Genomic DNA, 144,179 nt, shown 5'->3' on the forward strand with positions numbered 1-144,179 from the left:
GGGAACTTAGTGGCATCCTAAACGTGGCTGTTGGACTGCTGTATTGCCCCAGTAGTGCAAAGATATTTGCAGCACGTTTGCCTGCATTGCACACTAAAACTCATTGTTACTAAGCCATTATACTAGCAAACACTGAGTAAACTTAGTGGCATCCTAAACGTGGCTGTTGGACTGCTGTATTGTCCCACTAGTGCAAAAGATATTTGCAGCACGTCTGCCTGCATTGCACACTCAAACTCATTTGTTACTAAGCCATTATACTAGCAAACACTGAGTGAACTTAGTGGCATCCTAAACGTGGCTATTGTACTTCTGTATAGTCCCACTAGTGCAAAGATATTTGCAGCACATCTGCCTGCATTGCACACTCCAACTCATTGTTACTAAGCCATTATACTAGCAAACACTGAGTGAACTTAGTGGCATCCTAAACGTGGCTGTTGGACTGCTGTATTGCCCCAGTAGTGCAAAGATATTTGCAGCACGTTTGCCTGCATTGCACACTAAAACTCATTGTTACTAAGCCATTATACTAGCAAACACTGAGTGAACTTAGTGGCATCCTAAACGTGGCTGTTGGACTGCTGTATTGTCCCACTCGTGCAAAGATATTTGCAGCACGTCTGCCTGCATTGCACACTCAAACTCATTTGTTACTAAGCCATTATACTAGCAAACACTGAGTGAACTTAGTGGCATCCTAAACGTGGCTGTTGGACTGCTGTATTGCCCCAGTAGTGCAAAGATATTTGCAGCACGTCTGCCTGCATTGCACACTAAAACTCATTGTTCCTAAACCATTATACTAGCAATTTATGCTGCCAGTTTAAGGGCCGTAGTTGCATTGTCAGGGATAATTATTGTTGTTTATTCTGCTGTTAATAAAGCTAGACCACCGCTGCAATCTACACCACCTCTCAATTTTTACTACCACATTTTAAGTGCACAATCTTGTCGCAATGAACATGAGTGGCAAAATGACAGATGCTGGTGGAAAGGGGAAGATGCGTGTTGGAAAAGGAAAAAAAGGGTTTGTCCGTGGGGAAGGTGGCAAAGCTCCATTAACATCTGCTGAAGATAGACCATCTACCAGCAAAAGTAAGATGTCTACTACTTACCGTGGACAATCCGATGTGCTCACTTTTTTACGGACACGAACAACAGGAACAAAGGTAGATGATGGCCAAAAAAGGAAAATGCTTGAATGGATCTCAAGTGGTCCAACAAGTGCCCTCTCAGCCACCTTAACTACCGCATCCAAAAAACACCAGTCCTCTGAGTTGTCATCCCAATCAAACTTGCTTTCTCCCAGCTCTGAAGTCTCCGTCAGCCCTGCACAGTATAGTGGAACTGAGATGGCTGAATCTGCAGAGCTGTTCAGTCACACTATAGCCTGGGAATCAGAGGTCTGCTCCCAAGCAACAGTGAGTACAGACCAGGAAATGGTCTGCAGTGATGCCCAGAACCTTTGTGACTCTGATTCAGGCCGTGAGGACCAAGTTTCTGAGCCTAATGTTGACCCTTTGTCACAAACTGTAACACCTGTGATTATAGACAATGAGGAACATACTGATGACGATGAGACGCAGGTACCAGATTGTGATGACAACTTAAATATTCGGTCAGGGCAAAAAGAGGCCCGGTCTGAGGGTGAGGGGAGTGCAAACACAACAATTGATGAGGAAGTTCTAGATCCCACCTACTGTCAACCCACAGTCAGGCACTCGAGGAGGTCAACAGAGGCGGTGGAGGAGGATGCAACCGACGACGAAGTTAACTTGCGCCTTCCTGGACAGAGTCGGAGCACTGGTAGCACGTCTACAACTGCATCATCAGCCACCACTCTGCCTCTGAGCACTAGTCGGGGGGGCTCAGCAGGTCGCATGCCCTCTAAGCCTTGCCTAACCTGGTCCTTTTTTTGACATAGAAAAAGATCGCCCAAATTTTGTGATGTGTAAAATTTGTCGTGATTCTGTCAGTAGAGGTCAAAACCTCAGCAGTTTGACAACTTCTTCCATGAATCGTCACATGAATTAATATCATAGGTTCCAGTGGGAAGCTCACCGTGCTGCAATCCGTCCTAGCGGAGCGAACCATCCACGGCCTGCCCCTTCCAGTGCATCCGCGCGCTCTTCATCTTCTAGGACTGTGGGGACAGCTGTCACACCTGGTTTTCCACGCACAACTTCCACCACTGTAACCGCAACAGGCAGTTTGCTTGGTAGGTCGTCAGTTGGTTTGGAAGAGGAAACAAGTGCGTGTGTACAGCTCTCTCAGATATCGATAGCACCAACGTTGGATGAAGGCGACATCATTTCTCTGACTGCACTTTCCTCACAAACCTGCATTTTTCCAGGGACACCCTACTCAACACCGTCTACACACAGCAGCCAGATCTCTGTCCCTCAGATGTGGACAAATAAATGGCCATTTCCTGCGACCCATGACAAAGCTAAGAGGTTGACTTTATCCCTCTGTAAGCTCTTGGCTACTGAAATGCTGCCTTTCCGCCTGGTGGACACACAGGATTTTAGAGACCTTATGTCTGTCGCTGTGCCCCAGTACCAGATGCCCAGTCGCCACTACTTCTCTAAGAAAGGTGTGCCCGCGCTACACCAGCATGTCGCACACAACATCACCGCTTCCTTTAGAAACTCTGTGTGTAAACGGGTGCATTTTACCACCGATACTTGGACCAGTAAGCATGGACAGGGATGTTACATGTCGCTGACTGGGCACTGGGTAACTATGGTGATAGATGGTGAAGGGTCTGCTGCACAAGTCTTGCCGTCCCCATGACTTGTGTGTCAATCCTCTGTCTGTCCAAGTTCCGCCACTGCTTCTGCCTCCTCCACCTCATCTGGGTCCTCCACCTCCGCCCCAAGCCTGCCTGGTCAGGCCACCAGCATTCTCACTGCGCAGAAGGAATCACGCACCCCTCATTACTATGCTGGCAGCAGAGCGCAACGGCATCAGGCGGTCTTTAGCTTGACATGTCTTGGGAATAAGAGTCACACAGCTGAGGAGTTGTGGTTAGCTCTGCGGTCCGAGTTTAATAAATGGTTGTCTCCACTCAACCTGCAACCTGGTAAGGCCGTGTGCGACAATGCTGCAAACTTGGGTGCGGCCCTTCGCCTGGGCAAGGTGACACACGTACCTTGTATGGCTCACGTGTTGAACCTTGTTGTCCAGCAATTTTTAACACACTATCCCGGCCTAGATGGCCTTCTGAACAGGGCACGAAAACTGTCTGCTCACTTCTGCCATTCAACCGCCGCAGCTGAGCGACTTGCATCGCTCCAGAAGTCTGTCGGCCTGCCGGTTCATCGCCTGAAATGCGATGTGGCGACACGCTGGAATTCGACTCTCCACATGTTACAGCGACTGTGGCAGCACCGCCGAGCCCTGGTGCAATACGTCATGACGTATAGCCTGGGACAACGAGATGCAGAGGTGGGGCAGATCACCCTGATAGAGTGGTCTCAGATCAAGGACCTATGCACCCTTCTGCACAGTTTCGACATGGCGACGAATATGTTTAGCGCTGACAATGACATTATCAGCATGACAATTCCAGTCATTTACATGATGGAGCACACGCTAAACACTATTCGGAGTCAGGGGGTGGGACAACAGGAAGGGGAGGAACTACAGGAGGATTCATATGCGCAATCCATAACAACATCTCCAAGGTCCAGACGTTCATCATCACCAACGCTGCAGGCATGGGACCATAGGGGACAGGGATCAACAAGGGCGCATGGTAGCAGGCGAAATGTTGAGGAAGGTGCAGTAGAACATGAAGAAATGGAGGACATACTGTCCATGGACATGGAAGACTCAGCGGATGAGGGAGACCTTGGTCAAATTTCAGTTGAAAGAGGTTGGGGGGAGATGTCAGAGGAAGAAAGAACGGTTAGCACCTCTATGCCACAAACACAGCGTAGACTTGGTCAGCATGGCTGTGCAAGACACATGAGTGCTTTCTTGCTGCACTACCTCCAACATGACCGTCGTATTGTCAAAATTAGAAGTGATGATGACTACTGGCTTGCCACACTATTAGATCCCCGGTACAAGTCCAAATTTTGTGACATAATTCCAGCCATAGAAAGGGACGCACGTATGCTGGAGTATCAGCAGAAGCTGTTACTCGATCTTAGCTCGGCTTTTCCACCAAACAACCGTGCAGGTACAGGGAGTGAATCTCCCAGTTGTAACTTGACAAACATGGGACGGTCTCGTCATCTTCAACAGTCTACCCGTACAAGTAGGACTGTATCTGGTGCTGGTAACAGCAATTTTATGGAGTCTTTTCATAATTTTTTTAGACCCTCCTTTGCAAGGCCAACAGAGACAACAAGTCTAGCACATAGTCAACGGCTGGAGAGGATGATACAGGAGTATCTCCAAATTAACATCGATGCCATGACTTTGCAAATGGAGCCTTGCTCATTTTGGGCTTCAAATCTTGAAAAATGGCCAGAGCTCTCCACTTACGCCTTGGAGATTTTGTCGTGTCCAGCTGCCAGCGTTGTCTCTGAACGTGTCTTCAGTGCTGCTGGATGTGTGCTGACAGATAAGCGCACGCGTCTGTCCAGTGACAATGTGGACAGACTAACGTTCATCAAAATGAACAAGTCATGGATACACAAGGAATTTACTACCCCTGTGTCATCCTGGGGAGAGTAAATGCTTGTGGATTTGGAATGTGCTTGATGCAAATCAAAACATCCTGTTTGCAACTAGGGCACAAGTGCTGCCACTGAGGGGTGTCTGTGTGGCCCAATTTTTTGAAAAAAGGGAGACTCCACTTGGAGTAACCCTTACTTACATTGTTTTTAAAAATGATCCAAGATGAACAGAGCTGGGATCAGGAAAGACTTTGCTACCTACCCCGGTGTCATCCTGGGGACGGTTAAGAATGGCGTATTTTTGAATGTGCTTGATGCAAATCTAGCTGTGAAGTGTACAACTGGGACACAACTGCTGCCACTGAAGGGGTGGGTGTGTGTGGGGCCCAATTTTTGGAAAAAAGGGAGACTCCGCTTGGAGTAACCCTTGCTTACATGCTTACATTGTTTTTTAAAAGGAGCCAAGATGAACAAGTCATGGTTCAGCAAAGACTTTGCTAACTACCCCGGTGTCATCCTGGGGACAGTTAAGAATGGCGTATTTTTGAATGTGCTTGATGCAAATCTAGCTGTGAAGTGTACAACTAGGGCACAAGTGCTGCCACTGAATGGGTGGGTGTGTGTGGGGCCCAATTTTTGGAAAAAAGGGAGACTCCGCTTGGAGTAACCCTTGCTTACATTGTTTTTTAAAAGGAGTCAAGATGAACAAGTCATGGTTCAGCAAAGACTTTGCTACCTACCCCGGTCTCATTCTGGGGACAGTTAAGTATGGCGTATTTTTGAATGTGCTTGATGCAAATCTAGCTGTAAAGTGTACAACTAGGGCACAAGTGCTGCCACTGAATGGGTGGGTGTGTGTGGGGCCCAATTTTTGGAAAAAAGGGAGACTCCGCTTGGAGTTTTCTTGCGGTGTTTTACATGATTTTAGAAGGGCGTGCCATGCCTATATCTGTGTCTCGTCCTCTTTTTCCTCGTTACGCTCTTTTGTTTTTGCATGAGAATTTGTTCTTGTCACTTTCCCATGTGTTTGTGTTGTGTTGTGAGTTGTTTGTCACCTTTTAGACACCTTTGAGGGTGTTTTCTAGGTGTTTTTATGTGTTTGTGAATGCCTGCCATTGTTTCCTATGCGGTTTGAGTTCGGTTCGTCGAATGTTCCGCGAACCGAACTCGAACGGGACCTCCGTTCGGCGAACCGAACTCGAGCCGAACCACAAGCGGTTCGCTCATCTCTACTAATAAAATAAATTGGCCTACTTCTCTAACTTAGAATTGGTCAGCAAGAGCTCACTGTGATATTATATCAGGAAAGTGCGTTACTTTTTCTAACTTAGCTTTTTCTGAGCTCTTCTCTTCTGATTTATGGCCACAAAAAACATTTGCACTTCTGCGCTGGGGTGACTGCTTGTACAGGGGGATCAGGAGCTTGCATCCGTTTCTAAATAGACAACGTCTGTTTGTAACCAACCTTGGCCATGACTAATAACAATTTAAATACAATTGTCACACTCTGCACTGCACTTGGGTCAGTCAGAATCACTGGAGCGCTCTTTTAGCTTCTCACAAAGAACATAAAGTTAAAGCAAGTAATATGGCAATGCTGATGGACTGTCACTCAGTCTACCCAGCAATCACAGAGTTGAGAGGCCATGATGCAGTGAGCTCCTGCTTAACGAGATGGGACCAAGACTTTAATTTTATATTATGTGGAAAAAAAACTTTGCTGTTTTACACCTTGTGACCATTAGCATTTTTTACCTGAAAAGAATGTGCAAATTTTCATGAATATCTGAATGAAGCATTCTGGGTCAATTAATATGCCAGGGTTGTAATTTTCCGTTTTATATGTCCTCAGTTTTCAGTTTTCAACATGAATCATAAGCACTGAGCTCTCAACTTTTTAACAAATGATAAAAATGGATGCATATATACTGGTTAGTGGAAAGGTTACAATTATAATGCCCCCCTCATTTGGCATAGAAAAGTACTCTACAACTATAGTCTGGAGCTGGGCTTTAAAGATTTCCTGTTGTGCCCTACCCATACATAAGCTTGGCAAATAATTTGAGTAATACTGCTGTCTGCTCCCTTTTAGGTATTCCGAATTTCTTTCTTGTTAAAGTGCAAAAAAAGTCTGCTAAGAAAAAAACTACAGTGCAAGTGTAAAAGACATAATAGATGGTTTTCTAAAAATTTAAAAAATATAAATCTGGAAATTGTGCTTCACATTAGTATTCACCCACCTGTAGCGTGATACCTATAAATAAAAGTATTGATTGACCAATTTGCTCTAGAAGCCACCTAACTAGTATCTCAAGTTGACCTGTGTGTAATATATCCTAAGTATAACTAGTATAACTACAGCTATTCAGGGAAGGCCTCAGAGGTTTGTTTGAGAACATTAAGGATCAAACAGCATCATGATCACCAAGGAACACAGCGGAGAGGTCAGGGATAAAGTTAGGTTATAGAAAATACCCCAAGCCCTGAACATCTTACAGACCACTGTTCAATCCATAAAAGTCTTAAATATCATATGTTTGAATGGCTCAGTCAAAGTCCTGAACTAAATCGAGTAGAGAATTTGCCAAGACTTAAAAATTCGGTTCAAAGACGCTTTCCATTCAATCTTACTAAGCTAGAGTTATTTTACAAAGAAGAATGGGCAAAAATTTAATTCTTGAGATGTGTAAAGCTGGTAGCAACATACTCAAAAGACTTGCAGTAGTAATTGCAGCAAAAGGTGATCCTGCTAAGTAATGACTTAAGACTGAATGCAATTGCAGGTCACAATTTTCAGATTTATATTATTTAAATATTTATAAAACATGTAAAATTAACTTTACAATTCAAAAATCCTTGCTACGTTGTGTTGGTATATCACAAAAAAAATTCCAAAAAAACATATTTATATTTATGGTGCTTTTCCACAGCCTTTGGGTCACCAGAATTATGTAGAAGGCCTATTTTTTGCAGAATGAGTTGACTATTTTATTGGTACCATTTTCAGACACATTACATTTTTAATCGCTTTTTATTCTGATTTTTGGGAGGCAGAATGAACAATAAACAGCAATTCAGAAATTGTTTTTTGGGTTTTCTTTTATGTCATTCGCTGTTTAGTAAGTTATAAGATAGCTTTATTCCTTGACTCAGTACGATTGCAGCGATACGACATTTATATATTTTTATAATTTGCCTCTTTCACGCAATAAAAATACTTTTGTAGAAAAAAAATGATTTTGCCTCGCAGTATTCTGACAGTTATAGCTTTTTTTTTTATTTCCGCTGACAGAGATGTATCATAGCTTTTTTTTCAGGATGAGATGACCTTTCCAGAGATAACATATATATCTACATTTGACTATATCAGCGAGCTTTTTTCAACTTTTTTCAGAGGTTTGATGAAAAATCCTAATTTTGTCAAGATTTTTATTTTTTTTATGGTATTTACTAAAGAGGTTAACTAGTGTGACAGATTTATTGATAGGTGCATTCTGGACACGGTGATATCAATTCTGTGTATTTTTTGATAATTTTTACTATTGCATAAATATTTGTGTTTATTGCATAATATTTATTTCTTTATCTTTTATTCTGTATTTTGTGTTTTTTTACATATATTTAAAAAATATATATATTTTATACTTTTTTACTTAGCTGCTCTATGGGACTTTACATTTTATTAGATTGATCGCTGGTGTAATGCATTGCAATGTACACACATTGCAATACATTACACCTCTTAGTGTGACACTGGCAGAATGCTGGTGGCATGATCTAACAAGCCACCATAGCTGACAAATCAGGTAAGACATTATTTGACTTCCTACTGCCTTGGCAACCATTGGGTCCCTGTAATTATGTTGCGTTGGACCAATCGGGTGAGAGAGGGAGAGCACTCACTCACAAGCTTCTAAATGGTACAATCACTATTGATTGTGGCTTAATTATAAGCTTAAACAGCCAGGAGCGGTACAATTATCAGACATGGCTGTGCCAACAGGACCTGTGCTATCACTTAAGCCGAGCTTCCGGCAACAATCGCCTGTGCACAGCTCCTGTGCCCAGACAATCGCAAGGACATACCAATGCATCAGATTGCATGAATACACTTCACTATTTGATGTACCGGTAATTCCAATGTCGGAAAGAGATAATCTGATAATTATTTTTCGGCATTGATAAAAACATTGCAATTTAGTTCAAGTGCCACCTTTCATGTTTTTTTCAGGTATCCATAGGTATCAAGCATTGATGTTTTGGATGAATGCTGGTACATGTTTTTAAAAGGTGTAACTTTTACATTGAGCTTCTATATAATGTTTATTTTTAAAATTTGTTTTATTTACAATAAGTTTGTTAAATATTTTTATCTTTTTATGTACCTGTATCTTTTCTCTTTGACGTAAGATAATCTAACAAAATTTCAATCTTGGTTAAGTAATGTTGAAAATATTTGACAAAAACTTGAAGTATAAAATGTTACGTATGGACATAGGTCAAAGCACGGTAAAAAATCGATAAGTGTTTAGTTTTTTAAAATTCACAAGGGGTTACTTGCGATAAAGAAAAAAGACCATACATTTTTAAATGCTGTCAAAAATCAGTGCTTGAACTTCACTAGTGGAAATTCTATATAGCACTACGGAAGAGCTAAGGTCTTAGGTATAGTTTGTAGAGAATGATGAAAATATAGAATTTGTAAGTTTTTGCAGTAGTTTTAGCAAATATAATTTCAAATACCACTGCAGCAAATATAAGAAATTGAATTCTAAGTTATTCCCTAATAAATTATTACCCAAAGTGTTGTGATTTTATTGTGACTTACTGGCAATGAAATTACATAGTAGAGCTCTTCCTATAAAGCATATTATATTGAAGTATTGTTCAAATATCTGTGGTGAAGTGGCTTAATCACCAAAATAAAGAACCCTAGAAATTAAATGAGCAATTATGCGTTTGTGTTCTTGAAGTGTACAAATAGGTATATGAATTATGATTTAACAGTTAAAACAAATAGAGTGTTATAGTCATTATTGCATGTGAAGTACCTGATTTTGGCAAAAAAAACAAAACATTTTGGGTACTAATCACCATTTGTATATTTTTTTAAATCAATTTTCTTTTATTGTCTTATGGTATTCATTGGCTTTATCCTCTGTAATGGTGCACTTGGTTCATGAATTTGTTGCAAATCAAATAATAAAAAAACAAACAGGCAAAAATAGAAAAAAGGTGAAAAACAAAAAATTAGACAATAAAAAAATGTTCAAATTCAATAATTACTTATCACCTAAGGCTTCAATTCATTAGTGCAGAGGTAAATTCTGAAGATTTATTTCAGGTGGTCTTGGCCACCCCCATCAAGCTCCACTCACTTTTCAACAATTGCCGCAGTTGGCTAAAACTCCAATTATGCAACATTTTAACCTTCGTCAGGCTGCATAATTTTACAACGTTAACAGCGACCCCTTATCTCCGAAGGGGGTGGAGATATTTTATTGAAATTTGGCCAATATATTCTGGACCAAAACTGCAGAGATGTCACGAAATTTCATCCCTCTACGGCTTTTGGAAAAAAATGTATTGCAATTTTAAAACGGAATAGTTACAATTATACCTATTCAGCCGGACAAAGGTTAAACAGTTTTATGCCAGAAATCTGACAAAAATTGCTTCATAAAAGGGGCCTATGTTTCTAGCAATACAGAATAGTACTTTTTAACTGTCTGTCTTTATGCCTCATTTGATTTAGATTGGAGACATATGGATCCATAAAATGGTAGAATCATTTATATGTACTGTTTTTGCATAATAAAACCAATTGAATCAATTTGTTTTTTTAAAAAAAACCATAATTAATATTAATTTTATATATAAGCATAAGTACATAATTTAAATTAAACTTATCTTGCAATCTAGAAAATTATTTAATCAAATCGCTTCAAAGAAAATTACAAAAACTGTTGTACAAACAAATGAATAGTATCTATGGTATGTAAGTAATCCACTTCAATATTTCTGTGGACTTTAGGTTACTAGAAAGTGCAGGCCAATCCATTTGAGAAACCCCAGTCTCCAGCAGCTATTTCCTAATGATGCAACCTTATTAAGTACCTGAGTACCGTACTCTGGCTTAAAGTGTGGGGCCATGCCCTGTGCCCCGCCAGCCCTTTAACAGTGACAATGGCTTCCCCACACTCCATGACCCCTAGCCGGCACTGTCAGTGTTAAAGGGCTTGCAGGGTGCAGAGCACAGCTCCGCACTTTAACATTGACATTTACTGTCTGGGAGTGGGGAGTGGGGCTGCTCCTCACTCCCTGAACCCCGACAGGCACTGTCAGTGTTAACAGTCTGGTAGGGCATAAGGCACAGCCCCACACTTTAACAGTGACAGTGCCGGCCAGGGACAGGGGGTGCAGGGCTGGCGCGCACTCCCCGACCCTAGGCTGGCATTGTAAGTCTGAAAGGGCTGGCAGGGTGTTGGGCATGGCCCTGCACTTTAAGCCAGAGTGCTTCAGGTCACCAGAGGTCACACTGTGGGAACGCGGGTATAACCTCTGGTGAACTGAGTGATGTCACTGCTGCCAGCTGGGTCCCCCTTGTCAGTATTTCCTGCAGCCTAGAGAGATCAGACATGTTTTGGATCTCTCCAAGCTTGGATATAACAGAGCCAGGACTGTCATGAGATGTCATGTGGAATTCAGCGGAACTTCAAGGGTCTTTTTCGGTTTAATGAAGAGGGGAAAGAGGGTGCTGTATTTTATTTCAAATATAGGGGGGGGGGGGTTTGTGTTTATTTCTTTTTACTTACAGGATTAGTGATGGAGGGTCTCATAAACCCTTACTCATCACTAACTTTGGCCTTGATGACAGTTGTTCGCTGTCATACATCTCAATTGCCACTGCACAAAGGCAGTTAGAAAGAGCTGGGTAAAGAGCCGGGATTGTCACATCTAATGGATGCAACATTCCTGGGGGGCTGCATGCTGCTATTTTTAGGCTGGATGGTGGCCCAATAAGCTTTGGTCTCTCTAGCATGAGAATACCAGCTCCCAGCTGTTGGGCTTAATTATGACTGGGTATTAAAATTGGGGGGCCACACACCATTTTTTTAAATTATTTAGTTAAATAATGGAAAAAAAAAAAAAGAAAAAGAAGCCAGCAAAGGAGCGGTCAGAGAAGTAGGAGGAGAACCAGGAGCGTGTAAGGAGCAGAAACCAGATTGTAACAGGGCTGGAAGTGAATTATCTGACAGATAGCAGATTAGACGTAAGTGGACCAAGCAGAAGTTTGGAAATGAAGGGGAGATTAGAGACCGGTCTGTAGTGAGCACTGCAGTTTTGGTCCAGGGATGTTTTTTTCAGTAATGGGTGTGTGCTGGCATGTTTGAAGGAGGAGGGAAAGACACCAGAGAAGAGAGAAATTGAAAAATGTAGTTAGGTAAGTGGTGACAGCTGGGGTGAGGGACTTAAGGAGATGTGAAGGAATCAGGTTACTGGTGCAGGGAGTAGAGTGAGAAAATGCGAGTAGCCTGGTAACTTCTTCAGTGACCAGATCAAAGAGTGAAAGTGAGATAGATGAAGTGTAGGAAGGAAGACAATGCATGCTATTATGAGGCTGTCATCAGACCACAGGATGTCCTCCAAAATTAAGGTTTTTGTTTCTGTGTGCATATGCAAACATTAATCTGCATTTTTAAGTTTATTTCGGAGTGATGGCTTCTCCCTGGCAGAGGGGCCTCTTAGCCCATGTTGATATAGTACTCATTTCTCGGTGGATAATGACACAATCTTACCAGCTTCCGCAAGCATCTTTACAAAGTCTTTTGCTTACGTTCTTGGGTTGATTTGCGCATGTCTGACCAAAGCACACATTCTTCTCTCGCACACCGAACCAATCTCCTTCCAAAGTGGTATGATGTCTGGACATTCCCATCTTGTGTGTACTTGCGTATAATTGTACAGATGAATGAGGCATCCTCAGGTATCTAGAAATTGCACCCAAGGATTAATCAGACTTGTACAAATCCACAATTCTCTTCCTGAGATTTTGGATGATTTCTTTTGGCTTACCCATGATACTACACAAAGAAGCAATGTGTTTCAGGTGTGCATTTAAATACATTCACAGATGTGTCTCTAATTAACTCAGATGTTGCCAATAAACAGATCACAAGCTTCTAAAGACATGACATTATCATATAGGCTGTCCCATATTGTTTAAAGGCATAGTACTCTTAGTGTATGTAAACCTTTGACTTTACATAAAGTAATAAAAATGCATTAAAACATTCTCACTCATTATTCTGGCATTTGGCAAATATAAATAATTTTGGTAATCCTAATTGACCTAAAACGGGAAAGGTTTATTCTGTTTTTGTCAGCTATTGAGAAAAACATGCATATGTGTCTTTTTAGATATTTGATATAGGGGTATGTACTTTGCTCTATTATTTACTGTATCTAGGTCAGACTGTTTGTTGTAGTGCGATAATTATTGAAGTACTGGAGGAGGCCTAAAATACAGTACTTGAAGGCCCATCTGTTACTCAACTATCCTTGCTACATTATTAGACTTGGCTTTCTCCCTCTCTAGCAACTAGTTCCCACTTGCCTTGTAGGTGTTCGATTACCATGGATATAATGCATGCACCACTGTTGTCACTTCCCTAGGTTTTACAGGTCAGCTTAGGTGTCATTTCCCAACCATTGTATTTAGGTTCTTAGTAGCATGCCAGCTGCCCTGTTTTTGAACTCTTGTCTTGAATGCCACTAGTAGACTGATACTTGATGAAACTTATCAAAGTGTGCCTCCTAAATAAGTCATCTCAGTTATTTTGCAAACTCCACTCTTATTCCAAGGTCCCTGGCTGCACACTTGGCTCTGATGTTCTAAGGTGCATGTCAGCACACTTGGCTCTGCAGTAACACGTGTTGTCCAGTACGTCCAGCTCCACTGTTCCATGCATTTTTACATATTGCCCAGCATATCCGTCTCTACAATTTCACACCACTCCAGGTGCTGACATGCATGACATTATTTGCTGTTCAATTTACCTTCTGTCTCATCCATTTTTGCTGTATCTCCCTTATATCAATGATTTTTGTTCATGCTGCTCTTCCAGACTTACAGCTTAATATATCATTTTTTCCATGTAAACTATAACACCCATGATGAGAAAATATGGCTTTGAACAGATTTCTTTTCAGGACCCTAATTACAGGAAAAAAAGAGAACCTTTATGATCATAAAAGCCAAGACTTTCCAGGTAATAAAGAGAAGACCCGCTGATTATAAGACCTTAAACTTTACAGACGAGAGAGAGAGAAAGGACCCCTATGACCAAGAGAGAAAGAGAGCATTCTGCTGACTATAAAAGCTGACACACATACAGACCAGAAAGGACCACACAAATCATAAGAACATACAGTCTATGCAAGATAGAGACTTACCAGTGACACTAGAGATAGAAAATGACTCTCCTTTAGGCCCCCTTCACACGTCCGTGAAAAACACGCACGTGTGTTACGGGCCGTTTTTCGGGTCCGTGTCCCGTTTTTGTGTCCGTTTTTATGGTCCGTGTGGCACCTGTGTGAATTGCGTATGCTAGCCGTGTTTGTGTGTAGAACGTCCGTGTGTGCGTGTGGAATTAACGTGTATGTGTACGTGTAATGTCCGTGTGTAATGTCCGTGTGTGTGATGCACAATGTCGTTTATAAATGTCGGCTGACAGCAGACAGAGTTGCGCGATGAGAATGAACTCGGGTGAACTTCACGCGACTTCATCCTCATACCGCGGCTCTGTCTGTGTCGAGTACTGATTAGTGGTCACCTGTGAAGGATTCACCGGTGACTGCTAATCCCCCGAGTGACTGAAGTTTCCCCCCCTCTCTCATACTCACCGTTCCTCGATCCCCGGCGCGGCGCTGCACGGCATTCACACTGCTGCGGCGGCTTTTACTATTTTGAAAAAGCCGGCCGCTCATTAAACAATCTCCTATTCCCTGCTTTCCCCGCCCACCGGCGCCTATGATTGGTTGCAGTGAGACACGCCCCCACACTGAGTGACAGGTGCCTCACTGCACCCAATCACAGCAGCCAATGGGCATGTCTATACTGTGCAGTAAAATAAATAAATAAATAATTAAAAAAAAACGGCGTGCTGTCCCCCCCAATTTTAATGCCAGCCAGATAAAGCCATAAGGCTGAAGGCTGTTATTCTCAGGATGGGGAGCCCCACGTTATGGGGAGCCCCCCACCCTAACAATATCAGTCAGCAGCCGCCCAGAATTGCCGCATACATTATATGCGACAGTTCTGGGGCTGTACCCGGCTCTTCCCGATTTGCCCTGGTGCTTTTTTTTTTAATCCAATCAATTTTTATTTTAGGAAGTTACATTACAAAAAGGAAAAATTCAGGTATCATTGGCAATAAACCGATTTGCCCTGGTGCTTTGGCAAATCGGGGTAATAAGGAGTTAATGGCAGCCCATAGCTGCCACTAAATCCTAGATTAATCATGTCAGGCGTCTCCCCGAGATTCCTTTCATGATTAATCTGTAAATTATTAACAATCTCATGTCCTAATAATTGACTACTGGCACTCCAAATGACATAATTTATACACATTTATTGGGCATCACTAGATGACCAAATTAGAGGAGTGACGCCATTTTCCAATAAAAACAATCTTTATTTAGACATATATTTTAAAATGTTTTAGCATAAAGGTACCGTATAAGGCCTCTGCCACACTCACGTGTAAAAAACGTACGTTTGCAGTAGTCCGTTTTTTTGTGTCCGTGTTCCGTATTTGCAGTCCGTTTTTCCCCTCCGTGTAGTGTCCGTATGCATATCGTGTGTCATACGTGTGTACGTGTGTGCGTTTTCCTGTGCGTGAAATACGTCAGTGTGTGTTCCGTGTGCAGTCCGTTTTTTGTGCGTGTTTAACATGTTTCACACATTGAGATAATGGTGATTACTTGGAATTAAATGACACATAGGTGTATGTGATTAGGACATAAATATAAGTTAACTATAAACTGTTTCCTGCTTGTATTTTGCCTTGGAGCACCTATGTGTTGTGACAAAATTTTCGCAATGCCATTATCCACGGAGGCCTTAGTGTTTTTATGTTGGATTATATCTCGTCGTTTTGGCGTTAGACGGCACATGTTGCAATATGATAATGTAAGAAGAACCAGATTGTGGGTGCATCCACTAATGATGATGCGGCCTATGCATGGTCATTTCCATACTTTATTTTTTGAGTTACGGAATTTCCCAGATAAGTTTTTTTCATACTGCCGTTTGTCAGTTGAGAGTTTTGATTACTTACTAAATATTTTACGACCTCATTTGCAACATCAGGACACTTGGATGCGGCTTTCCATTTCCCCAGAGGAGAGATTTATGGTGACTCTGAGGTATATTTTTTTTTTATAATTTTTTGTAAATGTGTTATTTTTCACATTGAAATGTGTAATTGATCTTTATTGATGTAATATCTGTTTTGAATCAATGTTTGTGTTTTCTTTTGATTGCTTTAATTTAAAATAACATATTGTTAATTGTAAATCATTGTTTGTCTTGTTTTCATAGATTCTTGGCGACTGGTCAATCTTTTAGTGCTTTACATTTTGATTTTTTGTTGGGGAGATCAACCATTGCCGTTATAGTACGTCACACATGCGACATGATATGGCAACATTTAAAAGAACAAATGATGCCTCAGCCAAACAGAGAAGATTGGTTGAAAATCTCTAAGGGCTTCAAGGACTCTGTTGACTTTCCTAACTGCATAGGAGCTTTGGATGGCAAGCATTTCAGAGTTAAAAAGCCACCAAACTCTGGGTCACGTTATTTCAATTTTCATAAGTTTTTTTCCGTTGTTATTTTGGCATTGGTTGACACAGAATACCGTTTTATTTATGCAGACATTGGGGCCTATGGTAGTGCCTCAGATGCCCGTATTTTCCGTTCATCAAGATTAGCCCAACGCCTGCAAGAAAATGCATTATTGATCCCCCCACCAGTTGCCCTACCTGGTACATCTGGACCGTTGGCACCATATGTGATGGTAGCAGATGCAGGATTTGCATTATCCAAACATGTTATGCGACCATATCCAAGGAGATCCATTGATGACAGGAAACAGTACTTTAATAATCGGCTAACTAAAGCAAGACGTTATGTGGAGTGTGCATTTGGTATTTTAGCTAACAAATGGCGCATTTATCAGACAACTATTCAGTTGCAGCCAAACTTTGTCACATCTGTCCTCAAGGCTACCATAGTGCTTCACAATTTCTGTCGGATACATGAAGGAGGAACTTATGTGGATGATGAATTTCAGATAAACCATGTTGTTAATCCAACAGGTGAACCTATGTCTCATAATTCCGTGACATCTGGTTTACAAATTAGAAATTTATTTACTGATTACTTTAATTTTTTTGATGATAATAATAATAGTGATGTTTGTTAAGATTGGCATGGATTTATTTCGATAAAAATTTATTATTTTTTCTTATACGAAAATGTGTAATTTTTTCTAAACATCTAAGAGCTTAAATCTTACTTGTATTAAAGTGAAAATGCGTTAATCATCAACTGACATTTCTGTTAACAACATGGATTTCTGAATGTTGTATGTATGTTTTTGTAAATTTCTGTGTTACTATCATGTTTTTTTTGTTATTTTAAACTTACAACATTAATAATGTTAAACGTCTATTGAAAAAATGCAATATTATTTATAAATTTAAATAATAAACATGATAGTTTTTTTCACAAACATATTTTTTTATTAATAATAAGCATATTAATCCATAAAGTAATGATGTTATTTTTTCACATCAAAATAAAAAATGAACATATTGTTCATCTTCTGTAAAATTTTACAAAATGTAAATTTTTATGGTATTCTTTCTAAAATTAAAAATATACTTTACTTACAAGAGTACATTTTCAAAAATGTGTGCATTGCTTACAATGTTGTAAAATTGTCGACCAATTAAGTTGGTCTCATGTTGGACATTGACATAGACATAATAAATGTAAACTGTGTTTTGAGAATATAAGAAGTAATCTAACCATCAAATTGGTTGGGTACAAATGTGTTCCTAAAATTAAAAAAAAAACCATGCCATCAAACATATATGTGATCCGTCACTAAATATAATCACACATGTTTTTTTTTTTTTAAACTCAGAGTTTACACATTTTTGGAAATCCCTCTTTTTTTAAATTTTGACACATTCATCATATTTGTTGTTTGAATGTAAAGATTACCAAAAATGTGTATCATAAGTCAACAAGATCTTCTAGTGAAGTAACCTGAGTGTTGCTGAGTATGTTGTTTTGTGTGGCCTCAGAAATGGTATTTTCAGGAATGGAAGCAGTTGTTTGCTGAACAACATTCCTATTACTAACTACAGTAGTGTGTGGAACAGTCTGTTGCATGCTTGTTTGTCCCAACACATTGCCTGTTGTTGAGTACACCTGTGGATCTACATGGGTAATTGGGTATTGTGTGTGTGTATGTTGTTGACCTTGAGGATAGTTGACTGATGTTTGTAAGTGTGGTGTAGGTAACATAGTTGAGATTGGATAATGAGGCATCATGAATGATTGTGGGTATGTTGAACCAGGAAACAAGTTAGGTAAACCACCAATATTTGTGGGTTGAGTAAAGTAACTAGTACTTGGAGTGGGTTGTAAATTCATATAGTTTATGGGTTGCTGTGAGGTAGCACTTTGTACAGTGCTTAAGGCACCAGTATTGGTTGCAACATACCCTTGTCTAATTGGTGTTGGGAATAACGTACTTGAAGCAATTGAAGGTTGACCAGATTGTTGTAATACTGGATTATTGACTATTACAGTTGCCATTGTTGTTTGTGTTGAAATTGTATTTTGATTGTCTGTTGTGTTTGGGACTGTATGTTGTTGCATAATGGTACGCCAATTTTCTATGGCCTCATATACTCTCACTGGTTCCTGTTCTGCCTGACTAGCTGAAAGTAGGGTCAGCATAGCAGCACGTACACGTTCCTGCCTATCGGATGGAATTTTGGTTAAGCTAGAAGATAAAGACCGACAAAAGCGCTCGGCATCTGTTTCTGGAATTAGAGTGTTCATTATGTGAATAATGCGTGTGTCAATTATTTCCGGTAAGGATCTCATTTCCTCAGGTCTGCGGATTCTTCTTGCACGTAGAGGTTGTGGTGCAAAACGTGGAAGTACATTTGTTTGTGTTGATTGTGTAGCTGGTGTGGTTGTTTGTTGTGTGGATGAGCCTTGGGTGTTGGTTTGTGCACTCTCTGTCCCACCCTCATGTGATTCAGTTGCTGCATCTTGTTGAATCTCTGGATTTTCACTGTCTTCTCTGCCAGGTTCTTGTTCTGATGCTGAGGTGGCTGTAGCAGAGGGACCTGCTGTTGGTTGATCATCTGAATCGTCTAGATTATCCTCCGTTCTATAAGAAATGAGACAACATATTACAATCTTAACATTTATATTTGTACAATTATCTTCATGAAGTAAATGAATGTAGCATTTTTTTTTTTTTCTTCTAAAAAAAAAAAAAAACTTACTGTGTTACTTCTAAGATGGGTGCTAGGAAGCTTATTTGTTCATAATAAACATATCTGCGTTTGCGGCCTTGGCTGGATGAGGATGGTATAGGGTTGTACTCCCTTCGGTACTGATCACGTGCTGAACGCCAACGCCTTTTGACCAAGTCAACTGTGTAATTTTTAAAAATATGTCACTTGCAACATTCACCATAAATCTGCACACATTAATTAAAATAATGTTTGCTAAATGTAATATACAATTTAACAAAATAATGTTGGCCAAATACTTTTGAGGAAAAAACATTTTTTTATATATTCTTCATTCAAAAGCATTTTTAGACATTCACACATAACAAAATAATATTTCTGATAAATTATCTTTGAAGTAATTGTCATATATATTTAAATTTTCCTTTTTTTTTTTTAGCAATATCATTTGGCAATAAATTAATAGAAATATTATTTAATTAATGTAGGTCATGATATTGAAATGTTATTTAACTAAATTATAAAAAAATATTAAAAATAACAAAACATGAATTGAAATTGTGATACTAAAATTAGACTAATAAAACAGGGAATTTAAAAACACATGACAGTTTAATCAGTTAATTAATTAACTTCATGAAGAATTTAAAGTCAGATTACAAAAATAAGTATACTTTGATTTTTGTAAGTTATGAAATGTTTGGTTAACTTTTAAAAAATTTAACATGAACTCAATATATAGAGTAGTACATATACCAATTCTTCACAAAGATTTTTTAACTAAAAGACAACATAACTATAACAAAACATTCACAGTTTGTAATTATTTGAAAAATCCTAATATATATATTAAATAAATAAATATAAAAACATACAACAACTTACCATATTTAGCACGCTTTGCAGGCGAACATCTAGCCCATGCATTATTGGGGTACACTTCCTCAGCTACTTGATTCCAATGGCGGTCAACTGTCAGTCGGTCATGGTAACCATCAACACGTGTATCCCATAATGGTGGGTGAGTCTCGACAGCTGTTATCAGTTTCTCCGTGTCCACCCGTGGTGCCATTATTATATTTCGAAGCCGAAATTTTGCTCAAAATATATCTTACAATACACAGAACTACAACTGCTTGCTTGCTCACTCCTTCTGCAAATGCATAGTTAGTTTTGTGCAAAAAAAATATGTTAGCTACGCCACCTGAAAGTATTTGAGATTGTAACAACCTTTCTAATTAAAACACGGACACGGACCACACGGATAGCATACGGAGGCCATCCGTATCACGTACGTGTAAACACGGACCCATAGGATTTAATGGATCCGTGAGGACGTTATGCCGGTGGAAAACGGACATGTCAGCGCTTTTTCGGCACGCTCAAACGTACGCACGGAACGGACACACGCTCCGTGCGCAAACACTGACGTGAGGCTTTTTATATTAAAAATACTGTGTCAACATCAGCACGTGTCTCCGGTACGTGTAAAAAATGCCAAAAACGTACCGGAGACACGGATGTGTGGCGCAGGCCTAAAAGAGAGACACAGGCAGGAGAAATAGTTAAATCCCTATAGTGGTAACTGGGATATTTACACCAAACCAGGTGAGTATCTGTATTGTTACAGCCAAAATATCATATATTAAATGGACCAAATATAGACTTAGTGATCCCAACTGCGTTATTATCAATATTACAATGATTTTTCAATGCAAGGTTCCCCCATACATGATTTTTACAACAAAATATCATATATTAAATGGACCAAAAAACAGACTCTGCGGTTCCACCTGCGTTTTTTCATCAGTAATGCACCGATTCCTCAATGCAGGGTTCCCCCATAAATAATTTATACTCATGAGAATAAATAAATGAATAAAAGAGTATACAGGGTCCCCAAAGCAAAGAGGTAATTCCAAAAAGTGCAGTGTAGTTTACCAATCACCACGCATAGCAGTAACCACAGAGCCCACATACGTCCATGAACACATGGGATCCATTACAATTCAAAAGTGCAGTATACGTTTACAAATGGACACCCGCAGTGATAATCACAAAGTCCACATAAATCCATAATCCAATACCCACTATTATAGATAGGCTAACATCAAGCATATTAGTATCGCATAATTACATCACCTGGATGGGAAGTATCCTGCCGTGACCCTCACACTCCGACACGTGTTTCGCAAATGGCTTTCTCGAGGAGCGTCTATTTAATATATGATATTTTGTTGTAAAAATCATGTATGGGGGAACTTTGCATTGAAAAATCATTGTAATATTGATAATAACGCAGTTGGGATCACTAAGTCTATATTTGGTCCATTTAATATATGATATTTTGGCTGTAACAATACAGATACTCACCTGGTTTGGTGTAAATATCCCAGTTACCACTAAAATGGCGTCACTCCTCTAATTTGGTCATCTAGTGATGCCCAATAAATGTGTATAAATTAATCTGTAAATTACAGTAAATAAACACACACACCTGAACAATCCTTTATTAGAAATAAAAAACACACACATATACCCTGGTTCAACAATTTAATCAGCCCGAAAAAGCCCTCCATGTCCGGCGTCATCCAGGATGGTCCAGCGTCGCATCCAGCTCTGCTGCATGGAGGTGACAGGAGCTGCAGAAGACACCGCCGCTCCGGTCACCTCCACGCGGCAAATGAAGACAGCGCGCGATCAGCTGAGCTGTCACTGAGGTTACCCGCTGTCACTGGATCCAGTGACTGCGGGTAACCTCAGTGACAGCTCAGCTGATCGCGCTTCTCACCTCAGTTGCTGCGTGGAGGTGACCGGAGCGGCGGTGTATTCTGCAGCTCCGGTCACCTCCATGCAGCAGAGCTGGATGCGACGCTGGACCATCCTGGATGACGCCGGACATGGAGGGCTTTTTCGGGCTGATTAAATTGTTGAACCAGGGTATATGTGTGTTTTTTTTATTTCTAATAAAAGATTTTTCGGGTGTGTGTGTTTATTTACTGTAATTTACAGATTAATCATGAAAGGAATCTCATAGACGCCTGACATGATTAATCTAGGATTTAGTGGCAGCTATGGGCTGCCATTAACTCCTTATTACCCTGATTTGCCAAAGCACCAGGGCAAATCGGGAAGAGCCGGGTACAGCCCCAGAACTGTCGCATATAATGTATGCGGCTATTCTGGGCGGCTGCTGACTGATATTGTTAGGGTGGGGGGCTCCCCATAATGTGGAGCTCCCCATCCTGAGAATACCAGCCTTCAGCCGTATGGCTTTATCTGGCTGGCATTAAAATTGGGGGGGACCGCACGCCGTTTTCTTTTAACTATTTATTTATTTATTTTACTGCACAGTATAGACACGCCCACCGGCTGCTGTGATTGGGTGCAGTGAGGCACCTGTCACTCAGTGTGGGGGCGTGTCTCACTGCAACCAATCATAGGCGCCGGTGGGCGGGGAAAGCAGGGAATAGGAGATTGTTTAATGAGCGGCCGGCTTTTTCAAAATAGTAAAAGCCGCCGCAGCAGTGTGAATGCCGTGCAGCGCCGCGCCGGTGATCGGGGAACGGTAAGTATGAGAGAGGGGGGGAAACTGACTGACAGACTGTGAGAGAGGGACAGAGAGACCGACAGAGAGATCGACCGACGGACTCAGGGAGATTGACCGACATACACAGAATTAGAAAGAATAGCCGACATCACTAGAAATAAAAACACCAAACGGACACGGACTATAGGTAGATGCATACGTGTTTACTAACGTGTGTGCACATATCCATAGACTTTCATTGTGTCCACGTGTGCGTGCTCCGTGCAGATAATGGACATGCATCCGTGCAAAACGCAAACACATACGGATCACGGACATGCACACACGGACATAATGAAATAACGCACGTGTGACCACAATCATAGATTAACATTGGTGCACGTTTGGCCGTGTCTCCGGTATATACGGAAACGGACCAAACACGCACGTGTATCACGGACGTGTGAAGGGGGCCTTAGAGGTGAGCGAACCGGCCGTGGTTCGGTTCGAGTTCGGTTCGTCGAACGGAGGTCTCGTTCGAGTTCAGTTCGGCGAACGTTTGACGAACCGAACTCGAACCAATAGGAAATAATGGGAGGCAATCACAAACACATAAAAATGCATTATAAATGTACACATACAGTTAATAAACATTGCCATAACACTTACCGGTCCCCGCGATCCCTCCTGCACTCTGTCTCCTGCCGCTAATCCATCCGATGATCGCTGAATCCTCCCGGTGACCAGCACTGCCAGCAGTGATGCAGGACCTATCGTGACGTCAAAAAAGCCATGTGACCAGTCACGTGGCTATTATCTCATTGGCTAAAGACTGGTCACATGGCTTTGACGTCATGTCCTGTCCTAGGTCCTGTCATTGCATTCTCCGGTACACGGTGCACATTTGTGTATCGTCGTGTACCGGCGACATGCTCTAGCACACGGTCGACTCCCCGTTCCGTTAGGGACCGGCTGACACAGACGGTCATTAACGGAGATCACCATTGCCATAGCAACGCAGTTAGCGGTGACGTCACCGCTAACCGCGGGTCCGGGAATTACATGATCAGAGAACCGTTGCTATGGTAACACATCTGTCAGCGTTACCGCTGTTACCGCTAACAGCCAGAAGCACTGATCACTCATGGAGTGAAGGCTGCACGCTGCTTCCCGTGCAGCCTTCACGGAGTGAAGGCTGCACGGGAAGCAGCGTCTTCACCCATGCAGCAGTGATGGAGCAGAGCTGCATTTGTTGAACGAGAAAGACAGAAGACCATGGATCTTGGAGGGCTGAGAGGGGGTAATAAAGATGGAGTCTTTAATGTGTCTGTGTATTTATTTCTATTAAAGTATTTTTTCTCTGTGTGGTGTCCTTTTTTTAACCCTTTATTGGAGATTCTTAATGGCCGGGTCAAACGTGCCTGACATTAAGAATCTCTGGCTTAATACTAGCTAGTAAAACAAAGCTAGTATTAACTCATTATTACCCAACAAGCCACCCGGCTTCAGGGCTGTTGAAAGAGTTGGATAAAGCACCAGATGATGGCGCTTCTATGAAAGCGCCAATTTCTGGGGCGGCTGCGGACTGCAATTCGCAGCAGAGGTGCCCAGAAACCTTGGGCTAACCTGTGCTGCGGATTCCAATCCCCAGCTGCCTAGTTGTACCTGGCTGGACACAAAAATGGGGCGAAGCCCACGTCATTTGTTTTTTCATTACTTCATGAAATAAGTGAAATAATTAAAAAAAACGGGCTTCCCTATATTTTTGGTTCCCAGCCGGGTACAAATAGGCAACTGGGGGTTATTAATAATTACACAAAAAAAGTAGGGTCCCCCCCAAATTGGATCACCAGCCAAGGTAAAGCGGACAGCTGTGGTCTGGTATTCTCAGGGTGGGAAGGTCCATAGTTATTGGGCCTTCACAGCCTAAAAATAGCAGGCCGCAGGCACCCCAGACGTGGCGCATCCACTAGATGCGCCAATCCTGGCGCTTCACCCCAGCTCATCCCGTGCCCTGGTGCAGTGGCAAACGGGATAATAAATCGGGTTGATACTAGCTGTAAAGTCACCTGAGATCAAGCCCAGCAGTTTGTGATGTCATGGCGTCTATTAGATACCCAACATCATAAACTGTCAGTACTAACAAAAAAAAAATCGACAAAAAAAATGTATTTGAAAAACAGTCCCCAAAACATTTCCTCTTTCACCAATTTATTTTAAGAAAAAAAATAAAGGGGTCCCACGACGACTCTGGACCGTCTAGAATATGGGGGGGAGACACTCAGGGAACATATCCCCCATTTTCTAGGAATGCAGACCCTTCATGTGAGGAGTGTGGGTGCAATGAATCTGCACTCACTCTCCCCGGGTCCACAGCAGCAGAGTCCATGTCGTAATGGTTGCTACCAAAGCTGCAATGCCCTGCTCATGAGGTAAGGGCATGCCTAATCAGGAGAACTATTCTACATTTCCAAATATTTGTATTTGCTGATATTATTGCTATTCCACCTACTATATATTGGGGATAGGATCTTGGAGATGGAATACCCCTTTAAGTCCAGTTATCCAGCTGAATGAATACTAAACAACAGAGCTCGCTATTTAGATGTGTTTTCTTGTGGCGTATAACGGACTCTCATGTTTGGTAGTCGTTCAGCAGGGAAACTATAAAAGCAAATCCCTCCATTTGGAAATGTAGTATATAGCTCTCCTGATCAATTATGTTCCTTACCTCATGAGCAGGGCATTGCAGTAATAATAATAATTTATTCATTTATATAGCGTTATTAATTCCATAGCGCTGTATGTCTTTGGAGTGTGGGAGGAAACCGGAGTACCCGGAGGAAACCCACGCAAACACGGGGACAACATACAAACTTCTTGCAGATGGTGTCCTTGGTGAGAATTGAACCCAGGACCTCAGCGCTGCAAGACTGCAGTGCTAACCACTGAGCCACCATGCCGCCAATTTAGCTTACAGATGCATAACCACCACTCACTGTGTCTGAACACAGGAAGCTGAGCTGACAGCCGCTCTGTGCATGCGGCAGCGTCTATTGTGAAGGAGAGGGCCGTGGGGGGATCAACGCTGCACAGGTACCGGGGAACACCGGTGGTGTTATAGGGGGTGACCTGGCAGGGCCTAGTGAGGAGTTTTCTGTCGCATGTGTCATGGCACATGCGACAGAAATCAGAGGAGTAGGGTGAATGCGGCCGGCGCGCTGCTGTGCGCGCGGCCATCTTGGATTTCTGGGAGGGCATCAGGGGGGACACTTTGGCGACACCGGGGGACCGGAGGGGACCGGGGAGGAGATTTATCATGTTTGTTCATGCCAGATGGGAGATAAATAATTTTTTACTGTAACGTGATCATCGGTGTACGGTGTATACCTGTGATCACGTGAGCGGGGACCGGAAAAACCGTCCTGAATCATGATCTGCAGGGTCTCAGCTAGCCCTGAAACCCCAGAGATTTTCTGATGCTGGGGGGCGTTATTCACTTATTTCTGCCTGCTGTTTATAAACGGCAGATCAGAATAAGGCTACATTAACACGACCGATCCATTTTTGCGGTCTGCAAAAAACAGTTCGTTTTTTTTCACGGGTGCATCCGTGTGGCATCCGTTTCCGTTCCGTAGACGGTCCGTATGTCATCTGTTTGTCATCCGTGTGCCTTCCGTTTTTTTTTGTGTACTGCAAAAAAACTGAAGGAGGGAAAATACATAAATTTACCCAGGATCCATAGCTTCATCCTACATGAGGCGGTCACATGTTCACTCCAGTGCCATTTTCTACTGCTTTTCACAGCGTAGAGCGCTCTGGTGATTTTCTTGTGCTTGTGCACTTCATATCAGTCTTTTCTGTCATTATAATGGCAGAAAGACACATAATGTCCCACTCTCCTGCATTTTGTAATTTTGCACCCTTTGGTGCCTTTCATGTGGCACTAAGGGGCGCCTAGCTTTGTATTTAGCAAAAAAATGAAAAAAAAAATGACATAGGGTTCCCCCTATTTTTGTAGCCAGCTTGGGTAAAGCAGACGGCTGCAGCCTGCAGACCACAGCTGGCAGCCTCACCTTGGCTGGTAATCCAAAACTGAGGGCACCCCACGCTGTTATTTTAAATTAAATAAATAATTAAAAAAAAAAAAAACACGTAGGGGTCCCCCCAAAATTGAATCACCAGCCAAGGTAAAGCAGACAGCTGGGGTCTGATATTCTAAGACTAGGGAGGTCCATGGTTACTGGACTCTCCCCAGCCTAAAAATAGCAGGCCGCAGCCGCCCCAGAAGTGGCGCATCCATTAGATGTGCCAATCCTGGAGCTTCGCCCCAGCTCATCCCGTGCCCTGGTGCAGTGGCAAACGGGGTAATATATGGGGTTAATACCAGATGTGTAATGTCACCTGGCATCAAGCCCTGGGGTTGGTGAGGTCAGGCGTCTATCAGATACCCGACATCACCAACCCAGTCAGTAACAAAAAAAAATAGACGACAAACACATTTTTATTTGAAAAAACACTCCCCAATACATTCCCTCTTTAACCAATTTATTAGAAAGAAAAACAAATCCAGGTCTGGTGTAATCCAAGGGGTTGCCTTGACGATCCACACTGTCCCAGTCAATGAAGAGCAGGATGTTCCCCATTGGCTGGGAGAGCAGTGCAGTGACCTGAGCTAACATCAATGGGTCAGCCCAGGTCACTGCAGGGCATGACAAGTGCTGCTGTTAGCGAGGTACATTACCTGCGCTGATCTCCTGCACTGCTGACAGCACCTGTCACTGAGTTCAATGACCGCCGCCTTCACAGCCAAGTATCGCGAGCGGCCCGTGACGTCATCGCTAGTCAGTCTCGGGTCGGAAGCAAGAGAAGGTAATGTGACAAGCGGCGGCCATGGAGGACAGTGACAGCGCTGAGATCGGGACTTCATCACCGCAGGTAAGCCGAGCGGGACCATGTGTGCAGAGTGCAGGTGGGCGGAGCCATGTGTGCTGGCGGCGGAGTGCGAAGTGGGTGGCGCTGAAGACGTCAGTGTCGTGGACTGCTTGGCTGGGGACAGGTGAGTGTGAGTGTGTGTGTGTGTGTATGTACATGCCGCATGCAGGAGGGGGCGGAGTGAGCTGAGCGGGGAAGTGTGGGCTTCCTACACGGAACTAGGATAAACATCGGGTTACTAACCAAAGCGCTTTGCTTGGATACCCGATGTTTATCTTGGTTACCAGCTTCTGGCAGGCTGCCAACGATGGCTCCTGCACACTGTAGCTGTAAAAAGCCCTGCTTTTTGCTGCTAGAACCGGTCTCGAACGTATCTAGAACTATCGAGCTTTAGCAAAAAGCTTGCGTTCTAGTTCGATCTAGAACAGCCCCCAAAATCACTCGAGCCGTGAACTGGAGAACCTCGAACCGCGAACCGCGCTCAACTCTACTCTCCTTACAAACTGTGCTCCACTGGAAACTGATGATTTTGATGGTCCAGGTACTGACCACCACTGTACTGCATGTGATAATCAATAAGATGTTATAGCTGCAGGGTATTATGGTTAAGGTTGAGCAGCAATGAAAACTGATGATTGCCCATGTTCTGATGCTTTCTTTAGTGGTATGGAAAATGGTACTGGAGAAGGTTTTTTTCTGAACCGCAAATTGAATCTCAAAATATTCAAGTTGGTGAGAAAAACACAAATTTCAAGAAATTCGGCTTGAACTCGACCCCCTGTGAATCATTTTGCTTATCTCTAGTAACTGAAAGCAAACGAGTTTTGACAATGACATGTCAATTAAATAAATAGATTTCTGGGACAGGTAACATTTAACAAAGCACTGTCAAATTTTGTAGAACCTAATTAAAATGGAGCAAATCATAGCTTTGTTTAAAGGCCCCGTTACACACGTAACGACATCGCTAATGAGATATCGCTGTGGTCACGGAATTTGTGACGCAAATCTGGCCTCGTTAGCTACATCGTTGCATGTGACACCTATAAGCGATCGCTAACAATCCGAAAAACGGTAAAAAACGTTGATTGTTGACACGTTGTTCCTTTCTCAAATATCGTTGCTCATTTTGGACGCAGGTTGTTCGTCGTTCCTGAGGCAGCACACATTGCTACGTGTAACACCCCGGGAACGACAAACAACAGCATTCCTGTGTCCTCCGGCAATGAGGTAGGAGTGACGTTAATGCAGCTGCTCTCCGCCCCTCCGCTTCTATTGGTGGCCCGCTGTGTAATGTCACTGTGACGCCGCACGAACCTCCCCCTTAAAAAAGAGTTTTTTTGCCGGCCACAGCGACGTCGTTAGGAAGGTATGTGTGTGTGACGTGTACTAGTGATATTGTTCGCCACAGGCAGCGATTTGCCCGTGACACCCACACGATGGGGACGGGTGCGATCGCTAGCGACATCGTGTAAAGCGGCCTTAAGTATATATGTATATATATGTGACGCCCTGGCCGGGCTAGGTAGTCACAGTTAGGGCCCCGCACTACAGCGTTCCCTAACAAGGTGACAGCAGCCAAACACATAAAACCCTAGTCACCCCCTCCAGTGCTTCATGGACACACCAGGGGGCGGAACCAGGCAGTTGAAAGACGCCCACCGAGGAGTTCAGACAGCCTGAGGCGGGAAAGTAAACAGCGGAGATTGAGAGTTCAAGTTGGAGAGGTGTGTGGGTTGGAGCTGTGTGCAGCTCCAGCAGAGGAGAGAAAACCCAATTTGAGCAGGTGCCGGGGTAGGAGCCCTGGTACCTCTGGCTAGGAGGCAGACAGAGGCCTCTGTCTGCAGGAGCTGGGAAGACGGCTCCGTGGAACCGTGGTGGACCGGGACAGGGTAGTGGCCCACCGGTACAGACCCGGGGAACTGAATCGAAAACCGAGGCACAAAGAGGGGTACTCAGACTCTGAAGCTAGGTCCAGAAGCTACTGGGGGCTAGCTAATTAACTGATTGCGGCAAGGACTAGAGGTCCTGTCCCACCCAAAGTCCCGACTGAAGACAAAAGCCCAACGAGGGGGATACAAAGCCACCGCCATGGCTCAGAGATCCCATGGGCCAGCGTCTGCGGGCAAAGGACTCCTCAGGCAACCACAAGCCGGGAGCGGACTCCTGAAGCTGCAAGCGCAGGTAGTCCACCATCACAAACAGGTGCGGGAGAAAGACTGAGACTACCAGCTGGGTGGGGGACCAGACTGCAGCTGGCTGCGGGCACCGACCACCATCACCTTGGTTTACCAGAGACTCGTGTGTTTACTAATAGTGAGTACATCAATGCCCTCCGGCCGCCCATCTCCTTGCACCGCCAAACATCCCCCCAACGGGTCCCGGGGCCACCATCCCTGCCCATGGAGGGGTTAAGAACTTGCTGCTAAACATCTCCCCCGGGTGCCCCATAACTGCAGCGGTGGTGTCCACCTTCACCAGATCCCGTGGGTGGCGTCACGAACTTAACACGGCTGCGGCCGTATACCTACGTCCCGAAACCACAATCCCCCTTTTGATTGGAGTGACCGCAGGACCGCCGGGTCCGGAGACCCTTGAGCCACCCACTGAAGGTCCGGATCCGAGCGGCTCGGCTGACGAGCACGGGGCGGTACATATATATATTTAAATGAAGCTGTGATTCGCTCCATTTTAATACTTCATACGATATATATATATATATATATATATATATATATATATATATAGATAGATAGATAGATAGATATAGTACAGACCAAAAGTTAAGTTTGGACACACCTTCTCATTCAAAGAATTTTCTTTATTTTCATGCCTCTGAAAATTGTAGATTCACATTGAAGGCATCAAATCTAGGAATTAACACATGTGGAATGAAATACTTAGCAAAAAAGTGTGTGAAACAACTGGAAATATGTCTTATATTCTAAGTTCTTCAAAGTAGCCACCTTTTTCTTTGATTACTGCTTTGCACACTCTTGGCATTCTCTTGATGAGCTTCAAGAGGTAGTCACCGGAAATGATCTTCTAACAGTCTTGAAGGAGTTCCCATAGATGCTTAGCACTTGTTGGCCCTTTTGCCTTCACTCTGCGGTCCAGCTCACTCCAAATCATCTTGATTGGGTTCAGGTCTGGTGACTATGGAGGCCAGGTCATCTGGTGTAGCACCCCATCACTCTCCTTCTTAGTCAAATAGCCCTTACACAGCCTGGAGGTGTGTTTGGGGTCATTGTCCTGTTGAAAAATAAATGATGGTCCAACTAAACGCAAACCGGATGGTATAGCATGCCGCTGCAAGATTCTGTGGTAGCCATGCTGGTTCAGTATGCCTTCAATTTTGAAAAAGTCCCCAATAGTGTTAGAAGCAAAGCACCCCCACACCATCACACCTCCTCCTCCAAGCTTCACGGTGGGAACCAGGCATGTAGAGTCCATCCGTTTATCTTTTCTGAGTCGCACAAAGACACGGTGGTTAAATCCAAAAATCTCAAATTTGGACTCATTAGACCAAAGCACAGATTTCCACTGATCTAATGTCCATTCCTTGTGTTCTTTAGCCCAAACAAGTCTCTTCTGCTTGTTGCCTGTCCTTAGCAGTGGTTTCCTAGCAGCTATTTTACCATGAAGAATGGAGGAGGGGGAAGGAAGGACTCAGCACCAATACCGTGGAATAAAATATAGAAACTTTATTTCATCTGTTTAAAATTGGTCAACAAGGTATTCCGGATTAAATGCCATGCGGCTTGACGCATTTCGGACAAAGAGGGGAAATAAAAACAGTCCTTAATCATAAAGGCTTATGATTAAGGACTGTTTTTATTTGCCCTCTTTGTCCGAGTCCATGCATACAAATGTGAACAACGGCAAATCACCGTGAATCTGGACCGTGAAGAAGGCGGATTTTACTGCTGAAACGCGTAGTCCTATCTGCGCTACTTTCCTGCGATAATGCTGTTCTGAATTGCTTGGACCACTGTATTTTAATGGATCTATGAATAAAAAGAAAGAAAAAATTTTTAACAGCATCCTGGATTGCTCACGTTATTGCTGGACTCTGCTTTACTGTTGTTTTTATATATATATATATATATATATATATATATATATATATATTTATATATATATATATATATACTGCTCAAAAAATAAAGGGAACACTTAACAACAAAATGTTATTTTAGTGTTCCCTTTATTTTTTTCAGCAGTATATATACAGTGGAGGAAAAAAGTATTTAGTCAGCTACCAATTGTGCAAGTTCTCCCACTTAAAAAGATGAGAGAGGCCTGTAATTGACCTCATAGGTAGACCACAACTATGAGAGACAAAATGAGAAAACAAATCCAGAAAATCACCTGGAACATAAGTATTTGGTCAATAATAAAAGTTTATCTCAATATTTTCTTATATATCCTTTGTTGGCAATGACAGAAGTCAAACATTTTTCTCTAAGTCTTTACAAGGTTGGCCACACTCTTGAGGTATATTGCCCCATTCCTAAATGTAGATCTCCTCTAGAGCAGTGATGTTTTGGGCCTGTCACTGGGCAACATGGACTTTCAACTCCCTCCAAAGGTTTTCTATGGGGTTGAGATCTGGAGGCTGGCTAGGCCACTCCAAGACCATCATATGCTTCTTATGAAGCCACTCCTTTGTTGCTCTTGCTGATGGAGGTTTGCACTCAAAATCTCACGATACATGGCTCCTTTCATGTACATGGATCAATCATCCTGGTTCCTTTGCACAGAAACAGCCCCAAAGCATGATGTTGTCACCCCCATGTCTCACATTAGGTATGGTGTTCTTTGGATGCAACTCAGCATTCTGTCTCCTCCAAACACAACAAGTTGTGTTTCAACCAAACAGTTCTATTTTGGTTTCATCAGACCATATGACATTCTCCCAATACTCTTCTGGATAATCCAAATGCCCTCTAGCAAGCTTCAGACGGGCCCGGGCATGTACTGGCTAAAGCAGGGGAACACATCTGACACTGCAGGATCTGAGTCCCTGGTGGCGTAGTGTGTTCCTGATGGTAGCTTTTGTTACGGTGGTCCCAGCTGTATGCAGGTAATTTGCTAGATCCCCCCATGTGGTTCTGGGATTTTTGCTCACCATTCTTGTGATCATTTTGACCCTACGGGGTGTGATCTTGCGTTGAGCCCCAGATCGAGGGAGATTATCAGTGGTCTTGTATGTGTTCCATTTTCTCATTATTGATCCCACAATTGATTTTATCACACCAAGGCACCAAGGTGCTTTCCTATTGCAGATTCAGTCTTTCCAGCCTGGTACAGGGCTATAATTTTGTTTCTGGTGTCCTTTGACAGCTCTTTGTCTTCACCATAGTGGAGTTTGGAGTGTGACTGTTTGAGGTTGTGGACAGGTGTCTTTTATATTGATAAGTTCAAATAGGTGCCATTACTACAGGTAACTACAGTGGAGAACAGAGGAGCCTCTTAAAGAAGAAGTTAGAGGTCTGTGAGAGCCAGAAATCTTGCATGTTTTTAGAAGACTGAATACTTATTTTCCATCAGAATTTGCAAAAAAAACTTGACAAATCAGAGAAGGTGATTTTCTGGATTTGTTTTCTTATTTTGTCTCTCATAGTTGTGGTCTACCTATGATGTCAATTACAGGCCTCTCTCATCTTTTAAAATGGGAGGATTTGCACAATTGGTAGCTGACTAAATACATGCAGAATGTAGTTTCAAGTGGGGACACAAAAGCATCACAAATGGATAGGTAATACTATACATGTGACATCATCACAAATGGATGGTTGCCTTCACAACTGAAAAAAAAATCTAGTTTCAATAGGGCCTAATGCTTGTCATATGGAAGGGAATTATGCCTCACTGTAGTGACTCATATTGATCCAGAATCAATTAGGTTATCATTTTGTATATTAAAATAAATCTTTAACGTAAGTTCCCTAATTAAGACTGTACTAAGTGGCAATTATTTTTGATTATGTTCATATTAAGAAGGATTCCAAAAATTATAAAAATCTTCACTTATTAAACATGGAAGTTCCCCGATGAGTGTCGGCCAAAGGCCATACTCTTGACATAACTAAACAGTAGCTGTTCTTCTCCAACTCCCCTGACTCCAACATACTGTAAACATTCAATCGCCTTTTCCCAGGGTTACAAAAGAAAATTAACTTCTGTTGCTTACTGCTATTTGATGTGTAAGAAGTCTGTTCTCATTTCTTACTTCTGATAAAGAATGTTAAATTGGAAGTCAAGGATATAAGATTAAAAAGAGTTTGATCTCATAGTTTTATGACTATATTACTGTAGTGTGCACAAAAAAGTGAGGTAATATGTTAGTTTGAAATATCTATGTGATGCTAAATATTTTTGTGTATTTTTTTAAATAGTGTAATATTATTTGGGCCCGTGGATACAGATTGTGTTGCCTGATCCCTCCTATGGCCTCTACTGGTTGACCCCAAGTATGTCCCATCTCATAAGTTGCTGCCGATACACAAACTAGGTACTAAAATATGAAAGGAGGCTAAAAATGTGTTTGGTTATCTTGAGACTCCTTTGGAAACCTCATTATTATGCAATCTGGACCTCTCTTTTTTTGGGACTTCGTGGCTTTGGAGAGTGGCAGAATAAGGGAATAACTTCCGTGGGCTCTTTGGTACACAGCAATGTGTTTCACTCCTTTGCACAGTTATAGTCGACGTTTGACTTTCCAGACTCCCATTTTTATAAATTTCTCCAGATTAGTCATGCGTTTCAGTGCCAGTTCCCTGGGAAAAATGTGAGATTCTCATCTTTCCCAATTATTGGAACTATCAGATCCCAGGGTCCTGGTGGTCTTATCACCAAGTTTTACTCCTTCCTTATTCATGCCAAAGCACAAAACATCCCACTGTCTGTCTTGGATAAGTGGCGGTTGAACATTCCAGAGCTGGATGATATACTTTGGGATGATGTTGTTGAATCTCATACACTTGTATTCCCGGCCATGAACAACAAACTCATCCACTTGTACATTATTCATCAAAGCTATATTATTCCTGTAAGATTGAGTAAGATAGGGGGCTCCTGGAGTGACTGCTGCTCAAGGTGTGGGAGGGCTGAAGCAGATTTCTGGCAACTGATTTGGGACTGTCATATCATCAGGGCATTTTGGAGGGATGTAGTGCAATTACTCTCGTCGATCCTGGATCTAGAGGTTCCGCTTGACCCTATACTGTGCCTGTTCGGAGTATTAAACGCAGAAGATTGGACATGGCATGACAACACTTTTCTGAAGAAAACGCTGTAAAAAGATAATTCTCAGATGGATGGATAGTCGGCCCCCTATTAGCTCAATGTGGATTAGGCTGGTAAATGCTACCTCTTCATTCGAACACTTTGTTTTTAAGAATAGGGGATGTCCACAAACATTTGAAAAGGTCTGGGGTGGCTGGCTGGACTCCCCATTGACTGGGAGTTTGAGCAGTTCCTCAGATTTGGTATAAGAGATTTGGTATGTGCCTAACTTTGCTTCCTAGCACTGTCTCGATGGTGCTGCAACCTTTGTGGCTTTCAACTTCCTTCTGGTAGTAGTCCCAAATAGGTTAAAGAGTTAATTAATTCCCTAGTTCTGCTTTGTTTATATTTTGTACTATTGATTGTATTGTGAAGCTGATAATTTCATTGTATATTATCCCCCTGAAATCTCAGAATTGCTAATGTAAGTGTTAAGATATGTATGGGTTATATGATCTACTATGAAGTATACTACTGTTGCCAGTTTTTTATTATATACATCATTCAATAAAACGAGTTTTAAAAAAAAGTGTAATATGAGTAAATACATTTTCAACCAGTTTATTATTCACCTATACATATATAATCCAGCATCATGTATAAAATATATTCCATCTAGTAAATACATTTTACTGTGTCAACTACACATCTAAGCAAAAGGAAAACAATGTTTTGACTTTCAGACTTCATATCTCACCATTTACTGCAGCTTCAAACATGAGATTACCTTAATTCTATGCACAATCATCTTGGCTATCTCATACATAAATTTGACTTTTTCAGCTATTTATCATATGATTAGTTGTGCAGATTCTTGTCATGTCACTGCATTGTTACTGTTTTGCTCCTAAAAAATCTAAATTTAAATTTGTATTATTTAGTTAGCATTTTGTAAATTCACCTTTACCTTTCAACACTGCCAGAATCTTCCTCAGCATGCTCTAGATCAGATTCAACCAAAATCTAATCACAGATCTCTTCTTCACATTCCCCTACATGTGGTGCACATTGGTCAGTCCACTTGGGTACATATATATATATATATATATATATATATACAGCTTTTTGTTCAACTTTACCGACAACTGTTTGGGTTTAGATTTAAGGACTGTGTTGGCCAATACAGGACCTTTACTTAATTGTCATTGAGCCATGTCTTCACCAATCTCGACATATACTTCAGGTTGTTGTCCTGCTGGAACATTCTGTCGTCCTTTTTATTCCCATAGTACTCGCCTGTTCCAAGAAACTCATTCTGTAGGACACTAACATATAGCTCAACATTAAGACCACCATCAAACCTGCTCAAGTATCCAAAGCATTTGGCTGGGAAACAACCCCATATCATCAGACTTCCTCCACTGAATTTGACAGTTCCTTCAATTTTTCGATCCATTAGCCCTATTTTCCCTTGTTTCTTTTCTGCACTTACCACAGCCTAGTCTATTGATGTTCATCTCATTGCTCCAAATCACCCGTTTCCAAACTACTGCTGTCTATTTTTCATACTTTTTTTGCATACTCGAGCCAACATTTCTTTAGCTTTTTTTCAGGCCACCATTCTAGATGGTGCTTTCATGGATGTTTGTGCTCTCAGTATTACGAAGCATATTCAATATGCAATCCACCTCCACAGCCATGTTTATTGCACCAGATTTAATAGTCAGTGTGATGAATTGACTTGCTGATTCTGATAATTTACCTGGACGTCTTCCTCTTAGCTTTTGAACGGATGGACGGACTTCATTTTGTATTCTTTCAACTGTCATGGCTCTTACATGATGCAGTATATTAATTTTCTTGGCCGAGAGTAAGCTATTGATGAACTGGATGATGATATTTCTCTTTTTTTGAGTAATCTTTTTCATGGCTGCTCCCTGATTTGAAGCATTGAGTTTTTGCATGGGAATCAACCTAATAACACTAGGAGGTATTAGGGAATGTGATAAAAGGTTGTAATTTGTAGTATTTGTACCGCCCCCGTGCCAGCGGCCGAGCCGCTCGGATCCGGAGCCGCGGTGGCTCGAGGGGTCTCCGGATCCGGGGGGTCCGTGCGGACACTCAAATTAAAAGAAGAGGGGGGGATATGTAAAAGGGAGTTAGAAAGTTAGTGACGCCACCCACGGTGCGTGGTAATGTGAGGGACCACCACTGCTGTTTGGGAGCTCGGTGACGATGGTGCAGCAGCCGGATGTTAACCCCTCCGTGGGTAGGGGGTTTGTGTCCCGGGGCCCATTGGATTATTGGTGCTTGGGGTGCAATGGGGGATAGGAAAAGGGGTTTCCAGTGTACTCACTCAGTCTAGGAATAACAACACCGACAGCTTGTAAACCAGAGTTCTGAGCACCACTGGAGCTTGTAGGGAGCACGCTTGGGTCTGTGCCCTTGGTGTTGCTGTTAGCCTGTGGCCTTTTCCTTGGCACCTTTGTCTCTATTTGGACCCTCAGGTATAAAACTCTTCGGGTCCCGCTCACCCGTATGGCTAACGGAGTGAGCTTTCTCTCAGGGTTCACGCATAAGATTTCTTTGGACTGTATTGGGAAAGTCTGATCCAATAGGTGCACTAGTTCCCTGTTTTTGGAGCACTATGGGGAGATAAGGTATGCACACCAGTGACTATGTAAGGGGTATACATGAAATAGCAGAAACTGCTGTGTGAATACTGACTTGAAAAATCCAATAGCTATATGTAAGAGTGAAAATGTGAAAAATGGAATCTGCATTACTGCCATGAACATATGAATCAAGAGAAATTTAGCTACTGAATTGATCAATGCAATAGAGCCCCAACACTACGCCAAAGTATTTGTCTATGTTGGGGTCCCTAGCTTGTGTGTGTCCTCTCATGCAGTTAAAAAACTTACCATGTATGGGAAGCTGAGACCCAGGCTATTTATGCGTATGATATGGATTGGCAATAGGTGTGGTTGGGGAGGGTTCACAAACGAAAAACTACTAACAAATAAGGAATAACGTTTGGAACACCATTCTAAGTTTGAACTGGGTGCAAAAACCTAAAAAAACATCACTATGGGGAGATAAGGTATGCACACCAGTGACTATGTAAGGGGAATACATGAAATAGCAGAAACTGCTGTGTGAATACTGACTTGAAAAATCCAATAGCTATATGTAAGAGTGAAAATGTGAAAAATGGAATCTGCATTACTGCCATTCACACTGCAGTTTCTGCTATTTCATGTATTCCCCTTACATAGTCACTGGTGTGCATACCTTATCTCCCCATAGTGATGTTTTTTTAGGTCTTTGCACCCAGTTCAGACTTAGAATGGTGTTCCAAACGTTATTCCTTATTTGTTAATAGTTTTTCGTTTGTGAACCCTCCCCAACCACACCTATTGCCAATCCATATCATACGCATAAATAGCCTGGGTCTCAGCTTCCCATACACGGTAAGGTTTTTAACTGCATGAGAGGACACACACAAGCTAGGGACCCCAACGTAGAGAAATGCTTCGGCGTAGTGTTGGGGCTCTATTGCATTGATCAATTCAGTAGCTAAATTTCTCTTGATTCATATGTTCATGGCAGTAATGCAGATTCCATTTTTCACATTTTCACTCTTACATATAGCTATTGGATTTTTCAAGTCAGTATTCACACAGCAGTTTCTGCTATTTCATGTATTCCCCTTACATAGTCACTGGTGTGCATACCTTATCTCCCCATAGTGATGTTTTTTTAGGTTTTTGCACTCAGTTCAGACTTAGAATGGTGTTCCAAACGTTATTCCTTATCTGATTTTGGAGCAGGTTGGGGATGAATCTTGAAGTCTTCACCCCCGTCGGGTAAATTACCGGAACGCATTAAGCTACTTTCCGGCCTATGGTCCACGTACCCAGTCATGCCCTGGCCCCTGCCCAGTGATAGCTCAAGGCCCCAGATGCCCTCCTCGGCAGTCCGTGCCCCTTGACACAATCCCCTGCGACCAGGGTTACAGCTCCCACTAGGCTCAGACCAACGTCTGCCACCTAGTAACCACAGGAGCCCTGCTCCAGGCCGGTGACCTCTCTCTCTCAGAGAGTCACCTGCACCTTCTTCCTCTCCTGGTCCACTTTACTCTCTCCTCTGCTCCACTGTCATTTTCTCACTTTCCCCTACCAACCCCCTATGTGGACGGCCCTATTCCCTTCAGGCCCCCCAATGGTTTGTCTGGTGGGTACAGTGTAAAGTGTTCCTAGGATTTGATTAGCTAAGCTGTTAGCAACACCAAAGGACCAGGACCCGTAACCAAGGAGGGTGGATACTGTGCAGAAGGGAAGATTGCACAATACTCTGTGAAGACCTGATAGGCCAGGGCGTCACATTCCCCCTTGGTTAAACGTAGCTCGTCCGCGAGCTACAGGACACCAGAGGTTTATTTTTATTTTGCTTTTAACTGTAGAAAGGAAAATATAACAGGTTAACACATTGTTATTAACAGGTCCATCCCACACAGGGGAGGCAATTCACTTAAACGTTACTAAGATTGGTAAGAGTTCATCGCCCAACGGTGGGACGCTGCCGGTTTCTATGGTAACGGAGGTTCAATCTACTCTGTTGCAGCCCCTTCCTGCGACAGTCCAGTCCCAACGTCCTGGATCCCAATAACCCGCCACCCAAACAACCTGTTCCTCCTGGAAACCTATGGTCGGTCCGGGACCGGGTTAAGGTCCCGGGTGTTGTTTTTTAGACGACTGATTTGCACAGGAGGTGCAACTATTATACAAGACACAAGTTTGTGTTGGTCACGCCAGTCCTGTGACCGTGGTCCAGATTTACTTATATATCAAACTTAAACTAAGTCCATGAACTGGTTGTGCACTTTTCAACAATTTGCTGGCAAATCTGGTAATTTTTACTCTTTTCATTAAAACTGGTTGATTAGGCACCTATTCACTAACATTTTCTATATGGAGAATAACAAACTATGAAAAATAACAAACGAAAGCACCGATACCTAACAATTCTATGGCATTGCAACTACTGGTACTGTAAAGGGTGCTTTCCACGAGATGATCTATCGTGCGATAGATCGTCGGGGGTCACGTTTTTTGTGACGCATATCCGGCATCGCTTGTGACGTCGGGCTTTGTGACACCTCCGAGCGACGCAGTATCGCTCACAAATCGTGAGTCGTGTACTCGTCGCTCAGTTTCATAATATCGTTTAATTAAAATGGCGCCGGTTGCTCATCGTTCCCGGGGTAGCACACGCCGCTCCGTGTGACACCCCGGGAACGATGAACAGCAGCTTACCTCCGTCCAGTTGCACCCACCAGCTATGCGGAAGAAAGGAGGTGGGCGGGATCTTTATGTCCCGCTCATCTCAGCCCCTCCCCTTCTATTGGCCAGTCGCTGTGTGACGTCGCTGTGACGCCGAACGTCTCTCCTCCTTCAGGAAGATAACAGAGAGCAAAGGAGAGAGGTGTTCAATTGTCACGCCAATAGATCACTTCAGCAGATGTTCAGATCAATGTTACTTTATTGTCATTCAGGTCGACGCGTTTCTGCAGCAACTGCCCCCTTCATCAGGACCACCAGGAATAGAAATAACATCCAACCCAACATTGGATGTTATTTCTATTCCTGGTGGTCCTGATGAAGGGGCAGTTGCTCCAGAAACGCGTCGACCTGAATGACAATAAAGTGAACATCTGCTGAAGTGATCTATTGGCGCAGCAATTGAACACCTCTATCCTTTGCTCTCTGTTATCTACCGGTTTTGGTGGCTGCAGCCTTGGATCGACGATACATGCGTTTATAGTAGTTGTGGCTTTTCACAACTGCAATTGGTGAGTAATTTGACTCCCCCCTCCCTGCCCCTCACATATTGGGGTAAGACCCTATTGCGCTTGTTTTTCCACAGCTTTTTCTCCTTGCTCCTTCAGGAAGAGGATGTTCGCCGCCCACAGCGACGTCGCACAGCAGGTAAGTGCGTGTGACGGGGGTTAACGACTTTGTGCTCCACGGGCAACTAATTGCCCATGACGCACAAACGACGGGGGCGGGTACGATCAATCGTGAAATTGCACGATAGATCGTACCGTGTAAAGCAGGATTAACACTTATTTTTTTTAACACTAGTAATAGATTGTCGGGTCCCATAGACATGCTTCTTTGTTACTACGTGCTGCTGACGCTGACACATACCCTTTTTCAAACATTACATGTATGGTTACCTCCAGGGCATACCAGTCCCACTTTCCGCAATGCCGGGTATAGGTAACCATCTCCTCAGGCTGAAGATTACGTTCTGGGTGGCCACACAGAAGGTGCTGCGCCACATCTCGTCGAGACACATGCACCTCCGCTGTGAGGTCTGCTTCACGGATAAACCCCCAACCTTGCTCGGGGTCAAACCGCTCCACAAGGCCACGGCACTGTGGCCCTTATACTAGGGAAGCAGCACTCCTTATCTGCTCCTTTTCTTCTCGATCACGAGCGGCAAGCTCCCGTCATCGCCAGTCTGGGGTTGCAATTTCTGACTGTAGCTGGTATTGTTGTCGTTCCCAGTAGGGGGCATCAGCGTCCGGCCTCAGCCCCCAATCTGGCTCTGGCTTTAGGAAGACGAGGGGCGGGGCTTAGGCTTTGCACGCATTCTCGATGAAGATGGGGTTTTGGCACGAAAAGATGGCGGGAAAATGGCGGAATTGGCGGGAAACAGAATCTTGACTTTTTGGTGCTTTTTCGTGGTTTTCGGCTTTCAAGGTGCACGTCACCCAGGTAAGTGGATCCTGCTCAGATCCTATTTGTGATGCCAGGTTTTTCGAGGTGTACCGCCCCCGTGCAAGCGGCCGAGCCGCTCGGATCCGGAGCCACGGTGGCTCAAGGGGTCACCGGATCTGGGGGGTCCGCGCGGACACTCAAATTAAAAGAAGAGGGGGGATATGTACAAGGGAGTTAGAAAGTTCATGATGCCACCCACGGTGCGTGGATGTGAGGAACCACCGCTGCTGCTGGGGAGCCCAGTGACGATGGTGCAGCAGCCAGATGTTTACCCCTCCGTGGGTAGGGGGTTTGTGTCCCGGGACCTGTTGGATTATTGGTGCTTGGGGTGCAGTGGGGGATAGGAAAAGGGGTTTCCAGTGTACTCACTCAGTCTAGAAATAACAACACCAACAGCTTGTAAACTAGAGTTCTGAGCACCACTGTAGCTTGTAGGGAACACACTTAGGTCCGTGCCCTTGGTGTTGCTGTTAGCCTGTGGCCCTTCCCTTGGCACCTTTGTCTCTATTTGGACCCTCAGGTATAAAACTCTTCGGGTCCCGCTCACGCGTAGGATTTCTTTGGACTGTATTGGGAAAGTCCGATCCCATCGGTGCGCTAGTTCCCTGATTTTGGAGCGAATTTGGGGATGAATCTTGAAGTCTTGACCCCCGTCGGGTAAATTACCAGAATGCGTGAAGCTACTTTCCGGCCTAGGGTCAACGTACCCCGTTGTTCCCTGGTCCCTGCTGGGTGATAGCACAAGGCCGCCGGCTGCCCTCCTCGGTAGCCCGTGCTCCTTGACACAATCCCCTGTGACCGGGGTTCCAGCTCCTACCAGGCCCAGACCAACTTCTGCCACCTAGTAGCTACAGAAACCCTGCTCCAGGCCGGTGACCTCTCTCTCTCTGAGAGTCACCTGCACCTCCTTCCTCTCCTGGTTCACTTCACTCTCCTCTGCTCCACTGTCACTATCCCCTACCCCAATGGTGTGTCTGGTGGGTACAGTGTAAAGTGTTCCTAGGATTTTGATTGGCTATGCTGTTAGCAAAACCAAAGGACCAGGACCCGTAACCAAGGAGGGTGGATACTATGCAGAAGGGCAGATTGCACAATGCCCTGTGACGACCTGATAGGCCAGGGCGTCACATATTCACAAAGAAAAATATTTTTCCACCATCAGGAGCAAAACAGTAACAATGCAGTTAAATGACAAGAATTTGTATAACAAATCATATGCTAAATGGTTGCAAGTCAAATTTATGAATGAGGTAGCCAATATAATTGTCTATAAAACAAGATAGTCTCACATTTTAAGCTGTAGTGAATGGTGAGATATGGAGCCTGAAAGTCAAAAATTCAGAACATTGTTACCCTTTTGCTTGTCAGTGTATAACTCTAATAATTATACAATATACAGTAATGTAAATATATCTGCTGTAATTTCCTAATATTTGCTCTCCATTAGTGGAATAAAACATAGCAACACACATGGAAAAATATAGCCTCCATAAAAGTCCTGTGTAAGTCTGTGTATTCACATTGCACCATTTTTGTGCACTTCTTTTAACGTACCATATTTTGTGTCAAATTTCCACCAAAATTCTGAAACTAAAATTTGTCAGTAAGTTCTCGGTAGCACATACTTATATGTAGAGGTGAGTAAAAACAGTTTCAATACTTTGGACCAGCAACTAAGACATCTATCTATGGCTCCCTGAGCAAAGGATTGCAAACCTCCTACTACCTGTGGCATCCCTTTCACCTCTTCTGATTTTCAAACCCACAGTGTCATAAGTTATAGTGTGATCCCTATAAATAGTCATTGGCTCCTACTAATTAGGAGACACACAGGGGATGCAAGAGAGGAGGTGTTGGAGATTTACAGTGCTCCTTTCTGGCAACGGTGAACTTATACAGTCATATGAAAAAGTTTGGGCACCCCTATTAATGTTAACCTTTTTTTTATAACAATTTTGGTTTTTGCAACAGGTAATTCAGTTTCATATATCTAATAACTGATGGACTGACTAATATTTCTGGATTGAAATGAGGTTTATTGTACAAACAGAAAATGTGCAATCCGCATTTAAACAAAATTTGACCGGTGCAAAAGTATGGGCAAAAGTATTGGCACCCTTATCAATTTCTTGATTTGAACACTCCTAACTACTTTTTACTGACTTACTAAAGCACTAAATTGGTTTTGTAACCTCATTGAGCTTTGAACTTCATAGGCAGGTGTATCCAATCATGAGAAAAGGTATTTAAGGTGGCCACTTGGAAGTTGTTCTACTATTTGAATCTCCTATAAAGAGTGGCATCATGGGCTCCTCAACAACTCTCAAATGATCTGAAAACAAAGATTATTCAACATAGGTGTTCAGGGGAAGGATAGAAAAAGTTGTCTCAGAGATTTAAACTGTCAGTTTCCACTGTGAGGAACATAGAAAGGAAATGGAAGAACACAGGTACAGTTCTTGTTAAGCCCAGAAGTGGCAGGCCAAGAAAAATATCAGAAAGGCAGAGAAGAAGAATGGTGAGAACAGTCAAGGACAATCCACAGACCACCTCCAAAGACCTGCAGCATCATCTTGCTGCAGATGGTGTCAATTTGCATCGGTCAACAATACAGTGCATGTTACATAAGGAGAAGCTGTATGGGAGAGTGATGCAAAAGAAGCCATTTCTGCAAGCACGCCACAAACAGAGTCGCCTGAGGTATGCAAAAGCACATTTGGATAAGCCAGTTACATTTTGGAAGAAGGTCCTGTGGACTGATGAAACAAAGATTGAGTTGTTTAGTCATACAAAAAGGCATTATGCATGGAGGCAAAAAAACACGGCATTCCAAGAAAAACACTTGCTACCCACAGTAAAATTTGGTGGAGGTTCCATCATGCTTTGGGGCTGTGTGGCCAATGCCGGCACCGGGAATCTTGTTAAAGTTGAGAGTCGCATGGATTCAACTCAGTATCAGGAGATTCTTGACAACAATGTGCAAGAATCAGTGACGAAATTGAAGTTACGCAGGGGATGGATATTTCAGCAAGACAATGATCCAAAACACCGCTGCAAATCTACTCAGGCATTCATGCAGAGGAACAATTACAGAACAGTGTTCTGGAATGGCCATCCCAGTCCCCAGACCTGGATATCATTGAACATCTGTGGGATGATTTGAAGCGTGCTGTCCATGCTCGGCGACCATCAAACTTAACTGAACTGTAATTGTTTTGTAAACAGGAATGGTCAAATATACCTTCATCCAGGATCCAGGAACTCATTAAAAGCTACAGGAAGCAACTAGAGGTTGTTATTTTTGCAAAAGGAGGATCTACAAAATATTAATGTCACTTTTATGTTGAGGTGCCCATACTTTTGCATCGGTCAAATTTTGTTTAAATGCACATTGCACATTTTCTGTTAGTACAATAAACCTCATTTCAATCCAGAAATATTACTGAGTCCATCAGTTATTAGATATATGAAACTGAAATAGCTGTTGCAAAACCCAAATTGTTATAAAGAAAAAAAGGTTAACATTAATAGGGGTGCCCAAACTTTTTCATATGACTGTTGGTGACCGCTGAACAAGGGTTCTGCAAATCTTTTTGCTAAACTCTAATATTTTGTAGAGGATTTAAGGCCATATCCAAGAAAAATCTAGTATTTGGTATATTTCTTATGGTAGCTCTCCTTACATGTTTTTATCTTTTTCCCTGTACATGTCTGATGTATTAATATAATTCTAATAAAATGTTGCCTACTGTTTAATTTTTGTCCCTCTGATCCTCTAATTATTTTCTGCTCTCCAAAAGTTGTCTCTAGGAAACCTATTGTACCAATTATTTGCTTTATAACATAAAACTCTACAGTCTCTCTAAGTGGACAGCCTACCAAAACTTGCACAGTGACAACTTATAGAGAAAGTTAAAAACATTCCAGATGATTATTATCCAAAGAAGTTCAACTATCTTTGGCCTAAGTAAATGTCAGTACTCATTATTCCATGGTAAAAGAAAAGATCAGCATAATGGAATTCACTATGGATTGATTTATTATCCTTTACTTTTTAACTCAATCCCTTGTGAAACATATGGTCTCCAAAAATGTAGGGCGACTAACTTTCATAGGAAAATTATTTTCCATGAGCAATAAATCAATCTCTCAAGTGGATGTATAGTGTAATTTCAATGATAGTACAAAATGGTCTGTCCACTGGCTGGCAGGGGAGTGTAAATCTTGGCATTGTTATTATTTGAGGTAGAAGCCAAAGCAAAAACAGTATGAGAAAAAGTTGTCTGCTAGACCTAATCACAACAAAGTGCAATGGCATATCATTTTTTTTTTAACTTCGTTTTATTAACAACACCAAATAAGGTACATCCGACATTGCATACAGCATCAATCTAAGGCATATTAATAAACTATTGCACAGCTTCTACAACGCCAGTTTATACCTGAAGCAAAGTAATGTTGTCCATACATCCTAACATTTGTGTAATTAACAGTTTTATATGAGGCATACAGTTAACTCTATTGGTATAACCTAACTACCCTAAAACAAAACAAATGCAACAGTTATGCTTTGGTATACCGCAAGACAGCATTTCCCCTTCTGACGCCCATGGGGATCCACCAGTATCCCAATGATCTCTAGGCTTCTGAAAGCGTGCCAGGGGAAGAATTCCACAAATCCCCAATTTTATTAAATTTTTCTGGGCACCCTCTATTATTATTATCTCCACTCGCTCATAGGGTATGATTGCATTGCCTAATTTAACCCAGGACTGTACTGTCGGATCTGAGCCACCATCCACCTCAGGGCTATCAAGGTCCTGGCCATAAATAGGGTCTCCTTGAGAAATACTTTCATGCAATGATCCCATGATTCTTCCTCCACCACCCCGAACAGACACAGTAATGGGTCATAGGTAACCGGAATTGAAACCACAATTGATAAAATATAATTTTTGGATGTTTTTCAATGTGAATACTGCAAAGATCTCACATAAAACAAGAAAAGATATTAAAATGTTAATTATTGCAATATCAATTTCAATCTTGTCCCTAACCCCCATCAAAAATTGAATGAAAACCCACATGCATAATCCTTCTTCAACAAAAAACTTGTAAATGCTTGACTGTTAGACTTCTGTAGTATACATTAGATCATTCTACTTAAAGAAGTTGACCACTACTAGGACAACCCTTTGTCATTTCACGTGCTTCCCCAATTACAATAAAAAAGCTTATTTTATACTCACCGCCAGTGCCAATGCTTGCATTCCTGGGGCTCATGTAAGGTTGTGACATAATGTGAACCCTGCACTGACTTTTCTCTCTCCGCCTTAAGATGCACGAGTAATCACAAAGAAGTGAGCAGCAGCCACAACACTCAGTGTTGATTAACTCATATCAGATGTCTGAAGGCAGAGAGAGAGAAGTGCCGTAATGGCACCACCACTGGAGGTGAGTATAAGCTTTTTTTATTTCAATTGGTGCAAACATATGGAATGAGAAGAGGTTGTCATAGTAGTGGACAACCCCAACTAATGAGAAGTTTATGGATCACAATTTGTATTATGCCATCCATAGAACTGCATGGAAATCGTTTAGCGGAAAAGGATGAATCTTCCATCATTATAAAGGTATTACAGTGATATAGTGGTGGAGGTAAGTCACTGACCAATTGAAGCAGAATACATAAGCAGACACTCCCTTCTACATTTTGGGGGTACACTTTTTTTCTTTAAGTCAAGTCATTTTTACATCATTAATATACAATTATTTGTTATACAATATAACCCATATATTTTAATTATATATATTTCTTACATTTGCAATGTTGTATACTTAGTATATTACATAGTTTCAACCCGAAAAAATGTAAATGTATTATTTTATCATTTATTGGCCACATTTTTCTGCATAGAAATCTTGCGTTGGAGTTAAATGATTCAAAATTGTAAAAAAAAACAAAGAGAAAAAATTTAAGTATGCAAAATCTGCCCTAGATTTTCATTTTTACTTTGAGTCTTTTTTATCATGGAAGTCAGCCCCAGTGACACTTGCTATGCTGTGTCTCACAGTTGACAATACGTTGCCATCAAAATCATAATTGAAAAAAAAATGATTAAACATCTTAGTCTACAAGTGATACATTATGTCAAATACCTATTACTAAGAAGGAGAGATTCATTATGACCAAAGAGAATAACCTGATGTGAACTAAGTGACTGGACCAGAATTTCTAAATATTTCTTAGCATTTTAAAGAATGTTTAATTAAAAATACAATTTACCCATCACAATAATAGAAAACCGAGCGATTAGAACTTCAGTGTCAATTATCATAAAATTCATCATTGTAATTCTTATTAAAAACTCCGTGTTTAGATAGGTAATGATTTTATAATTCGGCAATTTGCATAAGGAGCCCTGAGATGGCTTATTATTTCAATCCTACACAATTACAATTCCAGCTCCATACATCAGAGCTCTTAGCAATGTAAAATCACTGCACTAATTAATAAGCCATTTACTGACTGCAGCTAGTTATGGTGGTCCTGCAGCTGACCTTACGGAAGATGAGCCATCTCTGATGTGCCTGTGTGTAACTACAAACATAATGATGGGCCAGAAGGGAATCATTAAAAATAATTTACACCAGCCTTCATTTACAAGATCTTTTGATAGCACGCTTCTATTCTGTTTAAATCCACAGTGTAGTCCCTACCATTTGGAAAGGGCCAAGCAGAAGTGTAAATGAAGATACCTAAGTGGTTAATTAGAAGGCATTCAGACTCCATAAGAGCCTCCTGAAAAATCCCTCTGATGTCTGTTATGTCAAATGTCTCTCACAGGCGAAGCCACAAGAGGTAGCTAATACAGCAGGCTAATTATTTGGGACTAGGAGCAGCTGAGAATGGCCTGTCATTTGAACCCTTGCTATAAGCACCCAGCCCATGGACTACATACTGCTTTTGTATCACTGGAAGACAAAAACACAGGAGTGATAACTTACGGAAAAAACGAAATGGATCAAATAGGTCAATTTAACTGGAGGACATTTAAAACAATCTGTGTAGGACATTACATCTAATTACAGATACCACAAAGTGTAATATTATTTTTGTGTATTATTTTATGATTATTTTCTATAAATATGAGAAAAATAAAATAAAATCACAAAAAACAATACGCATTCATTATTTTCAATTATACTCACAGCATTAAATTGGTATTGGGATTTATAACTTAATTATGTTCAATTTATTTAGCTATTTAATTCTCTATTTTTACTTTTTCTTATTTTTTAAATGTATTGTTTTTGATGTGTATTCTCAAAAAGAAGTATACTATAATGATATTTCATTGAATTTATTATTGTTATTATGTAATATTTTCAGGAAAATTATGAATTAGTTTATCATTGATTTAGTATGCTATGATTAGTTAGGCTTTCTAAAATTAATTTTGACTAACTGAGAAAAACAAATTTCAGCAATTTGTTTGAATAATATACTGTAGTTATTTATAATATTAATAATCCCTGATAATTCAGTCATATTCGGCACGTACGTTCTGACTACTGTTTTCAAGCGATCACAATAGTGGTTGTAGTATTTAAAGTTTTTTGCAGTGTTTGGAGACACTCACTATCAGCCCATTGGCCTACTGTGACATATTTGTAGGGTGCTAATAGATTACCATGGATGCTGAGAAATAACAATGACCCAAAGGTCAAACTCAGACTTGCAAGTGACTCGCGTGAGTCTCACATTGCATCACCCGACACGGCCTAATGCTTTTTGACAATGAGCATCTCAGCTGCATAGACAAACATGCAGCCGACCCACTCATGTCAGGAGAACATGCGGCCACGGCGGGTGATACGATGCGATCACCTGGTACCTTCTGATGCTCTCTGGACACGAGCGTCTCAGCTGCATAGAAATACATGCAGCCAGCACGCTCCTATCAGGAGAGTGTGTGGCTGTGCCAGGTGATCTAAGGCAAGACTCGCTCAAGTCGCTCACAAATGGGACTCCGGCCAAAGGCTGACATCAGTATCAGTCAATTGGGCCATGCCAGTGGCATAATCTAATAGGTTACCTGTCAGTGTTAAACACTGACATCCTGTAAAGCTTTGAAGCATTATGTATTCCAAAACCTTACAGACATTTTTACTGGCTCAAGTCTCAAGTCCCCTAGGGGTACAAAAAATCTAAACATAAAAAGAAATCCTTAAAGTTTCATAAAGATAAAAAAAAGCCCATAAAAAATATACATTAAACTGATTTAATTTATATGTAACTAGCTGTAGTACAAGGCGTTGCCTGGGATAGTAACTGTCTCTCTGTCTCTCTCCCAGTCTCTGTCTGTGTGTCACTGTCTGTCTCTCTATCTGTCTCTTTCCTTGTCTGTCTGTCTCTCTCTATCTCTGTGTCTGTCTCTGTGTGTGTCTGTCTGTTTCTCTCTTTCCCCATCTGTCTCTTTGCCTGTCTGTCTCTTTGCCCCTCTGTCTCTTTGCCCCTCTGTCTCTTTGCCCGGCTGTCTCTTTCCTGGTCTGTCTCTTTCCCGGTCTGTCTTTTTGCCCGGTCTCTCTCTTTGCCCGGTCTGTCTCTTTGCCTGGCTGTCTCTTTCCAGGGCTGTCTCTTTCCCTGGCTGTCTCTTTCCCTGGTCTGTCTCTTTGCCCGGTCTGTCTTTTTGCCCGGACTGTCTCTTTGCCCGGTCTCTCTTTGCCTGGCCTGTCTCGTTCTAGGTTTATCTCTTTCTAGGTCTGTCTCTTTCCAGGGCTGTATCTTTGCCCAGCTGTCTCTTTGCCTGGCTGTCTCTTTCCCGGTCTGTCTCTTTCCAGGGCTGTCTCTTCCCAGGGCTGTCTCTTTCCAGGGCTGTCTTTTTCAAGGGCGGTCTTTTTCCCTGGCTGTCTCTTTCCCCAGTCTGTCTCTTTGCCCAGTCTTTCACTTTGCCCGGGCTGTCTCTTTGCCCAGTCTGTCTCTTTCTAGGTCTGTCTCTTTCTAGGTCTGTCTCTTTGCCCGGCTGTCTCTTGCTAGGTCTGTTTCTTTGCCCAGCTGTCTTTTTCCCAGTCTGTCTCTTTCCCGGTCTGTCTCTTTCCCGGTCTGTCTCTTTGCCCGGTCTGTCTCTTTGCCCGACTGACTCTTTCTAAATCTGTCTCTTTGCCCGGCTGTCTCTTTGCCTGGTCTGTCTTTTTCCTGGTCTGTCTCTTTGCCCAGTTTGTCTCTTTCCCGGTCTGTCTCTTTCCAGGTCTGTCTCTTTGCCCAGTCTGTCTCTTTGCCCAGTCTGTCTCTTTGCCCGGTCTGTCTCTTTGCCATGTCTGTCTCTTTCTAGGTCTGTCTCTTTCTAGGTCTGTCTCTTTCTAGGTCTGTCTCTTTGCCTGGCTGTCTCTTTCTAGGTCTGTCTCTTTGCCCGGCTTTCTCTTTGCCCGGCTGTCTCTTTCCTGATCTGTCTCTTTCCCGGTCTGTCTCTTTGCCCAGTCTCTCTCTTTGCCCGGTTTGTCTCTTTGCCTGGCTGTCTCTTTCCAGGGCTGTCTCTTTCCAGGGCTGTCTCTTTCCAGGTCTCTCTTTGGCTGTCTATCTCTCTGTCTCTTTCCCCATCTGTCTCTGTCTGTGTCTGTCTGTCTATCTCTTTCCCCATCTGTCTCTGTCTGTGTCTGTCTGTCTGTCTTTTTCTGTCTCTCTCTATCCATCTCCCCACCAACATCTTATTACCTCACACATAAGCTTCTTTGCTAACAGTTTATTTTATTACTATAGCAACCACTGACAGTTGCTATTTATAGCCTTTAGCTCCCACCTCCATTCAGTTTAATAGAGGTAGGATTTTTGGAGAGTAAGTGTAAAGAGCGGGGTTAAATTTTCCCACCCAAACATAGTCTATGACGTTTCCTGAGTCACATGGGGTGTCTGTGCAAAATTTCGTGATTGTAAATCCTACGGTGCGGATTCCTTTAGCGGACATACACACACACACACACACACACACACACTCAACTTTCTATATTAGATTTGGACCTCTAGAAAACAGAAAACAAGGTACTTTGCTATACAATTATAAATGCTGCAAAAAAATAAATCGTATATACGTGGACACAATTGTTGGTACCTTTCTTTAAAGTGAGAAAAATCCACAATGGCCACTGAAATAACTTTTAATTGACAAAGCAATTGTCAATTTATATTGCTTGAATATCAACTAATGTAAACCAGACATTGGCTTTGAATTGTGATTCAACTGAAATTTTTAAGAAAGCTAATGAAAACAGCCTGGACAGAAATTATGTTACTTTTAACTTAATATTTTGTTTGACAACTTTTTGAGGCAATCAGACAATTGGTGTAAGGCCTAAGCCACACGGCGAGAAAATCGGAGCGAGTGGAATGCGATTAAAAATCGCATTCCACTCGGACCAATATTAACCTGTGTGTCAGCGCACATGAGCGATTATTTTCTCAGCCCTAATCGGACCGAGAAAACAATCGCAGCATACTGCGATTGTACTCGGCACTCGCAAGACACTAGCCAATGTAAGTCTATGGGTGAGAGAAAAAAATCGCAGTAACATTATGTAGTGTGATTTTTCTCTCCACTCACAGGAAGTTGCATCATACAAAAGGGGCTGTTTTTTTTATGGGGGCAGGATTTTGTTCCAGGAAATGATCTGTACTCCATTTTATCTACACACCTACTCGGATCTGCAAAATGCCAAGACCTTTTATAGTGGAGATGCTCATAGTTCTGGTTCAGGAAAGACCAGAACTATGGGATATACGTGACCCTGGCTATGCAAATCAGAGGAAGCGGGATGCATCGTGGCAACACATTTGCCGGCAAATGTACCCCCATTATGAGTCAAGTTCACAAGAGGAGCAAGAGGGGATTTGTAAGTACTGAAATGCCTGTTCTCTGTTTTGTGTTTTTGTTTTTTTCATAGCTTGTAATCGTTTGTGCACTGAAAAGCAGCCAGACTGCCCAGACCCACCACCAAACCGTTCCCTTCAAAAAGAAAACACCACAACAAGTCTTTTTTCTTTTAAATCCAACTTTTTTATTAAATATCATTTTATTATATAAAGGAGAGACTGATAATTAGAAGCTCTCATCTTTTTCTCCAGTGGCAAAAATTTAAAGGTCACAGCTTATAAACTCAACAGGAGGCCTTAACAAGGCCAACACACAAAAATGGGGTTTTTGGGATATTTACCGCCTAAACCGGCCGTCCGGTGCGGGTGTCTCCAGCCACCTCTAACAACCCCTTCCGCCAAGGAACAGCGAAATCCTGATGAGCTGTGACCCCCCCCAAGCCCATAAGAGCCTTGACAATACCTTCACGAATCCCTTCCAGAAAAATATCCAAACCAGAATCATTTAAATGAACTCCATCCGGACACAAGAAAAAGGAGTTGTCCCCTTCTAGGCGATGGTGGCGAACCACTACACCGTTCTTGAAACGGACAAACCTCGAAATTCGCTGATTAAGCGTGCGCCTGGTTCTCTCCATGGCGCTACCCTCTCTAGCCCCGTGCCACGTAAGCCTGGGGATCACCTCAGACCAGACTAGCTTGAAAACCGGGAACAAACATGGAAACTTATCCATGTCTGACCTCATTAACGTTAAAAGTTCTGCCAAGGGAAAAGAGGCTAAGTCATTTCCCCCTGCATGAATGACCAAGACAACAGGCGCTGCCACACTATTTGCAATCTTCACGACTTCCGGTAGGACCTGTGACCATGACAGGCCCCTATAACCCCTCCAATTGATGTCCTCTTCCAGAAATCCTAGACTTCGACCACCGGGACAGGAATCGGCTCTCCTTGCGGCCCAATATACAAACGAATGTCCCAAAATCCAAACGCTAGGCCGGTTTTCACCTGTAATAAAAACTGTGTTAATACCAGAACTAAAAACCCACCACCAAATGTCATATCTGTCCGACAATCCCCTTTTTTTTTTTTGTATATCCATATATACATCGTTTTCCGGGGAACTAAACAACATTTGTAGAGAAAACTGGACTTAGAATCAAATCAGGTCATATATATCTCATGAAACATTTCGATTGCCACCTTCCTACCCTCTGGATTTCCAGTTCTTGCATGCCAGCCCGCGATGCCTCCGTAGCCGCCCCGATCCAAAAGGAATGGGTGCCGAATTCCGACGCGGGTAAACCCAATGAGCTTAAAATTTTTCGCATTACCGCCAAAAATTGTCCCGACAAAAGAGGTGAACCATCCTCATGAATGAAAAATTGTTCGCCATTGCTCCTAACCCCTAAGAAGGCCGTAACGCATGCCTTCGGGCATACTGGGCCGTCCATAGAAAACAATGGGAACCATGTGCCTCTACCTGACTGATCTGTTTTTGACTTACGCAGCCTGATACGTAACCCATTTCCACATATCAGCACGTCATCTTGGCGCAAGCCCCCATCTGACCCCAGTGTCCTTGGAATAAGCTCCGAAATTCGCAACACACCAAAAAACGCAATTGCAAAAACGGCCGAAAACAAAATGGACTCATATTGTGAGTAACAAATCGTTCCCACGCCCTTTATTAACTCTGCCAGCAAAAGGAATGAAATGGGCCTTCTAAGATCCTTTCGCTTGGCACTCTTTAACCAGCCCTTTAATACCTGGGTCACTAAAAAAGCCTTTGTCACATCCGGCCAGTTCCGCAATTTAAAATGAAAAGCCAGGCCCGATAATCGGTTACGAGCGACAGTCCCAGATGTGTTCCGGTTATTCAGATATGTTAAATAATGCAATGTTTGCTGTAATAAAACATCACTTGAGGGCTTGCCCTCAGCCACACCTCCCGAGTCACACCACTCACTCCATGCTTTACCATAAGCACGCCAGGTTGATGGGGCCACCGATCCTTGAACCATGGATGTTAGTGCATGGGGACATCCCACAACCATGCCGAGCATACCAGACCTTCCTCCTGTGCCGAAGGATGGAGCTCTCGAAATCTCTGGAAATTGAAACGTGAGAGCGCATCAGCCATCTTATTACTATAACCAGGTACAAATTTTGCTCTAAACCATGCATTTAAATTTAAGCATTTTAAAACCATGAACCTAATTAACTTGATGACCGGAGGAGAGGAAGCGGACAAATGATTAACAGCGTGTACGACGCTGGCGTTATCGCACCAAAAAGTTATACGCCTGTTTTTCAAAGCCTCACCCCACAATTCCGTAGCGACCGCTATAGGGAACAGCTCAAGCAAAGTCAGGTTCTTCGTCCATGCCCGCTCTTCCCAATCTTGAGGCCATTTCTCTGAACACCATTGGTTACCAAAAATTACTCCAAATCCAGCTGACCTGGCCGCATCGGAATACAGTTCCGCCTCGTCATTTGATTGCATATTTTCCTGGAAACATGTGCGGCCATTATAATTTTCCAAGAAGGACCGCCATACCAATAAATCCTCCTTCAAAGGAACAGTTAACCTGATTTTATGGTGAGACAATCTTACCCCGCGGGTGGCCAAAGAAAGGCGCCTTGAAAATATTCTACCCATAGGCATAACTTTGCACGCAAAATTCAAGGATCCCAATAACGATTGCATTTGAACTAACGTGACCTTGTTAACGGACAAAAAACCCAGAATAAGGTGCAGTAAACCAGATATTTTGTCCTGTGGGAGCCTGAATTCCATTGCCTTGGAGTCGATCACTATCCCTAAAAATGCCAATTCTGTCACTGGGCCTATGGTCTTTTCTTGTGACAGTGGAACCCCAAAATCTTTCATGAGTTGTTTAAATTGAACCAAAATATTTGCGCATATAGGCGAATTCCCGGGGCCAACAAATAAAAAATCATCTAAATAATGGGTTATTGAAGAACATCCTGTTTCCTTCCGCACTACCCATTCCAGGAATGTACTAAAAGTTTCAAAATACTGACAAGAAATGGAGCTTCCCATCGGAAGACAGGTGTCGAAATAATATGCACCTTCTAGCATAGCACCCAAAAGGTGATAACAATCAGGATGTCTCGGTAGCAACCGAAAAGCGGATTCAATATCAGATTTTGCTAAAAGGGCACCTGGACCTGCCTCCCTAACTAATTCCACTGCCTTATCGAAAGACACGTATTTCACCGCAGATTCCTCTTCCGGAATACCATCGTTCACCGAATTGCCCCTTGGATAAGACAGATGATGGATTAAACGAAATTCGTCTTGGTCTTTTTTGGGCACAACCCCCAATGGGGATACCCTTAAATTGCGAAAAGGCCGTACTCTAAAAGGGCCTTTAAAACGACCAAGCGCAACTTACTTATCCAGTTTTTTTCGAATAACCTCCGGATGTTCCTCCACAGATTTCAAATTGGGGCAAGAAGATGGAGACCTAGAGTAAACAAAAGGGATGAAGAAACCAAAAGAAAAACCAAACCTAAGCTGTGCAGCTGCCGGTTTATTAGGGTACCTGTCTAGCCACGGTCCCATCCTGATTACGCTCACCGGGGTCGCGGTGTTCACTATGGGTATTTGGCTTTTGTCCTGGAACTTTGTGTCCCGGTTTTGGGCACTTTGAAACCGGGTGGAGGGTTCCACATGCTGAACATTCATGTTTGAACTTACACAGCCCATAAAATTTGCAGAACCCCTCGTTAAAAGCCCAACATGTTCCGGGACGGCGGATGGCAACTGGACCTGTATGTTGGTTCCCGTGTCCAGCGGCCGAACCTGGAAAGGGCTGCAAGGTTTTTTGCGCCATCATCAGCCTCAGCCATGAATCCGTGGCTTTTACACCCCAACCTAAGTGCGGCTGAATATCCAAGCGCCGGCGGAAATCCTCATCGTATTTCCACCAAGCTGAACCACCATGTGACTTATATGAATTGTAGATAACATCCATATAAATAAAGAGTTCTGAACACCGTTCCGGATGACGTTGGCCCATAACACAACCCATTACTGCGAAAGCCTGTAACCAATTGTTTATAGTCTTATCGACCTTAGGTTTACGATCGTAAGACTTCTTCCCGAAACGCCGTTCTCTATCTACCGCATTCTGTTCGGTAGATATAAAAGACCAAATGTCCACATATTTATTAGCCCATATAGCTTCTTTTACTTGTTCGTCCAAATGGGCTCCCAATGGAGGGACTCCACAAAATAAGCCCTCTTTATATAAATCCGGGCGTAAAGGGGTGGGCAATGGAGGGACTCCATCAGTATGAAGCAATTTAGGATTTATAAAAACTTTATGACCGGAAGGCTCTATACTCCCCATCCCCTGTGACGAACCACCTTTCCATACACCCACATAAGGGTACTCACCATGTGGCGATGTCATTGAAACCAGCTCTTGCAAAGGTTCGCTCTGTGTTGGAGGTTGGGCGACCGTCCTGACCGATTGCTCCCTTGTTGATCTTCTGCTGATCCTTGACTCAGCTAGTGAATCTTCCGAAGAAGAGGGAGAACGCCAGCGCGACGATCTTGATCGTCTACTACGCCGTCTGGATCTCGACCTCCTATTACGTCTACTATGCCGACGATGCCCGTAATGCCCTGAATGACGATGCCCGTACCGTTCACTTGATGATGAGGATGACAAGAAATCATGGCGGCTGCCTGCACCGTGTGACATAGCACCGGCCAGGGTTCCTGCGCATGACCGCTGCGACTGCCGTTCTGTACTATGAACCGCCGCTGCTGCGACCTGCTGTACCCCGCTCTGTACCATTAAAGATGGGTTAAATATTTCCTCTAATGCTTGAGGAACCGGTTGAACAAGTACCTGGGCATGGGTATTATTGCCCTGAGGCACCGTCGCAGACCCTACAGGGGCGGGAAGCATAGGCAGAGTGGCCTGAGATATAGGGGGAGTTACAATTCCAGGAACCCACTCTGTTTGCTGGCTTGCTGCATGTTGTAATATGGTAGGGGTCCTCCCACCCCCTCTCCCTACCTCCCTCTGAGATTCTGTCATAGTGCCTCGGCTATCTCTCCTTGGCGCAGGGTCACCAGTGGATTCTGAGGAACCCTGACTCACACTCTGGTTATTTCCCATTATGGGTCTCCCCAGGTCAGTGTATGTGGGAACAATAACTAAATTACCCTGATGAGCGTTTATACCCTCCCTTAAATTGCAGCCACCAGTGATGGGAGCCAAAAATTCCAAACTGGGCTGCACTTGAATAGCCCCTTCTGAGGTGAAACAGCGCCCAGACTCGATAAAACCCCTGTCCCCCTGAATGACTGGCCTGTGTTGATAAACTCCCACTGGGATTCCCACAGCTGCAGTGGTTACCTCAGATACCCGAGTGGGCGTGGCTTCCTGGACAGAGCCTGAGGTAAATTTCCTCCCACTCTTTTTTGACTGTAAATGTGGGCTCAAACGCACCGGAGGGCGGGCAATCCTTTTAGATCTCCGCCCCCCGGTCTTTGTTGTTTGAACCTCGGCAGGAACGGAGTCACCCGCGGCTAAAAGCGCCGTGAGCCAGTTGCTCCCTTCCCTGCCGATATGCTTTCTTACCACTTCCTGAAGCGGGTCCATCGTTCCGGCTGACCAGACAGGTCCGGGTCCTTCAGAGAGAGGCCGCCCCCGGGACGTGCTGAGGTATATATACTACAGGGGGCGGGGCCAGTGACATCACCTGCGCATCACTGCATAACTAATGAGATGTTTCCTTCTTAAGGGGGACATCACTTTATTGACCATATTAGGGCCGGCAGTCAGGGGGCAGCATCACAAACATGGCTGCGATGCCCCACATTCCTCTGCCAAATTGTCCTAGCCCAATTTGTATTGCTGCTTATGCCTGTTGTTTATTTTGGTGAGGTGGGGGAGGGGGTGCAAGGGAGTGCATGGCATTATCCATTTTTTGGAGTTTCCTAAGTTACCATGTTCACAATTTGGTACCTGATGTGTTGGTGTGCTGTTTCAGGTCGGTGCAAGTTTGTATACACCAAACATTTAAAGGTTACTGTAATGTAAGGTGTTAAAAAAAAGCGAGGTTTGTCCACAAAAAAGGTTTGTTTTTTTTCATAGCTTGTAATCATTTGTGCACTGAAAAGCAGCCATTCCTCTGCCCAATTGTCCTAGCCCAAGTTTGTATTGCTGCTTATGCCTGTTTATTTTGGTGAGGTGGGGGAGGGGGTGCAAGGTAGTGCATGGCATTTTATCCCTTTTTTGGAGTTTTCTAAGTTACCATGTTCACAATTTGGTACCTGATGTGTAAAAAAAGCAAAAAAAAAAAAAGCAAGGTTTGTCCACAAAAAATGTTTTTGTTTTTTTTTGCGCCATTATCAGCGACCCGTAGTATTTTTTTGTGATCTGGGCCTCAGTGATGGCTTATATATTGCGTCTAGAGCAGAGGTTTTTATTGTACCATTTTTGCACAGATGCTACGTTTGATCACCTGTATTGCATTTTGCGATAAATTTGCACCTTTAAAAAATAAAAAAAAAGTAATTGCGTAGTTTGGATTTTTTTGCCCACTAACAACCAGATTACTTTTTTTTTTTCTTTGATTGGTCGGGCATTTTTGCGGCGATAACAAATGTAACACATCACATAATGTATGTGTGGCATGGCTTCAATATAAATGTAATTTTTTTTCATGTTTTCAGTGAGGGACCTGACACGACGGTGGCGGAGCTGCCGCGACCAGTATCGGCGACAACGGCAGCAACATGAGAGGAGTGGTTCTGCAGCCAAAACAAAAAGAACTTATATTTATTATGACCGACTCCATTTCTTAGCGCCTATTGTGGAGCTCCGTCCGTAAGTATTTATTTTTTATATTTTGCCTTGTGTTTTCCTCATTATTATGGAACAGTATTGCTGACGTAACATGTTTTCCTTTAAAGAACTGAATCCAACATCCAAGAGAGGGATACTGCCTCAGAATCTGATGCTCCGCTCGATCCTGTTGGGCAAGAAAATGAAGAGGAGGCTGGACCAGCGCCAAGATCACAGGAAAATTTGCAAGAAATGTCAGCAGTTTCAGCAGCAGCAGCATCATCACTGACTGCAGCTATAGCCACAGGACCAGGTGCATCGGCATCACCAGCAGGAGAAGAATCCACACTTGGTACATTACAGCATGAAGAAGAACAAGCCAACAACACACAGAGGGTCAACACTAGAGATGAGCGAACCGGTCCCGGTTCGGCTCGAGGTCGGTTCGCCGAACGGAGGTCCCGTTCGAGTTCGGCTCGTCGAACGTTCGACGAACCGAACTCGAACTGCATAGGAAACAATGGCAGGCAATCACAAACACATAAAAACACCTAGAAAACACCCTCAAAGGTGTCCAAAAGGTCACAAACAACTCAAAACACAACACAAACACATGGGAAAGTGACAAGGACATATATTTATGCAAAAACAAAAGAGCTGGACAAGGAAAAAGAGGAGGAGACACAGATATAGGCATGGCACGCCCTTCTAAAGTCATGTAAAACACCGCAAGGTGACTCCAAGCAGAGTCTCCCTTTTTTCCAAAAATTGGGCCCCACACACACCCACCCATTCAGTGGCAGCACTTGTGCCCCAGTTGTACACTTCACAGCTAGATTTGCATCAAGCACATTCAAAAATACGCCATAATTAACCGTCCCCAGGATGACACCGGGGTAGGTAGCAAAGTCTTTGCTGAACCATGACTTGTTCATCTTGGCTTCTTTTAAAAACAATGTAAGCAAGGGTTACTCCAAGCGAAGTCTCCTTTTTTTCCAAAAATTGTGCCCCACACACACCCACCCATTAAGTGGCAGCACTTGTGCCCTAGTTGTACACTTCACAGCTAGATTTGCATCAAGCACATTCAAAAATACGCCATTCTTATCCGTCCCCAGGATGACACCGGGGTAGGTAGCAAAGTCTTTGCTGAACCATGACTTGTTCATCTTGGCTTCTTTTAAAAACAATGTAAGCAAGGGTTACTCCAAGCGGAGTCTCCCTTTTTTCCAAAAATTGGGCCACACAGACACCCACCCCATCAGTGGCAGCACTTGGGCCCTAGTTGCAAACAGGATGTTTTGATTTGCATCAAGCACATTCAAAAATACGCCATAATTAACCGTCCCCAGCATGACACCGGGGTAGGTAGATAAAGTCTTTGCTGAACCATGACTTGTTCATCTTGGCTTCTTTTAAAAACAATGTAAGCAAGGGTTACTCCAAGCGGAGTCTCCCTTTTTTTCCAAAAATTGTGCCCCACACACACCCACCCATTCAGTGGCAGCACTTGTGCCCTAGTTGTACACTTCACAGCTAGATTTGCATCAAGCACATTCCAAATCCACAAGCATTTACTCTCCCCAGGATGACACAGGGGTTGTAAATTCCTTCTGGATCCATGACTTGTTCATTTTGATGAACGTCAGTCTGTCCACATTGTCACTGGACAGACGCGTGCGCTTATCTGTCAGAACACACCCAGCAGCACTGAAGACACGTTCAGAGACAACGCTGGCAGCTGGACACGACAAAATCTCCAAGGCGTAAGTTGAGAGCTCTGGCCATTTTTCTAGGTTTGAAGCCCAAAAGGAGCAAGGCTCCATTTGCAAAGTCATGGCAACGATGTTCATTTGGAGATACTCCTGTATCATCCTTTCCAGCCGTTGACTATGTGTCAGACTTGTCTCTGGTGGCCTTGCAAAGGAGGGTCTAAAAAAATTATGAAAAGATTCCATAAAATTGCTGTTACCAGCACCAGATACGGTCCTACTGGTACGTGTAGACTGTTGAAGATGACGAGACCGTCCCATGTTTGTCAAGTTACAACTGGGAGATTCACTCCCTGCTTCTGCACGGTTGTTTGGTGGAAAAGCGGATCTAAGATCGAGTAACAGCTTCTGCTGATACTCCTGCATACGTGCGTCCCTTTCTATGGCTGGAATTATGTCACAAAATTTGGACTTGTACCGGGGATCTAATAGTGTGGCAAGCCAGTAGTCATCATCACTTCTAATTTTGACAATACGAGGGTCATGTTGGAGGTAGTGCAACAAGAAGGCACTCATGTGTCTTGCGCAGCCATGCGGACCAAGTCCACGCTGTGTTTGTGGCATAGAGGTGCTACCCGTTCTTTCTTCCTCTGACATCTCCCCCCAGCCTCTTTCAACTGAAATTTGACCAAGGTCTCCCTCATCTGCTGAGTCTTCCATGTCCATGGACAGTTCGTCCTCCATTTCTTCATGTCCTCCTGCACCTTCCTCAACATCTCGCCTGCTACCATGCGCCCTTGTTGATCCCTGTCCCCCATGCTCCCATGCCTGGCGCCTTGGTGATGATGAACGTCTGGACCTTGGTGATGTTGTTGTGTCTTGCGCATATGAATCCTCCTGTAGTTCATCCCCTTCCTGTTGTCCCACCCCCTGACTCCGAATAGTGTTTAGCGTGTGTTCCAGCATGTAAATGACTGGAATCGTCATGCTGATAATGGCATTGTCAGCGCTAAACATATTCGTCGCCATGTCGAAACTGTGCAGAAGGGTGCATAGGTCCTTGATCTGAGACCACTCCATCAGGGTGATCTGCCCCACCTCTGCATCTCGTTGGCCCAGGCTATACGTCATGACGTATTGCACCAGGGCACGGCGGTGCTGCTACAGTCGCTGTAACATGTGGAGAGTTGAATTCCAGCGTGTCGCCACATCGCATTTCAGGCGATGAACCGGCAGGCCGAAAGACTTCTGGAGCGATGCAAGTCGCTCAGCTGCGGCGCTTGAACGGCGGAAGTGAGCAGACAGTTTTCGTGCCCTGTTCAGAAGGCCATCTAGGCCGGGATACTGTGTTAAAAATTGCTGCACGACAAGGTTCAACACGTGAGCCATACAAGGTACGTGTGTCACCTTGCCCAGGCGAAGGGCCGCACCCAGGTTTGCAGCATTGTCGCACACGGCCTTACCAGGCTGCAGGTTGAGTGGAGACAACCATTTATTAAACTCAGACCGCAGAGCTGACCACAACTCCTCAGCTGTGTGACTCTTATTCCCAAGACATGTCAAGCTAAAGACCGCCTGATGCCGTTGCGCTCTGCTGCCAGCATAGTAATGAGGGGTGCGTGATTCATTCTGCGCAGTGAGAACGCTGGTGGCCTGACCAGGCAGGCTTGGGGCGGACGTGGAGGACCCAGATGAGGTGGAGGATGCAGAAGCAGTGGCGGAACTTGGACAGAAAGAGGATTGACACACAAGTCGTGGGGACGGCAAGACTTGTGCAGCAGACCCTTCACCATCTATCACCATAGTTACCCAGTGCCCAGTGAGCGACATGTAACGTCCCTGTCCATGCTTACTGGTCCAAATATCGGTGGTGAAATGCACCCGTTCACACACAGAGTTTCTCAATGAAGCGGTGATGTTGTGTGCGACATGCTGGTGTAGCGCGGGCACACCTTTCTTAGAGAAGTAGTGGCGACTAGGCATCTGGTACTGGGGCACAGCGACAGACATAAGGTCTCTAAAATCCTGTGTGTCCACTAGGCGGAAAGGCAGCATTTCGGTAGCCAACAGCTTACAGAAGGATAGAGTCAACCTCTTAGCTTTGTCATGGGTCGCAGGAAGTGGCCTTTTATTTGACCACATCTGAGGGACAGAGATCTGGCTGCTGTGTGTAGACGGTGTTGAGTAGGGTGTCCCTGGAAAAATGCAGGTTTGTGAGGAAAGTGCAGGCGGAGACATGATGTTGCCTTCATCCAACGTTGGTGCTATCGATGTCTGAGAGAGCTGTACACACTCACTTGTTTCCCCTTCCAAACCAACTGACGACCTACCAAGCAAACTGCCTGTTGCGGTTACAGTGGTGGAAGTTGTGGGTGGAAAAACAGGTGTGACAGCTGTCCCCACAGTCCTAGAAGATGACGAGCGCGCGGATGCACTGGAAGGGGCAGGCGGTGGATGGTTCGCTCCGCTAGGCCGCATTGCAGCTCGGTGAGCTTCCCACCGGGCCATATGATATTTATTCATGTGACGATTCATGGAAGAAGTTGTCAAACTGCTGAGGTTTTGACCTCTACTAAGAGAACCATGACAAATTTTACAGATCACATAATTTGGGCGATCTTTTTCTATGTCAAAAAAGGACCAGGCTAGGCAAGGCTTAGAGGCCATGCGACCTGTTGATCCACCCCGAATAATGCTCAGAGGCAGAGTGGTGGCTGAGGATGCAGTTGTAGACGTGCTACCAGTACTCCGACTCTGTCCAGGAATGCGCAAGGTAACTTCGTCATCAGTTGCATCCTCCTCCACCACATCTGTTGACCTCCTCGAGTGCCTGACTGTGGGTTGACAGTAGGTGGGATCTAGAACTTCATCATCAATTGTTATGTTTGCACTCCCCTCCCCCTCAGACCGAGCCTCTTCTTGCCCTGACCGAATATTTAAGTTGTCATCCCAATCGGGTATCTGCGTCTCATCTTCATCAGTATGTTCCTCATTGTCTATAACCACAGGTGTTACAGTTTGTGACAAAGGGTCAACATTATGCTCAGAAACTTGGTCCTCACGGCCTGAATCAGAGTCACAAAGGTTCTGGGCATCACTGCAGACCATTTCCTTTTCTGTACTCACTGTAGCTTGGGAGCAGACCTCTGATTCCCAGGCTATAGTGTGACTGAACAGCTCTGCAGACTCAGCCATCTCAGTTCCACCATACTGTGCAGGGCTGATGGAGACTTCAGAGCTGGGACAAAGCAAGTTTGATTGGGATGACAACTCAGAGGACTGGTGTTTTTTGGATGCGGTACTTGAAGTGGCTGAGAGGGCACTTGTTGGACCACTTGAGATCCATTCAAGCATTTTCCTTTTTTGGCCTTCATCTACCTTTGTTCCTGTTGTTCATGTCCGTAAAAAATGGAGCACATCGGATTGTCCACGGTAAGTAGTAGACATCTTACTTTTGCTGGTAGATGGTCTATCTTCAGCAGATGATAATGGAGCTTTGCCACCTTCCCCACGGACAAAACCTTTTTTGCCTTTTCCAACATGCCTCTTCCTCTTTCCACCAGCATCTGTCATTTTGCCACTCATGTTGATTGCGACAAGATTGTGCACTGAAAATGTGGTAGTAAAAATTGAGAGGTGGTGTAGATTGCAGTGGTGGTCTAGCTTTATTAACAGCAGAATAATAAAGAATAAATATCCCTGACAATGCAACTACGGCCCTTAAACTGGCAGCAAAAATTGCTATTATAATGGCTTAGTTATAATGAGTTGTAGTGTGCAATGCAGGCAGAGGTGCTGCAAATGTCTTTGCACTAGCGTGACTAGACAAATGTCCAATAGCCACGTTTAGGATGCCACTAGGTACACTGAGTGTTTGCTAGTATAATGGCTTAGTTATAATGAGTTGTAGTGTGCAATGCAGGCAGAGGTGCTGCAAATGTCTTTGCACTAGTGTGACTATAGCAAAGTCCAATAGCCACGTTTAGGATGCCACTAGGTAAACTGAGTGTTTGCTAGTATAATGGCTTAGTTATAATGAGTTGGAGTGTGCAATGCAGGCAGAGGTGCTGCAAATGTCTTTGCACTAGTGTGACTATAGCAAAGTCCAATAGCCACGTTTAGGATGCCACTAGGTACACTGAGTGTTTGCTAGTATAATGGCTTAGTTATAATGAGTTGTAGTGTGCAATGCAGGCAGAGGTGCTGCAAATGTCTTTGCACTAGTGTGACTATAGCAAAGTCCAATAGCCACGTTTAGGATGCCACTAGGTACACTGAGTGTTTGCTAATATAATGGCTTAGTTATAATGAGTTGGAGTGTGCAATGCAGGCAGAGGTGCTGCAAATGTCTTTGCACTAGTGTGACTATAGCAAAGTCCAATAGCCACGTTTAGGATGCCACTAGGTACACTGAGTGTTTGCTAGTATAATGGCTTAGTTATAATGAGTTGTAGTGTGCAATGCAGGCAGAGCTGCTGCAAATGTCTTTGCACTAGTGTGACTATAGCAAAGTCCAATAGCCACGTTTAGGATGCCACTAGGTACACTGAGTGTTTGCTAGTGTAATGGCTTAGTTATAATGAGTTGTAGTGTGCAATGCAGGCAGAGGTGCTGCAAATGTCTTTGCACTAGTGTGACTATAGCAAAGTCCAATAGCCACGTTTAGGATGCCACTAGGTACACTGAGTGTTTGCTAGTATAATGGCTTAGTTATAATGAGTTGGAGTGTGCAATGCAGGCAGACGTGCTGCAAATGTCTTTGCACTAGTGTGACTATAGCAAAGTCCAATAGCCACGTTTAGGATGCCACTAGGTACACTGAGTGTTTGCTAGTATAATGGCTTAGTTATAATGAGTTGGAGTGTGCAATGCAGGCAGAGGTGCTGCAAATGTCTTTGCACTAGTTGTGACTATAGCAAAGTCCAATAGCCACGTTTAGGATGCCACTAGGTACACTGAGTGTTTGCTAGTATAATGGCTTAGTTATAATGAGTTGGAGTGTGCAATGCAGGCAGAGGTGCTGCAAATGTCTTTGCACTAGTGTGACTATAGCAAAGTCCAATAGCCACGTTTAGGATGCCACTAGGTACACTGAGTGTTTGCTAGTATAATGGCTTAGTTATAATGAGTTGTAGTGTGCAATGCAGGCAGAGGTGCTGCAAATGTCTTTGCACTAGTGTGACTATAGCAAAGTCCAATAGCCACGTTTAGGATGCCACTAGGTACACTGAGTGTTTGCTAGTATAATGGCTTAGTTATAATGAGTTGGAGTGTGCAATGCACGCAGAGGTGCTGCAAATGTCTTTGCAATAGTGTGACTATAGCAAAGTCCAATAGCCACGTTTAGGATGCCACTAGGTACACTGAGTGTTTGCTAGTATAATGGCTTAGTTATAATGATTTGGAGTGTGCAATGCAGGCAGAGGTGCTGCAAATGTCTTTGCACTAGTGTGACTATAGCAAAGTCCAATAGCCACGTTTAGGATGCCACTAGGTACACTGAGTGTTTGCTAGTATAATGGCTTAGTTATAATGAGTTGGAGTGTGCAATGCAGGCAGAGGTGCTGCAAATGTCTTTGCACTAGTGTGACTATAGCAAAGTCCAATAGCCATGTTTAGGATGCCACTAGGTACACTGAGTGTTTGCTAGTATAATGGCTTAGTTATAATGAGTTGGAGTGTGCAATGCAGGCAGAGGTGCTGCAAATGTCTTTGCACTAGTGTGACTATAGCAAAGTCCAATAGCCACGTTTAGGATGCCACTAGGTACACTGAGTGTTTGCTAGTATAATGGCTTAGTTATAATGAGTTGGAGTGTGCAATGCAGTCAGACGTGCTGCAAATGTCTTTGCACTAGTGGGACTATAGCAAAGTCCAATAGCCACGTTTAGGATGCCAATAGGTACACTGAGTGTTTGCTAGTATAATGGCTTAGTTATAATGAGTTGGAGTGTGCAATGCAGGCAGACGTGCTCTGCAAATGTCTTTGCACTAGTGTGACTATAGCAAAGTCCAATAGCCACGTTTAGGATGCCACTAGGTACACTGAGTGTTTGCTAGTATAATGGCTTAGTTATAATGAGTTGGAGTGTGCAATGCAGGCAGAGGTGCTGCAAATGTCTTTGCACTAGTGTGACTATAGCAAAGTCCAATAGCCACGTTTAGGATGCCACTAGGTACACTGAGTGTTTGCTAGTATAATGGCTTAGTTATAATGAGTTGGAGTGTGCAATGCAGGCAGAGGTGCTGCAAATGTCTTTGCACTAGTGTGACTATAGCAAAGTCCAATAGCCACGTTTAGGATGCCACTAGGTACACTGAGTGTTTGCTAGTATAATGGCTTAGTTATAATGAGTTGGAGTGTGCAATGCAGGTAGAGGTGCTGCAAATGTCTTTGCACTAGTGTGACTAGACAAATGTTCAATAGCCACGTTTAGGATGCCACTAGGTACACTGAGTGTTTGCTAGTATAATGGCTTAGTTATAATGAGTTGGAGTGTGCAATGCAGGCAGACGTGCTGCAAATGTCTTTGCACTAGTGGGACTATAGCAAAGTCCAATAGCCACGTTTAGGATGCCACTAGGTACACTGAGTGTTTGCTAGTATAATGGCTTAGTTATAATGAGTTGGAGTGTGCAATGCAGGCAGACGTGCTCTGCAAATGTCTTTGCACTAGTGGGACTATAGCAAAGTCCAAGAGCCACGTTTAGGATGCCACTAGGTACACTGAGTGTTTGCTAGTATAATGACTTAGTTATAATGAGTTGGAGTGTGCAATGCAGGTAGACGTGCTCTGCAAATGTCTTTGCACTAGTGCGACTATATCAAAGTCCAATATCCACGTTTAGGATGCCACTAGGTACACTGAGTGTTTGCTAGTATAATGGCTTAGTTATAATGAGTTGGAGTGTGCAATGCAGGCAGACGTGCTGCAAATGTCTTTGCACTAGTGGGACTATAGCAAAGTCCAATAGCCAAGTTTAGGATGCCACTAGGTACACTGAGTGTTTGCTAGTATAATGGCTTAGTTATAATGAGTTGGAGTGTGCAATGCAGGTAGACGTGCTCTGCAAATGTCTTTGCACTAGTGCGACTATATCAAAGTCCAATAGCCACGTTTAGGATGCCACTAGGTACACTGAGTGTTTGCTAGTATAATGGCTTAGTTATAATGAGTTGGAGTGTGCAATGCAGGCAGACGTGCTGCAAATGTCTTTGCACTAGTGGGACTATAGCAAAGTCCAATAGCCAAGTTTAGGATGCCACTAGGTACACTGAGTGTTTGCTAGTATAATGGCTTAGTTATAATGAGTTGGAGTGTGCAATGCAGGTAGAGGTGCTGCAAATGTCTTTGCACTAGTGTGACTAGACAAATGTTCAATAGCCACGTTTAGGATGCCACTAGGTACACTGAGTGTTTGCTAGTATAATGGCTTAGTTATAATGAGTTGGAGTGTGCAATGCAGGCAGACGTGCTGCAAATGTCTTTGCACTAGTGGGACTATAGCAAAGTCCAATAGCCACGTTTAGGATGCCACTAGGTACACTGAGTGTTTGCTAGTATAATGGCTTAGTTATAATGAGTTGGAGTGTGCAATGCAGGCAGACGTGCTCTGGAAATGTCTTTGCACTAGTGGGACTATAGCAAAGTCCAAGAGCCACGTTTAGGATGCCACTAGGTACACTGAGTGTTTGCTAGTATAATGGCTTAGTTATAATGAGTTGGAGTGTGCAATGCAGGTAGACGTGCTCTGCAAATGTCTTTGCACTAGTGCGACTATATCAAAGTCCAATATCCACGTTTAGGATGCCACTAGGTACACTGAGTGTTTGCTAGTATAATGGCTTAGTTATAATGAGTTGGAGTGTGCAATGCAGGCAGACGTGCTCTGCAAATGTCTTTGCACTAGTGGGACTATAGCAAAGTCCAATAGCCACGTTTAGGATGCCACTAGGTACACTGAGTGTTTGCTAGTATAATGGCTTAGTTATAATGAGTTGGAGTGTGCAATGCAGGCAGACGTGCTCTGCAAATGTCTTTGCACTAGTGGGACTATAGCAAAGTCCAATAGCTACGTTTAGGATGCCACTAGGTACACTGAGTGTTTGCTAGTATAATGGCTTAGTTATAATGAGTTGGAGTGTGCAATGCAGGCAGACGTGCTCTGCAAATGTCTTTGCACTAGTGGGACTATAGCAAAGTCCAATAGCCACGTTTAGGATGCCACTAGGTACACTGAGTGTTTGCTAGTATAATGGCTTAGTTATAATGAGTTGGAGTGTGCAATGCAGGCAGACGTGCTCTGCAAATGTCTTTGCACTAGTGGGACTATAGCAAAGTCCAATAGCCACGTTTAGGATGCCACTAGGTACACTGAGTGTTTGCTAGTATAATGGCTTAGTTATAATGAGTTGGAGTGTGCAATGCAGGCAGACGTGCTCTGCAAATGTCTTTGCACTAGTGAGACTATAGCAAAGTCCAATAGCCACGTTTAGGATGCCACTAGGTACACTGAGTGTTTGCTAGTATAATGGCTTAGTTATAATGAGTTGGAGTGTGCAATGCAGGCAGACGTGCTCTGCAAATGTCTTTGCACTAGTGGGACTATAGCAAAGTCCAATAGCCACGTTTAGGATGCCACTAGGTACACTGAGTGTTTGCTAGTATAATGGCTTAGTTATAATGAGTTGGAGTGTGCAGAGGACAGAAGGGTACAGTGCCAGGATTGTGGGGCTCTGGGTAGAGGAATGGAAGCCTGCCTTTCTATTCCCTCCTAATAGGGAAATGCAGGGAGGAAATCCCTGACCTTGGCTACACAGACGCTGTCGCTGTTTTCAGGACCTGTCACCTTAACTCTGACCCTGCCAGTTTGAGCCCTTAAAAGGACTGCTAGAAAGTGCTCTCCCTAAGCTGGCCAGCGCTGTGTATGGAGCACATACAGCTGTATCAGCGATAGGACAAAGGACGGAGCTGCGACAGTGATGTCTGACACCAAAGACGCAGAAGAGATAATGGCGTCCTGGAGGAAAATGTCCGGTTTTATAATGCAGGGACATGTGACATGGACATCCTATCACACATGCCGTTGCTTCTCAGGCTAAAAGTCCACTTAGCTGTGTGTGTGTCTGGGATTGGCTGACATGCTGGCCCGCCCCACTACACGCGCGCGCTTAGGGAAGGAAGACAAGGAAAAAAAAAAAAAAATGGCGATCGCCATTATAGAAACAGCAGTGATCTGAAGGCGCTGTTCACGCACACTATACACTGAAATGTCATAATAGTGTGATTCACAGAGTGACTTACAATATTACAGCGGAAACCAAGCTAGGAATTAGCTGGTTTTTTGCTGCTAGAACCGTTCTCGAATGTTTCTAGAACTATCGAGCTTTTGCAAAAAGCTCGAGTTCTAGTTCGATCTAGAACAGGCCCCAAAATCACTCGAGCCTAGAACTGGAGAACCTCGAACCGCGAACCGCGCTCAACTCTAGTCAACACCACACCGGCCCAACATAGTTCATCAGCACCAAATATATACCGTCATTCAAAGCGAAGGAGGAACCTCACCAACATCAGTAGCAGGCAAGAGGTTGACACAGGTGTTTTGCATTATCTTGCTCGCACTGCTACTGATGATGGTGAGGAGGCCTTCTCGAGAAGCCTTGCACGGTATCTCAGAGAAATACCTAGAGTTGTCAGACTCGGTGTAAGGTCTGCCATGCAAACCTTAATTGATGCCTGCACGGCACCCAATGACCCACAAGTTTTATTTGAAACAATTGAAAGATGGCAATTGTCCAACGCAAACCAATTGCGTTTGCCTGTTGTTGCTCAACCACCTTTATTGCAGCAAGTGAATGTAGTGGCTCCACTACAATTTCATTCACGTGCTGCTTACAGAGCAACAGGCCATCCACCATCTGTAACATATACAGAAGCCATGGGTGCACCACAGCACCAGGACTGGTGTGTGCCTGCCTCGTCAGGACACCCCAATCCCGGTGGACAAATGGATTATTTTTGGGGCCAACCACAACAGCAGGAACATTGATATCGCACCTCATCAATGTCCAATGTTCCTGCAAGGAGCCAGACAGGGTTCAGTCAACCTCTTCCACCCACCTCATCACTTGCGCAAGCAAGTGACCCAACACCTCCACCAACTCAATCACCCAATTCAAACATTCCGACCCCATTGGTTGTGGATTTTCTGATACATGGTTGTGTTAAATTCATATCTGAAAATACCATGTGAATGGACTCTGTCATCACATTTGATCTATGTAGCCTATTTAAAAACCTTTTCCTGTGTGTATCATATTAGATGCTTTGCTGTGGAAAAATAATATTTTCTAACTTTATGTAAATGAGCTGTTCCAGTCTATGGGGCTTCAGTTATGTTCGAGGAACATTTGCTCCATAGCCTGGAAGAGGTAATTTGCATGAATTGATAAAACCTGATTTATCCACAACAATAACTCTAATATGATATGTACATGTGCAGAATTTTTCAGCATTGTATGTCTTCCCATATAGTTTACATAGGTCAGATCTGGTGTCACATTCCATTAGGGTATGTTTACCTATTTTGTGCACGAACCATATGACTTTAAAGGGAACCAATCATCAGGATTTTAGTGTATAAGCTGCAGCCAGTGCAGTACTGGCACTATCATGCACAGTGTGTACATACCATCAGGGGGCAGCTCGGGTGTTTAGGCAGTGAAATTCATCTTTATAAAGTTTGAAATTTCGTGCACTTTTTGATTGACGTGTGCACCTCTGCAGATAATGTCCGGGCGGGTTATGCAGGAGTTCCCCGCCTCCCCACCAGCCTGTTCCTCCCTCTCTCCTGATGTCCGGGCGGGTTATGCACGTGTTCCCCGCCCCCCCGCACCGCCTGTTCCTCCCTCCCTCCCTCTGGCTGTATGTAAATATCTAATCTTCAGAAACATGGCGCCGGAGTGGGCCTCTGCGCATAGCGCTTATCTCCGGCGCCATGTTTCTGAAGCCCGCATCACACAGCTTGGTGTTAGAGGGCGGCGCATGCGCCCTCGCTCCTTCAGATCCCGGTGTAACCGCAGGAGCGAGTGCGATCACAACAGGACTGCAGAACAGGTGATCGGAGGACGCGATTACCTGCTGCTCCTGTATCGTGCCGCCCCAGGACACCGGGCCAACACACCAGCCGGTGTGACATTGCTGTGGCTCCGCCCTCTCAGACACCAAGTTGTGTAATGCGGGGGCTTCAGAAACATGGCGCCGGAGATAAGCGCTATGCGCAGAGGCCCACTCCGGTGCCATGTTTCTGAAGATTAGATATTTACATACAGCCAGAGGGAGGGAGGAACATGCAGCGCGGGGGGGCGGGGAACACGTGCATAACCCGCCCGGACATCAGGAGAGAGGGAGGAACAGGCTGGTGGGGGGGAGGGGAACTCCTGCATAATCCGCCCGGACATTATCTGCAGAGGTGCACACGTCAATCAAAAAGTGCACGAAATTTCAAACTTTATAAAGATGAATTTCACTGCCTAAACACCCGAGCTGCACCCCAATGGTATGTACACACTGTGCATGATAGTGCCAGTACTGCACTGGCTGCAGCTTATACACGAAAATCCTGATGATTGGTTCCCTTTAATATGGTTATGTTTGCCTATGTTGTGTTACTAAAGCAAAAACCCATATGACAATAATATGGGTTGTTAATGTTTGCCCATGTTGGGTTACTAAAGAGAAATCCCATATGAGAAAAATATAGGTTGTTTAAATGTTTGCCTCTTGTTGGGTTATAGGAGACCTGTCAGGTCCAATATGCACCCAGAAACATGCACAGTTCTGGGTGCATATTGCTAATCCCTGCGCAACTGTCCCTGTACTGTATACACTAGCATAGATAAAGGGGTCTGTATTTCTAAAGATCTTTTATCGTATGCTAATGATCTCTGGGACTAGTCCCCAGGGTGTTACTTCCCTTGCTAGTTGGCCACCTTAGCATGTAAGTATGCCCCTGTGGGTGGGCTAACATGTTAATGAATGTGCAGCATCACAGGATTATCGCATTCACCTCTGCTGCGATCGCTGCATGACACTGGATTTCGCTCAGTGTGCATGACCCCACAGTTTGTATCATACGCACTGCTTCAGTTTCAAGCCAGGACATGTACACACGGCTTCATAGTGTGCATGACCCAAACTCCGGGGTCATGCGCACTGAGTCGAAATCCAGCGTTGGCCATGATCGCAGGGCATAGACGTGAGAGATCATGACGCTGCATATTCATTAGCAAGTTAGTACACCCACAGAGGCATCACCATTAGCATGTTAGTACACCTAGCTAGTGGAAATAATGCTCTTGGGACTAGTCCCCACACTCATTAGCATACAATAAAAGATCATTAAAAATACTGTTTCTAATCTCTTTATCTATGCTACTAGATACAGGGACGGCAGGCATTAGCAATATGCACCCTGAACAGCTCATGGTTGGGGGTACATATTGGACAGGTTCCCTTTGAAATCCCATATGACTACAATATGGGTTGTTTTAATGTTTGCCTATGTTGGTTCAAAATTTTAAAAAGGCCATATGACTATAATATGGAATTAATGTTTACCTATGTTGGGTCAAATTGTAAAAAGGCCATATGACTATAATGTTATTAATGTTTACCTATGTTGGGTTTTAATAAGAGAAATCCCATATGATTTTAATATGGGATGGTTATACATAAATGTGTATGTATGCAACAATAAAAAGTAATGTATGTTAAGGTGTGTTATTAATTGTGTCTTCCCCCCCAAAAAAAAATAAATGCACCAACATAACAACAAAATTGTTCGAACACATTTATTTTTTACATCCTTCTTTGTAAATTAACACAAACATAACTAAAAACATTGTTCCATTTTTTTTTTTTTTTTTACATCTGGCATCATAACAAAAAAAAGTTATGATTACGAGGAATATGAATCTTGCCAGGGAACTGATCCCTCTGGTGATACAAAATAAGATACAAACATGTCCCACACTTGAATGCCTGATGTTTCCCGATGTGGTCTCCTACTGGGCAGATCTGGAACTCTTGCCTGATTAGGTGCAATGTCATCCTCAGTATCCTCTGTACAGTCGTGGATGCGTGTGTAGTTGTGTAGGATGACACAAGCCTTTACAACGGAATCGACACTTTCGACATTCATTTGGAGGGCTGACAACAGGACCCTCCATTTTGACACTAGAAATCCAAAGGCGCACTCGACAATACGCCTGGCACGTGATAGCCGGTAATTGAACACACGGCGGTGGTGGTCAAGAGAACGGCGAGGAAAGGGCCTCATTACTTGTCGTGTAAGTTGAAAGGCCTCATCTCCAACCACAACATATGGGACACTCTCTCCACTGGAACCAGGTAGGGGACATGGGGGTGGGACATCCAAATCGTTGTCTTTAAGCCGCCTACCCATTATGGAAGAATTAAAGATGCGGGAATCTCCCGTTCTTCCAAAGGCCCAAATATCAACAATTATAAATTTGTATGTGCTGTCCACCAAGCCCAAGAGTACAACGGAACAATATTCTTTATAATTGAAGTATTGGGTCCCTGAGTTTGCCGGCTTCTTGATACTGATATGTTTACCGTCAAGGGCACCTATACAGTTTGGAAACTGGCATTTTTCCATAAACCCGCTTGCTATCCGCTCCCAGTCCTGTTTCTTCGGCTCTGGCATCACGGATCAATGGAGTCTGTTCCAAATTTCAGTACAGGTTGCACGAACGATAGCTGAAATTGTGGACTTGCCAAGCAGGAATTCAAGATGGAGGCCAGCATATGATAGGCCGGTGGAGAGGAACCTAGGGATGAAAATTATAGAGAATACACAGTGAAAGCTAAAAACAAGTAAATAATCAAACGTTTATTTAGAACATATATGGTACTACTATACTCATATCTGTAGCTGCACTACTGTACACAATTAATTCTTTTTGTGGATGGTGTCCTTGCATACATGAAAAGTCTTCATATCAACAGTCCTGAGGTTAAGTTTCTACTACATTTGGCCTGACAACATGATGTTTATCTCATGAACAATGACTTATATTACAAACAGGGGTTAAGGTACCGTCACACTTAACGACGCTCCAGCGATCCCACCAGCGATCTGACCTGGCAGGGATCACTGAAGCATCGCTACATGGTCGCTGGTGAGCTGTCAAATAGGCAGATCTCCATAGCGATCAGAGATCAGCCACCAGCGAACCGTGTAACGACGCTGTGCTTGGTAACCATAGTACACATCGGGTTACTAAGCAAAGCGCTTTGCTTATAGTTATCCAATGTGTACCTTGGCTATGTGTGCAGGGAGCCGGCTTCTAGAAGCTGCAGACGCTTGTAACCAAGGTAAATATCGGGTAACCAACCAAAGCCTTTGCTTGGTTACCCGATGTGTACCTTGGTTACCAGCATCCGCAGAACCCGGCTCTCTGCTCCCTGCACATTCAGATCGTTGCTCTCTCGCTGTCAAACACAGCGATGTGTGCTTCACAGCAGGAGAGCAACGACCAAAAATGGTCCAGGACATTCAGCAACGACCGGCGACCTCACAGCAGGGGACAGGTCATTGCTGGATGTCACACACAGCGACATCACTAGCAAGATCGCTGTTGTGTCACAAAAAACGTGACTCAGCAGCGATATCGCTAGCGATGTCGCTTAGGGATGCTTCACACACAGCGAGATCGCTGCTGAGTCACGGTTTTTGTGACGCAGCAGTGACCTCATTAGCGATCTCACTGTGTGTGACACTGAGCAGCGATCTGGCCCCTGCTGTGAGATCGCTGCTCGTTACACACAGCCCTGGTTCGTTTTTTTATTGTTGCTCTCCCGCTGATAAGCACACATCGCTGTGTGTGACAGCGAGAGAACGACGAAATGAAGCGAGCAGAGAGCAGGAGCCGGCATCTGGCAGCTGCGGTAAGCTGTAACCAGGGTAAACATCGGGTAACCAAGGTGGTTACCCGATATTTACCTGCGTTACCAGCCTCCGCAGCTCTCACGCTGCCTGTGCTGCCGGCTCCCTGCTCTCTGCACATGTAGCTGCAGAACACATCGGGTTAATTAACCCGATGTGTACTGTAGCTAGGAGAGCAGGGAGCCAGTGCTAAGCAGTGTGCGCGGCACCCTGCTCTCTGCACATGTAGCGACGTTATGATCGCTGCTGCGTCACTGTGTTTGACAGCTAAGCAGCGATCATAACAGCGACATACAAGGTCGCTGTTACGTCACAGAAAATGGTGACGTAACAACGACGTCGTTGTCGCTATGTGTGAACCCAGCATTAGTGAGTCGTGGCCTTTATTTACAAATTTAGATAACTGAAGGCCACAGGCAACATCTTCAATTCAAGAACACCACAGGGGTTATGCACCAATGTACCTTCCAGGAGTCTAGGAGTCTAGCAGCACAATGTCCAATTCACATGAATTGTTTACTCTGTCAATACAAGAAAGGTCAATACACCACAGTTGCCTTCCTGCCTCATTATATAGTGTATATATTGCCCATGTTGTTTTTTTTCTACCGTATTTGAAAAGAACAATGGTGGACATAGACAGAAAAAAGCCACTGTAAAATATATGGACCCTTTTCTAGCCCAATAATTAATAATTACACTGAATTCAGAGGTAAAAATGGCTGACGTTATCTCTTGGGTCCCTATACAGCTCTACAGGCTGCATATGTGGACTCCTCTAAAGCTATGTGCCCACGGGAGCTTGTTTCTGTGGATTTTGCTGCGGAAAACCTGCGGATTTTTCTGGATTTTCCAGATAAATCCGCAGGTTTTAGCATGTACAGATACACCCCATGTTATCCTATGGGACATGGGGAGTGTCTGTGTCCACGTTGCAGAATGTGTGACTGCGGAATATGTTGCGGATATCCCGCAGCCACACATAACTGCATGTCAATTATTCCTGCGGAATTACCTGCGGAAATCCCGGCCCTCCATTATGGAGATAGAGGCCGGGACGTCCGCAGGTAAGCCGCATGAAGGTCCGCATGTTTCCCACAGCTATACCGCTGGAATCCCACAGCTAAAAATAGCTGCGGATGCCGGCGGGCAGCTGCGGGAAACATGCGCTCGTACCTGCGGATACATCTGCAGATACGAGCGCCCGTGGGCACATAGTCTTACAACTGACTTACATTTCACAAACAAAATATAACATTAGTTACCTGAGTGTCAGCAGAAGTCGCTCCTCTGGCGAAATACATTTCCGTATGTTGGTATTTCGGTATGTGATTCCTGGTCGCAAGTCCTCCAACAGACGGTCAAATGTTTCCATTGTCATGCAGCAGTAGGAAAAAAACTTAATTGGATGACGCCTGAGCGCACGGTACATGCGCTCAAAGTGTCCTCTTTTAGCCCGTTGTTGGACTAGAGGATGTACCCAGAATCGGCGACGCTGAAATATTGGGTACCTCGAACCAAAGCGCCGAGATAATAGCCAATGGTAGAGGACACGCTCTGTCTGGTTGAACTGCAAGTTGTAGCTCATTCTGGCAAAAGGACAATACAGAAAGACCGGTCACTTCTGCATGAGCTCTGGAAGGATTCCTTGTGCAGGGGGTGTGGAGAGGGGTGGACTATAGGGTTGGACCTAAACATCAGCACTGTTTCGTGAGAAAAAAAACGCAATGCATACGGAATGCATGTGAGAAAAAAAACGCACACTCGCATTGCACTCGCAGAACAATCGCAGTACAACTAGCATTACACTAGCACTGCTCTCGCACAGCTCTCTGGAAAAAAATCGCATTAGTCCCCGTGTGGCCCTGGCCTAAGGCTGGGGCCACACGGGCACTACTGCGATCCCCTTGCATGAGACTCGGCTCGTGCTGGCAGTACAGCAGAGCCGAGTCTCATGCTTGTGTCCTTGCAACTGAGGTCCGTTCGTGCGAGCAGACCTCAGCTGCGGGGGGCGGGCCGGCACTCAGGAGGGGAGGGAGGGATTTCTCTCCCTCTCTCCTGCGTAGTCAGCTATAGCCATTCTCGCATTGCACTGGCAGTACACCGGTGTACCGCGAGTGCAGTGTGATTTTTCTCTCGCCCCATTCACTTGAATGGGTGCGAGAGAAAGAGTCTCGGATTACAATCGCAGCATGCTGCGATTGTTTTCTCAGTCCGATTAGGGCTGAGAAAATAATCACCCATGTGTGCTGACACACAGGCTAGAATTGGTCCGAGGGGAATGCGATGTTTTATCGCACTCCACTCGCACCGATTTTCTCGCCGTGTGGCTTAGCCTTAACTCTCAAGATCTGATGAGTAAGGGCTAAGCCACAAGGCGAGAAAAACAGTGCGAGTGGAGTGCGATAAAACATCGCATTCCCCTCGGACCAATTCTAGCCTGTGTGTCAGCACACATGGGCGATTATTTTCTCAGCCCTAATCGGACTGAGAAAACAATCGCAGCATGCTGCGATTGTAAGCTGAGTCTCTTTCTCTCGCACCCATTCAAGTGAATGGGGCGAGAGAAAAATCGCACTGCACTCGCGGTACACCGGTGTACTGCTAGTGCAGTGCGAGAATGGCAATAGCCGGCTACGCAGGAGAGAGGGAGAGAAATCCCTCCCTCCCCTCCTGAGAGCCAGCCCGCCCCCCGCAGCTGAGGTCTGCTCGCACGAACGGACCTCAGTTGCAAGGACACAGGCATGACACTCGGCTCTGCTGTACTGCCAGCACGAGCCGAGTCTCATGCAAGTGGATCGCAGTAGTGCCCGTGTGGCCCCAGCCTAAAGGTAAATGGCTTATAGAATATTCAATGAAAAATAATGGAATTGTTGTCTTTATGTAATCCCTTCCTCAAAAAATGATACAAGTTGAACAATGTAATATATGTACCCCAAAAATGAAGGTATTGAAATCAGAATTAACTGACATTAGTGATACAGACAAAGAGCGTCAATACACAGACAATAAACTCTTGTGTCTATCTCACCAGTGCCAGTTACTGCTGGTCTATGCCATAAAACCATTGCCTGAACATCTGTTTTATCTATTTATTTAATGTATCACTTTATGATGACAATTTGATAGACTGTTTTATTTTAATTTTTATACCTTAAATATGCAATATGTTTTGGTTGTTAATTTCTTATTTAATATTTTCACTGCCAGGGTCTTTTTTTGACTGTTAGGTCCTCTGGAAGCTAGAATAATTATTAAACTATTGACATTTGCAAATACAAGCAAATTGAAAAAAAAAAACACAAAAAAACAAAAAACATAACTATATATTTTCTGAAACTAGAAACCTAACACATTGTTAAAACGCCACAGAGCACTTTATACTCAAATGCACCATGTTGTAATTTTCCATCAAATTAAAAATATATATATAAAATTCAACAAATTGGGCATTACTGGCTAAAAGTTTGACCCAAACAGAAAATTAGATGCACACCTAAATAAAATGCTGAGAAATATGTGAAATACAGGCAGATACTTATGTGTCATGAAAAACCATAAGAGTCATCTGATTGACTCCAAATTATTTCACAGCAGGAGAATGACCCCAAGCATACAACCAATATCATTAAGAATTATCTTCCATATAAATAGGGAGACATAAGGGTGCTTTACACGCTGCGTTTTTGTGATCGTTGATTGTCGCTCCTTGGTGTCACGCTGCGATGTCGCTAACGACGCCGGATGTGCGTCACTAACGACATGACCCCGACGATATATCGTTAGCGATGTTGCAACATGTAAAGCACCCTATAGATAATATAATATAGCCCTCACAGAGTTATGTTCTCAACATTGTCAATTTCATGAAGAGATGGAAGGTTTTGCAAAAGCCTAAAGAAACCACAAAATATTTGAGGTTAATTCTTCAAGATTTTTATAGCCACCCACCTTCCAGGTTCCTTCAAAACTGTGTACAAGTGTACATAGAAGCTTAGAAGAATTGATGCTGTCATTCTGTTTTAAAAGAAATCGGTGATCAAACCATTTTTGATTTAGAATTCTCTTTGGTTAATTCATATAGCATTTTTGATTAACAAAAATTGACTATAAACACATCTATCTCTGAAAACATTCTTACTTTGTATCATGTTTTCAACACCTGCTTAAAGATATATATATATATATATATATATATATATATATATATATATATATATATATATATATATATATTATATACACAGTATATCAGAAAAGAGAGTGCACACCTCATATTTTTGGACATATTTTATTATATTTTTTCATGCAGCAACACTGAAGTTTTGATACTTAAAACAATGTAAAGTAGTCAGTGTACAGCTTGCATAACAGTGTAAATTTGGTGTGCCCTCGAAATAAGTCAACACACAGCCATTAATATCAAAACTGCTGGCAACAAAAGTGAGTATACCTCTTAGTGAAAATGTCCAAACTTTTCACATAGTGTGAACATTTTGTATGGCCACCATATTTTTTAAATACTGCTTTAACTCTCTTAAGCATGGAGTTCACTAGAGCTTCAGAGGAGCCACTGGAATCCTGTTCCGCTCCTCCATGACTATCAAAGACCTGGTGGATGTTAGACATCTGGCACTCCTGCACCTTCTGTTTGAGGTTGCACCATAGATTCTCAATAGAGTTTAGGTCTGGAGGCATGCTTAGACAGTCTTCTACCTTTACATCAGTTTCTTTAGCAAGGCAGTTGTCCTTTTGGAAGTGTTTTGGGGGTCATATCATGTTAGAATATTGCCCTGCGGCCCAGTTTCCGAAGGGAGAGGATCATGCTCTGCTTTAGTATCTCACAATTCATGTTGGAATTCATGGTTTCCTCAATGAACTCTAGTTCATCACAGCTGGCAACACTCATGCAGCCCAAAACCATGACACTCCCAGCACCATGCTTTACTTTAGGTGAGACACACTTGTCTTTGAACTTCCCACCTGGTTGATGCCACACACTTTATACTATCTGAACCAAATAAGTTTATCTTGTTTTTATCAAACCACAGGACATGGTTCCAATAATCCATAGCCATCCATGGCCTTAATCTGTTTGCCTTCAGCAAACTGTTTGTGAGCTTTCTTGTACATCATCTTTAGAAGAGGCTTCCTTCTGGGATGACATTCATGCAGACCAATTTGGTGCAGTGTACAGCATTTGGTCTAAGCACTGACAGGTTCAGCCCCACCCCTGTAACCTCTGCAGCAATGTTTGCAGTACTAATACATCTGTTTTGAAAAGACAACCTTTGAATATGATGCTGAGCATGTGCACTCAATGTCTTTGATAAACCATGGCAAGGACTGTTCTGAGTGGAACCTGTCTTGTTAAATCACTGTATGGTCTTGGCCCAATGCCGCAGCAGCAAAAAATTATTTTTTTTCAGATCTTCAGAGAATTTTTTGCCATGATGTGCTACATTGAATTTCCTGTGACCAGTATGAGAGGGTTTTGTGAGTGCTAAAACCAAATTTAACACACCTGTTCCCCATTCACATGTGAGTCCTTGAAAAACTAATGAGTCACTTAAAACTGGGGAGGGAAAATGGCTAATTGAGCACAATTTGACCATTTTCACTTAGGGGTGTACTTAATTTTGTTGCCAGCGATTGAGTTATTTAGAAAGCACACCAAATTTACACTACTATACAAGCTGTACACTGACTACTTTACATTGTATCAAAGTGTCATAATTTCAGGGTTGTGATATGAAAAGATATAATAAAATATTTACAAAAATGTGAGGGTTGCATTCACTTTTGTGATATATATACGAGATATATATATATATATATATATATATATATATAGTGAGGAAAATAAATATTTAATGCACTGCCGATTTGGCAAGTTTTACCACTGTGAGGCATCAACCGGCTGCATTGTTAATGGCCGGTATGTTTTGCAGAAGCGTTAGTACTCTGCAATGTGAAGTTGGCTGGGACTTGTGGTTGTATGGATTGCAATACATGCAGAGTCATGGTTGTTTGCTGGGAAGGGTATGTGTGGCTGATTAAACACTCCCTACCACCTGTGGGTGTGGCTCCAAGGGTAAAGCAATCATGTGTTTCTAAAACAGGAGAGTGTGTGTGCTTCAGAGTGTGAGAGCAGAAGCTGGGTGTTTGCTCTGCTAAGGAGACCTTCTGGAGAAGGTATGAGCTGGAAAATCCATGTGTAAAGCCTGACTGGAGCCAGGGGGAATCTGGTAAGGACACTATCTACCTTCAGAGAAAGGTAAACAGGATTGAAACCAGAGTCTGAATACTGACAAAGGTCAGAAAGACCTGTGTGGGAAATCCAACAGTGTTGACTTTACGATGTGTGTTGGTCTTTGCTGAGAAAGCCAAGGAATGGCATATTTTGTGTTATGTGACCTGGTATGTTTATGGAGCTGTTAATAAACCATATGGACTGTTAAATTGCTCCGGTGTGCTTTAATCCCGCTACCTGATGTGTGGTTCCTCCATACGCTCGGGGCCCACATCATCACACCACCTGCAAAGAATAGAAAGGTCTGCAATTTTTAATCATAGGTACACTTCAACTGTAAAAGACAGAATAAAAAAAAATCAGAAATCATATTGTATGATTTTAAAATAATTAATTTGCTTTTTATTTAGAAAAATAGAATTTGATACAGAAACTTTTGTTTGCAATTACAGAGGTCAGATATTTCATATCGTTCTTGACTGAGTTTGCATACACTGTAGCAAGGATTTTGGCCAACTACTCCATATAGATCTTCTCCAGATCCTTCAGGTTTTTGGGCTGTCACTGGACAACATTGAGTTTCAGCTCCCTCCAAAGATTATCTATAGAGTTCAGGTCTGGAGACTGGCTAGGCCACTTAAGGACATTGAAATGCTTCTTACAGAGCCACTCTTTAGTTGCCCTTACTGTGTGTTTCTTGTCATTGTGTTGCTGGAAGACCCAGCCATGACTTATCTTCAATCCTGTCTGTCCATCTAGTTACTGAGTCCCCGACCACCAAGATCTACCTGGCTTTTGCTGCATGCCTATCTTCCTTTTTCCTACAGCAGTTATTTTCTTGGTTACTAGGAGCAACATCCTGCTGTAGTTATCCTAGTCCTGGGCCTGCATCCCTAATATCAGCCAAACAGGCATATGTACTACGATGTGCCAGATCAGGACATGGCTCCCTGACACTGTTCACACTTCTACTTCTTCTGTTATCGAGTTACCTACTTCTGGGTCCTGAAATTTCCCACGTCCACCCACCTACATATCACTAGTCCCAGCCAGTGCATGCTCAGTGAGCTCTTAACTCCTCTACAAGTTTCCAATGCTCCTGAGTAGTGATGGGAGAACCCGAACTGTAAAGTTCTGGACCCATACCGAACACAGTGCTCGTGCACAAGGTCCCGAACACGGGTTTTCCTGGGAAAATACATGATACAGTTTGGGTCCAGTTCAGGTCCAGGAGCTGTAAAAAAAAGCACATTATTAAAAAACATTATGATTATACTTAAAGGTGCTGCAGACCCGCTATCTCCTGGACGGTTCTGCTTCCGGGTCTGATCATTAACTTCCAGTGATATTCACTGCACTGCTCGTCAATAGGCAGTCTTCGGCTTTTTTCAGCTGTGTTTGCGGTGACATCAGGGTTCACCCGATTCCATGGCTTAGCCGTTGACTCGAATGAACTTTGACTATCACTGTCAAGGTACGGTTTCACTTGCGTTGCACAGGCAAGTGCAATCCGATAAAACATCAGATTGCTCTCACTCTAGTGCAAAACTAAGGGGCAGTGTCCATCTGCGATTGATTTCTAATGCTATAGTGGCATGCGGAATGAATCGCAGCACACTGTTTGGGAGCGAGTCTCGACTCACGCACCCCCATACAACACTGGGAGTGTGTGAAACATCATACTGCACTCGCATGTAATCCAAGTGCAGTGCGATATACAGTACAGACCAAACGTTTGGACACACCTTCTCATTCAAACAGTTTTATTTATTTTCAGGACTCTGAAAATTGTAGATTCACATTGAAGGCATCAAAACTAATAATTAAAACATGTGGAATAAAATACTTAAAAAGTGTGAAACAACTGAAAATATGTCTTATATTCTAGGTTCTTCAAAGTAGCCACCTTTTGCTTTCATTACTACTTTGCACACTCTTGGCATTCTCTTGATAGGCTTCAAGAGGTAGTCACCGGAAATGGTTTTCCAACAGTCTTGAAGGAGTTCCCAGAGATGCTTAGCACTTGTTGGCCCTTTTGCCTTCACTCTGCGGTCCAGCTCACCCCAAACCATTTTGATTGGGTTCAGGTCTGGTGACTGTGGAGACCAGGTCATCTGGCGTAGCACCCCATCACTCTCCTTCTTAGTCAAATAGCCCTTACACAGCCTGGAGGTGTGTTTGGGGTCATTGTCCTGTTGAAATATAAATGATGGTCCAACTAATTGCAAACCAGATAGAATAGCATGTCACTGCAAGATGCTGTGGTAGGCATGCTGGTTCTGTATGCCTTCAATTTTGAATAAATCCCAAAAGGTGTCACCAGCAAAGCACCCCCACACCATCACACCTCCTTCTCCATGCTTCATGGTGGGGACCATCCATGTAGCGTCCATCCGTTCACCTTTTTTACAAAGACACGGTGGTTGGATGCAAAGATCTCAAATTTGGACTCATCAAACCAAAGCACAGATTTCCACTGGTCTAATGTCCATTCCTTGTGTTCTTTAGCCTGAACAAGTCTCTTCTGCTTGTTGCCTGTCCTTAGCAGTGGTTTCCTAGCAGCTATTTTACCATGAAGGCCTGCTGCACCAATTCTCCTCTTAACAGTTGTTCTAGAGATGAGAAGGTGTGTCCAAACTTTTGGTCTGCACTGTATGAAGAGACAGACAGTGGAGGACATGGGGAGAAAGTGTTGCCCCTTCTCCACTGCTGTGATGCAATTGCAAGATCGCAGCAGAGGGTCATTAGCATATCGCTTACGATGCTCTTGCATCAAAAGCTCTGCGCAAGTGGAACCAAACCCTCACCGTGCTTCTCGCTCTGTATAGATGCTTGTCTGTACAGAGCAATGAAGCAGAACTGGCACTGCTCTCCCTGTGGACTATGTCGGACTAAAGATTTTTTATAATAAAGATTGAGTCTCTAAATAGTTTTTTGTTTTATTTCTAATAAAAAAAAAAATATGTTTTGTGTTTTTTTTTACTGTTTACTAGAAATTCAGGGTGGCCATGTCTAATTTAGCATGACACCATGAATTATGGGCTTAGTACCAGCTGATAATACAAAGCTGTCCCTAACCCCATTATTACACAGCATGCCACAACCATCAGGGCCGCTAGACGAGCCTGGTAAAGCACCACAAAAAGCGCTTCTATGAATGTGCCATTTTCTGGGGCGGCTGAGGGCTACAATTCACAGCGGGGAGGCCAACACAGCTTGGGCCACCCTTCACTGAGGTTTCCAGCCCCCCGATGCCTGGTTTTACCTGGCTGGCCATCAAAATATGGCGGGAGCCTATGCAATTTTTTTTTAAAAAAATATTTATTTAAATAATTAAAAACAAGATTGGGCTTCTCTGAATTTTGATTGCCAGCCAGGGTAAAGCCAGGAATGGGGGTGACAGCCCGTAGCCGTCCACTTTATCTGAGAATCAAAAGTAGCACTGTGTCATTTTTTTAATGATTTATTTATTTTACAGTACTGTGATGTCAGGAAATCACAGACACCGGCATAGAGAATGGGTATCTGTGATTTCCTGTTGGAGCAACCTGAAACCAGCCCATACATTCGTTTGTGCCAGAAACTGCACACAGCCATGTAGTCTTGCTCAGCTGCTTACACCCACTAACCCGGGGGAAGATCATACACTCTGGACTTGAACAAAGGAAGATGCCAGAATGTATGGTCTATCTCCAGGTATGACATCATTTCCTTGGCTGGCAAACAAAATACAGGGAAGCCCATGATTTTTTTTTTAATTATTTAAAAAAATAATTAAAAAAAATGTGTGGGCTCCCGCCATATATTCAGTCAGGTAAAACCAGGCTTGGATTCTCAGCATGGTAAGGCCCAAGTGTTTTGGGCCCCCAGGCTAAAAACCACAGGCTGCAGCCACCCCTGGAAATGGCGCATTGTTTCTTAGCACCATTTCCAGGCACTTTACCCAGCTCACCCAGCGGCGATGATGGCTTTGGCACACTGGGTAATAAAGGGGTTAATACCAGCTTTGTATTCTCAGCTGGTACTAAGCCCGAAATTCATGGTGTCACGCCGAATTAGACATGGTCACCATGAATTTCTAGTGAACAGTAAAAAAATAAACACAAAACATAAAAAAAATTATTAGAAATAAAACAAAAAACATTTAGAGACTCCATCTTTATTATAAAAAAATCCTTAGTCTGACGTAGTCCACAGGGAGAGCAATGTCACCTCTGCTTTATCGCTCTGTACAGAGAGGCATTTCTACAGAAGCAGGCTGACACTGACAGTCAAAGTTCAATTGAATCCATGACTAAATCAAGGGCTCAGGTGAACCCTGACGTCACCGTGAACAAAGCCGAAAAAAAACAAAGAATGCCGAGTGACGAACAGTGCAGTGAATACCGCCAAAAGTTAATGATCGGACACGGAAGGAGAAGCGGCGAGAAGTCAGCGGGTCTGCAGGACGAGCGGCGGGACCAGTCAGTATAATGAAATTGTTTATTATTAACTATATTCTTTACATTACCGTCCCCCCCCCGCCTCATCCCATAACTGCAAAGTGCAATCTCGGCGTTCACACACAAGTTCAAGTTATCTCCGGCCCCGGACTCGGACTTAACAAGAAGTTTGGGCGAGTTTCCCGATCCCTAACATTGGGGGTACGCCCATCACTACTTTTGAGTCCAAAACACTAGAAAGGCTAGAAAAATGCTTTCCCAGCTACTGCAGTACAATAGATTAAAATAACTGATGTAATCTCAGGTAGGTAAAGGAAAATGTGGGCTTTCTGCAGTGATGGTATGGAACCAAATGATGAATCAATGAAACATGGATATTGTTAGTGGAGTTTATTTTATTTGCATTTTGACAACCATCTTTAGGCAAAAACATAAGAATTTACAGATTGTTATTAAATTTTGGAAAACGTGAATCCCATTTGCTGAATTTTATTTTTGTTGCCTTCTATAAAAATCCACAAGAAAAAAAAGAAAAAATTGCTTCATCATATCACAAATCTATTCTCCCATAGAATAAATAACATCAGTAAAAAATAACACTGTAACATAGCAATACTCCCAGACTTATTTGGTGGCAAAGTTACTTGAGTGCATCATAGCCAAATGTATAAAATAAAATACTTAGAATTACTAATTTGCCAAAACTGTCCAGTTCTGCATAAAAATACTGTAACTGGCTATCATATGTAATGATGTATTGTTTACTTTCAGCAATATGGGACCAGGTCAATTGAACGATCATTTACAATTAATTCAGATAAGATCTCCTTAATTGTTCACAAGAGGAATGGAAGATTATTTTGAGCACCCTTGGCAGGCATGCAAGAAAGAACAAAATGGTGATCAAGCAAAAACATCATTTTGCCAGCAAAACAACCCATTATGAAGTTTTGATAAGCACTTACAAAATGAACAGCTTTCTTAAAATATATTCTTTTACTTGAATTAAAGGGGTAGTTCACCCATATTTTTTATTGTCTAGATCGATATTATATTGAGAAACAATGTTTCTCTCAAATACCTTATGTTGTCAATAGTGCCTGTGAGAGGCGCTATTGCAGACCGCTGCTCCCCGTCCAGTGACGTACCCGTCCAATGCTGCCTCGTCACATCCGTGCAGCCGGCTGCAATCTGAGCCCATCTGCTCCCTGCTCCTCCTCCCTCCTCCCTCACAGCACGTCTCTTGCTTGCAGCGTTCTGCAAGGAGGGAGGAGGGAGGGAGGAGCAGGAGACGCGCCGTGCTGTGCTAGGAGGGAGGAGGGTGGAGGAGGGGGGAGCAAATGGGCTGTGACAGCAGTGAAACACCGCTCACAGCTCAGGGTCTGGAAGACTGTAGCCGGCCGCACGGATGTGACGTGGCAGCATTGGACGGGTACGTCACTGGACGGGGAGCAGCGGTCTGCAATAGCGCTTCTCACAGGCACTATTGACAACACAAGGTATTTGAGAGAAACATTGTTTCTCAATATAATATCGATCTAGACAATAAAAAATATGGGTGAACCACCCCTTTAATAATAATCAAATTTTGTGATATGATGCTGGTAGCATTAGAACCATGTAAGACTATGGTAAAAATAAATTCTGACTGATCCTTAATTATCATAAACTAGTCTTGATTAAAAGTTAACTCGATGGAGTAAAATACAAAAATTCATCAAGTGATGTAAGAAGGTTAATTAATTTGGTGTGTATTTGGACTGTCCATGCATTAGAATGTGGAATATGCAACAGCTACCAGGGTTGGCAGAGGTGCGCAAGCACCATTTTACGAAAATGGTGAGGCCAGCATAAAAGCACCAAAAGTCAGAAAAAGTGTTGCATATATGTGTTGTGCACACATTTATGACATTTAATCCATCAGAAAACTATAGTCAAAGTAATAATGAATTTCCTCCTTTATTTTAGTCTTAAAACTTTTATGTAAATTCTGTAAAAATTAAAAATTCCATTGGTAAAAAATGGATAAAACCATCCTTTCATTAGTTCACATCAAAATTAGAAACATGTTAAAAATATATAGAGATCCAATCTACGCATTTCGAACCCTGAAGGTTCTTAATCATAGACATAATTAGAAATGAGCAAACCCATGGAAGTTCGGTTCGGTGGGTGCAGCCAAACTGATCCTCCATCAGTTTGGCTTTGACTTTAACCTCAATGGAAGTCATTGATTGACAATTCAGTGAATTTGAAATGGGGTGCACTAAAGTACTATCAATAATAATCACGGGTAGCACATCACACAGACAGGTAAATGCATATAAAGAGAAGGAAAAAGCTCCGCATGTAAACATGTGCACACCTGAATTAGATATATCTTAAAATATGAAACTTTATTAAGTGCCAAGCACAACAAACAAGGTTAAAACCATTTAAAATGAAACAGAAAGCCCCCTAAAGCCCCAATATAGGACATTAATGCCATAAGTAATATTTAAAATGGACAATACAATTATACAATATAGACCCCAGTGATAAATAACAGAATGTAACAGCAGAAAACACATGTATACATATATGTCTGACAGGGGAGATGATAATGGCCTCAAATAACCACCATATAATAATGGAACATCACAATAGTTATGAGATAAATCACCCTGAATAGGGGAACCCAATCCACTACAAAGTAGTATAAAGAACCTATAGTGTGGTGAGGTAGACAGGCCAGAGGCATCCCACGGTCTGTAAATACTATACCCAAGGTGAGAACTCCCAGATTAGGGCATGCAGAGATTGCTGTTACCCTTAACAAGGGCAGAAGGCTGTAAGGTCAGTGACAGGCTGGGGATGGAGGCTAGGTGACCCAACGTGTGTCGCCACGCTCAGGTGGCTTCATCAGGGGTGAGTATAATACACAAAGTAAGGCACTTATATCCCCCATACAATCATGTGGGGAAATCACATACCGGTGTGGAGGCACATGGCCACGGGGAGGGAGTCCGGAAGTGCACGTCTTTGTTGTTATGAGAGCTGAGGACGCTGATCACAGGGGAGCTGCAGCCACAGGCCAGTATAGAGACGCATGACTGCAAAGGGCAAAAGCAGGAAGTGGGCGTTACCATCACGTCATTGTTGTCATGGAGATTAGAAATGCCAATAGCATAAGGAATAGAAGCACAGGCCAGTGGGAAAAATTGACAATTCAGGTCTCCGCCACATGCAGCCAGCCATATACAGAACACTTCCAGGGGAGGGTGGGTAGGGTTTTCTCCATTTGTTTTTGTTTTTTTGGTGCACACTACATTTGATCATGCTGTTGTTACCTCCATTGTGAACTGTTCAAACACTGCAAGTGACTCACACTGGGCTGAGCAACGAGCGTACCTGAGCACAGCAATGCTCGCGCAAGTGGTCAGCATATGTAAAGCACTAAAACTACGAACATGAACTTTGTTTTCTTTGTAAAGTGAGTGTTCAGCCCAAAAGTCAAACACCAAACATTAGGTTTGCTCATCTCTTGACATAATGGCTCATATTAAGATGAGCTTTAAATACCCTCTCACCCGGAAAAACTAAATGACAACATTTCTGATCCAATCATTGAATTAGGCATTACAGATGTATAGTTAAATCAAAGGAGCACATCAAACATGTCAAGCATTTCAAATTTTGAGATGCTCCATGTCCAATGAGGAACAAAGTTAAACATACAGTATGTAAACTGAAAAATTAACTAATAAAAGGGAAAGGGTGAGCTGAAAAGCTTTTTTCTTTCTGTAAAAATTAAATAGTACTCTTGCCTGTAAAGTCATTTATTATATTTTAGTATATTGAGTTTTTTGCATATATATATACAGTGCCTTTAAAAAGTATTCATACCTCTTGATATTTTGATAATCGTGATAAATAGCAAGTATTTGTGTAAAGGAAATCATACGTTTTTCTAAATATTTTAAAAATAACAGTTGTGACGTGTATTTATATTCAGCCCACCTTTTGCAGCATTTTCTCCTACGAGCATTTTGGGATATGTCTCTACGATGTTTGAATATCTATAGCCTGAAACATTTGGCTATTCCTTTTAGCAAAATAGCTCTAGCTCACTGAGACTGAATGAATAACATCCGTAAAAAGTAATTTTCAAATCTTGCAACAGATTCTCGATAGGATTTAGGTCTTGACACATGAATATGCTATGATCTAAACCATTCCATTGTAGCTCTGACAGGGTGTTTAGGGTCGTTTTCCTACTGGAAGACCTACATGCCAGTCTCAAGTCATTTGCAGCTTCTAATAGGGTTTCCTCCAGGATTGCAATGTATTTAGAGTCAGCCATCCTCACATCAACTCTAACCATTTTCCCTGCCACTGCTGAAAAAAAGCATTCCAAAGTATGCTGCTGCCACCACCATGTATGACGGTGGGGATGGTGTTTTCAGAGTGATGTGCAGTGTTAGTTTTCTGTCGCACATAACATTTTCATTTAGTCCAAAGAAACCTGCTTTGTTTTCATCTGACCAAAGCACTTTCTTCCACATGCTAGTTGTGTGCCCTATATAGCTTTGTGCATATTGAAAAACAGATTTCTTATGACTTGCTTTCAAAAATGGCTTTATCCCTGAAACTCAGATTCTCCCACTTTGGCTCTGGATCTCTGCAGCTCCTACAGAGTGACCATGGGCCTCTTGGCTGCTTTTCTTATTAGTTTTCTCCTTATTTGGAATTTAAGTGTAGGTTTAAGTCCATGTCATGGTAGGTTTGTAGTGGTGTCATTCGTCTTCCTTTTATGGATGATATATTGAACAGTTCTCTGTGAGGTGTTCAGAGCTTTGGCTATTTTATTTTAATAGTACCATGCTTTACTTTTCTCCACAACTTTATCCCTGACCTGTCTAGCTTGTTCATTGATTTTCATGATGCTATTTGATCCCTAATGTTCAAAAATAAACCTCTGAGGCCTTCACAGAACAGCGGTAGTTATACTGAGAATAAATTACATACAAATGTACTCAATTTACTAATTATATGACTTCTGGAGGCAATTGGTCAGTCAGGATTTTTCTGTGGGTACCATACTACTATAGAAGGCTGAATACTAATGCACATCACAATTTTCAGATTTCCTTTTCACTTAAGAAATTCTTAATACTTTTTTTGGTAAATCACATAAAATCCCAAATGAATACACATAAGTTTGAGGGTGTAATGTGAAAAAATATTTAAAGGTTCGTGAGGCATGAATACTTCTTGTAAACACTATATATATATATATATATATATATATATATATATATATACTCTAGTTTCAAAGGTAGCAATACATGGACATACTTTTGCCCTCATGTTACAAGTGTTACTGCCTTCCAACAGTTTTACTAATCTGAGCTGAGAGTATCAATGCTCGTAGGGCTCTTTTCCACCTGCGATTTTCATGTGCTAGTGCAATCCGATAAAAGATCGGATTGGATTAGCACTAGTGTTAATCAATGAGGCTGTTTCTTCTTTCCTGTTATTTCTCGACACAAATCGTGCTCTCGGTGCAATCGTACCATGCTGCATTTTGCAGCGAGTCTCAGCTTGCGCACCCCCATGCAAGCCTATGGGAGCGTGCTATGTGACTGCAGTGTGATGCACTCAGAGACAGGCAGTGGAGGAGATGGGGAAAAAGTGCTCCCTCCATCTTCTCCGCTCCTGTGATGCGATCGCAAGATCGCATCACAATCGCATGACCCTAGGCTGACACCCACAGCAGAGAGTCATTAGCATATCACTTCCCATGCTCTTGCATCGGAAGCAGTATGCAAGTAGAAAAGAGCCCCTATGATGCAATTAACTTCTGTTACTAAACCCATTGTCAGACTAGGTTTGTTTGAAACTGACCTTTTTTAAATGATAAATATGGCAGATATGATGCAGAAAATTCTGTCACATTAATCTGTATATGGTTTGTAGAAATCTATGCCAAAATAATCAAACTAACCTTGCCCATGGAAAGAATAGATTTTTAGTCACAAAAAATGTCTGCATCTCATGTGTTGCATGTGAAAATACACTAAGGCTTGTGAATGTTCAAATTTAATATTATATATTATTGAAAAAAAATTCTACAAAACTCATATCTTTACAAACAAGTAAAACAATTACTGCAATATGATTCCCATTTGTTTTTTCTTTTTTTCCCCCCTTTTTTTAAGTTCTCCCGATATTAATCCTCTCATACCATCTTAGACCATAACTTATTCTCTAATTATCATATATTTACATGATTATCTGGAGAAGCCGCATAAAAGCAACAACTACTAGAGGGACTAGATTAGTTCTTTTTGTGTTTTGCAGACCACCTTACTAGCGCTGACACCATGACAATACTCTCACAGAATGCAGACATAATTTAAGTCTTCCAATTATAAAGGAGCTTCGGGAGATTAAAGTGTGATATTACATTTCATTAAGTGTTTTTATGTGAATAAAAATTACATGCCTTCCCATGTTTCTTCTAAAAGTTATCTCAAAATGGTGAGTGGTAATGTGATAAACACAGGAAGTTGTTGGGGGTATTTGTTTGAAAGAAAGAATAACACATATATCCTCTTTTCAGTTCTCGACAAGGATAAAGCAAACTCTTTTTCTCAAGTCACAAGAACAAGCATGTTGCATAAAACCACATAAATTATCTGCAAAGACAGGTGACGCCTGTCTGCTTCACTTTATCCTATTCTATTCTCTGTACAAAAATAAACAGAAGTTCTTATACACCACAATGTTTGTTTCTTAATTGTACTTAATTCTTTGATGTCTACTTTATTTCACCCATTATTTAATATTGGCAACAAGATAAATACTTTAGATAATGATTTTAAATAGTTGGATTAAAAGTATAGGTATCTAATATTTCTGTGAAATTTACAACGCTTCTTAACAAAATGTGAATATTTATAGTAAAACTCAGGGAGACTAGTTGATTTTATTTCCTGGACATCTTGTGCAAAAACCTCAGATAGTCAACAATTTTTACAGACAGTGGAAACCCATAATGAAGAAATAAGAATTTAAATGATAAGTGTCTACAGCTTAAGGTACTGTCACACATAACGAGATCGCTAGCGAGATCGCAGCTGAGTCACGGTTTTTGTGACGTAGTAGTGATCCCGTTAGCGATCTCGTTGTGTGTGACCCCTACCAGCGATCAGGCCCCTGCTGTGAGATCTCTAGTCGTTGCAGAATGGTCCAGGCCATTTTATTCAAAGGCGATGTCCTGCTGGGCAGGACACATCACTGTTTGACACTGTGTGACAGGGTCACAGTGACTGCTGAGATCGTTATACAGGTCGTTACTGCGACCTGTATTGTTCCTGCATCGCTGGTAAGATCTGGCTGTGTGACATCTCACCAGCGACCTCCCAGCGACTTACCTGCGATCCCTATCAGGTCGCATCGTTTTCGGGATCGCTGGTAAGTCATGTGTGTGACTGGGCCTTTAGAATATTGATAGAAATACAATAGCAACATCCACTGGGAATTTTAAAAGGATGATATGTGTACGTGTGGATAAAGATGGCTCCCATTACAGAACCATAATAGTTACAAGAGAAAAAGTTTGGGTACCATGTTAGCAGTTGAAAAATGATTGATTTTTCTCAGTAAGAGAAACAAAATTATAATTTTGCAGTTGTGATACCTTTTAATGGCTAACTAAAATAAAATGGTGTTACAAAGCAAAGCAAGTTTGGAGACATCTCAGGTCTCTTCATCAGGCATGGTATGACAAAATATCTGAAGAAACACAAATATATACACAAACAGAGCCATAATATAACTACTTCTAATATCCTAATAGCTGAAATCTGTCAGCAGGTTTTTACTGTTTAATCTTAGAGCAACATGATCTAGGGACAGAGATAATGATTCCAGCAATAAGTCACTTCCAGCACTACTTGTTTTAGTTTCTAGAAAATCAATATTTTATCGGCAGGAGATTATCACTAGAGGACAAGTTGTCTGGGGCCATGTAGACCTCTTGCTCTGTGTAACTCCATCCCCACCACTGATTAGTAGATTTCTACCAAGGTTCAGTGAGAATAGATAGTTATTAATCAGTGATGTGGGCAGGGAGATATAGAGCTTAGCATTCAGAGAACTGCTACATCTGCTGCAGAGAAGACAGTGATTTTTTTTCAAAACTACACAAAGCAAACCAATAAGTGACACATCATTGGACAAAACTGAAATATATAGAATTAATACTTGCAGTTTATGCAAAGAGATATTTAGTTTACAGCCCTGTAATTTTTACAGAAACAACCTAAAAATGCTAAAAGTTGTAGTTTTACAATAGCTCAAGTGTTACTGGTTCATACTATAAGGAAAATAATAATGGAGACTAAAAAATATATGCAAATGCAGCTTAACTTGGTATTTATCATCACAGAGACACCAGTGATCTCTGCATCTCCATTCTGTACATCAGGTTAGAGAGCTTTTCTATTTCTGACATGTACTGTATATCTTACAATACTAGAAGTTTTGGGTTCACTGATCAATCTGACACATGAATAAGGGTAATACCTTGGTACCCTTATTGTATTTTGTTTTGCCCATTATTTATTTTATTTTGATTTAGCTGTTAGCAAAATATATAACGTCATTGTCATGCACGGGACTACCAGGGTTTACCTAGTACCTGGCAAATCCCCAGATGATGTTACAACAGACAAGGAACACAGGGGTCGCGCTACAATGGAGGTCTCTGCCGCTGGGGAAAGGGGTAATGGGACACCTCCAGAACTCACCTCACGCTGACTCCTTAGCTCCCTAGTGTCCCTATACAGGTTCTTGCAACCTGTCATCGAGTTGGATACCTTAGACCTTCAGCTATCCGTCCACTCACTATGGCTAGTGTATAGGCCGACGAGATCACTAGACTCACCACTACGATTCAGTTTCTATCATGGGCATCATATGATGAAATGACATGACTTAAATAGGGAAGGGGAATTATCCCAAAGAGCTGAACCTGAGATTGGAAGCTGCAGCCAGAAGCCAGGCAGGAAAGGGTGCTTAACTCTTACAGCACCACAAGCAAGGAGATGTAGATTGGCTGTTACAGCCAGCAGTCAGACAGGAAAGGGTGCCTAACCTTTACAGCACCACAAGCAAGGAGATGTTATAAAATAACAGCAGTGAACTTGCACTGTAAAGTTCAGGGATTACCCAACACCAGTTATGTGGATCTTGAACTCGAACATGGACTTTTAAAAAAGTCTTTGTCCAAGTTTCGGTTAGGGTACTGTTTATATTTCAATAAAAGTTATTAAAAGGCTGCAGTGCAGCCAATTAGGAAGCTTTTTTGCATGAGGAGGTTGCCTATATGCTTCTGTGAACTATAATAAATAAATTATGTGTAGTCCCCCCTATTTTTGATAATATGCACAGTTAAAACAGACAACTGCAGGCTGAAACCCTCAACTGTCAGCTTTACCTTTGCTGGTTATCAAAATTAGAAGGAATGCCATGCCATTTTTAAAAATTATTGAAATTAATAATAAAAAAACAACATGAATTCCACCCTATTTTTATAACCATCCAAGGTAAAGATGACAGCTGGTGACTGCTATTATCATGGAGGAAGAGCGCATGGTTATTTGGCCCCTCCCATCCTGTAAATAGCAGCCTGTAGCTGCCCCAAAATTGAAGCATTAATTAGATATTATAGATATTTATTTAAATTATTTTAAAAAATGGTGTGGGATTCCCCTCTATTTTTGATAACCAACCAAGGTAAATCTGACAGCCAAGGATTGCAGCCCATAGTTGTCTGCTTTACCTATGCTGGTTATCAAAAACAAGAGTGATCCAACATCTTTTTTTTCATTTATTCCCTATATACATTTGTTTGTAGGCCAATTTCCCCCATTTTGGTACCTTTTGCAGTCCTTTAGCCTTTACTATGATCATTTTACAGCTATTTTACAGCACACAAGTTCCAGTCTCCAATTACTTTTATGGGCTTTGGGGTACAGGATCAAGTTAGGGTCAATTCCATGTCCTGAATTAAAGTTCAGTCCACCCCAGCTAACCAAAATATCCACGGGTCTGCTTTACTCTAGGAGTGTGTAAAAAATGGAAAACGTGGTGCATCTGTTTCTATTTTAGTTTTCTTCTGATTGTTCCACTCCTGGATTTTATTTACAAATACAGGGGAAATTTCGAACCAAATACTCAATGTGTGCATGTGGCCTTAGGATTATTTAGGACTACAGATGACCAGACCCATTGAACTTTGGTTCAGTGGTTTCAGACAGATTTTAGATAAAGTTCAGTTCAGAACTCGGAATTAACCTGAACCCTATTGGAAGTTACTGATTGGCCAGTTCAGCTGCCTGCTCACATACAGGCAGTTATAAACAGAGCACTTCCAGGGGAGGGAGGGTAAGGTTTTTTTATTATTTTTTTTTTTGTGCCTGCTACATCCGATAATGCTGTTTTTACCCCCAGTGTGAGCCATTCAGACACTGCTAGTAAAATTTGCAGATGAAGTAGCCAACACTAGAGAGGCAAGAGTGTATTCAAAAGGACCTAAACACACTTGAACAATAGGTTGAGGAAAACAGAATGGTGTTTAACAGGGACAAATGCCAAGTCCTAACTCTGGGTAAAAGAAATTTAAAAAGCATATATTGTATCGGAGCAACAGAACTAAGTAATATCACAGGAAGAAAGAATTTGTACATAATAGTACACCACAAGAAGTAGTAATGGCAGATACTATTACGGCTTTTAAAAAAGGGCTGGATGATTTCCTCAGTACACACAACATTGTCTGTTATAAATGACTTAGGGACAAAATGTAGAACTGGTGGAGGAAGGTTGAACTAGATGGACCCAGGTCTTTTTTCAACCTAAATAACTATGTAACTATGTAAGTAAGTAGATGCCAGATTGAACATGATTTAATGTCAGGCCCTTTTCCAAAATGGTGTCCCCTGCTTCATTCTTCTCCATGTGTTCTTATCTTCTTGCCTTTTTAATTCCAGTCCAGCCTCCAGTCTTCTGCTTGAGTATGCCTGGTTTCCTACTCCTATTGGCATCTCAAGTTACTTCAGTAAATCCTGTGTGAAACTCCTGTTGCTACTCTTTAGAAGTTCTGCTCACCTGCTGAAGATGCCTAGCCCCTACTGTGGTTCTGACTTGCCTTGCTGTCATGTAAGCTGTCTTACTTAATTAACTACTATGTATTTGTTTCCTGATCATTGTATACTGCTTTGTTGCTTTCACCATTGAATTGATGCAGTAGCAGAGTATGGGACTGTTCTGGACACTAGAAACGGGTCTGCATTTGTTTCCTGAACAGTGTATACTGCTCTGCATCTCGCTTTGGACTTTGAGAGACTTCCTTTTGGAGCTTCAAAGACTGAATTGCTACATCACATTATCCTGTGAGGTTTTCTAGAGACTTTCCTTAAAGGCTTCAGTTGATATTTTCACTGTGTGTTTATGAACTTTATTGTTTTTCCTTTGTACTTGTTTGCTAATCACCGTGTGTTACAATACAAACTTTATCACCTATAAATCGGGTTCAGTTGTGTCTTTGCTCCATGCAAAGAGATTCCTGAGTTATCTATTATAATTATTACATCTACCTAATTTTATTGGTCCGCTACTACTAATTCCGGGCGGCTGCAGGCTGATATTTTTAGGCTAGGGGGCTCCCAATAACGTGGGTATCGCAAGCATGAGAATACCAGCCCACAGTTGGGAGGCTTTATTTTGGCTGGGTATCAAAATTAAGCAGGTTTATTTTAATTATTTATTTATTTATTCATTGTACTGTATGATATAAACCCGCCCACCGGCGGCTGTGATTGGTTGCAGTCAGACAGCTGTCACTCAGCGTGGGGACGCATCTCACTGCAAACAACCATAGGCGCCGGTGGGCGGGGAAAGCAGTGAATATGAAATGAGTCTAATGAGTGGACGGCACTTTCAGAAGCAAGAGAGCCCGCTGGAGCAGTATGACAGCATCGCCGCACCAGTGATTATTGAGTGAGTATTAAGCGGAGAGAGAGAGAGAGAGAGAGAGAGAATGGAGAAAATGTGGTGACCTGCGTTTTTGTTGACAAGAACGGATCCAAAATTCGTCCAAAACAGTGCAAATGCATAAACATTTTAGTTGCATTTTGACACAATTCATTCATTTCAATGGGTGGAAAATATTCACAAAACGCAATGAAGAAGTGACATTCTTCTTTTTTAGGCAAGAATTTTGACAAATAGACTTTGCTGGGGAAGCAAAACGCTTGCATTTTGTCAAATGACAGTGCAGTTTAAATCACAACCAAAACGCAAGAAAAAACGCAACGTGCACACATGGTCTAACTGTAGCTAGTCTGCCTATGAATCAGCACACAGCAGGTTGATGCCTGAGTCTGCTTGTTTTAATCTCAGACAGCAGAGATACCATGGGGCTGTTTTAGAATATGCAATCTGGACATGTTTCTGACCAACATTGGTCCTTAATGAGGCATTGATTAAAGGGAACCTGTCAGCAGAAATTTTGCAATAAACCTAAAAGATTCCTCCTCTGCAGCACCTGGGCTGCATTCTAGCAATGTTCCTGTTGTTATTGTGCCGCCTTTGAGACCAAAATAAAGACTTTATAAAGTCTTACCTTTTTGTATGCTAATCTTTTTTTATGTACACGGGGGCGGGCTCTCTTGCGTCCATTAGTCGCCCTCCTGCCGCTTTACGCCGTCCCCCATCACTCATTTTCATAACTGAGGACTGAGGAGAATCTTGGATTTTGGAGTTCATGACCGTGCACCTGGATCAAGTGAGCTCATATTTGGCGATTATAGACAGACTGGGATGTCGACCTGCTATATGCTGAGTCATAGGTAAGCTAGCAAGAGTTAATCTATGCTAGTGTAGCATCCCTGAGGTATCAGGTGCCACAAAATGTAACCTGTGGAAACCGAAACCCTGGAATATCCGTGCCAGTCAACACACCAGCACCCTCAGGCCACATACACAACCCCAGCACCAGACTGGGAGACTGCCTAGCAACAGGTAAAAGGATGAGCACTGATTGGATAGTTGCCACCCAATCTGTAGGGAGAGACCCAGCAAGGGGAGGGGCAAGTGGTCAGTTGGGAAGTTGGTGGGAGGAAGGGAAGAGGAGAGTTAGAAGTGAAGGAGAGAAGTGGTATAGAGATGGAAGAGAAGGATTGTGGAGGAAGAAGTCAAGGAGAGGAGAGGTGGAAGTAGAGAGTTGAGAGTGACAGTACAGAAAGAAAGGAAAAGACCTGAAGTAACAACAGAATACTGTAACAGGAGTGAGGGATTATGGAGTAAGGAACCAGGACTCCAGGGACCGTGGTGCGCCTGTGGAAGTCTGGAACCAGGGCTCACAGGACTCAGCACAAGGTGGGGAGCAGAAGCAGCAGAAGCATGACACTTTATGGTCAACCGTTAATTCTGCCAGGTGAGGGGATTTCTAGGATCCCTCATCACCCAAAGAGTCTGAAGCATCAGCAGCAAAGAGGGGACCAGGGAGTGAACCCCTTAAATAGTCTAGGCTGCCTGCAATAGGACCAAGACTGAAATGAAGGGGTTCCCCAGAAGCTCTAGGCCAAGGGAACTTAATACAGACAAGTGTGCACAGAGGACAGTTAACCCAGGTCACAGCTGGCACGGAGAACAAGGGGAGCGGGAACACCTGTAACCAGCACCAGTGGGTCCAGGTACCAGCTGAAAGTAAAAGGCAAGTTAAAACTGCAATACTGGTGTGGACTGTTTATTTCTTGCCTCTATACCTGGACATTGACTGTCTCCTACCATTGGCCCCTCATCATCCACTGCTGGGGCCTGGCCCTGCTTGCGGAGGGCCCAAAACACCTAAGCTGCACTACTGCACCAGCCGAAGCAGGACCCTGCAGCGTCAGCTTCCATAACCTGGCAGCAAACCACAATTGGCGTAGTTGAAAAACCTTTATTGTATTTTATTTTTCTTCCATTTTTCAACCCCTTTTTTTATTGGACCGACACCCAGGGTCACGGAACTGGGCATCGGCCGCGACTGCGACTGATCCCCCCTGCACACTGCCCATCCTGGACCGAGCACCCCACAACCCCTGGGGCGTTACACTAATCTGTTTGTAAGGCTCCTGTGATCACATGTGGTGGGAAAGCCAAGCACATCTGCTCCACTCCTATTTATGCTGGATGAAATCTTCTTCATATGCCAGCTATAGGTTATCCTGTGTTGGTATGTGAGCTTTGGTGTCCCAGAATTTGTGGTGAAAGTGTTGCTTTTTTTTGGAGTGTTTGTGGAATGTGCCCATGTTATCTTCCTTGCTATTCTTGTTCTCCTCCTAATCCCTTATTGTCTTATACCTCTGTGTGTGTGTGTGCTGAGTAACAGAGTTTTGGTTCTCCTGTCTGTCTATTTCTGTGGTCTTCAACAAACTTCTGTTCTGTCCCGTCCCTCCCTGGAGGGAGGAGGAGAAGGAATAAGATCAGGACTGGTCAGATGCAAGGCCTGGTAGGATACTCAGGCTTCTCCAGCATTAGGAGTATGCCTGAGGTTATGGATATCATAGTGCCCCCTAACTTTAGGGTCAGCATAGAACCCTCGTTTCCTCGCTATCCCAAAGTCATCGTGACATGACCCTAAGCATTTGTCAAAATCAACAAAACAATTGCTTCACCAGAAGATCAAAGCCAACAAGTGAACCCAATTGAAAATCTGTGAGTTACCTAAAGGGAACTGTGCAAAAGAGATGCCCACACAATTTGACAGATTTTTAGCTCTACTGCATGGAGGAGTGGGCATAGATTGCTAATTCTACATGTGCCGTGCTCATAGACTCCTGCTCAGAAAGATTGAATGCTGTCATATATTCAAAGAGTTCTTTAACAAAGTGTTAGTTTATAGGTTAGTTATAGGTTATGCATATTTATGTAACAAATTTATTTCATTTCTTCTATTTTTCTTTATCAACCTTAAAACATTTCAGTTTATTTCCTTAATTGCATTTTACAAATTATTGGGTAACAACAATAAAGTTGAAAAAAGTTGTGAGATTATTTCTTCTTGTTTTTATTTATTTGCCTTCTCCTAGGAGATCCAGTCAGCTTTGCTATGCAAGCCAGAATGTTTTCACTGTAACTAAATCTAACTGACATTCCCTAGTTACAGAGAACTAAGTTTAAGAAAAAAATTAATTGTCAAAATGCCCCGAAAAGTCTGTTATGAATTTATAAAATGGTGGTATAATATGTAAAAAAAAGATTTAAAACGAATAAGTAGAAGTGTTGTTATTATTAGGGATGAGCGAGCATGCTCGCTGCTACTCAGAGCTCGCCCAAGCATCTTGGTACTCGGTATACTCATTGAGTACCAGCAAAATGCTCAGGCACATGCTCGGCTCCCCCTCCCTGCATGTTGGTGCTCATTACAGAGTCAGCCCACATGCAGGGATTGTCTAGCACACACTGTAATGCCACAGCCATGTTGGTTGTGGCATTACAGTGATTGGCTTGCCGCACAGCGCCATCAGTTCTATATGACACCTGACGGCACTGTGCTCAGCAGTGTGATCCACAGTCAGCTAGTGTAGTGAGAGTTGCTCCTGAGCTAGGGACAGATTTAGTGTGTGTCTTAAGTAGTGTAGATACTAAGTGACGTGACGTCATCGCTGCCACCATTGCCATAGTAAACTAATGAGTGGGTTACTATAACAACGATGATTTCCAATCACCTGATTACCGGCGTCGCTATTTACCAGTTCCTACAGGAGTCGCAGGAGTTAACTTCCTGTTTGCCAGCACAGCTATTCACTGTTGAATAGTGGCGCCGGTAATTAGGTGATCAGAGATCACCGTTGCTATAGTCACCTACTCATTAGGTTACTATGGCAACGGAAGCAGCGGTGATGTCACAGCTTACCAACCCACAGTCTCTGCTCACTTATTAAGTCATTACACAGCACAGGGAGCAGAAGCATCTTTCTCTGCCCTGCTCTGAGAGGGAGTAATAAAGATGGAGTCCCTAAGTGTGCCTGTGTATTTATTTCTAATAAAGTATTTTTTCTTTGTGTGGTGTCTTTTTTTTAACACTTTATTGGAGATTCCTAATGGCTGGGTCAAACTTGGCCTGACATTAAGAATCTCAGGTTTAATGCCAGCTGGTAAAACATAGCTGGTATTAACCCCTTATTACCCAGCGTGCCACCCGGTACCATGGCCACTGGAAGAGTAGGATACAGCACCAGAAGATGGAGTTTCTATGAAAACACAATTTTCTGGGGAAGCTGCGGGCTGCAATTCGCAGCAGGGTGTTCCATGAAGCTTAGGCCACCCTGAGCTGCAGATTCCAGTCCCCAGCTGCCTAGTTGAACCTGGCTGGACACAAAAATTGGGCGAATCCCAAATCATTTTTTTTTATTATTATTTCATGAAATTCATGAAATAAATTTAAAAAAGGACTTATCTATAATTTTGGTTCCCAGCTGGGTACAAATAGGCAGCTGGGTGTTGGGGGCAGCCGTACCTGCCTGCTGTACCTGGCTAGCATATAAAAATATGGCGAAGCCCACATAATTTTTTTATTAGTTTTTTTGGCAAAACTTTTTTTTAAAAAAGGGCTTCCCTGGATTTTCCATTGCCAGTGAAGGTAACACCAAGCAGTGAGGGTGAGCAGCCAGTAGCTGCTTGGGGTACCCTTAGCTAGCAATAGAAAATGCAGCGGAAGCCCACCCATTTTTTTGACTCCATCTTTATTGAAATAAAGACCCCCCCTCCGCCATAGTCCTGGGTCGAGGGTCCCTCGATGTCAATCCGGATCCAATATCATCTGATCGGTTTGCCGGAAGGCAAAATGATCAGATGATGTGTCAGGTTCAAGGACCTGAATCACATGACACTTCAACTGATTGTTTAAAAGCCATTTAAACAATCAGCTGATGCATCAGTAGAAAACAAAACTATACATCTTTGTTCAGACTCCCGTTTGTTTGGCTCCAGGACCCGCCGGTAAGCAGCTGATGCTGTCACCTGATAGCATCAGCTGATGGTTTATACCGGCTGGGTGGTAAAAAGTCAGCTTTTCACTGCTGGACTTAAGCAATTATTACCTGTAGGTCCTGGAGCGATCGGACATGCCCCGGGAGTCTACAGAGAGGTGAATATATGCTATTTTTTTTTCTTCTACTGTTCACTTTTGATTTCACTTTAGCAGCGAACGTATAGGCAGAGAGAAGCTGCCACACATACGCTACTAAGCGAAAGTGCATGTCACACATGAGGAGGAACATAGGATTCTTCCTCCCCCTAATAGTCAGACAACATTGCTCACAGCAGTGACATGGGAGTCAGAAATGCTTACAGGGGTCTTCCCCATGCTGCGCCCATGTCATTTGAGCACTGTTGTTATACATTTGTGACATTTTTAGGCTTTCTGAAGATCGCCGGAAAAATGCTCGCACTTCCCATAGGCTAACATTGGGCTCAGTGCTTGAGTTGAGCACCCGAGCATTTCAATATGCTCTACCGGAGCATTGAGCACCCAAACATTTTACTGCTCGCTCATCTCTAGTTATTATCCCTGCCAACGTAAAATTAAAAAAAATTATTCAATATACAAAAATACGATTGTTACGGAGGAGGGAACAAATTTTAAAATCTAATTTTAGTAATCCTTTATTTTCATATAGAAATGTCAAAAGCATTCATAGCTTAGATTTATTTCCCAACATTGTCTAATATTTGCTGAAACAAATATGAAAATAAGTAACATATAAAATTAAGCCCCATATTTTATGAAAAAAAATGCAAAAACATTTGTGTGTCTGAGGAAGAACATTGTTTTCAGCTCTTTAAACCACAAGAAAAAACTTGACATTATGCTTGGTGAGGAAAAACATTAAATGGCCCGGTCCTTAACTGATTAAAGGGGTTGTTCATTCAATAAATGTATTTTACAGCAGCACATTGGTATAAAAAAAGACATATTACTTTAAAAAAAGTTACCCCCCCTAGTCCTGTCTGACTTTTTGCTTTAGTGATGACATTCTAGCACATAGACATTTCACTGCTGCAGCACATCATTCATTTCGGCTGTCACATGTCCCTGGGACAAAAAGCCAAAGCTTGAGCAGTAAAGGCTACTTTACACACAATGACATCGCTAACGAGATGTCGTTGGGGTCACGGAATTCGTGACGCACATCCGGCCTCGTTAGCGACGTCATTGTGTGTGAAACGCAGGAACCACTGTTAACGATCAAAAATACTCACCATATCGTTGATCGTTGACACATCGTTCTAATCTCAAATATCGTTGCTGCTGCAGGTACGATGTTGTTTGTCGTTCCTGTGGTAGCACACATCGCTATGTGTGACACCACAGGAGCGAGGAACATCACCGTACCTACGGCCGCCCACAATGAGGAAAGAAAGAAGTGGGCGGGATTTTACGGCCGCTCATCTTTGCCCCTCCACTTCTATTGGGTGGCCGCTTAGTGATGCCGCCATGACAGCGCACAAACCGGCCCCTTAGAAAGGAGGCGGTTCGCCGGCCACATTGATGTCGCTAGACAGGTAAGTCCGTGTGACGGGTGTTAGCGATCTTGTGTGCAGCGATTTGCCCGTGACGCACAACCGACGGGGGCAGGTGCTTTCACCAGCGACATCGCTAGCGATGTCGCTGTGTGTAAAGTGCCCTTAAGTGAAGATAGGTGAAGGACTAGGTAACATCAGAATAGGAGCAGGAAGTGGAGGTGAGTATGCTTTTTTATTTTTGCACACCATTCATAGTTGCTGTAAAAATAATGTTCATAGGGTTAACATTATCTTTACATAACTAATTAATTAATGTATTTATTTATTTTATTGCTTATTTAGCGCCATTAATTTCCACAGCACTTTACAGACATGTCGGTATGTCTTTGGAATGTAAGAGAAAACCCACACAAACATGTAGAGAACATTAAAACTCCTTGCAGATGTTTTCTTTGGTGGGATTTTTCATTCTCAAACTTTATCAACTACACTACTTACAAAACAGGTAAAATTTATCTTACTCTATGATAAAAGTAAAAGAACTATTGGTGGAAAATCATGATACAATGTTTATCTGTACTCTAAATTGTTTGCTACCTACCCAAACATGGCCAATTATGTCCTCAAGTATACTCAAATTGAGATAAAATGCTAGGTCTTGTATGCCTCCTTTTTATTACTTTTTATTAGATATTTATTGCAAAATCTAGATAATTCAGAAGGGTTAAGATTACAAATCTGTCCCTCACAGCTGTAGAGCTAAACAAAATTACTTTGAAATTTTACGACCTTAGCTGATCTACTGCCCTGGGCAACTATACAGGGAGAAATGTCTGTCATGGGGTTTTTTGTAAAATGTATGAAATTCATCTGTTTGCAAGGACCTTTAGAATTTTATCTTTGACCCAGTAAATTATTTGTTGGCTCTAAAGCAAAATTTCACTCTTCTAAGCCTTAACGTATTTTAAGCTCTAGTTTTCTGGGGTTTTTTTTATTATACCTCATAAATATATATAAATCAAAAATGCTACTATGCCATGCTGGAATTCTCACAAACATGATAGTTTAGTGCCAATGGAAAAAAAACCTTGTTTTTATTTGTATTTTGTACATATATAATGTAGTGTCAAAACACAATGTTTTTACTGTACTGTTGATAAAGTAGTGTCTATATAGCAAATTTGCTAATGTGATGTTGTGTAGCTATTTTTTCTTTTTAACCATAATTAGCATTCAAGCTAGGCTCTTTTAATGAGATGAAAATTAAAGTTTCTGCATGTAATACCATATTTTCATGCCTGCCATGCTTCAAGAGTTTTTGTGAATAAATACTGATATCAATAGACTTCCAGAAAAAAAATCTCCATCATAAACAACTAAATTGTATTCCATAAGTACATGTAATTTTCAACACATATTAATGAGAAGAAGAATATGGAAAATGTTTTTATTTTATTATAATTAAAACAATGCATTTTAACTAAGATACATATATGATTATATATAACATACCTACTTCCATTTAAAAATATGTAAAATTGTAACTTAAAATTTAGTATTTTTCTATATCAATGCTTTTTGCATTATTTAGAAAAGTGATGTCCAACACCACATTACGCAGACCACATTATAGTTATCAATGCGGCCAACACTGATTTGCAATGGGCTGCAGTGCTTAAATGCATAGTGGGCCACTGACCCTGTCATCTTTGTGGAAAGAACTATGTGATTACATGTGGTGATCTGTATTGAATGCCACCACCATGCACATAAGACTGAAATAGGTACAAAATTAGCCAGTGACAGCATGAGGAGGTACTTTGTGTGGGCATTGAGTTAGCACTCTATGCCCTCTGATCCCACTCCTGCCATCACATATCTGTAGCTTTGCATTTCCAGCTTCTATGGGAGTCTATACACTACATTCTCAAATAGAACTTTATGCCCTCCTGTTCCACTTCTGCTATCACATGTCCGTAGGTTTGTAGGTTTGCATTTCCAGCTTCTGAGTCTATATATACAGCAGTCTCTTGTTTGCTATCTAGTATATACAGTGGGGAAATTAAGTATTTGATACACTGCATATTTTGGAAATTTTCCCACCTACAAAGAATAGAGAGGCCTGTAATTTTTATCGTAAGTACACTTCAACTGTGAAAGACAAAATCCCCCCAAAAATCCAGAAAATCACATTATATGATTTTTAAATAATTAATTTGCATTTTATTGTATGAAAACGTTCTGGCTCTCACAGACCTGTTAATTTTTCTTTAAGTCGCCTCCTACTCTGAATTCATTACCTATATTAGATGCACCTGTTTGAACTTGTTACCTGAATAAAAGACACCTGTTCACACACTCAGTCAATCACACTCCAACCTGGCTAAGACCAAAGAGCTGTCTAAGGAGGACACTAAGGACAAAATTATAGACCTGCACAAGGCTGGAAAGGGCTAGAGGACAATAGGCAAGCAACTTTGTGAGACGGCAACAACTATTGGTGCAATTATTTGAAAATAAAAGAAACATAAGATGACTGCCAATTTTACTCAGTCTGGGGTTTCATGCAAGATTTCACCTCATGGGGTAAGGCTGAGTCTGAGAAAGGTCAAGAATCAGCCCAGAACTACACAGGAGGACCTGGTAATATGACCTGAGAAGATCTGGAACCACAGTCTCAAAGATTAACATTAGTAACACACTATGCCATCATGGATTAAAGGGAACCTGTCAGGTACAATATGTTCCCAGCAGTTTTGGGTGCATATTGCTAATCCCTGTCTAATTGTCCCTGTATACACTAGCATAGATAAAGGGATCTATAGAAAAAGTATTTCTAAAGATCTTTTATCTTATGCTAATGCGCAAGGGCACTAGTTCCCTAGGCATTATATTCCCCGACTAGTCCGCCCTCTTAGCATGTTAGTACGCTCACAGGGGCGTACTAACATGCTATTCAATTCAGCATCACCAGAGGTGTAGCACGTACCTGTGTTCACTGTGACGACGCTTCTGAATGCGAGGCACTTCCGACTGGAAGTGCTGGGCATTCAGAAGTGCAATCACGGCAAACAGGGGTATATGTGTCACCGCTGCTGAAACTAACAGGTTCCATTTACAATCCTGCAATGCAAGCAAAGTCCCACTGCTCACACCAGCACATGTACAGGCCCATCTGAAGTTCGCCAATGACCATCTGGATGATTCAGAGGAGGCATGGGATAAGGTTATGTGGTCAGATGAGACATAAATAGAACTTTTTGGTATCAACTCCACTTGCCGTGTTTAGAGGAAGAGGAAGAATGAGTACCCCCCAAGAACTCAGTCCCAATTGTGAAACATGGGGGTGAAAACATCATAATTTGGGGGTGAATTTCTGCAAAGGGGACAGGACAACTGCACCGTATTGAAGGGAGAATGGATTGGGTCATGTATAGCAATATATTGGCCAACAACCTCTTTCACTCAGGCCAAGACAGATTGTACCGGTATGGCATAATGAGCATCCTGCTTTACTACTCCCTTCAATTCATCTACCTGAAGAGACAAGGTCTGAAATTGTCTAGATAGTGCAGCAGCTGGGTCCATGCTGAATTGAAGTGAAAGTGAGGCAAGCTATAATGTCTAATGTCCCAGAGACTGCAGGATAGCAAGGGACATGGGCTCTTATACTGTCCCTCATGGTAGGTGCCCCTAGGCTATCCTTGACCTTTGAATTACCCCTTAAGGTGGAGACACCGGAGTCCCATGCCTTACTATTCTCTTAACCAGATCTAATCTGTTATCCCCCCCAGGGAAGCAAGGGGCAGAAGTGTGAAGAAATATACATTAAGACAGACAGGGGGATACCAAAACTCAGACACACTGCAAACTCATAGGAACAACCATTAAGACAAAAAGAAAAAAAGAAAGAGCAGGAAGGCAGCAACAAAAATACAAAAAGGGTTAACACCTCAACTGCTCAAACCAATAATGCACAACAACCACCTCAACAGTAAAGGTAAGCTATAGCTAACATCAATGGAATAGTACAGCCAGCATATATAGGATGGAAGCAAACGTGACTGGCTCTCCCAGTGATTAAACAGACTACCAAGCTGCCCAGCTGAGATTAAGTCTTGCTAGATTGCCTGAGCCTGTGGATTGATAACCGCATCTTCCTGCACTGATCACAGACCTTAAAGAAGTTGCCAGGCAGAGTGTCAGAATCTGTGGTTTCCAGAGATCCTGACACTGACTAGCTGGCAAAAATCTCCTTGAGGTAGAAGGAAAAGTGTAACAATATTTAGAATGTTTGACTTTCATGCTCTCATATTTCATCTTTCAATACAGCTGCCGACATGAGACTACCTTCATTTTATAAACAATCATCTTGGCTATATTAAACATATATTTTCAACTATTTGGTATATGAATACTTATGCAGATTCTGGCCACGTCACTGCCTTGCTACTGTTTTGCTCATAAAAGTCCAAATTTCAATTTTCATTATTTTGTAAGAATTATATAAATCCACCTTTGCCTTTCAACACTGCCTGAATACCATTTGTCATGTTCTCAATCAATTCAATTCGATTCAATCATGTCTTGACCAAAATCTCATCCTACAACTCTTCTACATGTTCCCAATGTTGGTGAATACTGATCGACTCACATAGGTTTGCATACAACTTTTTCTTCAACTCTACCCACAAGCCTTATATTAGGCTGAAATCTGGGAACTATAGGGGCCAATTTTGGACCTCTAGTTTCATTGTCATTGAACCATTTCTTTTCCAATCTGGACGTGTGCTTTGGGTTGTTGTCCTGATGGAACACTATGTTTTCCTTTTCATACCCAAAATAATTGAGTGTATGAAGTAGCTTATGGGCTGGTTTTCATAGGGCTATTCTGATAACCGACACAGGGGTCTTCAACACATCCCTAGCTGTCAAAGAAATTCATCGACATACCACAATTGCATTGCAGGTGTGTCAATGAGGGGTTACAACAGCACACCCCCTGCCAGTGCACATTAAATGCCACCGTAAGAAATGAACAGTTGCTGCATTTAACAGGTTAATAGCACCGCTCCGTCCATGTCTGATAGAGGCACATGTGGACTGATTAAATCAGTCCACATGTACCGGGAAAAATGCGTGTTGGTATGCAAGATCGCATCAAAGGCAGGGAGATGATTCATGATGTACATAGTTTGTCATTGATCATTAAGGGGTTGATGCATATAAAACAGTCTGGTGTCTCGTATATGGTGTGTATATCTTTATATATACAGTCATATGAAAAAGTTTGGGCACCCCTATTAATGTTAGCCTTTTTTCTTTATACCAATTTGGGTTTTTGCAACAGCTATTTCAGTTTCATATATCTAATAACTGATGGACTGAGTAATATTTCTGGATTGAAATGAGGTTTATTGTACTAACAGAAAATGTGCAATCCGCATTTAAACAAAATTTGACCGGTGCAAAAGTATGGGCACCCTTATTAATTTCTTGATTTGAACACTCCTAACTACTTTGTACTGACTTACTAAAGCACTAAATTGGTTTTGTAACCTCATTGAGCTTTGAACTTCATAGGCAGGTGTATCCAATCATGAGAAAAGGTATTTAAGGTGGCCACTTGCAAGTTGTTCTCCTATTTGAATCTCCTATGAAAAGTGGCATCATGGGCTCCTCAAAACAACTCTCAAATGATCTGAAAACAAAGATTATTCAACATAGTTGTTCAGGGGAAGGATACAAAAATTGTCTCAGAGATTTAAACTGTCAGTTTCCACTATGAGGAACATAGCAAGGAAATGGAAGAACACAGGTACAGTTCTTGTTAAGCCCAGAAGTGGCAGGCCAAGAAAAATATCAGAAAGGCAGAGAAGAAGAATGATGAGAACAGTCAAGGACAATCCACAGACCACCTCCAAATACCTGCAGCATCATCTTGCTGCAGATGGTGTCAATGTGCATCGGTCAACAATACAGTGTACGTTGCACAGGGAGAAGCTGTATGGGAGAGTGATGCGAAAGAAGCCATTTCTGCAAGCACGCCACAAACAGACTCACCTGAGGTATGCAAAAGCACATTTGGACAAGCCAGTTACATTTTGGAAGAAGGTCCTGTGGACTGATCAAACAAAGATTGAGTTGTTTGGTCATACAAAAAGGCGTTATGCATGGGCTTTGGGGCTGTGTTGCCAATGCTGGCACGGGGAATCTTGTTAAAGCTGAGGGTCGCATGGATTCAACTCAGTATCAGCAGATTCTTGACAATAATGTGCAAGAATCAGTGACAAAGTTGAAGTTACGCAGGGGATGGATATTTCAGTAAGACAATGATCAAAAACACCGCTCCAAATCTACTCAGGCATTCATGCAGAGGAACAATTACAATATTCTGGAATGACCATCCCAGACCTGAATATCATTGAACATCTGTGGAATGATTTGAAGCGTGCTGTCCATGCTCGGCGACCATCAAACTTAACTGAACTGGAATTGTTTTGTAAACAGGAATGGTCAAATATACCTTCATCCAGGATCCAGGAACTCATTAAAAGCTACAGGAAGCGACTAGAGGCTGTTTTTTTTGCAAAAGGAGGATCTACAAAATATTAATGTCACTATTATGTTGAAGTGCCCATACTTTTGCACCGGTCAAATTTAGTTTAAATGTGAATTGCACATTTTCTGTTAGTACAATAAACTTCATTTCAATCCAGAAATATTACTCAGTCCATCAGTTATTAGATGTATGAAACTGTAATACAGTAGAGACTAAAAGTTTGGACACACCTTCTCATCTCTAGAACAACTGTTAAGAGGAGACTTTGTTCAGCAGGCCTATATTAGCTGCTAGGAAACCACTGCTAAGGACGGGCAACAAGCAGAAGATACTTGTTTGGGCTAAAGAACACAAGGAATGGACATTAGACCAGTGGAAATCTGTGCTTTGATCTGATGAGTCCAAATTTGAGATATTTGGATCCAACCACCGTGTCTTTGTAGAAAAGGTGAACGGATGGACTCTGCATGGCTAGTTCCCACCGTGATGCATGGAGGAGGAAGTGTTATGGTGTGGCGGTGCTTTGCTGGTGACACTGTTGGGAATTTATTCCAAATTGAAGGCATACTGAACCAGCATGCCTACCACAGCATCTTTCAGCGGCGTGCTATTCCATCCGGTTTGCGTTTAGTTGGACCAGTATTTAATTTTCAACAGGACAATGACCCCAAACACAACTCCAGGCTGTGTAAGGGCTATTTGACTAAGAAGGAGAGTGATGGGGTGCTATGACAGATGACCTGATCTCCACAGTCACCAGACCCAAACCCAATCGAGATGGTTTTTGGGTGAGCTGGACCGCAGAGTGAAGGCAAAAGGGCCAACAAGTGCCAAGCATCTCTGGGAACTCCTTCAAGACTGTTGGAAAACCATTTCCGGTGACTACCTCTTGAAGCTCATCAAGAAAATGCCAAGAGTGTGCAAAGTAGTAATGAAAGCAAAAGGTGGCTACTTTGAAGAACCTATAATATAAGACATATTTTTCGTTGTTTCATACTTTTTTAAGTATTTCATTCCACATGTTTTAATTCATAGTTTTGATGCCTTCAATGTGAATCTACAATTTCCAGAGTCCTGAAAATAAATAAAATCCTTTGAATGAGAAGGTGTGTCCAAACGTTTGGTCTGCCTTTTTCATATTTATAAACACAAACAGTATATACAGTATATGGGTGTGTATAGACCAGTCTTATGTCATCTATATGATGTATATACAACATTCTCATTGTGCCTCTTATTTGACACAATGTGATATATGCAGCAGTCTCATGGCTCCTATTTAATGTATTTACAGCAGTTTCAGTGTCTCCTATGTGATGCATATAAAACACTCTCAGTATCTTGTATGTGTTAAATACAGCAACCTCATTGTCTCCAATTTGATGTTCACAGCAGTCTCAGGGACTCTTTTGGTATCTATACAGCCGTTTAGATTTTTCCCTATATGATGGACAACTACTGCAGTCTTAACCAGGCTTTACATGCTGCCATCTCGCTAGCGAGATCGCAAGCGATCGTACCCGCCCCCGTCGGTTGTGCGACACGGGCAAAACGCTGCCTGTCGCGCACAACCTCGTTAGTCCCCGTCACATGCACTTACCTGCCTAGCGACATCGCTCTGGCCGGCGATCCGCCTCTTTCTAAAGGGGGCGGTTGGTGCGGCGTCACAGCGACATCACACGGCAGGCGACCAATAGAAGCGGAGGGGCGGAGATGAGTGGGACGTAACATCCAGCCCACCTGCTTCCTTCCGCATTGCCGGTGGAGGCAGTTAAGGAGATGTTCGTCGCTCCTGCGCTGTCACACACAGCGATGTGTGGTGCCGCAGGAACGACGAATAACATCGCTAATAAAAAGAAAACGATTTTTTGATTTAGCACGACCTCTCCACGGCTAATGATTTTGTGCACTTTTGCGATCGTTTTAGGTCACTCGAACTTGTCACATGCTGCGATATCGCTAACGGCGCCGGATGTGCGTCACTAACGACGTGATCCTGACAATAATATGTTAGCGATATCGTAGCGTGTAAAGCCCGCTTTAGTGCAAACTATGATTTATACAGCAGTCAGAGGGCTTCCTATTTGATGTATATACAGCAGCCTTATGTCACATATGTGATGTATATATTAGTCTCATGTCTTCTATGTGATATGTGTAGTAGGCTCAGGTCTCTTAACAACAGTTGCTATCCTCGATTAGCATAATCTTACTTGGCTTTGCTGGTGTTGCAGTCTCATTGTTGAAGCATATATAAATGTTTTACCCTTAAAATATTGTGACTATATAATATCATCATAATTATACTGAACAAAAATCAAAGTATTAAATCATTTAGCAATTATAATGTCACTATATACAGTGAGGAAAATAAGTATTTGATAAATTGTTGATTTTGCAAGTTTTCCCACCTACAAACAATGGAGAAGTATGTGATTTTTATTGTAGGTACACTTTAACTGTGACAGACAGAATCCACCCAAAAATCCAGAAAATCACATTTTATGATTTTTAAATAATTAATTTGCATTTTATTTAATGAAATAAGTATTTGATCACCTACCAAACAGGAAGACTTCTGGCTCTTACAGACCTGTTAATTTTTCTTTAAGAAATCCTCCTACTCTGCACTCATTACCTGTATTAATTGCACCAGCTTGCACCCGTTACCTGTATAAAACACAGCTGTCACCACACTCAATCAATCACACTCCAACCATGGTCAAGACCAAAGAGCAGTTTCATGACACAAGGGACAAAATTACAGACTTGCACAAGCAGGCATAAGCTGCAGGACAATAAGCAAGTAGCTTGGTGAGAAGGCAACAACTGTTGGCACAATTATTAGAAAATGGCTAACACGGTACAAAGATATATTTTACTTGTAGAAAATGGAAGAAACACAAGATGATTGTTGTCAATCTTACTCAGTCTAGGGCTCCATGCAAGATCTCATCTTGTGGGGTAAGGATAATTCTGAGAAAGGGCAGGAATCAGCTCAGAACTACAGGGGAGGACCTGGTCAATGACCTGATGATAGTTGGGACCACAATCTCAAAGATTACTCACTATGCCGTCATTGATTAAAATCCTGCAGGGCACGCAAGGTCCACCAACATATGCCAGCACATGTCCAAATTAATTATTTAAAAATCATACAATGTGATTCTGTCACAGTTGAAATGTACCTAAGATAAAATTACAGACCTCTCCATTCTTTGTAGGTGGTATATCAAATATTTTTTTCCTCACTGTAGTGCTAAATATGAGTTCTACACTGGTTCTTTGCAAACTATGTAAGTGAATACAATACTTTTATGTCTTGTTACACATAAGTGATGTTGTCTCTGCTTGTAGTCATTCATTTTCCTTTTTTATTAATTCATCCCACACTGTCATATAGACATCTTCCAATCACAACTGGGTCAGCATAATGAAAGGTACAAATATCTTTGGCTGACCACTCTTGCAACAACTCCCTCTTTTAGTTCACCTTAAAAAAAAATTCATAGTGCGAGTCATCCTTAACCCCTTAACGACCGCGGGCCTTAAAATTACGTCCTAGCGGTCATAACGTTACTGCCCGCGGTCTCCTGGCAGCAGCATGCTGCGATCGGCGCACATCTCAGCTGATTTTCACAGCTGAGATATGTGCCTGCAAGGCATGAGCAGAATTGTTATCTGCTCGTGCCGTTTTACCCCTGTAATGGCGCTGTCAATATGTGACAGCGCCATTATAAATGCGATCGCGGTAAAGTTTTACTTACCGCCCGATACCGGAAGTCACGTGACATGATCACGTGACTTTTGATGGTTGTCATGGTAGCACAGGGTCATGTGATGACTCCTGTGCTAGACATGAACTACTTTCACTTTCGCTTTCCACGGAGGTCAGGGAAGCAGAAAGTGCACGTATCTGCTGTTTATAGCTGTGTAGCTGTGATCAGCAGATAGTGCAGAGCAATCGGACTGCTGATCGCAATAGCCACCTAGGGGGATTAGTAAAATAAAAAAAAAGTAAAAAAAAGTTTTAAAAAATTTAAAAAAAACAAAAAAACATAAAAGTTCAAATCACCCCCCTTTCGCCCCATTGAAAATTAAAGGGTTAAAAAAATAAAAAGTATACGCACATTTGGTATCGCCGCGTTCAGAAACGCCCGATCTATCAAAATATAAAATCAATTAATCTGATCAGTAAATAGCGTAGCGGCAAAAAAATTCCAAACGCCAAAATGACGTTTTTTTTGTCACCACAACTTTTGCGCAAAGTGCAATAACAGGCGATCAAAACGTAGCATCTGCGCAAAAATAGTACCATTAAAAACGTCAGCTCGAGTCACAAAAAATAAGCCATCACTGAGCCATAGATCCCGAAAAATGAGATCGCTACAGGTCACGGAATATAGCGTAAAACGTGCGCCACTTTTTTCAGACAAACTTCTGAATTTTTTTTAACCCCTTATATAAAAGTAAACCTATACATGTTTGGTGTTTACGAACTCGCACTGACCTGAGGCATCACACCCACACATCAGTTTTACCATACAGTGAACACAGTGAAAAAAATATCTCAAAAACAATAGTGCTATCGCACTTTTTTGCAATTTTTTTTGCCATTTTACAGTACACTATATAGTAAAACCTATGGTTTCATTGAAAAGTACAGCTTGTTCCGCAAAAAATGAACCCTCACATGACTATATTGACTGAAAAATAAAAAAGTTGCGTCTCTTAGAAAAAGAATGGCGAAAAAAAAAACGGAAAGCAAAAAATCGGCCAGTCGTGAAGTCGTTAATGCAGCAGAAAGTATAAATACTTTGCACCCTGTTACACAACACCTTCTTTTTGTAACTCTACAAACTAATAATGCCTTTTAATGACCCACACAAAAGTAGTGTACCCTTTTTGTATTCTTATGCAATAATAATACCCCACTTTGTATGTCCACGTAGTGCTCCAATTGAGCCTCCACACAATAGCAGTAACATTACTAACATTTGTAATATCCCACCATATGTCAACATTTAATGGTAGCGGTCCCCTTTTGCATTCTCACACAATGTTCTATATGTGCTCATAATCTCAGATATATCATTCAATAACACATTGCTGGTTCCAGCAGAAAGAACTTCTTTCTTCTCCAGGCTGCAACAAACTGCCAGTGTGTCTTGGAAGCCTCTCTCTTACCTCACTTTTTTCAAAATATGAAGAGAGAAAGAAAGAAAGAAACAAAGAAAGAAAGAGAAGAATGCGACTTTATCTACAAGTAACAATCCATTTATTTTATCTTCAGACTATCAATCTGTCAGGTAAGGAGGACAGCTAAAGTGGGTTTTACAAGCTGCGATCTCGCTAGGAGATCGCAAGCGATTGTACCCACCCCCGTCGGTTGTGCGACAAGGGTAAATCGCTGCCCGTGCCGCACAACCTCGCTTAACCCCATAATATGGACTTACCCTCCCTGAGACGACGCTCTGGCCAGAAAAACGCCTCCTTTCTAAGGGGGGCGGTTCATGCGGCGTCACAGCGACGTCACACGGCAGGAGTCCAATAGAAGCGGAGGGGCGGAGATGAGCGTGACGTAACATCCTGCCCACCTACTTCCTTCCGCATTGCCGGTGGAGGCAGGTAAGGAGATGTGCGTCGCTCCTGTGGTGTCACACATAGCGATGTGTGCTGCCGCAGGAACAACGAACAATATCGCTAATAAGCAGAAAACGATTTTTTGTTTCAGGATGACCTCTCCGCGGCAAACGATTTTGACCGCTTTTGCGATCGTTTAAGGTCGCTCATAAGTGTCACACACTGCAATATCGTTATTGACGCCAGATGTGCGTCACAAACACCATGACCCCGACGATAATTTATTAACGATATTGTAGCGTGTAAAGCCCGCTTAAGTCACCAATAAAAATCTTTTTCTAGTTTTAATAATGGATCTGAAGATATCAGTTCTTGAATGTACATTGAGAAAAGCAAATACATGCACAATAAAGGCATCCATAACATATATTATTAATGCTAATGGGTTGCATATGCTAAGCAACAACAGTAAGTTGTTAAATACCAAATATTTCCCAATTATATCCATTGTTATCTTTTAGGTTTTGAGATATTTCATTAAACTACTTGAAATATTGGAAGTTACAAAAAAATAAATAAACTCTTAGTTTAGTAACATAAAACATAACTCCATAATCGGGACTATGCAATAAAAATTAAAAAGTTTGGTGCACAAGTGGCAAAGTTATTATTTAGAGTACTTCAATATGTATTAATTAAAAAACTGTCAAGTAGATACATTTTTTCATTCCTTATGAAGGTTAACAGAAGCAATAAGACAACATTTTCAGCTGTAGTTACCCTTCTTTCTAAGGCTAGACAATATTAAATTTAACCCAAATATTATATATCATGTTACATTAATAGTTTACCAAAATCTTCATCCATCTATTGAGCAAGTGATCAGACAAGGATCAGGTGCCTGTCAAATGGGACTTCATCATTTTTGCACCCAGTGAGACCCCCCTGCATGGCAGGACTGGGGTAATGTAGGCTTAAATTGACTATTACAGGTTAATTTGTTATTTTATAGTGTTAACTGGCTTTGGATATTTTCTAATGTCAGATAGGACAAAGCTTCTAAAGTCAAGTCAAAGATTGAAAATTCAGTTCTTGTTTTGAACTCCTGTTATCTGAAAAATTATTTGTTGCCCTCTACAAGGCTACAGTCGATGCCTGGTTATACTAACATGATTAATGAGCAACGTTGTCTTGCACTACTACAATGATTAGGTAATAATATACGATAATCAGTGTGACAGAAAAAAGACACTTGTCAATACAGTAAATATTCATCACCGGCCTGCTGTCAGTGTGATTTTATCCATTTCTCTTTGATCTCCTTATGTTTTTATTAATTTTTTGAGTAACTAATAAATACATATTTCATCATATATTTTTTAGTGTTGTGTGTTTTCGTATATAGGTTTTAAAGAGCAACATAATGTAACATATTACATTGCAGGTGCAAAAGAAAAAAATGTGTATTAATAATTGCAATGTCACAAAATGTTTGCGCAACTCATAGTTTTTATGCCAGACATGGTCATCTATAACAACTGTTTGAAAAGTAAAAAAATGTATACTTCCCAACAAAATAGTTGCATTTATTACAGTTGAAATGTATGCCACCCACTGTGATATATTTCTGGCTATGGTGTAGTCATGGCCGAGAGATTAACTACATGTGCCCCTGCATGCTGTATTAAACGATTAGTCCTTGCTGGGTCTGTGGACTTGTGTTGTGTGGGCTATGAACATGTGTAAGCTGCATATTGCCTCTAAGGTTGGCTGACCAGGATCACATGACGACTCATACTCCCAAAAAGACCAACAATTCTTTTCAAACAACACTTTATTCAGCATTTCATTCTCGGCAGCAATGTTCCAGATAGCAAGCACATATCATCCAGCATGTTACAGTTTTTTACAGCATTATAACACAGAGTTCAAGTTCCCACTTTGTTGCTTTATATTTAACTGGTTCTGTGCGTCCCAGCATAAGCACAGGTAGTCACCTTCCCTTCCAGAATTCCTATGTCCAGTTTATTTAAGGGACCCATCATGACTGGAATAAAGCTTGGCTTCCCTGAAGTTTAGAGGGAAACTTCTCAGGTAGTGGACTACTTTCACATTCCAACTGGGGTTAGCCTGATGCCTTGATGGTTAAGGGCCTTATTTTTAGATTCATGTCCTCTGTCTCCTATTGTCAGGATTCCTTATGAGGATCGGTCTCTTGTTATAATTCTGTTCACACTCCGTATGTCCCTAAACACTTGAGGTTCACACTATCTCACCTTCTATCTCCTCTCCTCCCTTGTTGCCAACAACCACCCACTGTATGCAACCCTTACTACTGACATAGTTTGTCCATTACTTAATTGACTCCTGTTGAATGACTCTGTAGTGTCCTACGGGACCTTAGGGTACTTGTCACTGGGCCAGTGGTTCCTTGGGGTAGCTGTGACTAGCCTGACCCGGTTCCGTGACCCCGTCGGCTACATGAAAAACAAACAACAAACAAATGTCCAGTACAGATGGGGATGGAAGGTGGGTGATGAGCCCCTGGGAAGCGTGTCACCGGTTGCAGCGGTGACTGGGTCTCGGCCTCCTCCGCTGTTGACCCTTCCTGTGACTAGTCCTCTCTCAGGTTCAGTACTGGATGAGGAACGGAGATGCTTTGCAGCGCCACCCATGGTATGCAGCCAGGAGTTAGCCGCCGCTCCATAGTCTTTCTCCAGGGCAGGTGTCAGGTGCAGCTGGGATGGTGTCGCTCCCCACGGGCAGAGCAGGGAACCCTGGGAGGTTTTCTTAGAACGGGAGCGGAAGTCCACGGAAGCACCAGAGTGCAGGGCGGCGATAGTTACTCACAGAATCAACAGGTACGGGTTCCAGTCACTTTATTTACTGGCTCAGGTGGTATCGCACCCAGTGTGCTGGTCCTCGCCGTCAGAGACTCCGGTCAATCCCGGGAAGTCAGAGGCTGTATCCAATTTGGTAATCCATGGCCTTTCTCCTCCATGCACAACTCTGTATTCTCCCCCGATCCTGGCCCGTACAGGCCGGCAGCCTGGGCCTCTCGTGGGTCGGACCTCTGTCCCATCTCCCAGGCTCCCTCTCTGCTGCTGCGCCGCGGCCACCCGAACTGGGGCTCTGTACCTCTCTTGTGCGCATTCCCATGATCTGGCGACTACTGTCTTTAAGTCAACGATTACAGGTGCCGGGTCCCGTCTCTCTAGGTGTTACTGGCCCCGACTTGGCTGTGCTGTCTGTACGGTGTTACTTCCAGACATCTCTGTTCTGCCATCCCCGAGGGGCCTGGCAGCTCTGTCTTGGGGAGCTACACACTGTGCGTCTGCTTTGTCTTGTGTCCAAGCTATTCTCCCTGGCAAAAAGTGAAACTGTTTTCTACTCCTAACTGCTCATGCCCTCACCTTTGCAATTTGCTATGACAACCATGCCTGATTTAATTAGTGGAGGCCACCTAGCATCTGCCAGGAACTGTGTGTGTAGAAACATTGTTAACCCTTTCCTAGTGACTGCTTCTCCCTGCTGTATGGTGGTGTGAGGTGTGTGTAAACTTACCGGACCAACCTCTCCCTAACTGGGAAGGATATAATGATATACCCTGTAGCGACCAGCAGGGCCGGATTATAGGCAGGGCAGGCGGGGCTGCCGCCCAGGGGCCCCCACCACAAGAGCCTCCAAGGGGGCCCCCACCACCATCTGTCTTCGGCTCCCTGTGTTGGCGGCCCCCATGATCATAGCTGGCTTTATCTATATGTGAGTAGTGCAGTTGCACAGTGTGCCGTCCGCCAGGCTCCAGAGGGGGGCGGTGCAGGGAGACAGATGTCATTTTGATTTTCAGTTTCCTCTCTGCCGCGGCTGTTATCTGCCCGAGAGGATTGTGGGGGCGGGAAATTCATCGGCTCTGATGTGTCACGGCCATTCTGCTGCTGTGGATGCAGCTAGAGCCTGCACCGTCCATGAGAGATGCAGGCTGTGATAGAAGGACGATGTCAGCTGTGAGAGTAAGGTCACTCGGCAGGGCAGGGGAGGGGGGTGTAGAGGGGGCCACAGTGCTCTCCAAGTAACTCCAAAACAGAGCAATCAGTAAGGGGAATAATTGTATATAGCTGCACATGAAAGGTGGAGACAGGGACATTTTATTGCAAGTGGTGTACATTTTGTTCCTGGAGTTTGGGGGGGGGTCATTTTACTGCAAGAGGTGAAGTGTGTATGAATGACCTACATAGGAGCTACATTGCAGTATAGTCCCTGACACCCATCAGTGTTTAAAGCTACCTACAACTCCTTAATTACACTGTTCCCTTTTCATATAATCAGAATGTAAGCCCCTTCCCTAGATTATAATCATATAATAATGCCCCCTCCCCCACTAGATTGTAATCATATAATAATGCCCCCTCCCCCACTAGATTGTAATCATATAATAATGCCCCCTCCCCCACTAGATTGTAATCATACAATAATGCCCCCTCCCCCACTAGATTGTAATCATACAATAATGCCCCCTCCCCCACTAGATTGTAATCATACAATAATGCCCCCTCCCCCACTAGATTGTAATCATACAATAATGCCCCCTCCCCCACTAGATTGTAATCATACAATAATGCCCCCTTCCCCACTAGATTGTAATCATATAATAATGCCCCCTCCCCCACTAGATTGTAATCATACAATAATGCCCCCTCCCCCACTAGATTGTAATCATATAATAATGCTCCCTCCCCCACTAGATTGTAATCATACAATAATGCCCCCTTCCCCACTAGATTGTAATCATATAATAATGCCCCCTCCCCCACTAGATTGTAATCATACAATAATGCCCCCTCCCCCACTAGATTGTAATCATATAATAATGCTCCCTCCCCCACTAGATTGTAATCATACAATAATGCCCCCTCCCCCACTAGATTGTAATCATATAATAATGCCCCCTCCCCCACTAGATTGTAATCATACAATAATGCTCCCTCCCCCACTAGATTGTAATCATACAATAATGCCCCCTCCCCCACTAGATTGTAATCATACAATAATGCTCCCTCCCCCACTAGATTGTAATCATACAATAATGCCCCCTCCCCCACTAGATTGTAATCATACAATAATGCTCCCTCCCCCACTAGATTGTAATCATATAATAATGCCCCCTCCCCCACTAGATTGTAATCATATAATAATGCCCCCTCCCCCACTAGATTGTAATCATACAATAATGCTCCCTCCCCCACTAGATTGTAATCATACAATAATGCTCCCTCCCCCACTAGATTGTAATCATACAATAATGCCCCCTCCCCCACTAGATTGTAATCATACAATAATGCCCCCTCCCCCACTAGATTGTAATCATACAATAATGCCCCCTCCCCCACTAGATTGTAATCATACAATAATGCCCCCTCCCCCACTAGATTGTAATCATACAATAATGCCCCCTTCCCCACTAGATTGTAATCATATAATAATGCCCCCTCCCCCACTAGATTGTAATCATACAATAATGGCCCCTTCCCCACTAGATTGTAATCATACAATAATGCCCCCTCCCCCACTAGATTGTAATCATACAATAATGCCCCCTCCCCCACTAGATTGTAATCATACAATAATGCCCCCTTCCCCACTAGATTGTAATCATATAATAATGCCCCCTCCCCCACTAGATTGTAATCATACAATAATGGCCCCTCCCCCACTAGATTGTAATCATATAATAATGCTCCCTCCCCCACTAGATTGTAATCATACAATAATTCCCCCTCCCCCACTAGATTGTAATCATACAATAATGCCCCCTCCCCCACTAGATTGTAATCATATAATAATGCCCCCTCCCCCACTAGATTGTAATCATATAATAATGCCTCCTCCCCCACTAGATTGTAATCATATAATAATGCCCCCTCCCCCACTAGATTGTAATCATACAATAATGCCCCCTCCCCCACTAGATTGTAATCATATAATAATGCCCCCTCCCCCACTAGATTGTAATCATATAATAATGCCCCCTCCCCCACTAGATTGTAATCATATAATAATGCCTCCTCCCCCACTAGATTGTAATCATATAATAATGCCTCCTCCCCCACTGGAGTATAATCATAGGATAACACTCCCCTCACCTGGAGAGCAATCATAAAATAATGCCCCCTCCTTCCCCTGGAATATAATAGAGTAAAACACCTCACTAATGGAGTATAATCATAAAATAAAGCCCCCTCCCTAGAGTGGAGTATAATCATAGAATAATGTCCCCCATCCCTTTGACTATAATCATTATCCTCTTTTTGAGTATATTCATACACTACCTTATTGTGATATAACCGCCTCCTGGAGTATAATTACATACACCCCTTGCAGTAAAATGATGCCCCCCGGAGTTTAATGTGTTCTTTCCATGTACATGTGCCAGACGTATTGCTGAGTGCCATTCACTGACAGCTATCAGTTTTGTTATTCATATTGACTTCATAAAATTTTGTCATCGTATTATAGTACTCAAAATTTAACTCCTTCACCCCGATTTTCCGTTTTTTTTTTGTTTTTTTCTCCCCTTCTTCTGAGAGCCATAACTTTTTTTATTTTTCCATCAATCTTGCCATATAAGGGATTATTTTTTGTGTGACAAATTGTACTTTTGAGTGAAATCATCAGTTTTACCATATATTGTACTAGGAAACAGGGAAAAAAATCCAAGTGCGATAAAATTGCAAAAAAAGTGCAATTGCACGATTGTTTTTGGGTTATTTTATTCACCATGTTCACTATATTGTAAAACTACCATGTCAGTATGATGCCGAGTTCATAGATACCAAACAGGTATACTCTTATCTAAGGGGTTAAAAAAATTCAGAAGTTCGTTAAAAAAAAAAAAGTGCTTTTGGTGCCATTTTTTGAAACCCGTAGTGTTCTAATTTTTTGGGATGTGAGGCTCAGTGACTCCTAATATTTTTGCATCTTGAGCTGGTGTTTTCAATTATACAATTTTTATGAAGTTGCTACTTTTTGATCGCCCGTTATTGGATCTTTTTAAAAATTTTGTGGCGACCCAAAAACATAATTTTGGCATTTGGATTTTTTTCTCGCTACACCATTTACCGATCTGATTAATTGATTTTATATTTTTATTGATCGGGCATTTCTGAACTCTGAGATATCAAATATGTGTATATTTTTTTAACTGTTTTATTTTCAGTGGGGCGAATGAGGCATGATTTGAACTTTTTATTTATTTTTTTACATTTTGTATTTATTTTACTTGTCCCCTTGAGAGCTATAAGCATCAGCAGTCTGATCGCTTGTGCATCCCTGTTGATCAGAGCTGTACAGCTCTGATTAGCAGAAATACAGCATTCCTGTGTGAGTCGGCGCTCTATCGACTGTGACAGAAAATATGTCATGATAGCAACAGGGGTCATTACATGGCCCGCCGCTACCATAGCAACCATCGACTTCCCGTGATCGTGTCAAGGGGCCACCGATGGCGGCAGAGAACAGCGCGATCCTCGATCTTTCTGTGTGTAAGTGGACAGCTGTGAGTGATCCTGGACTGTGTCTGTATTGTAGTACTGGAAATCTGAATGTGGCAGAACAGGATAAGACACATGTTCATTGGATTTATATCTAAATGCTACGGTTCGCGCTTTACTGTTATGGCTAAAAATGTTAACGTTATGGGGCCCCCACCAGATTTTCTGCCCAGGGGCCCCCACCAAACTTAATCCGGCCCTGGCGACCAGTCTCAGGGGCGCTACAACTCCCTTTCATTAGACCCCTCGCATGGTCCCATGGTGGGCTGGTCCCATCACTTAACTATTGCTGACCATACAATCTGACAAGTTCCCACACAGGTGCTGTGCAACACATTACCACATAATTACTGACTATACATTACACCTTATACTCTATATATCATGACCAATGCTTATCACACTGTGCAGCATAATACAACATAGATTACAATATTTATAATATATGCAGGACATTGTTTACAAGACAATAACGTGATTGACTTCAGAGGCAGGAACAAGACTGCCACAGTTCACCACTCTTAGGCCTCTTTCACACGTCAGAGAAAAACACACATTTTACACTGACATGTTAAAGGTACGTACATCCCTCCATGTGCCGTAATTTTAGCACACATATGATCTCCATGTGCTAGCCATGATAACACAATACATGGAGATCAGGCACTTATACTCACCTGTCCACGCTCCTGCTGTCCATGGTGCTGAAGTCTCCCGCGATACTATGTCTGGCTGCCATTGTCTCCCCTCTGCAGCTACTTTCGGATGGGCAGTGCAGTGCATATGCATGAGCATGAGCATAATTAGCTGGCCTGGGAGCAGAGACAGCAGTAGCTAAAGAAGGCATCGCTGGAGACGAGTGAGTTTAAATAGCTTTTTATTTTAAATGTATGTGATTTTTCTGGTACGTGTTTCAAGGATCACACCATTGTGTGGTCCGTGGGACATCAGTTATGCCAGAAAAAAATGGATTTGTTTCCGTGCGGCACACACGGACATGCATGTATGCTGCAAGGAAACACATCAGTGAGAAATCACTGATGTGTGCGCAGACCCATTGATTTGAATGGGTCTGCGTATGTCCATGATTCTGGTACATATAAAAACTGCAGCATATGTACCAGAATCACTGATGTGTGAAGGAGGCCTTACATTGGCACAGATCAGTTGAAAGAAACACACCCTCCATTAACCACGAGTACATGTCTTACTGAATTGTGGATGTCTTACTGTGGAGCTCTCTTCAATAAGACTGGCATACAAATTGACAATCCTAGCAAATGAGGGTCTTGCCTTCTTTCTTTGTAAATAAGGGAACTTATAAGGTTATTTGTTCATTCCTGGCCAATAACATCGGATAGTTGATTTATTTATGGAACAGTACAATAAAGCACTATATACTGTACTTTTTACTTCTGTTTCTATTCAATCACTGGGACTGGAAATCTTTCATGACAACTTTACTAGGTCACACGCTCCATACTAATTGCTACATCAGATTATATCAAATCACAATGTACTAGCAAGATTTTCAGTTCTGTGTTAATTCATTTTGAAGTTGTAATGTGCAATTAAAAGCCAAATTGCAACTGCAAAGCTGACAGCTAAACAGTAATTATTACAACAATTATTACTCTTCTTCCAGTTAACAAGCACTTTAGAAAACAAATTATGATTGTTTTAAACTTTACTTTCTAGTTTGGTGCTTAATATTTCTTTACATAGCTGGAATTACATTAAGCAGCTCTCAAACATTGCTAAAGGTACGAGGAGAAATGTAAAAACAAGCATTGGGTAGTGCGCTCTATTATCTGGTTTGTGGGACAGTCTAATTAATACATATAAAACAATAACAATTCACAATACTTGTTTTCAATATAATGAAATTCAAAAATTTACATTAACATTACAAAATATTTTCCTGGGTTCCCATAAGACAACATTTTAAAGGGAAGTTATAAGAAAATGACGATTGTTTATATCAAGTCTTTATGTTACATTTTATTTAAAAACAAATGGCAATTTTTTTCTTAATCTAAATAAAAAAAGAAATTAAATTGGTATCTTGTAATTTTTACACTGGCCACTGGGCTATAGACTCATACTTCCTTTCCTTTCAGGAACAGTTTTCTGCAAGATGTTATATAATAATATAGCATCTTGCAGAAAACTCTTCCTGAAAGGAAAGGAAATATGAGTCTATAGCCCAGTGGCCAGAGTGAAAATTACAAGATACCAATTAAATTTCATTGTTTATTAAGATTAAGAAAAAAATTGCCATTTTTAAAAAATAAAATTTATTTATATCTAACAAGAGGTAGGATTACAATGACAGGTAACACCTCTATACACCCTTGATGTCACAGCTAACCCTGATCCCCCTCGCTTCACAATGACCTTTGACCTTTGTACAAGTTCATCAGACACTTCAAAACTAAAAATAGGGTTTTTCCCAACCCCTGTGACTATGCAAATTTCTATTTTTCTGTAATTAAAATAAGTTATAATTTAAAACGTTCTAGTGGCCAGTGTGAAAATTTCAATTTTTCTTTTAAATATAAATTGTAATATGGTAAAAAAATTACAATTTTTTTAGATACATTTAGCGCACAAAACGGATTTATACAATATGTCATTTTCTGATGATAGCTTCCCTTCAAGTTACACGGTACTCACTAGGTGTTTACATTCAGTGGTATCATTTGGAATAGTAAAGCTTTCTATAAAGACAGGTCTATGTAACTGTATTTCTATACATGACTGACATTAAAAATGAATGTTTATTGTCTGGCATACATTGGTATGCTGAACGCAGCCAACTATAATGTTCAAGAAAATTTGGACGGTTGGTTCCTGACTTATTTCAGCTAAAATGTGAAAGAACATGGTCAAACAAAATGTTGCCATATAAATTTGAATTAAACCTTACACTTATCACCTATAAAAGTAGGGTGCAGTGTCACCGTTGGGTACATCATGGCCACAACTCACAGTGTGTTGTGAAGATGAAGCATGCAGCAATAATATGAAGATGCACCAAGAATTGTGATAAGCAAGCATCCTCAGCACTGCTTTATAATTGATTGAGCATCGGGGTGCTCTGGTACACTCATTACTCAATTGAGCATCTCATGTGCTCAAGCACCATGATGGAGTCCCAACCACATGTTTCAGGGCTATTTTTCAGCCACTAAATATGTGGAGATGGCCTGCCAATCATGCTATTGCCATAGCCATTCTGGCCACTTGGATTACTGTGAATAGTGACTACATTTCATCATCAGGTCTTATATGAAACATGTGGTGTGATGCTTGGCACTCTGCAGTTCAGGGAGTGTTGATGTTTGAGGGAGAGCTTAGAGTAGAACAAGCATATTGGCATGGTTGTACACTTTCACCCCATAGTGCCATTCATGTGGCCCTTAATGGTCTTTTTAGCCTGGTTTAACATAATTAATTAATAACTTAAAAAAAGGTGTGGGGTCCCCCTTAATTTTGATAACCAGCCAAGGTAAAGCAGACAGCTGTTTGACAATATTATAAGGCTGGGAAGATCCATGGTTATTTGGCCCTTCATAGCATAAAAATAGCAGCCCACAGTCTTCACAGAATTGGCGCAACACATTAGGTGCGCCAATTCTTTCGCTTCTCCACAGGTCTTCCCAATTGCCATGGTGTAGTGGCAATCAAAGTAATATTTTTATGGGTTGATGTCAGCTGTGCAGTGTCAGCTAGAATGAAACCCAGGGGTTAGTAATGGAGAGGTTTCTATCAGACACCAACATTACTAACCCAGTAATGTAAAGTGAAAAAAACACACGCAGAAAATATATTTTATTTGAATAAAGACTCTTGCACACTATCCTTCATTCATCAATTTATTAAAAAAAACCTATGGAGCCTCGTTCAGAGAATGAGGCTCCAAATGTCACTCACAGTCAGCACCAAACCTGGGATTTCAAAAGAGTGGTGAAGTCAGTACATATACTGTATGATGTCCCCACAGCTCCTCCATGCACAGTATGATGGGCCCACAGGTCCCCTATATACAGTATGAAGTCTCCACAGCTCCCCTATATACAGTATGAAGTCTCCACAGCTCCCCTATACAAAGTGTGATATCCCCACAGTTCCCCTATACACAGAATAATGGGCCCATAGATCCCTTATACACAGTATGATATCCCCCACAGTTCCCCTCTACACATTATTATGGGCCCACAGGTCCCCTCTACACAGGAACTACAAGATGCATATAGCCGCACACTAAAAGCCAAAAATGTGTATAAAAGGAACTCTGGTATTGCATTATTGCTATTGGAATATATGAAAAAAGAGATATTTAGTTTATGTATTGGCCAATGCATCTAAGCCCAGTCACCACGGCAAGGTATGTCTCTGTAAACCGGGAACCTAACTTGAAATGCCACTATCTGGGTTAAAAATCTTCATGTCTGGGCAGCTAGACTCCTGCTATAAAGATGGCAAGGTATGTCTCTGTAAACCGGGAACCTAACTTGAAATGCAACTATCTGGGTTAAAAACCTCCATGTCTGGGCAGCTCGACTCTTGCTATAAAGAATATAAAGCTTGGTTATAGGGCGGAGTGCTCAGTCAGAAAGAGACTCACTACAAATATTTAAAAAAAACTGACCCGCACATCCATTAAGTATGAATAGGTGCTAGCTGAAAAAACATGGTAACTACAAAATGCTTACAGCTGCACACTAAAAAGCCAACAATGTATAAGGGAACTCTGGTATTGCATTACTGCTATAGGAATATATGAAAAAAAGAGATATTTAGTTTATGTATTGGCCAATTGGCCCAGTCACCACGGCAAGGTATATCTCTGTAAACTTGCTGTGGTGACCGGGCTTACATGCATTGGCCAATACATAAACTAAATATGAAAGTTGATTGAGAAATCCAGCGCAATCCCGTAGTATTCTTTAAAAATTCATGGTCTCAGACCATGACTAAGACACTTTGTCAAAAAGCGTTGCTCTGACCCTGGCAGTTATTTCAGTTTGATGTCCCACTCTTGTATTTTATGGTTATAACTAAATAAAGCATGAATTTTTAAAGAATATTACGGGATTGCACTGGATTTCTCAATCAATTTTCAACCTTACTAGTGGCTACCTCTGCATTGCAATAGGACTGAATTGGGACTCCTGTGATCGGTGAGCTGAAAGTTTCTTTTGTTTATTTTTTTGAATAAACTAAATATCTCTTTTTTGCCAACAACTCCATTCTACACAGTGTGATATGCCCATTGCTCCCTTCTGCACAATATAATGTCCCCACAGATCCCCTATACACAGTATGATGTCCCCCACAGCTCCCTCTTGCAAAGTATGATGTTCCCATAGCTCCCCCAGTCACTGTAAAATTCCCACACAGCTCTCTATACACAATATTATGGGCCCACAAGATTTCCTATACACAGTATGATTTCCACAAAAATCTCTATACATAGTACGATGTTTCCACAGCTCCCCTTTACACAACAACATGCTCCCACAGCTCCCCTATATAGAGTATAATTTCCCAACAGCTCCCCTATACACAGTATAATGCCCATTAAATTGTATGATGCCCTCCCAGTAGTACCACACTGTATGATTGCCCCTCCAGTAGCCCCCACACTGTATACTAGTCACAACCTAGCCTCCGCATTATATGACAGTCTCCACACTGTATAATGGCCCTTTAGTAGCCATCTCACTGTATAATGTCCCATTAGTAGCTCCCACAATGTTTTATGGTCCCTACACTGTATCATGCCCCCATGCTGTATGATAGCCCCGCATTAGCACTCACACTGTATTATGTAGCTCCCACAATAGTCCCCAACCTGTATGAGCCCTCCAGAGTAACACTACTCTGTATGAGGGCCCTCTTAGAAGCCTCCAAGCTGTATGAGGGCCCCTTAGTAGCCCCTATTCTGCATGAAGGCTCACTTAGTAGCCCCACTCTGTATTATTCCCCTCTAAAGTAGCCCTCATGCTTTATGATGGTCCTCCTTAGTAGTCACCATTTTGTATCATGGCTTCCTTAGTAGCCCCCACTATGATTCAGGGTCTTCATGTGATATTAAAATAAAAAAATAAACATCATATGCTCACTTAACCCCAGCGAATCCAATGGCAGACAGCAGTAGATGTTGGCAGACTGATGTGGTAATGTTATTTCACCAGATCTCTAATTTCCTGCAAGATTACATTATATAGAATCTAAAGCAGCCTGTTGCCTACATAACTGAGAGTGGTACTGCAGGGGGTCCATATCCCCCTGCTCCCCTGCAGAGTTTAACTGTATCGGTGTTCTGAGCTTGCCTATACAGTATAGAGTGACGGTAGCTCCTGGTGGACCCCTCCGGGTCTGTTTATCAAGCATCTACTCTACTTGGTAGTATTACTTATCAATTCTAATAGGTACACTTATCCTTTTTAAACCATATAAAAGCCACATACTAAGTAAAAAAAATCAAGTCAGTTGCTAAATAAACTAATGTAATTTAGTATAGTCTTTGTTTCTCAATGTTAAATATCGTTACAGGTAAAAATGATGGCCCCAAACATAAGGACTGAATTTTTGAATGTCAGGCATACAAATACAGTACTTATATGTACATTCAATTACTATGTTATACGAGTTATATAAATACATAGTGCTCAGCATAAATAAGCGCACCTGATCAAATTTGTTAGAAAACAATTAGCTTCACCACATGGAAGAAAAATGTCAGAAGACCTAAATAAAAAAAAATCATTTTTTTAGGTTACAAAACGTTATTTATCACTCAGAGAAGAGTGCTACTAAAATGTAGCACACATGAACCTGCAACATCTCACAGAAACGTTCAGATTGAGCATGCAAGCACCTTCTGCTGAGAAAGAAAATTGAAATACAAAATCACAGCAGTTAACTAATTAAGAAGTAGAAAGCAACCGGTGGCGAGTGTTTCCCATGACACAATACAGGTACCCTGATGAAGCCCACACGCCAAAACCCATGTCGGGACTTGACACCAGCACCAACAGGAGGAGATGTCATCAGATATTTACCATTTTATGTTTTATTATGTTACCATGTTGCTGTCACCACATGCACTACTTGCACTTTATGTATGTACTGTTATTGCGCTGTATGTAATATTTAAAAGGACTGTAGTATTTACCTTGTACACTATTTCTTTACATGCTAAGTGCTTTATCACTGTATATAGTGTACTATTTGGAACCTCTTTTCTCCTACTCTTAAGCACTTTGTCACTGGGTCACTTGACTGGGTAACATAAGACAATATATATTCATCTCTTGGTCATTTCATCTCTCTCTGCTGTGCTGCGCTTTTCTCTAATTTCACTTTTGAACCTTGTTTTTTAATGTACTCTAAATAAAAATTATAAATTTTATTACGCTAAGTGATTCTTTCTTTGGGTGCTCATATGGCATACCCTGTAGAGAAATGACATGCATGTGGTATTGCCGAATATAGCACAATCATTAAGATAATCGCAGTCCCCTAAGGTAGTGTTCCCCAACTCCAGTACTCATGGCCCACCAACAGTTCAAGTTTTCAGAATTTACTCAGTAATGCACAGGTGTTGGAAGTATCACATGTGCAGGTGATTTAAAGGAAACTTGTCGCCAGGTTTTTCCTTTATGAGCTGCAGCCACAACCAGTGAGCGCTTATATACAGCATTCCAGAATGCTGTATATAAGAGCCCAGGCCGCAATGTATAATGTAAAAACACCTTTATAATACTCACCTGGGGCGGTCCAGTCTGATGGGTGTAATTGCTCTCGGTCCAGAATCTCCTACATCTTGTGGGATTGCCAGCCTCCTGCCCAGCCCTGTGTACATGATGTGTCCTGCGTCATTCATAGAGCGGCCTCCATTGTGCTCCTGCACATGCATTCTCTCTGCCTGGCTGAGGGCAGATCTAAGTACTGCAGTGTGCATGCATGGGCAGTCTTTGACCTTTTCTTCATGCCTGCACATGGCAACACTTTGCTCCACCTTCAGCAGAGCAGAGAGAAATGCATGTGCAGGAGTGCAATAGAGGCCTCTCTGTGAATGATGCAGGACGTGTCATGTACTGAAGGCTGGGCAGGAAAACGGTGATCCCACAAGATAAGGAGGCGCCAGACCGAGAGCAGCAACATCCATCGGACTGAACCGCCTCCTAGGTGAGTATTATAAAGGTGTATTTTTAAGTTATACAAAGTGGCCTGGGCTCTTATATATAACATTCTGGAATGCCGTATATAAGAGCTTACTGGTGGTGGCCGCAGCTCATAAGGGGAAAACCTTGTGACAGGTTCCCTTTAATTATCACTTGGGCAATAATATGGAAATCCTGAAAATATATATTGTTGGTGGACCTTCAGGACTGGAGTTGGGGAACACTGCGTTAAGGAGACTATCAAATACAGTAAAAAGTAAAAAAAAGGTAAAAAAAAAAAATTAACATTCCAATCACCCCCTTTTACAACATTAAAAAACTTAAGAAATAAAAAAAACAAAAATATACAAATATGTGGTATTGTTGTATTTATACAATTCCAATCTATCAAAATATAAAATAAATCAATCTGATCAGTAAATGGCGAAACAATAAAAAAATAAAAACACCTAAATTGTGTATTTTCAGTGGCCGCTATCAAAACTTCCTATATATACCAGAATTATATAAATAAAATTATTGGCTCCAGCTCCCTGTCAGGTCATCTATCGCCACTCACTGGTCATAAAGTGTGGGATGTCATCTCCGGGGGGGCAGAGCTGGTGCAGTTGCTCGCTTTCGCTGTGTTTTGCACTCTAAGGCCTGCGCCACACATCCGTGCCTCCGGCACGTGTTTGTCATTTTTTACACGTACCGGCGGCACGGAGACACTTTAACCAATGCTACCCTATTGTAGCAGGCACACACACGTAAAACCACACGGAACGTGTGTCCGTGTGCGTTTGTACGTGTGTGTGTTTTTGAAAGCGCTGACATGTCCGTTTTTTCACCGGCAGCACGGGTGTCACACGGCCCGCACCCGCACCACACGGGTGTAGTGTGGATGCGGTCCCGTGTGACACGCGCCGGAGAAAACACACATGTCATTGAAAAAAAAAAAAAACATTAACTCACCTTCTCCAGCCCTCCTGTCTCTGCCGCTGCTGCCTCTTGCTGCCGACCGCCGCTCATTAATCTCATAGAATATTCACTTCACTGCCTGGCAGCAGCAGCAGCGGGGAGACGGGAGGGCTGGAGACCGAGGATCAGCACCACGGACAGCAGCGCGGACATCAGGAAGGACCAGGTGAGTATAATAATTACCGGTTCTACGTGTGCTATCGCGGATAGCACACGTAGAACACACGTGTCACGCACGTACCAGAGACACGTACTTACCTGCACGCAACACGCAGGGAAAATACGTGTCTCTCGGCACGTGCGTGAATTTCACGTGAGTGTGGCAGAGGCCTAAGAGACACTTTAGGTTGTGGCATTGCTGGGAGGTGTGGTGCTGTCACTCCCAGTGATTATGTGCTGCAGAGGTCCTAGGACGCCAAGTCCTCTAGTGCCCGCTGTTGCCAGGAGATCTGGGAAGCCATGTCTTCTAGTTCAGCTAGGTGGTGGGAGGTTCCTTCCATTCAATCTTTTGAACTCTTTTTTTCTCTCAAAGGAGGAGGGCACTACTTAATATGTCATAAATCAAAATACACTTTAAATACAATTTTTATTTCAATTATTCTAAAATCTTAACCAGGTGTAAAATTTTGTGAATACCTTTCTAAAGTGCACAAAGGAGGGAGAAGATGTTGCTGACCCTATGACGGCCACTCCCTCCTGTGCCCTACCTGTCGGCGAAGGTCAGCATCCTAAATAGCATAATGGCGCTCCCGCTGGAGGCCCTGGGGGGGCTGGCTGCAGGACACATGGAGGCCCTGGGGGGGCTGGCTGCATGACACATGGAAGCCCTGGGGGGGCTGGCTGCAAGACACATGGAGGCCCTGGGCGGAGGCTGGCTGCAGGACACATGGAGTCCTTGGGAGGGCCCTGGCTGCAGGATACATGGAGTCCTTAGGGGGGCCTGGCTGCAGGACACATGGAGTCCTTGGGGGAGCCCTGGCTGCAGGACACATGGAGGCCCTGGGGGGGGCTGCCTGCAGGACACAACACATGGAGGCCCGCCCTGGGGGGGATTGCTGCAGGACACATGGAGGCCTTGGGGGGGCTGGCTGCATGACACATGGAGGCCCTGGGAAGAACTGGATGCAGGACACATGGAGTCCTTGGGGGGGAGGCTGGCTACATGACACATGGAGACCCTGGGGGGGCTGACTACATGACACATGGAGGCCCTGGGGGGGCTGGCTGCATGATACATGGAGGTCTATGGGGCTGCATGATACATGGAGGTCTATGGGGCTGCATTATACATGGAGGTCTATGGGGCTGCATGATAAACATGAAGGACACCTTATACATGGACTATATGGGTGCATTATACATGGAGGAGTATGGGGCTGCATAATACAATATGAAGGTTTATGGAGCTGCATTGTAATACATATAGGACTATGGGGGCTACATTATAATATTTGGAGGACTATAGAGGCAACTTTATACATGGAGGACTATGGGGGTGCATTATAAAACATGGAGGACTGTGGTGCAGTATAATATATGGAGAATTATGGGTGAATTATAATACATGGAGGACTATGGAAAATGCATTATAATACATGGAGGACTATGGAGGTGCATTCTAATATATGAAGGGTTATGTGGGACCCTTTATACTATATGGAAGGCTATGTGGGGGCCATTAAAGTATTTGGAAAACTATATACGAGGGGGGACAAAGATAACAAGCATGGGATGGGAATGTTTTGTGCTGAGGGAAAAGTCTCTTTCCCTCAGCACCCAGCTTTCCCCTTCTCTGCTGTACATCTCTCAGCACCCAGCTTTCCCATGCTCTGATATGGGAAAGCTGGGTGCTGAGGGAATGATGTATAGCAGAGCATGGGGAAGCTGGGTGCCGAGGATAAGATGGATATCAGAACATGGGAAAGCTGTGTTCTGATAGAGGGATTTCAGATCAGGGGAAACCTGGGTGCTGAGGGCAAGATCCAAGTGTCAGCATCATTATCCTGTACCACGTCGGCATGCATGGAGGGGGGGCCACGGTCCAAATTTTGCACCAGGGCCCATCAAACTCTAGTTACGCCACTGATAGGAAGGTTAGTAGTTTTTGGTTCTGCTTCTTTGTTATCTGCGCTGGTCTTTTGGGTTTTGCTTTGTCCCTAGCCTACCCTAATACCTGTTTAGTTTATTACAATTTTTTTGCTAGTATCCGTGCATTTGATCTGACCGTGGCCTGTGTGCCCAGCCACCAGCCACCCTGCTTACTGTTACCTGGAAAAGGCTCTGCCAAAGTCCCCCCTTCTAGGATCAGAAGGTGAGTGAAAAGCACCCTAGCCCTTAATGGTGTACATGTGCATGACGGCTAGCGTCAAGTGTGTCTGGCATCCTGCGCTTGCTGGCCTGCAGTCCAGTCATCCCACCACTACCCACACATTACAAAAAGGCATCCTTTATATTTAACCCTTTCACCACCCTGCCAGTTTACACCTTCCTGACCAGGAAAGCTTTTTCAATTCTTTCACTTTATGAGGTAATAACTCTGGAATGCTTTAATGGATCCCAGTGATTCTGAGATTGCTTTTTCATGACATATTATACTTCATCTTAGTGGTAAATTTAGAGTGACATTTTTTGCATACAAATTTGGCAAAAATGTTGAAAATGTAGCAATTTCCAAACTTGGAGTTTTTATGCTTTTAAATGAGAGGGATATGTGACACAAAATAGTTAAATAACATTTCCCACAGGTCTATTTTACATCAGCATAATTTTTTAGCATATTTTCCACATCACATTTGAAGTGATTATTGAGAGGCTTATATGACAAAAAATACCCAAAGGTGTCCCCAGTCTAAAAATTACACTGCTCACAACCACATTTAAGAAGTTTATTAACCCTTCAGGTGGTTCACAGGAACTAAAGAAATATGAAAGAAAAAAAAGACAATTTTCCACTTTTTCACACAAAAGTGTTACTTTAGCCCCATATTTTGTATTTCCACAAGGCTACTAGAAAAAAAAATGCACAAGACTATTTGTTGCGCAATTTCTCCTGAGTACAGAGAAAATTCATGTGTGGCGGAAAACTACTGTTTCGGTTCACAGCTTGGCTCAGAATGGAAGGCACACCATTAGGCCTCTGCCATACTCACGTGCCTCCAGTACGTGTTTGCCATTTTTTACATGTACCGGAGACACGTATACACGGGGACCTAGGTAATCCCAATGGTTAGGAGACACGTAGGTATTTAGAAATGGAACGTGTCCGTTCCGTACTTACGTGTCTCCGAGAGTTCCATACGCTGACATGTCCGTGTTGCTCCGGCAGCACGGGTGTCGCATGGCCCGCACATGTACCACACGAATATAGTGTGGATGCGGTTCCATGTGACATGCGCCGGAGAAACACATGTCAGGTTAAAAATAAAAAACACACACACACACCTCCACGAGTCCTGCAGTGTTTGCCGTGGCTGTCACCTGCATCTGTCCCCCAGTGAATTTGAACAACGCATCTTCTTCACTGGGGGCTGGAAGCAGCGTCAGCGGGGCATGTCCAGTGCCGGACGCTGTAATTCAGCACCACAGACAGCTCCAGAAGAATCAGGTAACGCAAGGCTTTCCGTTCTCCTTGTGTTATTACGTATAACACACGGAGAACACGTACGTGCCATACACGGCACACGGGGAACAAACCACCCCTTTAACACGTACGTGACAAAAACGTTACATTTTGTCATGTAAGTGTGGCAGAGGTCTTAGACTGTTAGAAAACAAAATTGACTGAAATTGATAGTGGGCGCCATTTTGCATTTGCGGAGGCACAAGTGACTCCATTTTGGAAACTAAGCCTCTTAAAGAACTTATCAAGATGTGTGGGGAGCACCTTGAACCTCCAGGTGCTTCACAGAATTTTGTAAAGATGAGCTGTGAAAGTAAAAAATTATATTTTTCCAACAAAAATGTTGTTTTAGCCCCAAATTTTGCATTTTCACAAGCTTAGCCAGGGACCATAAATGTACCATAAAATGTGTTTTTAAATTGCTCCTGAGTGCGCTAATACCCCAAATGTGGTGGAAAACTACTATTCAAAAGCAAAACATGGCTCAGAAGGAGAAGAACATCATTTTGGCTGGAATAGAGTCCAAATGCCTACATCCCTCAATTAATTGATCTAGGAGATTAGGAGCATTTTCAACCCACAGGCAAATCACAGACTTTTACCATATGTAGTTAAAAACAACTTTTGAGGCATAGTGCTAAGCTCATAAGGGAGGTAGCTCCACATTATAGTGACGATTTTGCTGTTATGCTTTGTGGGTGCCATGTCACATTGGCAGATCACTGAAGCTGTCCGAAAAGCAGAACCCCCATAAATAAACTCATTTTACAATCTACACCTTTTATTGAATTCATCTAGGTATACAGTGGTCTTATTGATACCATGGATGTGTCACAGAATTTTATACCATTGGGAGGTGAAGAATAAACAATTACATTTTTACCACAGAATTTGAGACTACAAGGCAAGTAGTCAATCCAGAAAGAATGGCATATGAGAGAGGAGCACACTTTGGGGTGGAAAGGACCTTCAGTCCCCACTCAAATGATTAGAATGTCTGAATCATTGGAAGTCTCAATGATTGACTACCTTATTACAGTTGCAAATATTGAATGGGGATGACTAATAACTTCACAAAGTTTGCAGTTGTGACCCCTACACCAAGCTGCTGAGTCAGTGGCTATTGCCATCTGCAAAAATTTCATCCATGTGGACGAGTGCCCAAAAGGATCCATTCCAATCAGGGAACATGCTTCCAAGTGATAGTGATATAGGTATAGGGAATGGGACTTGCGAACATTTCAACAGGATGCAACTGCAGATGCTAAGAATGCTGGAAGATGATCGAAAGATGCAATGGCTTGAGTTTATTACAGAGCTGGTGTGGGTGTACAACAACTGAGTGCATGCTATTACTGGATTCCTACTGTTGATTTCCCATCATAGCCATGAAATCACCAAACTAGAACTCAACCAAGAGGAAGATTACAGTAAACTCAGTATGACTACCTGGGTGTGACAATACTATCATTGTCTGCAGACAATGAGGTAACTCATGAGCTAACTCTTCAAGCAAAAATTTAGGAAACTGAGCTATCCAGATGTCATTCCAGTGCAGAAGGTGCCCTTGTGACCTGGGGATTGAGTTCTGGTATAAACTAAGCACCCCAAAGGTAAGTTGGATTATAGGTGGGAAGCAACTTCCCACTGAGTCACGAGATGGGTCCATTTCCAAAGTGCGATGTATGAAGTCCGACCTGAGGGGAAGAAAGGGGCAACAGGACTGGTGCCACATAGTATTATGCTCCACTCCTGTGTGTCTGAAAAGTATGAAGAGGCAGAACCCTAAAAGCACAAATGAATACTCCACTGAGTGTGGCTATTGACAGTGAAGATGACTGCTGGACAGTATCTACAGAGCCCAGGACAGCAGCACCTCCACCTCCAGCTAAAATAAAGAATGGAACAGAGACTAATTCTTTCACTGAAACACCAGAAGATCCAAGTGTTACAGAACAGCCACCCCATGAGCGACCTGACAGAATTGAGGGAACCACTTCTGCAGTTCCACCTACATGGTACACTGAGGACAACTTCATTTGGCAGAGCAGTTTAAAAAACCCAAGAATGGGCTCAATTATTGGCCACCCTGGTTCCACCTCTGAGGAATGATGCAGAATCACACTTCTCGACTATGGAATGGTGAGTTCAAAAAGAGGAGGAATGTTAGGGGGTAGTGAGCAAAAAGCTCATCCAGCCAATATCTCATAGCATTTGCAAGTGAATACTGCTGTTTGGAAAGGACAGACAGGAACTAAAGAGTGTAGTGTGTGTTTCCTCAAGGGAAGACTTTTGAAAAAACACTGTGTTAGGTAGTAGTTAAGTCGCAGTTGTTAACCCCTTTACGACCAAGGATCTACTGGTAAATCCTTGGTTGCCTCTCTCTGGTTACTGCGGGCTCTGGCGATGAGCCTGTGGTATTCCCTGCACATGTCTGCTGATCTGATCAGCACACATGTGTGGCTAACAGGCGCAAATGGAATGGAGATCCACGTGTTCCTGTTAACCCTTTAGATCGCTCTGTCAAACACTGACAGTGCAATTTAAATGTCTGTGGTGGGGATTGCACCTTTCTGCACTGCCATCAGTTGTCCCATTTGATCACAAGGCACCAATGTGTTTCCATGGTAGTGCACGGACAGCTGATGACCCCTGATGCTGCCATGACCCACTTCCTGTGAGAGCCGACAGAGAGCCGGCACTCATAGGAGTTAAGCATTTATGCTAGTCAAAGAGATAATGCTCGGATCAGCAGAAATGCACAGGCGATCGGACTGTGCAGTGATAAAGTCCCCTACAGAGACTAGTAAAATAAATGCAAAAATGTAAACAAAGTTTTAAAAAATACAACAAATTAAAGTTCAAATCACCCCCCTTTTTTCCCATTGAAAATAAAAATTAAAAATAAAAATGTACACATTTTTGGTATCACCGCATTCAGAAATGCCCAATCTGTCAAAATATCAAATCAGTTAATCCGATCTGTTCATGGCGTGGCGAGAAAAACATTCCAAATGCCATAATGCCACATCATTTTTATCATACCACTTTTTTCTCTATTTCTCCACAACTACATGTTTTTTCGATTTTCCAGTACACGATGTGGTAAAAGTAATGGTTACATTTAAAAGTACAACTCGTCCAGCAAAAAAAAAGCCCTGATCTGGCAATATTGATAGTAAAATAAAAAAAGTTATGGCTCTCGAAAGAATAGGAGGGAAAAACAAAAATGATAAATGGAAAATCACCCAGCGGTGAAGGGGTTAATTATAAAAGACAGTGACAGCAAAGAAAAGGGGGAATTGGGGCCAATAGTTAGAAGAGAGCAGTCATTGGAGCAGTGGGGCAGCTTACAGCCACCATCACCTACAGAAGGAACCCGAAAACTAAGCACGAACTATAGAAGAAATCTGGACTGAATGCCAATCACTTATATAGAAAGAGCCCGAAGACCAAATACCAAATACAGACTCCAAAAGGAACCAGAATATCCAAGTGTTCTGGGCCATTGCTTCCTGTCCAGGCGTATGGTACTAAGGGAGGAAAGTTACTATCATTTGACTTGAGGCCTAGGGATGTTGTCTTGCTTCCCGGTACGGGTTTGTGTACTGTTTGCTTCAGTTATTAGTTAAGCATGACACTGACTTGTCCCTAACAGGACACTAAGACCAAGACAACATTTATGATACCTATTGTTTAGCAGCATAAGTAATATAGTGTAAACTATGTTGTTTAACCCCTTAACGACCGCGGGCAGTAAAATTACGTCCTAAATGTCATAATGTTACTACCCACGGTCCTCCGGCGCCAGCATGCCACGATCGGCGCACATCTCAGCTGATTTTCACAGCTGAGATGTGTGCCTGCTAGGCACGAGCAGAATCGTTATCTGCTCGTGCCGATTAACCCCTTATATGGCGCTGTCAATACGTGACAGCGCCATTATAAGCGCGATTGCGGTAATGTTTTACTTACCGCCCGATACCGGAAGTCTTGTGACGTGATCACGTGACTCCCGATAGTTGTCATGGTAGCACAGGGTCATGTGATGACTCCTGTACTACACCTGACTTGGTTTCACTTTCGCTGTGCCAGCGGCACAGCAAAAGAGAAAGAGAGCGTATCTGCTGTTTACAGCCTTGTAGCTGTGATCAGCAGATACTGCAGAGCGATCGGAATGCTGATTGCAATAGCCCCCTAGAGGGACTAGTAAAATAAAAAAAAAGTTAAAAAAAAGTTTTAAAAAATTTAAAAAAAACCTAAAAGTTCAAATCACCCCCCATTCGCCCCATTGAAAATTAAAGGGTTAAAAAATAAAAAATATACACACATTTGGTATCGCCGCCTTCAGAGACGCCCGATCTATCAAAATATAAAATCAATTAATCTGATCAGTATACGGCGTAGCGGCAAAAAAATTCCAAACGCCAAAACGATGTTTTTTTGTTGCCACAATTTTTGCGCAAAATGCAATAAGAGGCGATCAAAATGTAGCATCTGCGCAAAAATGGTACCGTTAAAAACGTCAGCTCGAGACGCAAAAAAATAAGCTGTCATTGAGCCATAGATCCCGAAAAATGAGAACGCTACGGGTCACGGAATATGGCGTAAAACGTGCGCCACTTTTTTTGGACAAACTTCCGATTTTTTTTAACCCCTTATATAAAAGTAAACCTATACATGTTTGGTGTCTACGAACTCACACTGACCTGAGGCATCACACCCACATATCAGTTTTACCATATAGTGAACACAGTGAATAAAATATCTCAAAAACCTTAGTGCTATCGCACTTTTTTTGCAATTTTTCAGCATTTGGAATTTTTTTGCCGTTTTCTAGTACACTATATGGTAAAACTGATGGTTTCATTTAAAAGTACAGCTCGTTCCGCAAAAAATGAGCGCTCACATGACCATATTGACTGAAAAATAAAAAAGTTACGTCTCTCAGAAAAAGAATGGCGAAAAAAAAAACGGAAAGCGAAAAATCGGCCGGTCGTGAAGGGGTTAAACTTTGTGAATTTGCACAGTTGAATCTCTTACTGTGAAATAACCTGTTTCAAGTAACCAACTGCGCTGTGCTCTGAAACTATATTCCAGACATTATATTTTTAGCTTGAGTAAAATATACAGTTTCCCTAATGTTGTTTAAGTGTCACTGTGTTATCCTTTTCTGTGCTGCTATTTCCAGATATACAAACGAACTGAAGAAGTAAATACAGTCCAGAACTTGCTTAATTATAAAGATCCCCTAATAAGGTGCTCAAAAAACACAAATTTCAAAAAGCCCCCAAGAGCAAAATAAAAGGCATAAAATTGCTAAAAGGAGACAAAACACCAAAGCATAAAAATATAAAAAGTATATGTTTTATTAGAGAAATATTTTAACCCCTTCAGCCCCCGGGTATTTTGCGTTTTTCCGTTTTGTTTTTTTCCTCTTTTTCTTCCAAGAGCCGTAATTTTTTATTGTTCCGTCAATCTTGCCATATGATGGCTTGTTTTTTGCGGGACGAGTTGTACTTTTAAATGAAACCATAAGTTTTACCATATAGTGTACTGGAAAACGGCAAAAAAATTCCAAGTGCGGAAAAATTGCAAAGAAAGTATGATCGCACAATAGTTTTTGGGATATTTTATTCACTGTGTTCCCTGTATGGTAAAACTGATGTGTTGGTGTGATGCCTGAGGCTGGTGCAAGTTTGTAAAAAAAACATGAATAGATTTACTTGTATTTAAGGGGTTAAAAAAATTCACAAGCTTGTCCAAAAAAAGTGTCCCACGTTTTGCGCCGTTTTCCAAACCCCGTAGTGTTCTCATTTTTTTGGATCTATGGCTCAGTGATGGCTTATTTTTTGCATTTCGAGCTGACGTTTTTAACTGTACCATTTTTGCGCAGATGCTACATTTTGATCGCTTGTTATTGCATTTTGCGTAAAATTTGCGGCGACCAAAAAACGTCATTTTGAAGTTTGGAATTTTTTTGCCACTACGCTGTTTACCAATCAGATTAATTGATTTTATATTTTGATAGATTGGGCATTTTTGAACGCGGCGATACCAAATATGTGTATGTTTTGGGGTTTTTTAACCCTTTTTTTGTGTATTTTGTATTTTTTTAACCCTTTAATTTTCAATGGGGTGAAAGGGGGATGATTTGAACTTTTAGGTTTTTTATTTTTTTTTAATTTTTTAAAACTTTTTTTAACTTTTTTTTTATCTCCAGATCACAGCTACAGAGCTGAGAACTGCAGATATGGTGCTTTACTTTCAATGCCGGCTGTATTCCGGCATTGAGAGGAAGTGACTCATGTTAGCTTCAGGCGTCATCACATGACCCTGTGTTACCATGGCAACCACCGAAAGTCACATGAACAT

At 42.5% G+C, this 144,179-nt stretch overlaps 1 pseudogene; it reads right to left on the reverse strand.

The window, feature by feature from the left end:
- Positions 1 to 36,094: 36,094 nt before the first annotated feature.
- LOC142243908 (uncharacterized) lies at positions 36,095 to 80,774 on the reverse strand (annotated as a pseudogene).
- Between the last annotated feature and the right edge of the window lie 63,405 nt (positions 80,775 to 144,179).

This window comes from Anomaloglossus baeobatrachus, chromosome 6 (assembly GCF_048569485.1).
Source record: "Anomaloglossus baeobatrachus isolate aAnoBae1 chromosome 6, aAnoBae1.hap1, whole genome shotgun sequence".
Taxonomy (NCBI): Eukaryota; Metazoa; Chordata; class Amphibia; order Anura; family Aromobatidae; genus Anomaloglossus; species Anomaloglossus baeobatrachus.